At 41.0% G+C, this 144,179-nt stretch overlaps 2 protein-coding genes and 1 pseudogene across 4 annotated transcripts; 2 read left to right on the top strand and 1 right to left on the bottom strand.

The window, feature by feature from the left end:
* Nucleotides 1–26,527: 26,527 nt before the first annotated feature.
* On the top strand, nt 26,528–97,853 carry EGFLAM (EGF like, fibronectin type III and laminin G domains). Of its 3 annotated transcripts, none has more exons than XM_062512717.1 (24): nt 26,528–26,636; nt 42,055–42,164; nt 44,101–44,184; nt 45,286–45,312; nt 49,420–49,537; nt 49,786–49,921; nt 56,374–56,540; nt 67,525–67,640; nt 67,882–68,215; nt 70,668–70,768; nt 72,021–72,121; nt 73,177–73,321; nt 75,164–75,353; nt 78,853–78,978; nt 79,694–79,937; nt 84,207–84,318; nt 86,002–86,118; nt 88,314–88,494; nt 90,805–90,828; nt 92,898–92,976; nt 93,344–93,487; nt 95,969–96,052; nt 97,099–97,202; nt 97,699–97,853. In XM_062512717.1, the coding sequence occupies exons 1-24, from the start codon at nt 26,528–26,530 to the stop codon at nt 97,851–97,853; spliced, it is 3,108 nt and encodes a 1,035-aa protein (XP_062368701.1). The 3 variants fall into 3 exon arrangements, with proteins under 3 accessions (XP_062368701.1, XP_062368700.1, XP_062368702.1); XM_062512716.1 differs by having other exon boundaries at nt 42,052–42,164; XM_062512718.1 differs by lacking the exon at nt 90,805–90,828 and having other exon boundaries at nt 42,052–42,164.
* Nucleotides 61,608–64,084, top strand: LOC134056590 (small ribosomal subunit protein eS6-like; annotated as a pseudogene).
* An 11,871-nt stretch (nt 97,854–109,724) lies between the features above and the next one.
* On the bottom strand, nt 109,725–136,287 carry LIFR (LIF receptor subunit alpha). The gene is made up of 19 exons (XM_062513416.1): nt 136,206–136,287; nt 135,362–135,482; nt 132,926–133,068; nt 131,341–131,504; nt 130,608–130,782; nt 130,041–130,307; nt 127,752–127,881; nt 125,784–125,947; nt 124,011–124,156; nt 121,365–121,530; nt 121,139–121,209; nt 120,518–120,731; nt 117,035–117,214; nt 115,337–115,438; nt 113,607–113,774; nt 112,808–112,969; nt 111,667–111,760; nt 111,044–111,122; nt 109,725–110,363 (listed from the first exon to the last, which is right to left on the bottom strand). The coding sequence occupies exons 1-19, from the start codon at nt 136,285–136,287 to the stop codon at nt 109,725–109,727; spliced, it is 3,267 nt and encodes a 1,088-aa protein (XP_062369400.1).
* Between the last annotated feature and the right edge of the window lie 7,892 nt (nt 136,288–144,179).

The following is a 144,179-nucleotide window of genomic DNA, read 5'->3' as shown; positions in this document are numbered from 1 at the left end:
ACTTCACAGGTTCTCTATCTCTGAGAGGCTTCTTTTGGCCTCTCAATGCCTTTCCCAGCCCATTGCTGTCATCAGCTGCTGTCTTTTTCTCATTTCCCACAGAAGACTGACTTTGACAGGCTCAATTACCATTGAATTGCATTAGGTGAGTGCCTTGTCAGCATCTGACATGATGTTCACAGAAAAGGAATCAAAACTCCCAGTTCTTCTAAATATTCCTGTGTGTCTTCTCCTTTGAAGGGGGCAATTTTTTCTGGTATATCTTGATTCTTTTGCTCACCAGCTCTTGGACCATTGAGAGCTTATTGTCCAGGATCCCTTGCTGACATACACATTTTCCTTGAATGCTGTAGCAGAAGTTAGGATGCAGCTTTGCTGATTAAGCAGTGGTATTGAGCAACAATAGCACTATACATGATCAGAAGTATTTTCCAACCCGCAGCTCTTGGCAGCACAAAGCCCCCTCTCTTGCCTATGGATATGTGGAATACAGTCAGGCTGTGTGCAGGAGCTGTTTAACAGAGCAGCACCATGCACTTTACCAACCATGGGTGACAGTGGAAAGGGGACCAGGGCATGGAAACTCAGACCAAGAACAAAAGTTAGCTCTTGGACACAGGGACCAAATTCTGTAACATCTAAGGTTGTCATGCAAAAGCCTCTTCAGTATGACCAGTCCCACAGGAAATGTATTTATTACTGCAAGTGTTCTGCCACAGAAAGAATACGTCAGTCTTATTTACTACATGGTAACTGGATACAGGACTGCTTTCCATTCTTCTGCAGTAGGGAGACACTGTGCTGTAGGAGAAAGAGTAATCCAGTAATGCCTGTGAAGAGATTTCTCAGAAATCATCTCTGGAGTGATGGAGGTTACAAGGCTACTCAGAAGTACTTTCACAAAGAAAAATGATCCATGGGATGTGCCGGGGTATACTATAATGCCCATGCCTAATAACAGCAAGTTCCTTCACGTACCCCACAGAAATCCTTTTTGCCTCTTCACCACTGCTTTACAAATGTAAGAAAGGAGATGGGAGTCTCTTGTTCTTTTAATCTGAATCTGGCCATAAGTCTGAACCTGAAGACTTCAGAGTTACCTTCAGAATAAACACTGCTAAATACCTCTTATTATTTGATGGTCACTTTCCACATGAGAATCAGTCATGCTTCACTTTATTTCTGCTGAAGCTGGACTAGGGGGCTGTGTGGGAGGTTGTGAGATGTCTTCTGATTATGGTCTCAGCACATCCAGCTGAGTGCCACAGGGTTTCTTTGAGGTTACATTGGAGCGATGAGGGGATAACCTGCCAATGTGTTCTGTTTCCTCCACAGGGAATAAATGAGATGAGCACCCACAGGGGAAGTAACATGAGATAATCAAAATACTGTGATTCCCTTGCCAGTCAGTGACCCTCCTGGCAGACAAGCCTTCTTCACACCATGATCTTAAACCCGTGCAGTGAAATGTGTGCTTACTATTGTTTTGCTGTAAACCGTCTGCTCTCCAGTAAATGAGGACTGCTTTAAGTGCTCATGTCAAACACGTCTGCCCTTGGTTGAAATACCAGCATTTACACAGAGAAATTTGCACAAACTTGGCTGACGAGCATATGTGTGTGGACAAGTCTGGGCAGCAGGACCTCTTTGGAGTCTTGATACAGTATGGCCACACAGTATCTTTGCTCACCTGTAACAGCTGGTCTCCTCTGGGCAAAACAGAAAAAAGCCCCGCATCTTCTGTGTGTCCAAAACCCCATCTGCACTCCTGATCTGTGACAAAAGCTTTCATTTCCATATGCAGGGTTTTACATTCAGATTTTTCTTCCTTGCTGATAATTGCAGCACAGAAACAGCTGCACACAGCAACAAATTCATGATCTCAGTATCTGTGCACAGAAGGGCAGGAACCTTCTGCTGCAGCACAGGGATGCAGCCCCAGACTCATGTCTGGTATCTTTGGGAGAGCAGCAGGTAGAGAAGAGAGAGGAGATTTTTCCCCAGAGTACTGAATCTTGTTTTCACATACATTTTCCATTAGTAACATTACCTGCTAGCTAAGAGTATTTAAATTTAGAAATTTTGAGAATATAGAATTGATGCACTGACAAAGACCAAAGATAGGATCAGTCAGGTGGAGCCAGTACAGCTAATGCAAGAAAGTGCTTTTGTCTTTTATTGACATCATGTGCTGTTGTTTGTGTTTGAGCGTGTGTGTGTGTGTGTGTGTGTGTGTGTGCATTTTTAGCAGTTTGGGTATGGAATTAAACTAACTTCATTCCCTTGTCAAAAAATATTAAACATCTGACAAAAAGTGTATGCTCAGCAATAGCATTCCACATCTATTTTCTTTGCCTTTTAAATTATTTATACAATTACCCTACCCCCCCCCCCCCCATAACATTCAATGAAAAAGTTTCTCTGTGGATAGGATTCACTCTTTTGTCTTTTTCTTACCTGCTATATGACTTGGAGAATCTAACATATAAAATACAATGCAATAAAAAAAAGAATGGCAACTGATTATATGAAAAAATTAGATTTTTATTACATGAATAACCCAAAGATAAAAAGAAGAATTTATTTCTGTAGAGGCAAAACAGAGAAACATAAACAGTAATATATATGCTGTAGCAAAACACAGAAAAAGATCATATTCCTAGGCTTGCTCTATTGATTAATTCCTAACAAAATACACAAGTTTTTCTGGCTTTATTTCCAGAGGCAACATGAGCAGCTTTTCACTGATGAAGTCACAGTCTGATGGCCTGAATTTAAAAGAATATTCGACTCTGAATATCCAGCATCAGGTTGTGAATCAGGTTATATGCAGTCAGATGAAACACACAGGTAAAGTAAAATTATAGAGACAATGAACCTGAGGCTGCACCTTGTCCTTATCAGTGCTGATGGCAAATTTCCCACTGGCTTTTATCTAAATCTTTGCTTGTTGGTCACAAGCTATATCACAGAAATATTAAGAGGTCAAAAAGGAATAACAAGGACACAAAACTAGTCATTATATATGCCATAGAAAATAATCTATGTTCTTGAACTGTAAATTATCCTTGGAGTTGACTTTTTTGCAGATTTCTCTAAAATCAAATATAAAGAAAAGATTAACATTTTCTCTCTAGGAACTTTCATGTTGCATTAGAGAAAATTAAGTCTGAGTTAAAACAGAAATTCGAAACTGATATTTTGAAATAAGTACTTTGGTTAGTTTTAAAATGTTGCTTGAAAAATGGAAATATTTTCTCAAAATTAGTATTTTCCCAGAAGTGGATGGGACTCTTTAAATTAGGAAATGCAGGAAATTTTTCTCCTCCACTAATGCATCTACTTGACTTTGGAATTTGAGAATGAAGCGGAGGCAGTTGTTCGAAGGCAAACTGAGTGTCTATAAAGAAGAATAAACTCCAGTGTATCCCTCCATCTGCACAATATTATTCCATGTCATATATTTTCTGCATTTTGCAAATCAGGAACAGAAACAGACTATACATCTGTGCTGTGCTTAACATAAAGATATCCTGATTTTAACCACAGTGCTAACAAGAACCAGAACTGGTTTGTCCAGTTCACCGTAATGTTTAATAAGCTAGTGAATAAGACTTCTGCACATAGGATGGAGGTAGATTAAAACACTCACTCTACCATTTTTTCCCCCCTAAATAATCCTCAGGAAAGTATCAAGACCTTCTGCTGCTCCTCAGCATGTTTCAGGTTGCTGCAGTTATAGCCGTGTCACTCACATGTTTCAGATCTCTGATGTCTAGCACATAACTGCTCTTTCCTGCTTCAGGGCCATCACTTCCCTGCTCTGAGTCTAATTTTCTGCAGATTTTCCTGAGATGAAAAGAACTTGTGCTCCAGACAAACTCATCCCCCTTGTGCTGGATACAGAGCTGATACTAATCTTGCTAAGCCTAGAAGCTCAGCTCTAATGTCCAATACGGTAAATCGGTCTCATCCTGTTCCAGTTTCATAGCTGAAGATTTGGAATTTAACCGTACAGGATGGTTTTCATCCGGAGGAGCCACTTGCTTCAGCTGGGTGCACTAAGGACATGCCTCAGATGACCAAAGCAGCCAGACAAGGTTGGAGATAACTGTCTGCCAGAGATGTGCTATGCTTAAACTCACGGTCACAGCCTCAGTGCTTACAGAAAGACACTGGGATTACCAGTGGGCTAATTTTATGTACATATATTATTAATAAATAAAGAAATGACTGGCTAACTCAGTCCTTCACAGATTACACCGTTGTATGTTTCACCTCTTTCTAGTTTTGCCCTAGCAAAGGGATGAGGTATCCATCAATCCTGGCTTTCCAGCCTGCTCTAGTGCCCTCCCCACTATGCTGTGCCAGGGTCTGCACCAGGGTTAGGTGATAGCACAAAGGATATGTGCTCTTGCTTATTTCTCTGCTCTTTAACTCCCTGCCACCTGAACTTGAATTTTCTGATAGAAAATTGCAGTCTGTCTCCGTATGTTCCATCCAGCTGCGCTTTACAGTCCACTACAGCCAAGAAGTCAGTATGGATTCTCTGGTGCACAGGAGAATCCAGATTTCCCCTTGGGTAACATGTCACTTCCTTTCAGGTATTAGTTTGCAAGCTTTGCACTGTCACAGCATGAAACCACAAGTCTGGGCCTTATTTTGATTTTTTATCAGTAGAAAATAAGAGGCTTTGGAATACAGTGAAAAGGAAATGGGGTTGCCAATTGCTGCAGATACCCCAGGTTATCTTCTCATTTCTTCACAGAATGGGAGTAATTTTTCAGGGCTTTGCTGTCATTTGGCCATGTGAGCAAAAGCAGAGTCAGTGCATCCACATCTGGCTGTATGAGTGCCAGACAGAGCATTCCAGCCCCAGGGCCACCTTGGATGAGCTCAGTACAGCCCTAGGGCATCCTGCTTCTTCATCACTCATTCTCTTTTTTTTGGATTATTTTATTTATTATTGGAGGTGCTACAAAAACACCTCCTTGTGAAGACATAAGGCCTCTTGCTGTTAAGTGCTAAGTTGTACTGCATAAGGGAAATCCCAACACTTGCACAACCCTTCATTTCACATTCCCCTACTTCAAAGGCATGTGAGGGAGTGTGGCTGTGTGTGTACTGTTATAGCATCCCCTCTCCTCAAACATAAAAAGTATTCCTGGGATAACCCCAGTAATATAAGTTTGTACATGGATATCTCCTTTAAGAGGACTTTTTTCAAGTAGGTCTGCCTGTAGAGATAGGAAAAGGTGTAATGGTTTTAAAGTGAGAGTGGGTTAATTCAGACTAGATATAAGGAGGAAATTTTTTATGCTGAGGGTGGCGAAACACGTGAACAGGTGACCCAGAACAGCTGTGGTGGTTGCCCTATCCACAGAAACAATCAAGGTCTTGCTGGATGGGGCTCAGAACAAAATGGTCTAGTTCAAAATGTCCCTGCTTATGTAGGTTGGATTAGATGACCTTTAAAGGTCCCTTTCAACCCAAACCATTCAGTGATTCTGTGATTTTTTTCCCCAGCATATTTCTTTTAGAATATGTACTTTCTGGTTCCAATGCAAAACATTGTAACACCTATGCCAGGCAAGTAGCCATCACTGGGCTGTGAGGGGCTATGAAATAGGACTGGAGAGGTTTCTCCTGACTCCCCTGTATTTCTGTCCTCAAAGTGGGACTGGGGAATAGGTAAGACTGTGAATGCTCAGAAATTTGCTTTAAAATCATGTAAAATTACCCAGATGAATAAATTTCCTTCCCACTGATTGCCTTTTGCTCTTGAATTCTTTTTTTAGGATTGATGCAGAAGACTCCGTTTTTCTTTTAATTTAAACTACAATAAATGAGTTTTAAAACTAAATCATTGATTCTTTATATGATCTTGTAAGTCCTGGAGCTCAAGTTTTATAATGCACAAATTGTCACCCCAACTCTTTCCTCAGAGAATTGAGGGATTCAGAGCTTCTATAGCTTTTCAATAGAGCTGCAGCTCTCATCTGGTTCCTTTATCTTCATCTTTGACTTGCTATCTTTAGCAGTCTCCCTAGACTTATTTCATGTCTCTGATCCTACATACTCTGCACGCTTAAATACTTGGCTCTAGTCTTTTCCCCTGCGGTTTGCTCTTCACTGGTTCTTCTCTCTGGCACTCACTTTCTCTCTCTATGAAGAGACATCCTCTTTTGGAGTGTGCATCTCAAATCTCCCTGTTTGTCATTATGCTAAACCCATTTCAGGCCCATATCCATGTACTTTTATCTATGCCTTGCAAACAAAGCAGATTTTATCTTCTCTTTTAGTTGCTTTTTTTTAATCTTCTGTAATTTTACAGTTTATCTGATTATAGTCAAGACTGTGCTGAACATTCTTGTACTGTGACAAAGCATTTTTTGACTCTCTGGATGATACAGCCATATTATGGTGTTGTGAATGCTAGTACCCCTTTCTTGCAGGCAACCATCACTAATAATATTTTTGTTGTTCCTTCCTCCTGGTGATTTATGTTGGGTATGCCATTACCTTGATTATGCATGGATGTCATTTATATACACAGTTTAGGCAACTGGACCATATTAATCTTGCACTGGAATTATGGCTGGCTCTCACTGTTTCATAAACTCATGACACAGAAGATCCTATCATCTGTTTACTAAAAGTTAGGCATTTCACTTCTTCAGTAATTAGAAATACATCCATTTTACCAAAGAAGAGTAACTGAGCTACACAGACTTCCAAGGGAAGAATCTGAGAGCTGGATCGTTTTGGTGAAGCCAAAGGCATATCTTATAGATCTAATACCTTTTTAGCAAGGAAAAGTTTACAAGAGTCTGTGTCTCATCTAAGTCATCATTCTCCTTTGTTCATGAAGAAAGGGATGAACAACACAGCCACTGCTGGTATAGAGTCCTTTCTCCTTATAACTTCGCTCATTTCAAAGGGGAAAACTTTATCTGTACTACCCCATCTTTGACCATCTTTCTCTGCACAGTTGCATGAGAGGAACAGCAACCATCACAGAAGTAGTTTTGTACCCCAGACTGGGCTGCTGCAGTGCAGTGTGGAGATTGGGAAGGGCATCATCAGCTGTACCTACCAGATAGTGCCAGGCATGGAGAACTGTAAGCTCCCTTTAATTTATTTACATAGATAGGAGTCAGTTGAAGGTTTCATTCCCTTTGTTTCCAAGAAGTGCTCTGGAAAAGAAATGTCCCAGTTGGCTGCAGCTACCTTTAATTTTCTAATGATCCACTCATTTTCCCTTTTTGTGCAAGTATTTTTTGGAACTTATTTCACTAATATTTTCCTTTGTAAAGGCCTTTGTATCCTGTCTAACTTCTTCCAAGGTAGATCCTCAGTCACAGAATCATAAAATTGCTGAAGCTGCAAATGATCTTTAAGATCATCAACTCCAACCTAGCACCACCACCACATTCCCCATTAATCCTGTCCTCAAATGCATATTCACATGTTTCTTGAAGACTTTCAGGGACGGTGACTCCACCACCACCCTGAACAAAGCTCAACACCATTTCAGCGATGAAGTTCTTCCTGATGTCTGACCTGGCACATCCTCTGGCACAGCTTGAGGCCACTTCCTCTTCTCCTGTCACTAGCTGTCTGGAAGAAGAGGTTGATCCCCACCTGGTTACAACCCCCTTTCAGGAGATTGAAGAGACTGATAAGGTCTCCCCTGAGCCTCCTTTTTTTCAGGATAAACACCCCCAGCTCCCTCAGTTTCTTCTCTAAAGACTTGTGCTCCACACCCTTCCCCAACCCCACAGTCCTTCTCTGGACACTCTTCAGTACCTCAACACCTTTCTTGTACTGAGGGGCCCAGAACTGGACAAAGAACGTGAGCTGTGGCCTCACCAGTGCCAAGTACAAGAGAACAGTCACTGCCCTGGTCCTGCCGGCCACACTGCTGCTGATGCAGGCCAGGGTGTCCTTGGCTTTCTTCGCCACCTGGCACACACACCTGGCTCATGTTCAGCTGCCATTGACCAGCACCCCCAGGTCCTTTTCCACCTAACAACTTTCCAGCCTCTCAGTCCCAGTCCATGGCACTGCCTGGGGGTGTTGTTACCCAAGGGTCAGGATGTGGTTTACTGAACCTCATACAATTGCCCTTGGGCCATGGAGCTGGCCTGCCCAGATCCCAATTGACCCACCAAATCTTAGCCAAGAGAGCAGTCCCTTAGGGCTGGGTTGTGAATTTCCAGTCTAAGCTGAGGTGGAAAGGAGGAGCAGCGTTGCTGTGGGGATCAGAGTATAGGCTTTCTCCTTACCTCTTGCCCCCTCATTTGCTTTCGAAAAGCTGATATCACTAGCTTACAGAATTGCATCACTCTGTCCCCTGCCCTTTTACTGTCAGCCCCTAACAGTGGCTGGCTTCCACAGGAATGGGAGGCACTCATTTTTCTCTGCTCTATGGCTATCCTTTTCCTAAATCACCATTTTGCTTCTCATGGGGAGAATGAAGATCTTTTTATTTCCTTCACCCACTAAGTTGGAGCAGTGTCAGTTTAGTTCTTGGACAGCAGGTCACACCAGTCAGTGAACAAACCCCAGTGATCCTTACAACTTTCACAGGCTGCACTTTGACATTTTATTTCTGTGACTCCCACTGTAGCTGAAAAGGTCTGTTTACATTTTTTTTCTAAGAGCTCTGTATGACATTCAAACTATCTTGTGTATATACAACATGGGTGGGGAATTTAATTGTTTATAAAGTGACTAGGTATTCATAAGTGTTTAAAGAGTCCCTAGGCTAAGCCCCCAGTGCATGGTTGCATTTCTAAGCCCCATTTGTTTTTAAAATCCTTCTTGTTCATATGAAGAAAACTAAACACTGCTTTTTAACACCTAAACCAATTTTTATTTTTTGTTTTACTAGCTTCACAAGCAATGGGTTTGCAAATAGCAAGAGAAGTGGTTAGAGCATGTGATTATTACCAGCAGCTGAGCATGTCTGGATGATTTGCCACAATCACAGTGACACCAACTCCATTGCACTTAATGGTGACAGATAGGCCAGCAGGGTTCAGATGTCTGTGCTGTCACAAGTGCTTAAAAGTCAGGGGCCAACAGAACAGTTGTAGAACAGTTTGCTATTGTTTGGTGTGGGTTCTGAACTCTGGTAATGATTGGTGCTGCAGTGCAGCTGAGAGCCACAGCCTGAAAGCCATAGAGCCATTCTGGGGAGATCAGAGACAGAATCACAGAAACATTAGGTTGGAAGAGACCTCCAAGATCATCAAGCCCTCACACCTCAACTAAACCATGGCACCAAATGCCACATCCAGTCTTTTTTAAACACATCCAGGGATGGTGGCTCCACCGCCTCCCCAGGCAGACCATTCCATCACTTCATTATTCTTTCTGTGAAAAAACTTTTTCCTAATATCCAACCTATATTTCCCCTGGCACAGTGTAAGAACGTGTCCTCTCGTTCTGTCAGTGGTTGCCTGGAGAAAGAGACCAACCCCACCTGAGTACAGCCACCTTTCAGGAAGCTGTAGAGAGTGATAAGGTCACCCCTGAGTCTCCTTTTCTCCAGGCTGAACAAGCCCAGCTCCCTCAGTCATTCCTCACAGGGTTTGCGTTCCAAGCCCCTCACCAGCCTTGTTGACTCCTCTGGACCTGCTCAAGCATCTCAACATCCTCCCTAAACTGAGGGGACAGAACTGGACACAGCACTCAAAGGTGTGACCTCACCAGTGCTGAGTACAGGGGAACAATGACCTCCCTGTTCCTGCAGGTCAGAACAGAGACAGAACACTGCAGACACTGTCTTCCTGCTGTGCCTTTGAGGCTGGACAGAAAAAATAATAGCTGTTCAAGAATTATATTCTGCATGAAGTCATCATTAGATTACTAGTAAGAGGAAAGGTTATAGTACTGGTTTTCAGCAATACATATTAATATAATATCTATCAAAATGAAGATGAAAACATTTTAGGCTCTTAATTACATGCCACGTGGGCATTACACAATAGATTTGGTTAACTGAGACCTTGACAAATTTACAGACTACAGAAGATGAAAATATAGAGTTTATTGGTCAGAGAAGTTTAAAGAATGAGCCTCTTTAATAACTGCCGTTCTACTGCATGTAAAGAAGACAACATTAGATGTATGCAAGTGGGGCTCTCTTAACAGAAAATAGCATGGCTTACCTCTGGGATTGGTACAGGAATATAAATAAATCAAAGAAAAATTAGTCTAGGAAGATACAGAACTATATTCTTGAGGAAAGATACCTAAATATGACACCAACCAAGCAGCATTCAATACATTTTAAATTGGCTTAATCCAAGAAACAGTGTGATGTCTCACCAGTCATGATACATGTGATGCAAGCTTTTATTATTTCTGTTAACAGAGTACATCTGGAAGGCCCTAAAGATCTGAGAGTTTTTATAGGCACAACTTGTTTATTTCTTTCTTTTGAAAATATTTTTTCCTGATGGTAGACAAAGAGAGAACAAACACACATATTCTTTCACCATGTGAAATAAAAAGTAAAAATAGTTTGTAATGTTAAATATCATGTTAGAATGGTTTTAATTAATAGAAAGACTCAGTCTTTTTCTTCATTTTGTATAACTGAGAAAAAGCCTTGATGACTTTGAAGGAGGGTTTGGAAAACACAAGCTACATAAACACTGTAATCTTATTTTATGAACAGACTCTCCCTTCTCCCCATACTGCTATATGGTAAAGTGCTAGGGCCAGACTCTTGGTCACTGTCAGAGGCAGTGTTTTTCTGCATCTGATAGAGCAATGTAAGAGCTGTCCTGACTTAAATCTACAAAGGATCTGACCTAATACATTATAAAATATAATATAACTGATGTGAAGAGGACATACATTTATATCTTTACCGGTCATCTATGTGTTGGGCAGTAGCAAAGTCACATCAGGAAATGAGGTTGTAAAGCAAAGATACAGGTGACATTTGTTGCTATGGCAGTTTCAGATGAAACACCGAGCTTAGAGTCACATAACAAAAAATTACTTGGTACTGCCTCCTAATAAAATCCCCGGACTTCCTGCACCCAGTGTCTATGAGATTTGTCTCTTTTATATGGAGAGTTCTTTAGTAACTAGAATAGAGATATACAGCCTGGTTCATTACGTTTAATCCATAGTTGTGTATGTGCCCTTTATCACTGCTCTGTCTTGAGCCTGATCTGAACAATGATTCTGAACTGAAAAATGCTACCATAAATCTAGAATAGCGCCACAGATATGGGTAGAGACAGACAGATTACTCTGAGTATAAGCTGTTGTATTTTCACTTTCAAATTCTGTAAAAGTCACTATTTCCTTCCTTCTACAAAAAGGGTAGTTTATCTAATATTTGATGGAGCTCATTTCTTACTAGAATAGAAACATGAAAGAGGCAGCTCTCCAATGTAGTTAGAGAAATTATTTTTCTGGCTATTTTTGTTCTGTCTGGAAATTGTATCTGTAGAGAATTTAAGAACTTACATTTTTAGGACCCCCTGATTAGGCCTAATGAAGCAGCAGACCTGATGACTCTCATTAAGTATTCATATCCCACCTAAAACACGTGGTCTGTATACCAGCAGAGCAGGAACTAGACCATGCACACAGAGATGTGTTTCTGAAAGGAAAACATGGCCAAAGCCACAGTAGTACCACTGAAATGATAATATTACAGAGTACTGAAATTCAAAACAATTTTAAAAAGGTATAGGATATAGTAAGGAAGCCTCTCGAAAATGTGAAGTTCTCAATTCCTATAGAAGATTTATTTTTTTGAAAAAGCAACTGCCTTTATTTTTTCCTTTATCTCTTTATTTTTAATATTACAGGTGATTTGGTTCAGCCTTAGGTTTACCATTCTTGTTACAGAATATCTGTGCAGGTATTAGGACTGTTTAGAAAACCCTAATAATCTGTAGTACAAGCACCTGAAGAAATAGGGCAGTCTTTAGGGGGCTAGGTCAATGTCTTCCTCTATTGTCTTGTAAGCAAAAGCATAATTTGTTGTTTCTTAACTTTTTGTCAGAAAGTAAATCTGATGGGTTCTTACAGTGTCTGCATGAGGTTTCTGGTCTCACAAAGACTACACAAGAATTTTGCTCTTACACAAGAGTTTGGGTCTCACACAAGATCAGTGTAGCTCAGAGACCTTCATACTGTCTGGAAGTTGGATACAAAGTCCTACACATGTGTACAGATCAGAATTCAAAGTAGTGTTTCCCAACTACTGCTCTTTTTCACCTTGAGTAGGAACAGAGTTGGTTGTAGCTTCCTGTATCCCCATGCACAGAAGTATAAAAAATCGTGCCCAAACATCTCAACATTCATCTGACAAAAGCAAAAATCCACCAAAGTCACTTAAAGGTTTTCAGTTGAATTTACCTGCTTTGGTTCCAGTCCAGTAAGGCAATTGCATTAATAAGTTTTGCAGAACCATGTGGTCTAAGTTACAAACAAAGTGTCTTATTTGCATTAAATCCATAATAAAAAATGCTAAATCAGATGGAGAACTCATATCCAAATTGCAAGCTGAATATACTGCTCTGTTCCCTGTCTCTGAGAGAAAATAAACTGGTATGATCATTGGCAAGGGGACAGCTGGCCAAATTCATACCTAACTTCAAGTCCAAAACCACTGCCTCACAGTGACTTTGCCTCTGTTCCTGGGATGCCATACATTTCAGCAGTGGGTAACAGAGAAGCAAACAACAAGGTAGTCAGCATTGAAACTGGGGTGGTAACTCCAGGAAAACCAGCTCAAGATGGACATTGGGACAGGAACACAGTATTCTACACCCCACCCACTGTGAAATATAACAGGACTCTTGAGTGGAAATGCATGTCAAAATTGCCTTGGCATTAGAAAACTGTGCTGGAAAAATCTGGCATTGAATTTCAAAGTCAGTGGAAATGGAGATGCATGAACAGGCCAGAGGGCAGCACAACTGACCAAGATTTGAGACAGTTCTAAATGCACCAGCATGGATATCACATTGGGTGTGAGTGTACAGCTGCCCTGCACAGAAACTATCAGACAATTTCAGAGTTATGGTTACATCAATGGAAGAGTACCCTCATCTCCTGAAAATGCATTACAGACCAGCACCATTTTCCTTGTACTGCTTTGCAGCCTACCAAGACCCTTGGAACCTGAAATATAGGTCCACAACACAGCAATTATAAATATTAATAAGAAGGATGATGATATTTCCTACTCCATAAAATATGCTGCTCTATGATACTCAAGAGTTCATTTGATCATGTGCTCTTAGAGAAGCAAAGAAACTTCCAGAACCCTTATGTTAAAAGTCTGGGCAGTTCTTGTGCCAGCAACTGCTGCCAAGCAGCCACCCTTAGTAGACACAGTTGAACTTGTCCCTCTTGAATTTTGTGGAACCTAGATATTACCCTATTGTTGGGGGTTGGTTCTTTCCCTTTTCCCTCTGTGGAATTTTCCCCATTGTCATGCTAAGATACCTGTTGATAAGGCCCTAGTGGCAGGGGGAAGGGGGGAGGGGAGAGAAGAGGGAAACCCCTCGATATCCAAACAGCCAGAAGAGCAGACAGAAGGCTCTGGCTCTCCCCATTTCCCCCACGGAGTTCAGACGAGAAGGACGATCGCCACCTCAGCTCCATCCCTGCCATCCCAGCGTCAGGAGCCATCCTCACTGCTGTCAGACCCTGCCCTGCTGCCTTCTCGCTGTAACCTGCCACCATCCAGCACTCTGCTGAGCACTGGGACCCACACCGTGAGCGGAGAGCTCTCTCTCCATCTCTCTCCCCCTGGGACAGCTCTGCCATCACCCCCAGCCCTCCTGCAGCTCTGCGGGACCCGCCCGCCCCCAGCACCGGGAACTGCAGCTCAGGGAAAAGGTGCCTGCAGCCAAAAAACACTGGGACTGAGTTACTGTTCTGTTTGTGGGTAATTTCATAGCTGTTGTTGTTCTTGTTTATCTTGTTAGTTATACTAGTAAAGAACTGTTATTCCTACCCCCATATTTTTGCCTGAGATCTCCCTTAATTCCAAAACTATAATAATTTGTAGGGAGGAGGGATCTCACTCTTCATTTCAGAGGGAGGCTTCTGCTTTCCTTAGCAAACACCTGTCTTTCAAACCGGGACAGATTTTGGCGCCCAACGTGAGGCCCCAAGGGCACTGAGAGGAAAGGGTGAAAAAGGAATAACAGTTCTTGAGTTACCTCAGTTTTGTGTTAGGTGGCATCATGTTGTCCAGCTTACTGTGGTTTGGGCTCCATGTGGCCACAGCTTTATCTCTCCCATTTGCAATCCCTTATTTGAACATGGGTCCTATAACTCAGGCTGCTGTAACTATTATCCAGTTCATTTTGTGGGTTGATAAGGTGAGGAATTCATACATTTTTAACTTCCTCTGAAAGGAGGGTACATAGATTCAAGGCTATTACACTCTAATTGCTTGATTTTAGAGTTACTTTAATAATGGTACATACTGTGAGGATATGACACCAGAAAAAATTTTGTCCCAACCCCTTACACAGTTTTTTGTGTCTACTCCACCAGTTTTTGAAAGGTTCAAATCTCTTCTAAGTGGTAATGATATCATACAGTGGCTGACATTGCTAATAGGCCTTGTAAACCTGTTCTATTTAACATTCAGAGATGAGGGGAGATTGACTTGGATGACAACCCTGATATGTCCCCCAGGAAATAGGGATTCCGCCCTCACCCTGCCTGGCCCTGCCTCAAAAACTAAGGATGTTGCCCCTGAGCCTGACTCTGCCCCAGAGCTCACCTCAGAGAGGAACCATCCAGAGTGGGTGGGGTTTCTAGTGAAGGAGATGGGCCAAATGCTGAAGGAGTACCTTTCCCCAGCTCTTGAGAAACTCTCCCCCTGCCTTAAAGAGGGAGAACCTGATGGTGCAGCTGTGGAACCCACAGATATTACATCTCTCCAGGTTCCAGCTGAACTGCAAGGGCAATCACAGCCAGCAGCAGTTGCCCCTGGAAACTAGAAAGTCTAAGGTGAAAACAAAGCACCTGGATAATAAGGATCAGAAAGCAAGGCCCTCACAATCAGCAGGGGAGCCTGAGGTTGAGATCGTCACGGAGTCCCTGTCATACGAGAGTCTCCGTAATCTGCGTAAAGATGTTGTACGAAGGGGCCGTGAGGCTTTTACAACGTGGTTACTGCGGGTCTGGGACCTTATGGGTACAGGTGTGCAGCTGGATGGTACTGAGGCAAGGAATTTGGGACCCCTGACCCAGGACTCAGGTGTGGATCACATATTCGTAAGGGAACCAGGCCCCCTTTCCCTCTGGGAGCGGCTTTTAATGAGTGTAAGAGAGAGGTTTGTCCATAGAGAGAGAATGCAGGAGCACCACCATAGAATGCGCTGGAAAACCGCTGAGGAGGGGATCCAACAGCTGAGAGAAGTGGCAGTACTGGAGATACTCTTTGGGAGGGGTGGACAACATGACAATGACCCCGACAAGGTCAGGTGCACAGGGCAGATGTTGTGGAATCTGGCACACCTGGGGCCATCTCAATACACCACATTCATTGCAGCCATTAATGCTGACACCAACCACGAGACAGTGGGTTCTGTTGCCAATAAGCTCAGAAATTTTGAGAAGATGATCAATGGCCGAATGCAGGCTCAGGTCTCTGCTGTAATTAGGGAACTCAAAGAGGAGATGAGAGAGATGAGGGAGGAGATGAGGAAGGTCAATGCAGCACCAGTGTGAGTCAGAGATCCCAGAGTTAGAGCCCAACGTCCCCCAGCTAGGGATAGAGGGTACACCCCACGAGCTGGCCTGTGGTTCTTTCTGCGTGACCATGGGGAAGACATGAGGAGGTGGGATGGGAAACCCACTTCTGCCCTGGCAGCACAGGTGCGTCAACTCAGGGAGGGAAACACTAACCAAAGGAGCTCCACTAAAGTGAAGATAGCCTCAACTTCCCGGAACCAAGGTACAGGGTATTACAAAAGGGAGGATGATTTGTCAGATCCCCTTGAGGGAACCTCCAATATGTACATCCAGGAAGGAAATAATAACTAGGGCTAGAGGGGCCCTGCCTCTAGCCAGGGAGAGGCACAGGAAAACCGGGTCTTTTGGACGGTGTGGACCCAATGGCCTGGCACATCAGAGCCACAGAAACATAGGGCATTAGTTGATACTGGTTCACAGGTCACCCTAATACCATCAGAACATGTTGGGGAAGAGCCTGTTTCTATTGCTGGGGTGACAGGGGGATCACAGGAATTGACTTTGCTGGAGGCTGAGGTGAGCCTGACTGGGAAAGAGTGGCAGAAGCATCCAATTGTGACTGGCCCAGAGGCACCGTGTATTCTAGGCATAGACTTCCTCAGGAATGGCTATTACAAAGACCCAAAGGGACTCAGGTGGGCTTTTGGAATAGCTGCTGTAGAGGCAGAAAACATTAAGCAATTGAACACCTTGCTTGGACTGTCAGAGAACCCATCTGCAGTGGGACTCCTGAAGGTGAAGGACCAGCAAGTGCCGATTGCCACCTCGACAGTGCACCACCAGCAGTACAGGACAAATCGAGATGCCGTGATCCCCATCCACAAGATGATCCGTGAGCTGGAGGGCCAAGGGGTGGTCAGCAAAACCCACTCACCCTTCAACAGCCCCATCTGGCCTGTGCGCAAGTCTGACGGAGAATGGAGATTGACTGTGGACTATCGTGCATTGAATGAAGTGACTCCACCGCTGAGCGCTGCCGTGCCGGACATGCTGGAACTCCAGTACGAGCTGGAGTCCAAGGCAGCAAAGTGGTACGCCACCATTGACATTGCCAATGCATTTTTCTCCATTCCTCTGGCAGCAGAGTGCAGGCCTCAGTTTGCTTTCACCTGGAGGGGCGTGCAGTACACCTGGAACCGACTGCCCCAGGGGTGGAAACACAGCCCCACCATCTGCCATGGACTGATCCAGGCTGCACTGGGAAAGGGTAAAGCTTCAAAACATCTAAAATACATCAGTGACATCATTGTGTGGGGGAACACAGAAATAAAAGTATTTGAGAAAGAAAAAAAAAAAATCCAGATTCTGCTGGGAGCCAGTTTCATCAAGAAAAACAAAGTCAAAGGTCCTGCCCAAAAAATCCAGTTCCTGGGAGTAAAGTGGCAAAATGGACGGCACCAAATCCCCACTGAAATCATAAATAAGATCATTGTGATGTCTCCACCAGCCAACAAGAAGGAAACACAAGCTTTCCTAGGTGCCATAGGCTTTTGGAGAATGCACATTCCTGAGTACAGCCAGACCGTCAGCCCTCTCTACCTGGTCACCCGGAAGAAGAACGAATTCCACTGGGGCCCTGAGCAGCAGCAAGCCTTTGCCCAGATCAAGCAGGAGATCGCTCATGCTGTAGCCCTCGGCCCAATCAGGACGGGACCAGAGGTGAAGAATGTGCTCTACTCTGCAGCCAGGAACAAGGGCTTGTCCTGGAGCCTTTGGCAGAAAGTACCTAGTTATACCCAAAGCCGACTTCTGTAATTCTAAAACCAAAGTTACTAAAAGTCTAAAGCCAACTACACTCCAAAAAAAGAGGAAATCTTAGCTGCCTATAAAGGAGTTCAAGCTGCCTCAGAGGTGATTGGCACAGAAGCACAGCTCCTCCTGGCACCCCGACTACCAGTGCTGGGGTGGATGTTTAAAGGGAAGGTCCCCTCTACCCACCATGCTACCGATGCCACATGGAGCAAATGGATCGCCCTCATCACACAGCGCGCCTGTATCGGAAACCCAAATCGCCCTGGGATTTTGGAAATAATTACAAACTGGCCAGAAGGTGAAAATTTTGGTGTTGCCAATGAAGAGGAGCAAGAACAAGTGACCCAAACTAATAAAACCCCACCATACAACCAACTGCCAACAAATAAAACTTGCTACGCTCTTTTCACCAATGGTTCCTGTCGCATTAGAAAATTAATCTACCAAAAGCCACATAGTTAGTAAACACTCAAGGTTCCACTAATCAAGCAGGCCCTGCCCAGTCTAAGCCCTTGAAAACACCAAATAAAAATAAAGTTCCAGTGGTGCACATAAAAAATATTCTAGAAAAAACTGTTTAAGTAAACTCTACCTCAAACAATCCAATTAGTGAGGTGGTTTTCACTGGCAAATACCTGTATTTCAAACTAAAACACCTATGCAGGTAAAACAAAATGAAATTGCTGTCTTGTTTAAAACATATTTCAGCCTAAAAATAAGAATCATGATATTAGGATGAAATGAGTACCTCAGTAACCCACTGTTTTCATATTTGCACAGGTAGGGGGCTTTTATAATGACAAGAAGATCATGTTGAGTTAAGCCCCTGAAATAAATAACACATATTTTGAAATAAATAACACATTGCCTTTATAATGCTTGGTTTAGTCCATGGCAGATGGTGGGGCTGTGTTTCCACCCCTGGGGCAGTCGGTTCCAGGTGTACTGCACGCCCCTCCAGGTGAAAGCAAACTGAGACCTGCACTCTGCTGCCAGAGGAATGGAGAAAAATGCATTGGCAATGTCAATGGTGGCGTACCATTTTGCAGGGTCCTGCACCTAGGCAAGAAGAACCCCGAGTACCAGCACAGGCTGGGGCCCAGCCTGCTGGAAGGCAGCTCTGTGGAGAAGGACCTGGTGGTCCTGGTGGACAACAAACTGCCCATGAGCCAGAAGGCCAACAGAGTCTTGAGGTGCCTTAGGAAGGGTCAAGACTGCCAGAGGATCAAGGGAGGTGATCCTGTCCTGCTACTCAGCTCTAGTGAGGTCTCACCTGGAGTCTGTGCTCAGTTCTGGTCTCTGGAGCACAACAGAGATGTGGAGGTCCTGCAATGAGTCCAGCAGAGGTGGACAAAGGTGATGAAGTTACTGGAGCATCTCTATTATGAGGAAAGGCTGAAATAATCGATCCTGTTCAGCCCCAAGAAGGGACAACTGAGATGGGACCTCATCAGTGTCTGTCAGTGTCTGCAGGGAGGAGGAGAGGAGGAACCAGGCTCTCCTTGGTGGTGCTGAGCAATAGGACAAGAGACAATGGGGTAGAAACTAACACACAGGAAGGAAGAAATGCACATGAGGAAGAAATTCTTTACTGTGCACTGACCGAGCACTGGAAGAAGTTGCCCAGAGAGGCTGTGGAGTCTGTCACTGGATATATCCCATTTGTTTAGATGCAATCCTGTGCGATGTGCTCTGGGATGACCCTGACTGGGCAGGGGTTTGGACCAGATGACCCACACTGATCCTTACAACTAGACCCATCCTGTGATCCTGTGATTCTGAAATCCTAATCACAAATGTGTGAAAAATACCGTGGGAAATTATATCCTTAGCAGGACTTCCCCAGTCTGTGAAGTTAACAGGTCAGAGTGTGGGGAGATGATACATATTATATTAAATAGAAAAATAATGAAAGACAATCGTTGAAGTCACTTTTTATTTGAGAGCAGCAGAACGACTGAAATGAGAAAACAAATATGAAGATGGTGCTCAGATGCCCTGAGCTCCTCAAAGAATTGTGGATCATTAATTTTTCTTTATATAAGCATCATAAAGAAAAGACAGAAAAACCATAATTTCCAACACCTCCCACACTTATAAATAATAAATACTTAATCTTTGCTGTATATAAACTTTATGAGTGTCTAAAGCAATATCAAGTTTGTAAAATAGCACATTTCTTCCTTCTTCTGCTTTTCTTTGCCTTTACCATAGGTCCAAAAAACTGACTTGGAAAGAGAAGAACTTGCTCCACTAAATCACCAGGAATAAACCTTGGAATTATTGACTTATCTGAGATGAAAAGGTGAGAGAGATGTATAAAAATATGCTTATATTCTTAGATGAGGTTTTTTTTGTTTGTTTTTTATTTTTTTTAATGTTGGTCTTTGTGCTCCGGCTTTTCCTTTATGAGTTGAATAAAGGACGCTATAAAGAGTGTCTGAGTTCAAAACAATGCTTTTCCCTGCCTCGCCAAAATACAGCCAAGGAAGACAAAAGGAAAAGGAAAACAAGGTTATTAAAACAGGACTCTACAAATCCACAAACAAGTCTGACAGAAAGAATAACTCCATAGTATTCTCATAAATAACAAGGGCCAGGTTTGGCTCTTACAAGCTACCACGCATGTTGCTGGGCCCCATTTCCAAGGGGCTCCTTTGCTGAAGAGTCTTCCAATCTTGTTAAACTTACTCTGAATGGATGGTCTTTGGAGCTTACTTTGGACATAGGTAGCACACTGACACCTTAATCTGTGACCAAAGAGCTGTCAAATTCTTAGCTATGGGAGTCAGAAAAAGTAATATTTACCAAAAAGAAGCTACAGGATCCTACATTTTAGGATTTGAACACATAGACTACAACATCCATTTTGGAGTGCTGGCACAAATGATTATATTCACTCCTAATCACATTTATTTTAAATTTTAAACAAAGCAACAAAGTTGGCCCACAGATGGAACCCCTATTGTTTATTACATGTAATTTGGTTGTTTTAACAGAGTAATGCATACTAGCTCTTATTTATAAATTACTATAAATTATAAATACAAATTATTTTAATTATAAATATTCTGCAAAGTGTGACTAATAAAAAACATGTACTATGGTAGGGGAGAACACTTGATAACATGGTAAGTACTAATGTGGCATTTAAAAGAAGTGAAAATTTGTGAGGGTGAAAGAGTGAGGCAACAATGAGGAATGCAATGGTTTATACTGGCCAGATGACTGCAGGCCTAAGACCACTATTTTTCTTGTTGCTCTTCATCCTCCCATTCCCCACTTTTGTTCTCAGCATTTACTTCTGGCATGCTCAGAAGTCTGGCCCACAACAAGGCCTTTCTGTATTATCTCTTGGTCTCTGTATGCAGAACCACAGGTCCCAGCTGCAGTTTTAAGTCCTGATGGAGTACAAGTTACCTGTGAAATCTATTTAATAAAACCATCCTGAAATGAATATCATAGGAACCAAAGAGATGGAGGGACCGAAAAATAGTCCAGAATACAGCAGGAGGCAGGGAGGTTAGGAGGAAGAGCTGACAGCATGTGGATGAGGGTTGTGAAGACTCTTTTCTCTGTAGAACAGTCATTGCTTGCAGATGCTCATGTGCACTTTCTGGAGATGGTACAGCTAATCCATATGAGAGACAATGAAGGACAGAAAGAATCTGAGCCCTTGGAGAGGTTGATGGACTTAAAAGCACCAGCTTGGTTAATAGACATATGTCAAATATTTATTGATGTGACAAGAGAAGTCTGATGCTCTTTGTTTGGTTTTGGTTTTTTCAGTATTTAATTCATGTCCATGTGCAGTATGTCTCTGATGCACAGTTGTTTCTATATTAAGATAAGAGTAAATGGCAGGCAGTGATTGTTTTGGGGTCCTTTCCCTAAATGAATTAAATCAGGGCTTCACAGACTGTCTGATGGAAAATATAGAGATAGAAAGAGCCTTGAAGGCTCAGTTCAGATCCAGATCTAAAATAAGTAGATGGTGTCAGAAGCTAAGAACCTAATAGGATAAACTCATCCCTTCACTGTTTCAAGGTAGTTTAAATTTACATAACCTTTATGTGTTTCCTAATAATACCCTTAGGAAGAAGCTCTACCAACCCTGCAAGAAAACTAGAGGTTCCATGACCCTTGCCCCTTGAGTTTGCTGGGCAGCCTGACCTTCCAAACCTGTTCAGATGAACATTGTCAATAGAGTACCAGAAACAGATCTACCCAAGCATTCAATTTAGTTAAGCGTGAAGAAACAATTTATGCAGAAGAGTTATGGCTTTAAGCAAGATATTGTTCATATGCACTCTGTACACATCTATGGTGTTTTGTAAGTTAGGCAATTATTTATTATAAAGAGTAGTAGAAGCAACAAATTAGACATTTATGAAACGTCACAGGTTTCTAAGATACAAATTACCATTGATTTGTTATTGCTATAAAGCTAAATGCCACTTGCTAAATTAAAAGTTTGCTGGTTTAAAGAGGTATTATATTTGTGAGGTTTAATTCTGAAAGCTAGTAAATAATAGTCCTTCCATTTTCTATAAATTTATGAAGTTACTGAAGTCAATAAAAAATATCTTTTCTTCTATATAATTCTATTTCATGGATATACCAATTGGTATAACTCTTAATCAGTATCTCATTGGAATTAATAGCAGGATGGTAAAATAGATAGAGTGGCTTTGGCATACAAAAAGGACCTTAATAGGTCAAAAGTTTATGCTCTTCCTTCGAAAGAAACCTACAAAAAACTGCTGACAAAAATCTATAGTGTATCATGAACAAATTGACACAATACTGCATATTTGGAATTTGTCTTTTAAAAAATGCTGATCATGAAAAAAAAGAGGGAGAAAAACAAAATTTTTAAATATTTAGTCAATGAGACAATAACCCGATCTTCATAGTTATGAAAATATCCAGATTCCAGATGTTTTAATCTGTCCCCTATACTCTCATCATTAAAAGAATTATAAAGGCATAAAATATCCTGTTTCAACACAAGATGCCCCCATTTGTATACTTCTACCTCAAAAGGCTTTTTCACTGCTTTTCTTTTAATCCTATTTTAGATTAAATGTATCCACATGTTGAGCAACTCTGGAAAATGTTATAAATTTAGACTCTTTCAAGTGAAGACAAGCTCCAAGGCAAAGATGAGCTCTTTTAGCCCCATGAATCACAGTGGAAAAGCCTGCTAACCTCACTGGCCAGATTCTTCTGCTACCAATCTCTCCATCTGCTCACTTAACTGCCCACAAACAACGGTTCCCTTGCTTCTACCAAATGGTTTTGGGGTAAACATCCTGTTTTAAGTCCTTCCCTAGAGACCTATCATAAAATCAGGTGTTGAAAATAAGTGTAGGGATCTATTTTTAACTGTGAATGAGTAATGGTCTAGATGACTGTTAAATACAATTTGTTTCTTAGAGAAACCTGACATGTCAACTTTGAAATTCACAAGAAAAATGAAGTCCTGTTACACTGGACCTCCAAAACCTGAAGGGGAAGATATGGACAGGCTTGAAAATTTGGTGCTTTGCATTTATATATATTTTTCCTATTCATGGAAAAGGGGCAGCTCTTGATTCTGCCACTTGCAAATCACATGCTGATATAACAGGCTAATGTAGCTGCAAGCTGAATCCCTTTTGGATGTAGAGCTTTTAGAGGGATCTGAGTATACAGAAGTATGAGACACAATCTCTCTTGCCTTCCCAGAACATCATTCCTTGCACCCCTACTGCTTTACGCACATGCATTGCCTCTTAAGGAAGACAGGTGAAGGGAAAATTCTTTGTGTTGTATCCCTTTGATTCACTAAGAAACTATGTGGACTGGAGTCTGATTCCTTTCCAGGGCTACAGAGCAAGAGAAAGAATGGAATATTCAACCTGAACAGAGGCTAGTATATCCAAATTCATGTGTGGCTTAGTTAGCATCTTCCCTGGTGGAGGAGATAATGATGGAAAACTTCCTCCACCACCCCTAGACTCCTGGGTGTATGGACTTTTGAATGACTGTGTCTCAGTCCTTATCAACAAGTATTTGCAACCACTGGAAAACTGGGCACATGATGACTATTTTACACATCTACATATTCTCAGCAACAACAATAAAAAAAAATAATCTTGCCAATGCTATACAGATGGCTCTGAGGCTGAATCCAATTTCAAACCACTGATTAAAATCAAATCCAGACAGAACAAGTTTCAAGTGAGGACAAGGAGAAGCAGCTGGATGAATATGCAGACAAGAGGCATCATTAGTGTATCACAAGAGATATCATAACTGTACTTTTCTGGTACAACAGAGTCCTCCCTGATAAAGGTAATTTTTTGTCTGTAAGACAATGATGTATCTCACAAGCTGGTCTGAGACAGGAACAAAACTCAACAACAGTCTAACCTCCCAAAACTCAGCACTGTCAAAAGTTCAAGTAACTCTTCATTTATCTTGCCATCTCCCAGATCAATGAACAGGAAGGCATACATTTATCTTTTGAACAAAATTCTAAGTTATAATTCTATATACTCCACTAAAATTCTTCTCCCTCTGGAAAGAGGTTGCATTACCAAATCTGTGCCAAGTTTTATTAATTTTAATCAGTATTCTACTGGAAGACCATAGAGACTATGCCAATGAGGAGAGTGTAAAAATCTTATCAATGAGAAAGCCACTGAAGCCTTGTTGTAATTTAGAGGAAATTCACCAGGGTTGTGGTGGATTAGCTTTGTTGGTAGGATTTTCAGGAAGAGCACCTCTCCATACACCCAGAACTGAATACCATGCTCCATCGCAGCAGAAATCCAGTCGCCAACTTGCATGGCTGCAGAGATAATCTCCCAAAACTGTAATTAAAATTACAAAATTTGTTTGAATCTCATAACTCTCTGAAACTCAGCAGTATCAACTTTGGTGTTCCAATCATTTTGGCCTCAATATGTCCAACTACAACTTAATCACAAAATGCTTTGGGTAGATAGGCATATGTGAGAAGACGAACTACAGCGGTTATTATGAGTATTGCCAGAAAAAAAAAAGTCAGAGGAAAGAAATGGGGGAGTGAAAGAAGGGAGTAAGGAGATCAAGTAAGAAGAAAAGCAGAAATTGTAATGAATTTGATGACAGCACACTGTACAAACCGCAATTACTTGGAGTGCATATAAAGGACAGGCTTCACTTTTCTCCACCCTTGGCTGTGATCTGCTTGCCATTTTTCACCAAGGAGTCCATGTGCCTTTTGGACAAATATGGAGTCCAGAGTTCATTGTCTGCCCTGTAAACTGCAGTTTCACAGCGCACCACAGTCACTGACCCTGCCAGGAATTCCTGCCATGAGTCCATGTACTGCAATTCTTCTGTCTCTGCAAAGGCGGGCTGATAAGAGTGTGAGACAGACATACCACTGGCATCCCAATCACGCTAACAAAACTACTCCTCATCTTTAATTCCTGCAGCCTCCAGCATATTCTCCTGGCAGTGATCACCCTGAAACTTGGATGCTGCCCTTTCTAGGGGGACCAGGTTTCTGCCTCCTTGTCCCTGAGGTAGGCAGAGCTGTCCTCTCTACTGTCTCCTGTGAAGGCTTTGATTACTGCCTCCAGCTTCCTCATGAGGTACTTGTAGTGCTTTTACAGAATAAGGGTTCAAACTCCCTTCCTCTGATTTGTCCAAAAGGACTTCATCACCATTTCCTTGTCTCCTCTCATACCCTTAAGAGGTACAGACTTCCTCATTCTCCTATATCAGCATTGTTCCCACAGAGACAGTTTTTCTTCTGATCTCTTCCTGTTTTTTTCTTCACGTCATAAAATTACAGCATTAAATTAATTGAACAGAGTATCAGTTTTACAGATTCACAAATAGACTGTAAAAGTGTACATAATTTAAATAAACATCATACCCACTGAAAGTTACTAAAGTAAACAGCAAAATAAACAAATGAAGCTAATTTCCAAACCAAAGCCCACACAAACCCTCAAGACATAACAACTCTGGTGTTTCAGAGTTTATGGTGATCTCTAACTAACCAAATTCAGGATGAGACCTGGAGCAGAGGGCAATAGGAAGTTTCTGCACTTCCTTCTGTCTTTTTTTTTTAGATGGAATGCTGAACCAAATAGGTTTGGTCTTTCATCCCACCAATATTTCATTGCTCTGAAGAGATGCTTTGGATTTCTTGTTTATCTTTTTTTTGTTGTTGTTGTTGTTGTTGCTATTTTTTTTTCTGGGATAGTTAAAGTCCAGCGCTTCCCTTTGCTTTCCACCCCCAGCCCTCCCCATCCCCTCTAATCTCCACAGGGGCTTCTATATTAGTCTGAGTGGCTGGATAGGTCTCAGCCTCCATCTGGGGGGGGGGGGATTAAACTTAATTTATCCTCTTAATTCGGCAACAATTTCCTCACCAAATCCTCTTCCTAGCTTCGCCTTCGCTCCAGCAGTTGGTTAGCATTTCAGCCCCGTACCTTCGGGGAATTAAAAAAGGGAGAAACCCGTAGTCAAATGCCGATGCTCCCTGCGGAGGGCAGCACTGGAGTTGGGGTCCCGCAGGGCGGTACGGGGCTGGGGGCGGGCGGGAAGGCAGCGCCGGGCAGGGGTCCCCGCTGCGGAAGGGGTGGCACAGTGGCCCATGGTACCCGGGCTGGGTCCTGGGCCCCCTCCCCGCGGGCAGGGCCGGGCTGCAGAGCGGCACGGAGCTCTCCCGGCAGGGGACGCCTCGACCCCTCCGGCGGGGCCGGGTCGGGCGAGCCGGGGCGGTGCCGAGCCGTGCCCCGCGCCGAGCGGCCGTAATCCCATCAAAGGGCCGGACCCAGCCTCCTCCCCCGCTTCCCTCCGTCCCTCCCCGTCCCTGCCCGGCGCGTCCAGCCCCGCTGTCCGCTCCGCTCCGCTCCGCTCCCTCCGCACCCGGCTGCCGCCCGGAGGGGACGCGCGGCGGCGCCGGCGCCCCTGGCCCGCGGCCACCGGTCCCAGCTCCCCGCTCAGGCGGGGGGACTCGGCGCACATGGAGGTGCCGGGCGGCTGTCACCGCCGCTGCCTCGCCTCGGTGCTGCTCCTGGCTTCGTGCATCGGGTGTGCGGCCACGCCGCGCAGGAACATCCCCCGCCGACAAGGTAGGACGGGCGGCAGCGCCGGACGAGGGGTGCCCGTCCCGCGACAGCTTGCACCGGCGAAGTTCCGTGTCCCTTTAACGCTGGGGCTGACCCGGGTCGGGCACAGGCGGCAGCCCCCGGGTGGGCGGCGGGGGCCGAGGTCGGGCCGCCCGATCAGTGAGCTCGTCAGGGAGCTCCGGGTGCCCGGCGGGGCGTTCGCCGCTCCTCGCTCTTCCCTGCGAGCCCCTGCCGCCCTCTCTCGGGGAAGAGAGGATGCCCAGGCAATGGCAGGGACCCGTGAAGTTGCGGGGTAGGTGTATGTCCCGTTTTCTCTGACATCTTACACTCAGTGTCGGCCGGCGGGCTGGATTTACAGACCAGGACTAGCCTGCAGCTACTGCAGAAGAAATCGGCAAAAATTTTACCTGGTTTCTACTGTATCCTGTTACCTGCGGTGAGTCGTGAGCAGAGTTAGAAGCCAGGTGAACCTCTAAGCCAGTCAGAGGTGACCTGTCGGGAAGGCTGTTCCGTGACTGTGACATTTGTATGTGTTGCGGAGAATAACCTAAGGCATAGAGTAGTAAATGTGAAAGAAAAATTACTACAGAAGCAATGATTTTGTCCCAAAAATGTAGCTATCATGTACCAAGCATGATGTGGTGTGCCTCCTGGTCCTTCTCCTGGCTGAGCTCTGCCCGGGTCCTGTGGGAGGGTTCCCACGGCTGTCGGCGGGAGGTTTGCGTGGTGATCAAGGAGGTCCTGCACAGTCCTTGGAGGTTGGAAGTTAAAACCCTGAGTCTTTTAAAACCTTTTCCAGTCTGCAGCATATGAAACAGTAAGGTGAAATATAAACAATGAGATGAGACACAGTGCATGGTGAAGTTTGACATTCTGTATACTTTGCAAATTGCGGTGCTAAGAGAAGATAACTATGCCCGGGACTGTCAGACACTGGGACTATCCTGGAGTCTTTGTGACCAGCACCGACTCTTATCACTGAGATCAGTTCAATTGAAAAGACAAAAAGTTTAGTAAGTTCTGCCTCACCTCACAAAGTGCTTGTCACTTCAAATCCTTTTTGTATTTATACCATCATATTGAAAGATTTTTATTGCTGGTTTTTAGAACAACTATTGTGCCTTTTCTTGCTTATATACGAAAAAAAACAAATGCCTTGGAAACTTAATACTTAAATACAGCCTGAGCTTAAAACCCTTACTGGACAGATGGCTAATTTTACTGATCTGACCTTGTCTCTTAGGGATCTAGTCCCATGATCCTTGGTTGTCATAATAGCCACCATTAAGTACTTGAGGAAATTAGGCAGACAGTCGTTGTGAATGAGATGATTAATAACTGCATTAAAAATTTGTTTCCCCTAGTCACAGCAGAATGGCAGACCTGGAAAAAATGCATTTCTGTGCATTACATTAAAACAGTTTAAAGCTTGGAAAATAATTGTAGTGTTGTGAAGGAAATTAATTAATATGTTAGTATTGTGTTTACCTTACTTCTGTTAAGACACTTTTGATGTTAATTTTTTATAACATGCTTCAGATTCACTGACTGATTAAATCATTCCTTTCTTGCTTATTTTGCTGTATAAGAAGTAAGTAATGAGCTCTATTGGGCAAAATTTTTTCAAAATCTGTGCAAACATTTGAAAATCCGCTTGCAGCAAGATTTGAAGAGGGAAAACCTCCACACAGTTTGTGTGCAGCAGTATATATATACATATGATTTAAATCCCATCTGCATTTTGCAGGGACTGCTGGAGTTGAGGGCTCCCAAGAATCCCATGACTGTGAAATGGAATGTTGCTCTCAAAACACTCAGAACCGGTGTAGTTTCAGGTAGCTGGAACATCTCTATCTTGTTCTGCAACATATCATATGCTAGGTTGTTAAGAATGGAAAATAATTATCATTTACTCATACATCCAAATTTACACATTGAGTGAGTAAAAAGGAGATAAGATAGTAAAAGTTCTTCAGGATATTTTTTATCTTTCATTTGGCCTTTTCAATAGTGATAGAAGTGAGACTTGTACAGGAATTTTAACCGAGATGAAAGCAAGAGGTTATATCAAGAGAGAAGTCACAAAACCAGTTGATCTTCAATTACAGAAGCTGACTTGGAGGGCCTGTGGATCAAAAGAAAACAGATAGTAAAATGGATCTCCATTTTTCCCAAGTTTCACTTCAGGGCTTAGTTTACAAAGATCAATTTTGTAATCCCAAGAAAGCAGCAAAGTAAGAAATCTGTTTTCAAAGTTGAAAATATATAGTAAAATGGCCACACATGCAAAAATTAAATTAAATCTTCAGAGGAAAAGGCTGTGTACTCAAATACAAGACATTCTGATGACTGCTAAAATCATTTGAACACTTATTTGCAGTTACATAGTTACATAATACATTTTCTGGAGACAAGGCAACAGGATGACAGAATCTTTGGGAAGGGCTTAAAACAAATCCTTAGACACCGTGTGGTGAATAGTATAGCTGGGAACAGATTAGCCTGGGATTCTCTATATCTTGTACTCCCAGAAGCTGGCACTCACACTGCTGCTTTCTTTTTTTTTTTTTTTTTTGCTTTTACCTTCTGCAAATATACAGGTTTTTGTCGTCTTGGTTTTGGTTTCAGGTTTCAACTGGTTAAAGAATAGAGAGTCTCAAACTATCACCCAGTGTGTTACTCTTCTACTAATATAAAGACAGTATTTAATTTTAATGGTTGTCTGATTGTAGAGAATTTTAGGGGGAAGAGCTGGCCAGTCCTGTGGACATTCATGGCATAAAGTTGTTGTACTGTATTGCATTGATGCTCTTTAGTACCAGAGTGTAAAATTCCAATGCCCTGTAGAATAATAAAATGGGTAAGTTGGTCTGCATGGAGAATAAAAATAATCATATCTGATGCTTAGGAATGCTTTTCCTTTTATAAATATATCCTGCGTGCCAGCTAATACAAATAAAAAATTTGACTTGTATCTCTTTCCCAGATGTTCATAGCAGTAGACTTCACTGGCTTTCTGTGTAAATGCTGAAGGAATCAGACCAGTTAGAGTCTGAAGATTTTACAAGAGAGTAGCACTCAATATCGGGGCCAGAGTTTCAAAAGAGTACAGATCCTTGGTCAGCACTACAGTAAATGACTTTTTTTCCAAAGTATTTGGCACTGGCATACTTGAATTCTTTAGAAAATCTGACTATAATAAGACCTGCTACATAAGGAGCACTTTTGAAAATCTAGCCATATTTATGTATCAAAACAGGTCAAACTACCTTGAAATCAGGTCTACAGGTATGAAAAGTCCAACAGTCTTTGGGAAGGAAGGTGCTTATTTGAGTTTTAAACATTATAGTTTTTTGGAACAACAATAGGATGAATTCTTATTCACTCTCATAATAAATCCCACATGTAAAGCATGCAAGAGTAAGGGTTTTTTGCTGCTGGATGTGAAGTGTCTGAGAAAAGGAATTATTCTGAAGCTGAATTATTCCTGATGTCAGGGATGTAGAGCTGTCAGAGACAGTGCATATCTGTGAGCTGGAACTAAAAAAGAAGATGTAAATAATGTATTTAAAGGAAGATTAGTATCATCCTCTTGCAATTTCAGAAATGTCTGATGTCTTCAACACTGATAAAATCAAGCAGTAATTATATATGTATTTGTTGTTTGCCACCTTCAGATGTAGGTTGCATTGCAACATTATGCGACATTCTCACTTGATTGGATTTGCTCTTGTTCCTCTGGAGTCCATGGTCTGGTAAATTCTGAAAACTGATCAATCACATCACCACCTCATGCAGATATGAGCATTCCAATATTTTTCAGGGAAGCAATAGCAATGCAGTGAATTAGTTCACTTAATCATGTTACTTTGTATGTCACTTTTACTCATTTTGAAGTATGTTTTCTTTAGTTAGTTTCACTTGCAGCAAAATGTCTTGTGCCCTTTCCACTATGAAATTGCTATCTTCCTCTGAACAAGGGAACTTTCAGTAAATGTTATTCATTGGCACCATTTGCCAGTGCCAGTGTCTGAAATGACTATTCAGACTTCCACCAGTGTTCAGAAAGGTAAATTAGCTGAGACTTTCTATACCAGATACTGGGATTCACAGTGGTGCTTCAGAGAGGAGGGGTTGTTTTGGAGTTAGGGCACTAAAGTAATCCTTGGGAGATCTTTCTGCTTTGAGGCTGTCACAGGCTGCCTTTGATGGCTTACCAGTCCTTCACAGGCCAGATTTTAATTTTTAAAAATGAGATAAGAGAGGTTTTTATGCTTTCATCCTTTTCCAGCCATGTCACTTTAAACAGTGATAAGACTCCTATAGGGTGCTCATCATTGCTGTACTTCAATTTTAGTCAATGCTTCCAGGCTTTGACTGAGTGATAATGTGTAGGTGATTTTCATGGTGTTTTCTGGTGTGCCTTGCAGAAAAAAACCCTCTTTTTTCCTCAGTGACACTGGACTAGACAGGACACAGCACTGTGTATTGTTTGCAGCTCATTAGAAGTGAATACATCCAACTCAAACAATCATAACTCACCTTAAACTTAAAGGCAGGGATTCTGAGTGTCAGTCAACCAAAAACATCCCGAAGAACAGAATAGTACCTTGTTTTCTTAAACCAGAAAATTTCAGTGCATGAGCTCTCTTCAGTGCTCCTTAAAACTCATTGATTAGCTGAGAGTATCCTTGAAAGGTTTTAAGTCCTCAGATCATGCTTACATTTGGACTCAAATTTTACATGTTTCTATTTATGATCTTTTAATGTGTGTTTATGCTCTTTTTATGCTTTTTTAAAATTGAAAATAGAAGTAATTTTAAAAAGGTGGCTATCATTTCTTCATGTCCTCAAAACAGGACTGAGAGGACCTTTTCACAACCTTTACATCACAAGGAAATGAAACTCTAAAATGTTTATAGAAATCATTTCATATTAAAGAGTCATTAAAGGATATTAAAGGTACCTGTAATCTAACCAAACAGCATGAATATGTCTTTGCAGGGTACATTATTTCATTATTGAGTGTACAATTGGGTGCCATATTTATCCGTGAATGTGTGATGGTGGTCTGATCACATAACAAAAGACTTCCTAAATCACAGGGACATAAAATTTCTAAATTGTTTAAATTTCTAAACTGTTTTCTGTGCAACAAATGATCTATCTTAAAAAAAAAATCCCACAAACCAAACAAATCCCCAAACCTGTTCTTCATTACTAATTCCAACTGAAAGGAAATACTTTTGAGTAAGGCAAGGCAAGATTTGATTTCCTTTTATTCTTTACTTTTAGTGAAGATGCTTACGCATGACAACCAAATTAATTATTTGATATAATGTGACCATCCAAACCACAACAAAAGATCAAATTACTTTTTCAGACTTTTCAAAGCCACTGAGCTGAGAACAGGCACACCAGAATTCATCTTTGAAAGTAACTGCTTCAGGAGGGCATAAGCCACTGAAAATTGAAGGCTTAGGGACCTTCAGCACAACCAGGTACCCAACTCAAACCTGGATAATAATATGCTGTGTGGTGATCCATAAAACTCTGCAGGTGAGAGGTGTATAATGTCAAATACACCAGGTATTATCATACCAGTTCTTCTGTTGAACATAGGGTAGCTACACCCAGGAGTAAAGACTACTGTTGAGAAAAGTCCCTCAGGATATTGGCCTCTAATGAAAAAGGAATCCACACAATATTGAGAAAGGGAGCCATTTGTTCAAAAGGGAGGAGACAGCTATGTGGTCATAGTAGAAACCCTTCCTTCTCTTGGGTTGGATCCCTGTAGGTGGACAGCCAAAAATGCATTGGCTTTCTTTTCTTAAAAAGATGTCTCACTCAAGCATTGCCAAAGTTATCCTGGGTAATTTTTTAGAGCTAGGAAATATAAACCATACACAGGTGTTAACATCCGAGGGTGGTTTTCTGAGTGTATCCCCAAGTAGTGATAGGGTGTCTTTCCCCTTATATATGTAGACCTTATAGCTAATAAACTTTTTATATAACAGTGAAGGTAGCATTTGTGTCAAGAAAGTTCCAAGAAGTGGACAGAGTGATTCTGAGTTTCCCCACATCCTCAGAGGACAGTCAGTCCAGTGTTATTTGCACAGAAAAATCTCCGAAGATGGAAGAATCATAAGAGAGATCATTCTTCACATCTCTCTCAATTTTAGAAGTACTTTAAAATTGCTGGCATCTTTGAAAATGATGGCATATATCAATACCTATGTGCATTTGGACCTTGCAAAATTGTCTTTCTAAAATGATGGGAAATGAACATCCTGTGAATGTTCTTTCAAATTTCTGTATTTTTTCAAATACAGAAATAATTCTGATCTTTCTGCTGTGCCAGAGGTATTGTTGCACATACAAAATTTTGAGTCAAGACTGGCTTTGTGTTGCTGGGCTCAAAAATCATCTGATAAAAAATCCTAAGGGTAAAAAATATACAGTATTTTCCTCAAGTTTAATTGCTTTATGCATGAAAAATTTAAACTAGAATACCATTTTAGGAAAAAAAGAACCCAAACTATGAACAAAACCTATCAAACTGTAGATGATGGAAGGTACCTGTCTAGGACCAAAATTTTTGTGCTTTAATTAGAGATTGCAGAAGCCAGAATCTGTTCCTTGGAACTGAAATGTGAGGTCTCTTTCATATTCTGCTTTTGAAACAATTACAGGAGAAGGTAACATGTTTCCAAAAATAATCAGGCATTTTTTGAAGATGACTATTTACAGAGGTGTTGGCATTGCACCTAATACTCCAGCCATGCATGGAGATTGCTGTCCTGCTGGCATCTTTAGTTCCTGCTCCCATTTCAGGATGTTCTTGTTCCCATGTGAACCTGTGGTGGGCAGGTTGTTAATGTTCCCATCTTACTTGATCAGCTACAATGGCAGAATTGAACTTCGCAGCCAAGAGCTGTTTCTCTGTCCATGTCTGTGACAAAGGACTCACTCAGTAGGGTGAGATGCAGAGCCATAGGGTCACAGGACGGAAGAAGAAGCCTGCAGAATATAAGCAATTCTTTCAGGGACTTCTGGACAAAGAACAAGATAGCACCTAAAATAGGTTTAAAGGGGGAGAAAAAGTGTGCTGTTTGGACCAGCTGATGCCAAGTAAAGAGCATGGTTTGCGTGAGGTAGCCCTGGAAGAGGTTTGGGACAAAAGACTGGACTCTACAAGCTGCAGGAGACAGTGTGCCAGTGGAGCAGGGAATGCTTTGAGAGGATTAGGGAGCATTAGATACTAGCTGCGTGGACATCATAGCTATGCCTGGGTCATGTGCTATTTTCTCCCCTATTTATTTGTTCTTTATGCTGTGATATATTTCCATGTCTCATTGTCCCTTGCACCAAGAGGGTTTTGTCCTTCCCTGTTGGTCTCTTAGCTGTCACATCCTGCTGCTTGTGACTGGTTCTTTGAATGCACAGGCCATGTCCCACACTAAATCAGTTTAGGGATTCAGGTTTAAAAACCACAGTTATTTCAGTCACTTAGCAGAGACAAAGAATTTCCTCTCATTTTACTGATAGTGGGAGTGAATGGAGAGACTTGCTGACTGCAGAAGGTAATGAAATTATTCCATTTCTTATGGAGGAGCTGAATTGGGGAAGAATTTCCTGCTTCTTGAGAAATGTCAGATTTTCTTTGGAAGTAAAATACTTAAGGGAATCATACAAATGTATATTAATGATGGGGGAGTAATGAAGATGGAGTAAGGCTTTTCTCAGTGGTGCTCTGTGACATGGCTAGAGGCAATGGACACAAAGGGAAAGCAGGAAATTCCCTTTAACATGAGCAAAGTCTTTTTTACTGTGAGGGTTACTGGGTATTTATGGTGAGAGGTTGTGGACTGTCTGTCCTTGGAGATATTCAAACTTCTTTATGCAAAGTCTTGGGCAACCTGATGCAGCTGAGTCTGCTCTGAGCAGAAGTTTGGACTCTCCAGATGTGCCTTCCAGCCTCACTCCCTCTGTGATTTTGCAGAATGTCACAAGGAAAACCTGTCTCCTGAAAACTTCTTCTGTTTCAGCTCTCAGGTTTAGTTTCCTTTGAGCTCTCCTCCACCCTTTCATGGTGAAAACACCAACTGGACCAACTACTCTGCTTTCTACAGAGAAATGAATGTTTTCTGGCATTGTGATCAGTAGAAAATGTTGGGTGGGAGGTTTTTACAGTTTGTGTTGCGTAGCTCTATAAGGCCTGTGCCAGAACCTCAGGGATAACCAACCCGCACACTTATTTTTGTGATACTTTCTCGAATGGGACAAGATCGTTTGTGTCCATGAATTATGAGCTTCAACATAATCACTCAGGGCTTGGAAGGATTGTGGGAATCCCAATGCTGCACATTGTGTCCTCCCCCTGCACATTTATTGCCCATCACATGGTCAGCTTTGTCGTTTTTACACTTTAATCTTTTTGTATGTGTGTACATAATGCATGTGTGATTGTCAGATTGTAATTTTTTTCTATCTGACCACTTCTCAGGAAGCTCCCCTTTAACTATTTTCTTGTACCAAGTAAGGTGTTTCTTCAAGAGCTGTTTTGCTCTGGGTTTAATCAAGAAAGAAATGTGTAGTAGATGAAGTGAACTGTTTAAGGTACATCAACGAGAACATTTTCAAGTATTGTGAACAGTTTTGCCATGTGTTCCTTCAAGATAATAAGATTTGGATAGCAAATGCCTGAAAAATCAGTGATATTAATTGATGGGAAAATAAATTTTCAAGTTACTTATCTGGCATTTTTACAATTTCACTGGCCTTTTTACTTTTTGCAGTGCTGTGGTTTGTGAAACTGCTCCAGTATTTGTGCTTCCTAACACCTCAGACACATAACCCATGAGAAAAAAGAGGTTGGAGGAGATGCCAGGATAAGCATATCTGGCATGCTAGTTCCTAAGCAGCCTGTCCCACTGATCACTAAAGTCTGTTACGCAGACAGGGTGACATACTGTTGCTTGATTTCAGCTACCTTCTGGCACTTAAGTTAAATCCCTGAGACTCATTTTTTCGAAGTTACTTGAAAACTGCTGCTGAAGCAGCTGATGAGAAGGTAGGTTGTGACAGGGCAGGCATTGTGCTGGCAGCAGGCAGGGCTAGCTGCAGCCTGCCAGTCACTGGGCACATCCACAGGGACAAGGCAGGCTGGACCACAGACAGGAAATCACAAGCCAGGAAAAATGTTGAGTTTTGCATTCAAGCAGCTTGTAGGCTGGAGAAGGGAGAAGTGACCCTCAGTGCCATCCCCTCCCTTCTCCAAGATCAGGAACCTGGTTGCTAATTTCCTTTGCCAGGCCAAGGTGCTGCAGAGGTATCAGGAACTAGGACAGCCATGCCCTGCACTGGGGCTGCAATGGGCAAAGCACAAGCCTGGTTTTGGAGGAGTGAGCATCAGATTTTGACTCACACTTCCAGAAATGCACTGGAAGTTATGTAAGTGGAGTGTTTGGTGGGGGTTTTTACAGGCACCTATACTCCGTTTTCTCTGGAAGTGGAATGTTATTCCATTAGGTGAAATATTTCACCAAGTTATCCAGGTACAAGGATCAAGGTATGCACATATGCACCTGAGTGATTCAAACTGGCTTCTCAGCAGTAATTATTAAAAACGTAAACCTGTAAAAGTTGCCTAGAGATTGCCTGATGTGCTCATTTTGACCAGGGCAAGATAGATACAAACTAGACCTTTGGTCAGAGATATGTGGTTCCCTGCTTTTTATAACCTGCAGAACCAGAAATTTTACATAAGTGAGTCCAGGGCATAGCCATCCATAGCTAGAAGTTTTTATATATGGCTATCAAAAAAAGGTATTTATTTTTTTCTTTTATTTTTTTTAAAGTAGTTACTGTTCTTCCTTTTCAGTCCTGAAGTCACTGTTACACTCTGCGGAGGTCCCCTCCTCACTCCTTCCCTTTGCCGCAGTTGGAGCCTTCCTGGGAGCAGAGCCTTGCTCCAGAAAGGACTGTAAGGAGCCCCTGGCTGCCTTTATGTTCAGTGGTCTGCAGGGCCAAGGCACAGCAGGAAAAGCCATGACAAAGTCTCCAGTGACATTGTGCCTGTTCATTCTTAATGGGATTCGTGGTGTTGCACTGTAGCTTAAGTTCTGAGCTTTGTCTCCTTCATTCCCCTTTTCTGGGCTATAAAAATCCCAGTGACTGTCACCTTAGATGTCCCTGGGGCAGATAACAGATGCTATATACGCATCAGCAAAATATCACAAGTCCAAGCCTGTTATTTATTAGAATGTTGAGAGATTTTTTCATTGTGGTTTCTTTTGCAGTTTTTTTGAAGGACTAATGAAGGCCAGGTTAGTCTTCTCTGGAGATTGGTGCACTGTGGTTTGAATCAAAAACCGTGGTGCCTCTTTAGGGCCGTGTTACCTGCTATCTCTACTGGAGGATCTGATGCAGTGGTAGGTGATACATTCAGAGAAAAAACTATCAAGGCTTTTGGTGTATGGATGTTGCTGCTCTGGGTGCAGAACCAGGACAGGCTGGCTGAGATTTTCCAGTTTCAAGTCCTTGTCCTTTGTAGTTGTTGTGGCTGTGAAATTCTTGTTCTCTTACGTACTTCTGCTGGGCAGTGGGAGCTGGAAGAGGCTGCAAAGAAATTTAAAGATGGCATATTTTTTTCATTTAGAATTTCCTGACCCTTTCAGTTTGTCATGTTGTCTTCCTTCCACTGTAGTATTTGCATAACTTTTGGTCTGTAAAAAAAGGGTCTGTTAAAAAAAAAAAAAAGACTTTATCACTGTTTATTGTTTAATGAACAAGAATTTCACCAATGTTTTAGTGAGAGAGTGAATGGACTGTTCTACACTTCATTTCACATCTTGGAGTAGACAAACATTTTTCCCTCAAAAACAGCTATTACAATGATAAAATGCTATTTTAATAGAATTCATGGTGAGGTTTGTGGTTTTTTTGTGAATTGGCGAACACAGATAACGTTTTAAACAGAAGAAATTTAGAGGTATTTCTGTAAAGCATTTTTTTCTGAAACATAAGTTTAGAATTAGTTTGAATAGCATTTCTTGAGCTTTTTTATTCCTGTTTTCTTACATTGTGACATGTTAGTAGTGACAACCAGCATTTCATTAACAAGTTTCAAAAGTTTCATGGGACACAAATGTGAGACACATTGACCTGGAAAATAAGGAGCCCTTCAGTCAGTACCTCTTAGCTTTTACCCACAGAGATTTAGAAGTAAAATAGTGAAATGCTTATCTCCTTTCATGGGCTTACGCTCTATTGTTAAGAGAAGTACAGAAAATGCAGTATAAATATTTTGATTTTACAAACTACAAATTCATAAAGATGAAATTAACCGTCTGTTTTCCCTTAAATGTGTTATTGTATTACTGCATGTGGATTGTATCAGTGAATTATTTGCATATTGTTTCAGGATCTCGAAGTACTTTTGACTACCTGCATGCCTTGATACAGCAACAACATCTAAAAAAAATTAGATTTGAAATATAATTAAAATTCTGAAAGAAAAAAATTCTAACTCAAGTCCTTTCAGATATTCCATTCATCAGTATTTATGATTAAAACTGTTTTCAATCACTATTATTTTAATCTCATTCAAAATTTTAATCAGTTTTGAAATTTGTTCTAAAATAGTAGTACTAGTAGTATATACTAGTAGGGATGAGCTTTATCCAATTCATCCAAAGTGATGAATGTGAAGCTTCAAATGTAAAGCTTATGAACATTAGAAATGCATTTGGTTTGAAGTTGAGGTTTTTTCTCATAACTGTTCATCACTGTAGTAAGGTTTTGGTGTCAGTCCATGACCAGAAGGAAGGAGGGAAGAGCTGTGCCTGCATAAGCAGTTTTTTGGCAGTAGCTGAGGGAAAGGATCCGGCTGGAGTGGCTTCTCCTGAGCCCTGCATAAGGCCAGCATGGTTAGCCTGGGAGCAGAAGGTGGATTCATTGGAAGTGTTTCTACTTTGCACTCAAGGTAACTGCACAAAACCACAAGGACAGATGTGGAAGTGACATTTCTGCTGGTGGATTCAGTGATGACAAGGAGCATCCAGAGGCACTGTTACATAGAATCATAGAGTGGTAGAGAATGTCAAGGGGTTGAAGGGATCTTAAAGACCATCTAATCCCAATCTCCTTGCCATAGGGATGCCTCCCACTAGACTGAGTCGCTCAAGGCCTTACTGACCTGGCCACGAGCATTGCCAAGGTTGGGGTGTCCACAACCTCTCTGGGTAACCTGTGATAGTGCCCCACCACCCTCACAGCAAAGAATTTAATCTCCTCATTGCAGTAAAGGATAACACCACTGGTTGGCCCAGGCTGGAGACCATTCCCAGGAGACACACATTAGAGCTGTGGCCACCCTGATGGTGTTTAATATATGGGAAGAGGCTACTGTATATAGCAGCAAGGGCCACAATGGAAGTGACACTTGTACTGACAGCATAAGCATTTTCACCGTTTTTAATCTGAGTTGTGTTTGTGAAGCAAAAATTGAAGTAATGGTCATTATTTTGAAATGGCAAAATTTACTCCATCTCAGGGAGAGTGCTTATGTATTCTTCAGCTTACTTGGAGAGCTTCTTTGGTGACTTCTTTACTGGATTGGTGGTTTTTGCATATTTTAGAAGTAGAGAGACAAGGACATGTATAAACGGGAAGGAAAGTAGCTGTAAGCAGAAAAGTAAACACAATATTGTTGGCTCAACATTGTTTATCTATGGCTAAATCCTCATTAAGTTCTTGTGTTTGATATACTTTCACAATGTATAGTTATAACGTGTGAGAGTGCTCCCCTTTGATTAATGGCTTCTTTGCATGGCACTGGAGTCATTGCTTCCATTACCATAAAAGCATTTTGGACAATATCAAATTTTCTGTGCCTGATGGACAGGAAGTACCAATGTGTTTGTACAAAACGTTTTTAATTTTATTGTTTATATAAATTGTCTCCTTGTTCTTTATGATCAGAGCAAATCTCCATGCCTTCTTAGGTACTCTCTGGACCTGACTGCAGAGGGCACTGGCAGGGGAATCATCACTCAGGCAGGTCTTCAGAGCACGTACAGGCAGTGGATATGTCTCACCCCCCTTTTCTGCAGATTCCCAGTTCCCAAGAATGCAGAGGGGAAGAGGCTCTATTGTGATTTTGTACTGTGTGTGGTGCTACCAGATTAACAGAGGTTTCACACTGAGTTTTGAGAGGAGGTATTTCTGACCCAAATTTGTAGGAGAAATTACAAATACCCTAAGAGTTTTACCCTTGAAAACTCTTCATTATTTTTAATAGTCTAAACATGACATCTGACATAAAGACATAAATGTTTAGACCAGCTTCAGTATCTGTTTTTAGTGTGCCTAATACATGATGCTCTGTAAAATCATACAAAATACATTAAGTTCGCATTTATCTCAAAATTGCTTGTCAGTAGAGCAGTGATGTATGCTGCAGAAGTTGTGATCAGCTGACAAACTGCTTTGATGTGGTTGTTCAAAAGCCATGACACCTCCTGCAGCTCAGTGCCATAAACAATGCTTGTGTCAGATCCTGCCGTCACTTTGCCATGGCTGCAAAGGAAAAGTTCAGTCCAGAAATGGATATTTTTTACTTTCTGCCAGGTTGTGTGAAATTCTGACAACCAGAAGTGACTCTAAATCCCCAGATGCACATCACTGAGCTGTAAGGCCAGGACTGGTGACAGCAGAGGACTGTGGAGCTGCCACACTGCATGAGATGCTCCCCTCTGCCTTGCCCTCTAGCCTCTCTAGGAAATTACACTGTGCATGGGTCACATCTGCCACTGCCTTTCTTTTCCCACTTGGCTCCTGGTCTGGGCATGAGGCAGCAGGTCCCCAGCCGTGTGAGTGCCATGTCCCTCCCTGTTGCATGGTTTTGTCACAGAGAGGGCAGAATGCAGTGGTCTGCTAAGTGCTGGCCATCACCTGAGGCTGCTTGCAGAGGCAGTGCCAGGGCTGGTGGTGCTTATGCCCAGTTCCCAAGTGTGTATCCAGCCATATCCCTGTTGTGTGTTAGGGGGAATTCCCTAACTTCTAGGGAGAACTAAACAGGGAGGATAAAAATATAGGTCTCTCTGGATCCTTGCTCTTGTTTTCTCTGGCATAATCCAGGGCTCTGTATTTACTCCATAGTGACAATTTATAGGCCAGTGTAACTGGGGCCACTGTTTGACTTTCTCTCTCTCTTTCATCATCTGCAACCTGGAGATAGTAGTGTTTTCTAGGGCTGAGTGAATAATTCATTATGTGGCTCCTTATTAAGCAGATGTTGTCTCTCTGTTTGTGGATAGTCTGCAAATGGATTGCATTTAGTTCAAATTTATTTGTTGTTCCAATTTATTCACCAAATACTTTAAGTAAATAAAGTTATTGGCCTATAGTGCTTTCAGAATACGAATTTGAAGCCTGCCTTACATGACTATTTGTCATTGCTGGTTAAAATTTCTTATTTCAGCAACTATGCCTTCCAGTAAACTTGTCTCATAGAACTTCCCCAGAAAGAAACACAAGGATGCTATGAATATGTTAAGAGTGAATGTTTAGGGGTATTCTCTCTTCCTTATTACTAATGCAGCTGAAATGCTTATCTGCCTCGTTGGGTGTTGTGAAAATTGGAAAGCTGTTTTCTGAATGTGAAATGCTTCTTAAGTGGACACAGATACCCCAGCCCTGGCCGTTTGTCCATGCCTCTCCTTTAGGTAGCAGGTGGTGCATCGTTCCAGCTACTACTTCCACTACTCCTGAGTGCAGGGCAGAAGGTGAGCACAGGAGGTGGCACATGCTATGGTCAGAACCCCTGGACCAAGCAGGAATCCATGCGACTAAGTCCATGCTAATGAAGAAAATAGGTGAGGGCCCAGGGAAGATGGCGTGGATTGGCTCTCTTCCACACAGTTGGACTTTTCTTCCCCAAAGATTTCCCTACTGACTTACAGATGTGGTGTGTGAGCTGTGCTGTCTTCCAGACCATTCCTGGGAGATCTTCCCAGTCTTCTGAATCTGTGTCACAGACTATACAAGCAGTATGAATGCATGAACGTCCCTGTCCTTAGGTCCTGGGTAGTATCCAGCATTTCAGGAACATATTTAAAAGCCTACAAGTTGCTCAATGCAGTTGCTTGAAGCCCTAGGTGCTCCTAAGCTAAGTAACAGCTTGCCCACTGAGAAGAGGAGATGTCCCCCTTTGCTCCCCCTCTCCTGATGTACCACTGCTACCTTGGAAGTCATAAGTGGAGAGGGAAAAGGGGCACCCAAGTCAAATCTGTGTAGTGGTCTGTGATAGGAATGAGGGCGGCACAGGCCTGTTCTTCAAAGACATACCTGCCAGGCAGCTAAAGGAGAGGAGTTTTGGCCTATGGCTCCTTATACAATGCCATTTTGTTTTCAGCAGAGAGGCTGGGGCCTCCTCTGGATATTCTGCTGGATTCACTGAACTGCACAGCATTCAGCGTGCAATGGAAGATGCCGAAGCAGCACACGAGCACCATCACAGGGTACACGGTAAGTGATGTCTGGGCTGCTGCCTGGCCTCAGGCTTCACACACTGAAACCAGTGGGACAGCCCCTTCTCCTTACAAACAGTGCCACTGCCCAGAAAGCAGCCAGGGGACAGTGGGCTTGAGTGGATTGATCTGGACTGAGTGATTGAGACCTTAAAAAACGGGCAGTTCATGTTTTAGAAACAAGCTATGATGGGAATTTGGGTTGGGTGCCTAAGGCCTGCAGTGGATATAGATTGTTGTGGTTTTCCTGCAAGGCTCTCAGTGCTCTCTGCAGCTGATAAAACAGTAAAGTAGAACAGAGAAGGACGATATTACACTGTGCAAGTGAGGGCCATGCAGATCCTTTGACCTGTACTTCCAGCCTGAGGATTATGTTAGCAGGAATATGCTTTCAAACTAAGCCTCTAAAACTTCCTAGACTGGCAGTAGGTGCACGGGAAGGAGTGTTTAATGGAATCTCTTCCTGGATAGGTACTGCACAGAATCCCTGGGAACCCACCTACAGCCATAAAAAAACAAAAGGAGGTTTTGTTTTATTCCCCCCACCTCAGAAGTCAGCTTCTCTTAAAGTAGCTGAGTGATTTTCCTGTTGTGCTCAGCAGTTGTATAGGCAAGTCTCCCCATCAAGCCTCTGCCATGTTACCTTCTGCCTATAGGGCAAAACAGAAGGGCTAAGCTAAACTGGCTAGTGTATTTTAGTGTGCAAGAAGAAAAACGATGAGCACTAACATGCCACTCATTCATTTTTGTTAGGTATTGTTTTAACAGGTATTCCATGGCAATGAAACAGTGCCAAAATGGAAGTTAGTCAGTGGGAAATTAGCACCAAAGATGTGAGATGTTGACTAGAATGTGTTGCTTTCCCCTTCATCAACAACAAAAAGCCCCAAATAGCAGCTTTTCTTATCAGCATTTTCTATGGATGGATTTGAAATTTTCAGGAATAAAATAGCCAAAATTCAGTTTTATGTTAAAAGGTGGGAAGCAGAGTACTACTGAGTACCTTATTAATAATGTACACTGAAAGAATGAGAAAAATCCCTGCAATAGGTATTTCTGGTACACATGTTCCTTTATCCCACAGTCTTATAAATCACATCAGTGCAGCCCAACTACTGTGTTAATTTTTATTCATTATGGACTAGAATATAGTAGTCTAAAACTCCAAAAGCACTTGCTGTGGCCAGGACCTGACTCAGGTGGGCTCTGAGTGTGGCTGAGTCCACCCTTCTCTGCAAAAACAGAGGTGCAGGAAGTAAGCGGCTTAAGTTGTAAACAGTTTCCACTCTTCATGCATGTAGATCAAGCATCTGAGCTCCACTTCTTTTTTTTTTTCTTTAAGCTCTGAGCTGGTGTGTGGCATGATAATAAAACCAAGGACAAGCAGCATCAGTAGTGCTGTACCCAAAATGTCCTCACTGTAGGATCCTGACCCTCTGGCATCTCTGGGTCCCTGTGTACAGGAAAGCAGATTGTCTGTCTCTTTAGTCTCCAGAACATGGCAACAGACATGGAGAGACATTTTATAATAGAGCCGTTTTGATAATGTCATAATCATGTTATGTCAACATCTTCCTTATGTGAAGTGTCTGTGTTGTGCAGACTAGTTCCACAGCTCTTCAGCTGTCCATATTAACCACATAAAAATGATGCACAATTGAAATTGTCAGCTCAGGCCTGTGCTACAAACATTACAACTGTGTTTCACATTGGGCAAGTGTATACACTATGTGATGGTGTCCTTTGGTCACTCTGACAACTTCTAGCAAAAATGTAAGGAATATTAAAAGACTTTGGCATTTCCTGCATTTGAAAAGGTAGGGTATCATGGGCTCAAATTCTGTCCTCAGTGTGAGAATGATGCATTCATTCTTAAATTATTCTGAAACAATGAATTATTGCTTTAGCTGATTTGACTATATCTTCTTCCCAAGGTCTTTTACTCAGAAGTTGAAGGTGACAAAGCAGTTAAACAGCTCTCACATGATGTTCCCCTGAGTTTGGATATGATCAGCATGGTGAGTATTTTTTCATCAACAATCAGAGCACTGGAGCAGAACATGCAAGTAGAAACTTGCAGCTGTCTCCTTGTTGTAGTTTTGTGAAATATGGTGAGGATCCAAGCCCTGGATCTGCTCTGGGTATTAAGCAAAAGGAAATCACAATGTTTTGCATTTTTTCTCCTTCTGTCTGACCATCTTATAATGTAAAACTACTGAGACTTGCTCTCCGTTTCCTAGTACTGACCTTTGACATCTACTAAAATAGAACTTTTAATCTTAAATGCATTTTCACACATGTAAAGGGTGGAATTGCACAAGTCCACATTGCACAGTTAGAGAGAGCTGCACTATCACAGTATGTGTACTGCAGTGTCTGATGCAGCTGAGTTTACACACAGAGAATTTTTGCTTCTGTATGAGGCTGTGGCCTCCTGAAACATGGCTCTTTAGTTGCAGTTCTGCAAGTTCATATTCTAGAAGATTTCCCCCAGCTGCTGGTTTATTTTTTTCTTGAAAGGACTACTTTTTCTCATTGCTCTCCATTTTCTTTATGTTTTTTTTCTTTTGTATCTCCTTTGCATTCTTGCTTCAGTTTTTTTTAGTTTGTCCTTTCTCTTTCCTTATTCTCTTTTTCTACCCTAATTCCTCACTAGAAGTGTGAGTGAGGAGGATGCTCAGATTTCCTGTGGGTTTCCATCACTCTGGTTGTCAGTTCTGACTTCTGCAGGATTCTGAGATCACAGTGAATAAAACAATATTGCTGTCATGATATATAATTTCTTTATTCATGCTTTATTTTCTCCCTTCTTATCTTTATCTCTGTATTCCTCTCTTCCCTTTTTTTTGTTTCTTAAAACTATTCTTGCTAGGAGTGCCAAGAAAGATCAAACAGCACTGTTTTGTTTTGTTTTGTTTTTTATCTTAGTCCTAACAGCAGTGCTTCATAATCACTGGGAGAGTCTGTATCCCAATACCCATGCAAATGATTAACAGCTACACAGACTGCTGTATGCTGCAGCACTAGTCTTGTTTAATTCCCTGACCCATTATTGATGTGTTTTTGCCATCACTTTTTATTATGTTAGTTCTTAACAAGTCCTATTTGCTCTTTCCCAGGGTCAACCTGAAGGACAAGCAATTTTTGTAAGTATTGCTTCACATGAAACTTGGTCACAGATGTGATTTTAAAAAAAAAAAAGAAATGTTTCTGACTTGGTCTCTCCACAGACTCACACAAAAAATTGATCTCAAATGTTGTTTCTATGTAGCACTTAATACATGATCTTTTGTGGTCAAAATCTAGCAGACAGTAGCCTCAAATGCCCAAAATCCACAGGTGGACAAGGTGGACACCTGTAGGCAAAGTAGCTCCCTTTTTAGCAAGGCATAAACCCTTTTCTCAGTCATTGGAGCTATTTATGGATGTCTTGTTTTGATGGAGTAAATTTGTGTAAGAAATGAGATATATCCAGGCAGTGAGGATTTAGAGATTATGGGGGCAGTCAAGTTGTCAGACAGTAAAAGGGAAGAACAAAGTCAGGCAGCTGGAGAGGACACAAAGAGGGAAAAGCCTGAGCCAGTCCAGAGAGAGCCAAGAAGGAGGAGGAGCATAGGAAGAGGCCAGCCTTGCAATGCCCAGGAGGAAGGAGTGGGAGACTAGCTACTAGTGTAAAATAAGTTTGAAAGAAATACCAACTATCTTAATGGCTTTGCAGCTGGTGAATTAATCAGATTGATTATTTCCAGTCCTGCACTCAGTCCAGTCTGCTTCGTGTAAGCAGGAAACAGGTTGGGTTTATTGTGAGCAGGAAGCAAGCAAGAGGTGCTTGGGTTTGGATAGAAGAGCAATGTCAGTGTTTACCTGAAATCCCTAGCATCAACATCCTCTTGCAAACTTGTTTTCTGAGATCTATTTTAGGATTAGAGAAATCTCACACAGTTGGTGGAACTCACAGAGCTGTTGTGGTCTGACAAAAGGGAGGTTTGGTTGGACTACAGGAGGCTGAGTCCTCAGGATGCACTTGAACTGGGACTATCTGGTTCAATCCTAGCTGAGCTGAGTCTGGATTATGACATTTCAGAGTTGAGCACTTCCACACTGGGCACATTTTCTTCTGCTTGATAAAAATAACACTTCTGAGGGGTACTTGTGTAGAAGTATGAATGGCTGGGATTAATCAGCTCCCAGCTGTCATTAATCCTCCAGGAAGTGGTGTTCTTGATGAAATGCTTTCAGTTGTATTCATACAGAAATATTCTCAACAGAAATCTGCAATAGTTTTGTGGTTAAGTCTGTTAATGTTTCCATCACTAAACCTCCTCTCCTGGTGCTGGGTATGACCCTGCTGCTTTCTTGGAGGCTTCTCTGGGCCAAGTGGGACTGCTGTAGCAAGAGCTGATTTGTACTGCCTGTTTCTGTGCATGTGTATGTTCCCATGTCTGTGTGTCAGCAAAGTGAATAATGTATTATTGTGTATTATATCATCGTAAAGGAGAGAATACATAAGTGACAGCAGCCAGGAGAAGTGCAGATGCAGTACCATTTAGTGTAGATGGTTGCTCTAACTGGGCATAATATTCAGGAACTCCAGCACACATAGTTAAAAAAAACAAGAAAAAAATCAATAAAAATTAGTAGGCTTTAAAGGTGGGAAGTCTTATGTTGGGCACAGAGCTCTGGAGAGCCACACTGCTCCCTGTCAAATCACTGAACAAACCAGTAAAAAATGGGGAGTGACCAGCTGAGACCAGTAGTTCAGGGAAGGAATTGTCATCAAGGGAGAGAGTGTCATTAAAACCAGCTCAGTTCCTGCAGCTGTGCTGTAATCCAGGGTCTGATGGTTTTTTGGATTAAAACAAAACAGAAAACAGACATTCTTCTGGAAAACAATTTGTAATCCTGGTTTCTGTGAAGCATCTTACTGAGCCTCACAGTTTCAACACACTTGTAGGGAAAAGCAAGTTGTGTGGCAGGGCAGGGGATATGGGATAATCTAAGTGAAATTGGCTCCCCTACCACAGAAAAAAGGCATCCCATTGCCTCGCCCTACTCAACAGTGTGAGATTGTAATGAGAATACCAAATGTCATTTTTCAGGATTTTAGCAACGGAGTTGTGAAACATATCAAAGTGAAGTTGGTGACTGTTGAAGCATTATCAGCAATTGAGTGTTGAGTTTGGGGCATCAGACTTCAAAATACAGAGCTAATCTGAGTGGAGGGGGGACTACAAAAATGATGGGAATAACTCTTCCACATACTACCCAAATTTGTTATCTGTGAGGCCACTCTGTCTCTTCTGAGAGAGATAGAACTTGGGTTTAAGACATGTCTTCTAAATACAAGCAAAAAAGGAAATTAAATATGTATTCCCAGGCTGCTGGACAGTGGGGCACAAGGAAATGTGTTTCTATTCCAGGATCTGATCTGAAAGTGTACCTAGTGTGAGGTGGGTATTCCCCGACATTGACACAGATCAGGGTAGTGTGATGGTGTCCTTGAATTTGTGCTATTCACTGATGTTCTAATCCTTGAAGATTATGTTTGGTTTTGGAGATACCCACTGTGTTCCAGTCCTGTGTTCATGAAGAAGGCACTGCCAGAAGGAGGCAGGTAGCCATGTGTGTAAGGCATGAGTGAGTGCACCTTGCCAAGGTGTTGAGGGCACACACATTGAACTTGTTGAATACTTCAGTAGATATTAGGGCTTTGATCTTGATTGGCCAGGTGCTCAATGCGATTCCCTCTCTTTAGTTTATTGTAGACTTGAGTCTGGAGGTGATAATATGAGGCACATACATGAATATCCAACTCTCTCCAAGGGCCAAGTTCCTGAATAGTGTGAAAGCAGTAAGGCAAGTAATGAAAGATTTTCCCTCATGAGTGTAATAAAGAGAAATACCGGCAGGAAAAAATGCACATAGTTGAAGGGGAGGCAGACAGTATGTATGGCATAGAGGATAGAAAGGCAGGAGCAGGGGCATCAGTTCTGTCACCAGGAGGAGGTAAAGGGTTTTCAGCAACTGGTTTCTCAGACCACATTGTAAAGGACCTCAGTCCCTTCAACTATGAGACTGAAAGACCGAGATTAATCTTTCAGAGTGAGTGTTCTTGCTGCCTTTCTCTGGACAGTCACTATTCCAGCATTGTTATAATCTCAGATTCATCTCAGACTTGTCCAGATCATTTGAGCAGATCAAGGGTCAATGATGGAAAAATGAGTGATCAGGTGATCCATGTTAATAGGAAATCAGTGTTGGAGCTCCAAAACACGTCCTGAGAAAAGACAGATGATAATGTGTTGCTGAACAATGCTGTATAAAAAATGTAAGTTCCCCAAAGCATATAGAGGAAGTGTTTTTTTCCAAAAGACCGTCGAAAGGAAGTTTAGCAGTTAATAAAACTTTGGGATTGTTTACTATTTTAATGCAACTGGAAGTGCAGATTTGAAATCTGTTCCAACATGAAGAAAAAGGAGGACTATGCATTTTCAAATGCTCTGTGACTAATGTGTTTAATATCAGAGAATGAAAACCAGAAGAATAATAGCTCTAAAACAGGTGTTTTCTGGAAGATTTGAACTGGCTTCTCTGAAGGGCATTCATCAGCCCAAGCTCTTCACATGGAGCTGAGCATTGCCTCCTTTACAGTAGTTGTCTGTGGGTTAATCTCTCTGTGTTTGTGGCAGAAGGACAAATAAGGGAAATGCTCGCTTCAGGTCAAGGCTGTTAGCTGAGCTCATAAAATTGTGAGAGATGATGGGACAGGGCTCTGCTCTGTGAGAAATTAAAGATCATCAGTTCACACTGCATCAAATTGCTTCACTCCCAGGAGGTTTAATGGCCTCTGAATTTAAAAGAGAAATAAAAACAAACAAGAAAGAAAAGGGGAAAACACACCAGACTGATACCAAATCCTAACGGTTGGCTCAAAAGAGGGAATAGTATGTGACTTTGACTTCACCAGTGAAAAAAGCTAGACATCAAATGCAAACGATCTGCAACCTTAGGAGTTACGCTGAGAAATGGGTCCGGGTCAACCTTGTGGAACCCCCTGGGACAAAGCTGCAGCTTGAGAGGAAACATGATTCTATTTGTGTTTGTTGTTTCTGAGCTGTACTGGGCTGGGGATAATCTTCCTAGGAGAATACAGGGAAAACACCATGTAAGGTCCCTGAGTCCCAGCTCACAGCACCATACCCAGTTACACAGAACTGCTGTCATAACGTGCTTGTCTGCTTTTGCCTTGGCAGGATGTTGTTATTGGCAACCTGAAGCCAGGCACTCCACACCGTGTTAGCGTTGGAGCATACGGCTGGGCAGGGAAAGGACGGCCCAGCATGCCCAGGGAGGTGACAACTTTATCCCAAGGTAACTCTGCCTGCAGAGCTCTGCTGCAAAACTGGCAGGGCAGATGTCTCTAGCATCCACACCTAACCTCTGTCGTGTGCAGTATCACAGTATTTCGCTGGTGCTTTTCTGCAAGTAGAGGGTTTTAGGAAGGCAATAAGGTGAGGGGAGAAGCCTATGAATTTGATTCCTAAGTCCGTGGGTGTTGGGCTGTTGTGTGTAGCAGCCTGGCTGCTTCTCTAATGCTATTCCTTTGCACTTCTTCTTAGATAAGTGCATGCCTCCTGCACCACCCTATCAGCCCCAGATCGTGGTGGTTTCTGATTCAGAAGTTGCATTGTCCTGGAAGCCTGGAGTAAATGAAGGAAGTTCTCCCATCCAGTACTATACAGTGGAGTTTATCAGGCAAGTTTGCTAGTGGAGTCTAAATTTCAGTGTTTGTGCATTATAGTGTTTTGGGGGTTTTTTTTAACCTGAGCTGCATTATTCACCTGCATATAGATATGATTTATTTGCTTACTGTGTATCAAATGCTTAGTTTTCATCTCAGTGTGTGTTGAATTACCATGGGAATTCAAAGACAAAACCAGAAAGGATCCAATTGGTTATAAAATCACAAATAAATTGTACTTTCTTATGGAAGAAAAATAAAGTCTGATTTGATCTGTTCCCTCTAATAGTGGCCTGGGTGAATGAAGTTTTAAGTTTCTCCTGTCATCACATGCTGTCAAACCAAGCTGAGAAAAGAGTGTTTGGCAGAATGTTTTCCCTGGGCTGCTATAGAAAATAATCTGAGGACTGAAAATTCAGTGTGTTTGACAGTTTGACCTGACAAAAGTTATAGAATCATAGATGCATCAATATTGGAAGAGACCTTCAAGATCATCCAGCCCAGCCATCAACCCAACGCTACCACTATAGCCCCTAAATCACTAAATCACATCACCCAGTGCCAGACCCAGCACCTCTTGAACACAAAGTCATTTGGGTCTTGGGCTTGCAGGATTTAGACTTGCTTTGTTATGATAATGCTAATCAAGTTTACATTAAATGTTTATCTCTCTGTTTAGGTTTGGGGGGGAAAGTGGGGAGTTGATTGGGCGCTTTTTTGGTTCTTTTATGTTGAACTCTCAAAATTCACAACAGTAGAACTGAACTGTCAGAAGTTGCCAGTCAAATTGCTCTTATAAGCTGCATAAAAAAATGTCAAGGAAGTAATTGTATTTGCAAGCATAAACAAGTATTTGTACTTGACTGTTCATATGCTTGCGTGAGCTAATATCTGCATACATATCTGTATATTTTTATTTGCCTCAATGTTTACCCTTACAGTTTATGTAAAATTCACCCTTTTAATCCTTTGAGTGAATACTTGATAACAGGTTTTAGTGAGGTTCCTGGAAAAGAAGAGAGAGTTGATTCTTTAATTACTCTGATCTGTAAAAGGTCAAAAAAATCATTCTTCAGGAAAGCACAGTCATTTTTTAAAAAGAACTGCTGTTAGAACAGGCAGGAAAAAAGTGACTTTCAAAGTACGGGTATCTCTTCAATAGAAGATATTGATAGAGCAAAATGATATTGATATAGCAAAAAGAATACCCAGACTGAAAACCTACTTGTTAACTGATGCACTTTGTGTTTGGGCTGATATTCCCCATATTTAGTTGGAGGCCATACAGTGTTCAGTGCACTGCGAGGCAGGACTCTAGGGCTGAAGGTATTTATCTCCTTTGTGTCATATCTCCTGTAGACCTACAATGAAATTCCTTCAATATCTATTTTTTGAACATAATTTTTATCTGAGCTTTTTGCTGTCTCTCCATTTCCTCTCTCTCATTTGGTCAGTTGATGGGGAAAGGATTTTGTTGAGTTCTGATTGAGTGCACTTCTATCACCTCTGTGCTTTTACTGGAAAGTGGAATCTGCAGGCTTATGTACACTTCTTCATAGCACCAGGAGCTTGCTAATGGAAGAAGTGGGCACCACCATCATCTCCATCTGACACACTGAAAGTACACCCTTGAATGTTTTTGTTCAGCCAGGGAGTGGAAAACTGATGTTTAGGTCAAAAGATGTGAGTGATTGAAATTTCAGTGTTTCATTGGCTTTAGACTTTGGGAAAGAATTTGCTAACAGCAAAATGTTTTGATTACACTGTTTAGTTTGAGGTCTGAAGTTAAGTAGAAAGTGCCTTTGTTAATTTTGGGATTATGCTCTCTTAGACTTGGAAGCTTGGTTGTATATTTTGAGTAAGTTCAATGAACCATAAGCCCTAATGGCAGTTAGAGGTAAACATTTAACTTTAAGCTTTGTTGTCTTTTGCTGCATATAGTTTTAATTACTATAAAATATATTATCATTACTTAAAGCTAGTAAATTAAACCAATGTAAAACTAAAACAAATCAGTTCAAGTAAATTAGAATTGGGTCCACTTATGCCAAAGAAATGCACCATTATCCTGTGATTTTGCAAAGTTAATAACTTTCTAATGCAAATCTGTAATTTTGCTTGGTTACAGTACAAATGTCTAAAAGCTACACTGTTTAAGTAATTTAAGTATTTTAAAGACATTGTTTAAGTAATTTCCATCTCCTTAGAATTAACTTTATGACTTCAACCATAGGAAAAACATGCTGGGACAAAACACTCCTCTCAGTTGCTCAGCTGTGATACTGGGGAAATTCAGTACATTCATGAAAATTCAGCACATTAATTGTTTTGTGATACCAGAATCAGAACTAGAGCTTGCCTGCAGCCTGTCTCTAAATTTGGTGCTTTACTTAAGCACTTGCCTAAGGGGTTTCCCTTGGGACTTGTTGGTTCAGTACAGGCAATGGAGGGCTGCAGGCATCTTCAGATATAGGATGAGCTGAGCTAGTTCAGGCTCTACTCTGCTGTTGTCTAAAAGAGGATGCTAAGAAGACCACAATACAATTGTCTAAATGCTGAAAGTTAGGAGGGAGACTGTAGGACTGACTCTTCACTAGTCAGTTCATAGGGAATATGCAATAGAATGTGTTAAAACCAAAATACATAGTGTCTGTGCATCTTTGTAGGCTTAGTGTAAATATTCTGTTCATTAATGGTGAGGAGTATATAAGGAAAAATCACATTTTTATGAAAATCTCTAAAGCAGCATCCCATACTTAAGCATATGAGTTTGGGTGTTTCTCCTAAAGATGCTATACAAAATTAATTATTAGAAATGTTTTGGATATTTTCACTCAAATACTCCAAATACTCAAATTTTTAGTCTGTTGAATGCCTACACGATCTTTTTAACTTGGTGATTAACTTATCCAAACTTTCATAGCCACATAATAGCTACAGAATCACAAGTGTTTCAGCATCACATGCCCTAAAACAATCAGGTCACTTTATTTTCATCTCATTGGTATGTAGATGAAATCAAAAGCTTTTAATATTAAGCTTGTAATGCAAAAGAAATTTTTCAGTATCTTGGTAGTGACATGAAACTTAACGCTGCAATGAAGTAGGCAGGTTCTGCTGATAAAACTGGGAGATTTATTAGTATTCAGATGTTAGGGTGGCGCAGATTCAGTGAGCGTTGTACACAGATTTCTTGATTAGTTTGAAGCCTTCCCTCTCCTTCCCAGAAAAAATATATCCCTGAATCCATTCTCTGATGAATTCCGTCTGTCTCCACACTGCACTCAGCCAAACAGACATTGTTTGCTTTTGTTTGCAAAGAACCTGAAACAACAGCTCTGGCCACGGAGACACCTCCAAATGTCTATGAGAAATACTTTTAATACTGTTTCTCTGATCATTGCATGAAACAGGCATATCTGATGCAGCATTCACCTCACTGCTTGTGAGATTAACTCCTTGGAAAGGTAGATGATGAAGAAAGAGTTGTGAAAGGGAGGAAGTGCTTAACAACATTAGGTACCATCAGAAGAATATCTAACAAGAAAATGAGTTACCAAAATTGTCCACTTTTCCTTTCCTCACAACTGACCTGGCATATTGGTTGATCTATTTGTAGAAAGTGTCACAATAATGTGAAATAATAGTAGTTACTAAAAAGAATGTTACAGTGCAGTATATTCTACAAGAGATTTTTCCACAGTAAATGATGATGTATTGTACTTGTCATCCTATTTATTATTTGTTGGAATATTTTTTAAAAACCATTATAAGATGAATCTTCCCCTTGATATGAACGCAAATATGACACAGAAGGACAATCAGAATCTTAGAAAAATTGGATTCCTAGAAGGTGCCTCACACTTAAATATTTTCCAGGTGATTTTAAAAGGAAGTTAAAGTGACTATAGAATTGCTTTTCTCTCCATCAGAAAGAATTCCTTTCCTTGAATCACTTCCCAGGTTACAACATAAAGCAATAATCCAAACTTTTTGGGCATCTTTGGCATGGAATTCTGTCCTTGGTTCATACCCATCTGGTCCTATTGGCTTTAACCATGTATTTATTATCTTAAACCCACTATGACTTGTGTTACATTCTTTCTGCACAGCATTTATGTGTTGGAGATGCACAGCTGCATCAAGAGCAGGCAATGCCCTTGGAAGTTGTCTGAATTCCCCATTCACAGAATGTTTGTAGCTGCCCTGCCAGGTGTTGGCCAGAGGCAGAGAGATGTGTTGGGGAATGTAGTGCTGCAGAAAAATAGGAAAAGTGGTGACAAATGAGCCCTTTCAGTGTAAAATTCGACAGCACACTGAAATATGACATTATATAAAGGATCATGGAGACAGTTTTCAACAAAATGTTCTCATCTCAGGGATGGCTTGCCCTGGATGCACTCACCAGCTGACTTTGTGTTGCTTTCCCCATCTGTTTGCCATGTTTCCATCTCATACTGTTTTGTTCACACAGGGAGCATTCTGGAGAAGTAGCAAAGGTCAAGTGATAAATCTCCCTTTTTCCCTCTCCTTCAGCTGCACATCCTTACATGTTTGCAGGCATTTCCTTTTTTATAAACTTCTGCAGAAGGAAATGCTGGGAGAGACAGTCAGTGTATCTGAAGCCCAGCCTGCTGTTTGTGTTATCTCCTGAATCTTTTTAGGGTGCAATGCCTCCTTTGGGTCCCTTCATCAAAGGCAAGTTGTTTCCACTTGGGTGGACACATGGGCAAGGTCTGTTGCAAAGAAGCAGCTCTTGAGCTAGCAGGAATTCGAACCAAAAAAGGATGTGTACAGGAAAATTGAAAACACTACTAAGCGAGCCTTTGGAAGGAAGCAATGTTAACAGCTTTCATTTGGAAAAGACTATATATTTGCGTTTTGGCCCAGGCATCAAAAGCTCAGAGGAGGGAAACAATGGAAGAGTAGCCAAAATAAATGCACTCCTGTCTACAAGGAAGTGGTGGTGAAGGGTGACTTAAGATGGTCTGTTTAGCTATCATTACATCTTGTGCGTTTGTCTGATTTTGTTTTTATTTTTAGCAAGACAATGAGGTACTCATGTCCTATGTGCCACTGTGCACTTGAGACAGGCAGCTGGGAACTTCCACTTTGCCACTGCATTTGCCATGCTGGTACAAAGTAATGGAACCTCAGTGATCAATAAATCTTGTATTGACCTCTAAAAGAAAACATACATTAACTCTGGCATTTCCTTCCAGCTGAAAATAAACAAATACAAAATGCCTGCCTTGTGCTATAATTTTTAATTTGAACACTGTTGGAGACATTTGCAACTAGTCCTATGTAAACACTGGTAGATTCAGGGTGCACTTGGAGGTTATTTCCTGTAATAAATATAGCAAGAACACTGGAATAATTGTCTCTGAAAGCTGTTTCTGTCCTTATTTTACTTTCATAAACTTTAATATTTTGGGTGGCCTAGAGTGAATGTTTACATTATTGATATATGTTTGTATTTTTTTTAGCTTCTTACTTTGTTCTGTCTTTGATAAGAAGAGGCCACTTTTAGAGAGAGTGGAAATGGTGTGAAAGCATCAGAATACTCTCAGAGCACTTGAAATTGCCCCTTCCCCCCTTTACAGTGTGCCTATATATATGAACTTAAAACACTTAATAACAAACTGCCATGTGAATGGTTATACTGATTTCACTTGAAATATAATGGCACTTAGAGAAGCACTTACTGGCAGTTGGCTTCCAGTATGAATCAGGAGTTAAACTGGCATTGTCCAAAGGCAGCTTTAGGAATGTTGTTACAAAATCTAGGCACATGGGGCCATGGTCCCTGCATTATTTTCTGTGGGTTTTGTGAGTTGTCTGTGTGTGGTTTTTGGTGGGGTTTTCTTTTCGGCTTTTTTTGTTTGGGTTGTGTTTTTTTTTTTTTTTTGTTTTTTGTTTTTCTGAAGAGAAGACTTTGGATCTGTATGTTCCTATGTGAGTGGATTAACCTGATTACCTGGGAGATCAGATGTTGGATTCTTATCTTGCTAATGCTTGTATATGTTTGAAGGCACTTACTGGCATTAGAACACAAACTCTTAGAAATAAATCAAGATTTGCCCTCTATTACAAACTTGCTTTATGCAGCCACACAGAGAGTTGGGAAGTGCGGGTAGTAGACCCCCACTTGAAAAATATGAATCCAAAATCCACAAAACAGATAAATGGAACTGCGTATGTGAGTTGGTCTTCTAAATAAACTACTTGGCTTTATAAGCAAAATCTGAGTAATTGGGTTTGTATGATTGTACTTTTTTACATCACAGGCTTCACAGCTTAGTAATGATGGTTTGCACAATCTGATCCTTTAAGAGTGAAGGGTTTCAGTGATGATTTAGTAGACTTGTGTTTCATTAGTGTATTCCCTAGAAAATTATGAATGCAGCTAGTTTATACAGCCAGCTTTAATTATTTAAGATCTGGTCTTTGTTTGATCCTCAAGGCCAGACCTTGACAGCAACTGGACAGTAATAAGAGAGCAGATCCAGATGGAGTCCATGGTTCTCAAAGGACTTCTCCCAAACACAAAGTATCAGTTTGCCGTCCGAGCAGCGAACTCCTTTGGATCCAGCCCTGCCAGTGCACCGAGCGATGTCATCCGCACGTTCAGTGAGTACAAACACCTTTTTGTTAATAAAGCTAAACAAAAATGAAATATATCTGTAAATAAAGCGCGTCTGGGGTAGCTGTGGATGTCTGCTGGTGGAAAGAGTTGTTCTCCAGGCAGTCACCCCCATATGACACCTCTCAGTCTTGTCTGAGGAGCTTGCAGCGAGCACCCAGTGAAAGTCAAGCCATAACAGGAGATTTGAAAAGACCCAGGCAGATCACTCTCATGCCATTTCTTTGCTCTGGGGGTCATTGACAGGTATTTTTGGATCACTGCTTCCTGAATTTTGTGCTGACTTCATGCAGAACTGATAAGTGAATATCACGGGAAGAAATGAGAGAGACGAGTTTATTGTTAATTTTTTCTGTTCTTTGAAGGTGAACCTTATATATTGCCTTTATAATTTCAGCAATTCAGAAAGATCAAATCAAACTTGTAGAGTTTTCTGAGGAGTAAAACTCTAAACTATTAAGCACAGTCATGAAAATAATGATACAGAGAAGTAAGCACCCCTTTTTGATCAGAATCCTCATAGCAAAAATACTCCAATTTGTTAACTATTATATTTACATCTGTGTAGTAATATAGACCATGCACACTGCAGTAAGTATTGGTCCAGTTGTTGCTGGGCTTCCTCAGGATACAATCCTCTGCCAGTACTGGGGTCTCTGACTTTAAGGGACTTTTGCTCCTCATCACACCCAAATTCATGGCTTATATGTGAGAATTCCAACAAGCCAGCACAGAGCATATTGGGAATTGCACAAGTCACAATTTCTAACAGCAAAAACCCCAATGTCGCAAAAAGAAACAATGGAGGAAACAGAGCCAAAGTCAGCAAGGATGGGGGCTAACTGAGCTATATCATTAATATTCCAAATTTTTTCTATAAAAATGTATATCAGTACTTTTAAGTGCTTTTTTTTTCTGTTCTCACTCTCTCACTTGCAAACCATCTTTAATTAACTAGTGAAAATGAGCAGCAAATATTCAGGTAGGACTGTGAGCTTCTGTGAGCAAGAAGATTTTGCATGCTGCAAAAACATAAACGATGTGTTTAGTGATCCAGCAATTTAACCCGATACAGATTTATTTCTAAACCGGCTCTCTGTTGTGGAATCCCTTTTTTTGTTTTCTTCATTGACTCTTATATGACAGTTTCCATTCTTTTTTGTCCGTCTGTCAATTCAGACACTTGAATACTTTGCAAGTAGTTTGCTATGGCTCCTGAACTCATAAGTTTAACTTCTGAAGTAAATGTTTGTGAAGACCTCGTGCAGTGTACTCTGGAGATCCTTGGCTCATGTATCCTCCAGGGTCAGCTCCTGCTGCCTCAGGCACACGTGTGTGCCTTGGTAACTTGTTTATTTTTGGATGTTAACAACTGCATTCCTTGGTCAGACAAGCTAAAGTGTTTAGCTCTATCAATAAGGGTGGAATCATCTTCATGCTGTGCTTATTACTGCAGTACTCCAGGGAAGGCACTTTGCCTTGGAAACTGCTTGTTCCACAGAGGCCTGCCAAGATGTCTCTAAAACATGGGTTTCTGTCATTAGAGCTTGGAATCAAATTCACATCTGGTGTGTATAAACATTGATTTCTAGAGAGGTTCATAAGGGACGTGAGCTTGGTTCTCTATGCCTCAATCATATCTGAAAATTCAATATATTATGCATTTTGTACTGCTCTTTGAATGGGCTTGAAGAGTTTGTGCTGGCCCAGGGTAGGCACATAGGTGCTGGAGTGGCTGGGAGTTTGGTTTCCCTGCTCCAAGGGCCTGGCATTGCTTGGCAGAGACCTTCATGACCAAGCAGAATTCCTGCAGGCCAGGGCCATGTCATGTCTGTGACGTGCTCCAGCCCTGCTCCAGGCCACTTGTACTTGGGGCTACTTTGGCACTCTGGACCCTCTGGCAAATGCAAATGTTGTTCTTTCGCCAGTGTGCCCTTTGAAAATAGACTTAAAAGCTACATATAGCCACTATGCATGAAAACCTGCATTATCTTGTGGATACCTGTTGTCACAACAAACAAATTTGTGCAAAGCAAGGAGTGCTGCTCAGAAGTGTCAGAGATGCATGTCTTTGGATATAAATTATTTGGTTTTCTGAAGGGAGGAGTGCAGCTGAGATTATAGTCTAGCTAATAGCAGCTCTCACTTTTGTCTTTACTTGTGATGTCTGTGTAGGAGACTGACTTGATATTAACCAGTCAGGCAAGTACACTGTGCATTAGTAGAAAACCAAAACTTTTGTTGGAAGAAAATTGTTCTTCATGAAAGGTGTGCATAGCCTGAACATTTATTTTCCCCCAAAACATTAAAAACCTCTGAAGAATGATTTAAACCACAGACAAGTTTCAGAAAAATACAGAAAAAGAAAAAAAAAAAATCAAACTACACACTGTGCTCAAGGACATCCAATTAAAACTCACTCTTAATTCACATTATGTCTGTGAAGGTACCCTCCTGCTTCTAGCAGCCAGAAAGCCCAGGTTTTTTTGGTCCAGTCACTCACTTCAGTTGCTCAGGTATAAGTGTTCATCAGATGTGAGATCCTCAGAGTTTTGTAGTTTTCAGCAGTCACTGCAGGAGAGCATGTGTCATTCACAGACACCTGATAGTCCCTTGGGGCTGTCTCAGGTATGGTGATGCATCTCAGGTGGCACCAGTTGCTTGACTGTCTCAAAGTGCCAGCGGATACCTCTTAGTCACCTCATGTTTTTGAAAAGGTGTCAGACAGTTGGCACCTCTCAAACTGAAGAACATCAGTTCATGTTCTTCAGAGTGCACATCATAAGAGTTACTGCCTTCATCATAACTGTGGTTCCTCCTCCCCCTAAGCAGTGAAACATGCTACGTGCCACAGATTTTTTATGCTGTTTTCTGCGTGCCTATGTATTCTTCAGAAATTCTTGAAATATCTTAGAAAGCTGGTGGAATCTCATACAATGTCTAACTCCTTTGCATTACATTTAGCTCACATTGTGCTAGCACTGAGATCCTTAGTGTGTTTCAATCTCAAAAATTTTGAAATTTTGTTGTACACTTGTATGTGCTGGATTTTTAAATGCATGACTTGACATAAGTAGTGCTTTTCTGATGCTTATTTTAATTGATTAACAAGTTCCCAACATTGCCTCAAAAGCAGAGGACCTTCAGGGTCCATGATGTCTTGCGCAGATTCTCTTGCAGCTCTTGTAGGCAGGCTGAGGCAGAGATGAGTCCATGTTACTTGTGGATGTTTTCTGTTGTGGTTTATCTCATTCTCACCAGTAATTCACTCATTCTGTTTTTAAAATGGAGGTGGATTTGCAGTACTCTTGACTGCATCATTTCAGGTCAGCGTAAAAAAAACATGGTCTTGGTTTGCTCCACTAAAGGGATCCTGACAGTTATCACCTGATGTGACAGACCTCCCAAGGTCCTTGAAAATAGAACATGTGGCCTTGATTACAAGCAGTTACCCCCTTACCTAGTAAAAAATGCATGCTTCATTAATTGCTCCATTTTCAGGGAGGAAAGAGAGGGCAGGTTTCCCCATGGGTTCTCATTTATTTGTGATTTGGTTTCATTAATTTTTTTTCTAGAGGGAAATGATACAATAAATCAATTTTTGTTGCCTATCTTAATTACATTTGCACATTGTGGGTATTTCACTTACATGGTTGTTGGGATTTTGTTGTATAAAATCTTTCAAAATGTCATGGACAATTCACTGGAAAGTAAAAGATTGCACATACTCAGTTTAGAAACAACAAAATAAACTGTCCCAAAGAATAAAACAAAAAAATTGTCATCACCTGCATTGCTTAAATACTCTTCATCTCCTCGGGAAACAGATGGGGTTTGCACTGTGCATGCAAGGTCACCAGCCTTGGGCTTTGCCAGACTAAGAGAGGAAGTGTCTTCTGTTAAAAATACCCTCCTGCTTGTCTCCGCAGCAAACGTGACAGACATGACTGCTTAAGCAGGGCACATCCCTTCCTCTGGTCCTGGCTGTCACTGCCAGGATCACGCACAGCAAGGCATTGCCACAGGTGATTATATATTCTGCATGGAGCTTAAATGTGTCAGCTGAGGCTCGGGCACAAAAAAAAAGGCAGTCTCTGGGGCCCAAATATTGATTTGAATGGTGGTGATGTGTCCTGGAGACAGTAAATGGAGGTTTTCCACAGGACTGTTTCCCACACATGTCCAGAGACTTTAAAAAGCCAGTGTTGGTAGTTGTAGGGACAGTGACAAAAAGCAAGAGACAGGCCAGGCAGCATGCAGTGTCTCACTGTGAGGCACTGAAAAGCATAAAACACATTTTAAAATGCTCCTGATCTATTTTGGATTAAGACCTGTGGGGGGTTCTGGATGAAACCACTCAGTCTGTTTACACTTCCATTCAGTCTGTCTGTGTTACAGTGCCCCCTGTTCTACCTCCTAGACTCATGTCTCCTCATCAGTGTGATGATGGCAGCCTAATGAGCAAAACAAAAGTTTTTGTGGCTTTATATTTGTCTTGAGAAAGATTTCTTTAGTATAACATCATACCTAAATATTTGGAAAGAGGCTGTCTAAAGTTCATGACCCCCACAAAATCTTCAATTATTTGTAAAACAGGATTATAGGACCTGGTAGAAGGTCTTAATCGGGCTTCATCTCCTTCTACACTGGAACACTGATTTAATTAAATATAGCTTGCTTATAATCTCTGCAGTCATTGTTTTAGTATTTGAAAAGTACCACTTTGCTTAACTGTCCCTGATTTAACTACCCATTATGAGATGAGCTCTCCACGAAAGCAACACAGTGCACTTAACAGATGGGCTGATGTGGGGCTTTATCTACAAAAAGTCCTGTTAATTTCTTTGCATCCTCTTTTGACATTATATTGCATCATATCACATGTGACTGTCATGTTATGTCTGGTGAGCAAAGGTCAGATGTAGGGAAGAACAAGACAGCTGAGAAGCCAGTGGTCTGATGCCTCATCAGTCCTGTGTGTACTCACCTGTACAAGTTCAGACATGGCCAGGAGTGATTGCATCCAGCAGCTGCATTGCTCCCAAGTACACGACATGCTACCAAAACTGCTCAAAGATCAGCAGGTAGAGCAATGCAGCATGTGCTGGCTGAAATGCAGATAGTTGGAGTCAGGAAGGGGAAAAACTGTAGAGTTGGAGACCTGTGGATATTAGGACACCTTCTGAAGTCACACTTATTCTGGTGACACCAATTCACTTACATAGTGAATGCCTTTGAAGAAGGGCCTCAAAGCAGTCTTTCTCCCAGAGGCAATAAGTCATACCTTCTTTGTTCTCTCCAGGCTCTAAATATTGTACCATGTTGTTCAATAACGTGAAAGGAACCATTGTCTGGTTTAAAGTAGTGGGTACATTTCGTCTCCAGAAGTCTTCTGTTGGAAAAGCATGGAACACTTTGATCTGCTGGATGGAAGAGGCACACCTGCTGTTTAGGGAACTGCCAGTCTCTCTTAAGATACCACATCTCATTGCATGCTGGTGGTTATTAATATATTTTAGTGATAACCACTCAAATCAGGAGAGTTACATTTCTGTGGAACTGGCATGGCATTAATATCCATACATGCAAGCATGTTTATCTGAACATGAATTTGAGACCTAACATTTTCTTATATATGAATATGTAGATACTTCATTTTCTGCATTGCTTCTCTCCTGCCATCCTTATCAAGCTTACTTCCTTATAAACCAATAGGAAGTTTGATTGAAAAGAGAAAAAAATATGACATTTTGACCATAATAGATGTTTATTTTACAGCTTATGATTTCTAAGTTAGAAAATGGAGTTTGTGTATCACAGCTTGTTTGGGTACAGATGAGATTGTTTCCCCTGACACATCATTGTGAGTTTTCCTTTCTTTATTCCCAAATTATCTTTATGGCTTCCATTTCTCTTAGGCAAATTACACTTTTATACATTAAAAGAATAAACCTGAGCTCTGAAACATTTTCAAACACATAATATAAAGGCAATAAGTAGTCGTGTTGGAAATTATACAACTTCTAGAATTTTAAACTAACTTTAGTCAGGGGTTTTGTTCATCTTCGTGTGGGAGGAAATTTAGTTTCCCTGTATTTTCAATGAAACTTCGTGAACAGTGTTCAGTGTTCCCAGGTGGCCAAGAAGAGTAATGACATCCTGGCCTGTATCAGGAGCAGTGTGGCTAGCAGGAGCAGGGAGGTCATTGTTCCCCTGTACTCGGCACTGGTGAGGTCACACCTTGAGTGCTGTGTCCAGTTCTGTCCCCTCAGTTTAGGGAGGATGTTGAGATGCTCAAATGAGTCCAGAGGCCTGGAACACAAGCCCTATGAAGAATGGCTGAGTGAGCTGGGGTTGTTTATCCTGGAAAAAAGGAAGCTCAGGGGAGACCTTATTACTTTGTACAACTGCTTGAAAAGAGCTTTTACATGCCTTCTCCTAGGCAACTACTGGCAGAACAAGAGGACATAATTTTTAGCTGCACCAGGGAAAGTTTAGGCTAGACATTAGGAAGAAATTCTTTACTTAAAGAGTGATTGAGCACTGGAACTCTCTCTCTAGGAAGGTGGTGGAGCCACCATCCCTGGACATGTTTAAAAAAAGACCACTACCATGGCACACTACCATGGTTTGGTTGGTAAGGTGATGTTAGGTCATAGGTTGGACTTGATGATCTCAAAGGTTTTTTCCAAACCTAGTTAATTCTGTGATGCTGTGATTCAGTGAGCTAAAAATTGCTGTGAATGCTGGAAGCCAAGTTGGTGCTGCCCTTGCTAGCAGCGTCAAGGTGTGAGCACAGTGAAGCTGAAAATTTCTTTTCCAGCCACCAGCTGCCAAAAGTTCATTGAAGTGGATTGATGGGTGCAAGTTAAGAACGTTTTATGAGAAACAAATGGCCACGTAGGTCCTAGATGATTCCCTTGGTGAGGAGTGGGTGGGATATGTTGTCTGCATCGGTGGTGGCAATGACAAAGGCTTCTTCATGAAGCAAGGTGTCCTGCCTCACAGATGTGTCTGTTTTCTGCTCAGCAAGGGCCATTCTTGCTGTCACCCCAGAGTAGCTGGAGAAAGTGCAAATCTGTTCACAGTTGCATTGTTGATGCAAACTTGAGTGTCCTGAGCTCTGACATAGTGAAAAATGTGAAAAGGGCATTCTGGGGCTGACTGATGCTACCCTGTCATTTTTGGCACCAAGAATACCAGCAGAATGTACAAGCTGTTCAACCTGTCTAAGAAGGATGATGTTTGCCACTCTGTTGTGAAGAAGCCTCTGATCAAGGGGGGCAAGAAATCCAGAACCAAGGCTCCCAAGATCCAGTGATTTGGGACTCCTTGAGTGCTGCAGCATAAGTGTAGGCATATTGCTCTGAAGAAGCAGTGCACTCAAAAGAACAAGGAGGAAGCAGCAGAATACAAAGCTCTTGGCCAAAAGAATGAAGGAATCCAATGAGAAATGCCAGAAGCAGATTTTGAGCTGGAGCTTTCTTTGTCGAGAGCTTCTACATCTAAGTCTGAATCAAGGCAAAAGTAAGGACTTTGTATACGATACTAAAAAATGTACATGGTATTACCAGTAAATCCCTTTTGTGGTGAACTTTTTAAAAAATTCCAACACTAAAACTAAAATAAAATCATCACAACACAGAACAGAAATGAACAATTTTCACAAAATCTACCCTTGATCCTTCACTACAATTACAAGAAAAATTCCCCATGATCATTCTACTCTATAACACTTAACACTTTTCAGTACTTGATTTGCCTGTTGCTTCTCCCAGTTAGTATTCTTATCTCAAAATTTTCATTATTGCCCACATTCTCCAGTAAGAAGACTGGGCTAGATGCCAGGTTCCTACCCAAGTCACTCTCTCTCTCTGTCCTCTCTGTAGCTGGACAAAGGAGAGGAAATTTAATGAAGGGCTCATGGGTTGAGATAAGGACCTGTAGAGATCCCTCATCAAATATCATAATGGACAAAACAGCGTCAACTTGGACATATTAAGTGAATTTATACTAACAAAATCAGAGCAGGATAATGAGAAGTAAAATAAATCCTTAAAAACACCTTTCCCACCCCATTCCCTCCTTCCCAGCTCTACTCCTACCCAGCAGTGCAAGGAGACAGGGCACGGGGGTTGTGGTCAGTTCATCACCCAGGGCTTCTCTCACTGCTGAGGGAGAGGAGTAATTCCCCTGCTGCACCCTGGGGTCCTTCCCACAGGAGACAGCTCTCCATGAACCTCTCCAACGTGAGTGCATCTCACAGGCAGCAGCTCCCTGCAGACTGCTGCCACGTGAGTCCACCCCACGAGCAGCACCCCTCAGACTGCTGCAGCAGTGGGTCGCTCTTGCATGGGGTGCAGTCCTCCAAGGACGGGCTGCTCCAGCCTGGGAGCAGGGCCCTCTTCCCACAGGTCTCCCACAGGCTCCCAGGCTCCTCTCGGGCCCCCAGCTGCTCTGGTGTGGGCTCCTCCAGGGGCTGCAGGTGGATCTCTGCATCCCTGGGACCTCCCTGGGCTGCAGGGGCTCAGCTGCCTCACCATGGGCTGCGCCAGGGGCTGCAGGGGAATCTCAGTTCCAGTGCCTGGAGCATCTCCTGCCCCTCCTCCTTCACTGGCTTTGGTGTCTGCAGGACTGTTCCTCTCACATGTTCTCACCCACTACTCTTCTCTGTCAGGAATTAAAACTGTACCACAACCTTTGTTTTGATTTCTTCTTAAATATGTTATCATGGAGGCATTAAGACCATCTCTAGTTGGCCCAACCTTGAACAGTGGTACGTCCACCTTTGGAATCATCAGGGATTGGCTCTGCTGGACATGGAAGAAGCTTCTGGCGGCTTCTCACAGAAGCCACCCCTGTAGTCCTCCTGCTACCAAAATCAGGGTATGCAAAGCCAGTCCGACTGCAAATCATATTTATAATGCATATATTCATGGTTTTACACACACTGAAACTGTTTTGTAGAAATGTATGTCTTATGTTACCAAAGAAGAGGATTCTGATGCAGTGAGGGGTAAAAGATGCAGCTTGACTAGATAATCACTGTAGGTTCCTTCCAACTGAATCCTTTTCTACTCTGCTCTGCTCTATTGTACTGTTTGTTACTCTACTCCACTCTGCTTTAGTCTCCCTAGCTTCCTACTTGGAGTAAAATTATTCTAGATGGTGATTAACTTTAATGACTATAAAAGTGAATACTAGGAGTAGGAGGTTTTCTTTATGTTTTGAGAGTACCTATTGTTTTCAGAAATTCATTCCAGTTGTTGCAGGACTGGGACCAGTTCATAAATATGCAGTGTATTCACAGTCAGTAGCAGAAATGATCTGGATGTAATTTGTCCTGTTTGCCTTATCTTGTTACCAGTCATAGAGCAGAGCTCTCTGCTTAGCTCATTTGGTAGAACTCAGTGCTGAATACTTCTGTTTAATGTACAGATAAAATGTGTTATTTACAGATGACTAGCTATACATGTTAGAGTGGAAAGACACACATTCTGTCCTAGTCCAGCATGCTTTCTTGATTGCAAGTGTGTATACCTCGTTTCCTCTACCCATTTGCTTCTAATTTTTCTGTATGCTGATGTAATGTGCAAAGACCATTGATAAGTAATCCCTGCAGAGTATATGGAGTGAGGCCAGTTAGTCATCCAGGGCACACATTCATCTCTGGTGCACATACATTTGATTTCATAACTTTCTGCCAGGACTTCTGGTTTGCAATCACAGGAAAGGAGGACAGAGTACAAAAAGATTTAGGTAAATACACTCAGCTCAGTGGAGGGACTCTGTAAACTGAAGGTTGCTCATGCTGTTTCTAAGTAATGGCAAAATATTGTATGGAAAAGGCAGATATATAAGTCTGTTGTTTTAATGGTTTAAATTAGATATCTGCTCTCTGCCTTGCTGAAATGACAAGTAACTGTAAGCATTTGGTTGCTTTAACTGTATTTCTTCATGACGTTGTGAATTTTAATAGCTAAAAAGCACAAGCCATTGTTTAGGCAGAATTTGCTCTGTAAAGCGCAGAGAAGTGTAGATAATTTCTGTGAAATAGAAATGAAGATCTCCTTACTGTTTAAACCATCCATTCCCAGCCCAGAGTGCTCCAAAACACAGTTCAGTGCTCTGGGAAGTGGCAGAAGTAGATTATATACCTGAAAAATCACATGGTCATAGAATCATGGAATATCCTGGGTTGGACGGGACCAGCAAGGAGTTCAACTCCTGGTCCTGCGCAGGACAGCCCCAGTAATTCCACCAAGTGCTTAAGAGAATTGTCCAAGTGTTTCTTGAGTTCTGTCAGGCTTGGAGCTGTGACCTCTTCCCTGAGGAGCCTGTTCCAGTGCCCAGCAACCCTCTGGGTGAAGGTGTTAGTACATGTTTCTTGTTTCAAGGTGCTGAATTGTATTTTAAAAAATAATCTAAGAATACACATAGGTCATTAATTTCAGGAGTTTTGGAGTCAGTGGAGGTAGATTAAGTCCTAAATAGAATTTATCTTACCTCTGCACATCTCTTTTGCTGTTCCTATTAATTATCTCTTCTGCTGTTCCAATAAGGCAGATACAAACTGTATTTCCAAAAGGGAAAAGTTTGACTTAAAAACAATTCAGTTATTAAAATATTGTTCATACCAAAAAAAGTCTGAAACTTTTGTCCTGGAAAAATGATGACTACAAGTCAGTTTGCAGAGGGAGAACTGAGCTTTGACTACTTTATCTGTTTAATCACCTAGTAAGTGACTAAATTAAGGTTTTCACTTTGTTTTAAGTTGAGTGTATATCACTTGGACAGCATCTGCCATCTCCAGGCTGACACTTGCATTGTCTGTACAGGATGAACATTAACATCACTTCAGATTTAAGTGTTGTGAATTGGAAGGGAGGTGAGGGGGGGGGTAAGAGCTGAATTGCTATGTGCAAAGAGAAAACACTATATGAACTGAATGTGCCAGTTATGCCTTTTCAGGCTCTGAGGAATTAGGAAGTGGAAGCTATGGGCATCGATACATCACAGACACGGTGACTGGTGATGGTGATGGATTTGACATTGATGATTCAGACTACGACATTTATATAGAAGAGGTAAATATCAAGATTTCTCTTTGGCACTTCTGTTTTCTTAATAGTCTGGATATTTTATAGTGTCCGGTCTTGTCAGGAAGTTTAATATCTGATATTAAGTGCTTAGATGTAGTGATGTGGTCAATTCTTTTCTTCATTGAGGATAAGTTTGTTGCCTCAGATCTGTATATTGAAAGGTATTAATTTCATTTCCCATAGCATTTTAGTTTTACTAAATTGGTGTTTCTTTACTTCCTTTCAGCTCAGACCACTTCCTGCTATTAAAGGAGGCAACAGAAAATTTCTGGTCGAAACAAAGGTGACGCCAGGGTCTAGTTCTAGGCTCCTGTCACGGGTCCTGACAACCACCTCTGAACCCACTCCTTCCACTCCTACCATCACACGACCAGCCACAGCAAGGGCTGGCACTGCGTGGGCAGCGAGGAGGGGCAGCATGTCCTCTGCCACACGCCTCCTGGACCTGTCCTGCGACGAGGCCGTGTGCTCTGCAGACAGCTTCTGCATCAACGACTACGAACGTGGTGGCTCGCGCTGCCATTGCAACTTGGGCAAAGGGGGGGACACGTGTGAGGAAGGTAGGTTTCTGTGTGCCCACTGGCTGCTCTTTGTCTGGGTCAAGGAGCAGATTTGCAAAGAACCCATCAATGTACACTTTGGAAGCAGACAGCTGTGTTTTGTGGTTCCCTACAGGCAGTGAATCACCCCCTTTGATTTTTTCCCTCAGTTAGGAGGGAAAAAGTCATTCCTTAATAAAACTGAGTGCAGAGCCTGTGTAAAGATGCACAGGGGAGGTTAATCTTCCTTCCCACACCTAAGAGTCAGGGAATGGTGGAGCAGGTATGTTGTTAATCTCCCAAGTGTGGCAGGATCCTATCATGGCAAGCTCAGCTGGAAGCTGAAGACATTCAGCCCCTCTTTGACACTTACCTTTTGGCAGCAGCTGAAGCCCTGAACCATCCCCATTGTCTGTGTGGTCCTGATGATGCTTGTCCCAAAGCAGGGATGCAAGAGAGCTCCCATTGTAAAAACACCTCTAGAGGAGGCTTTCCCCATGGTCTGCATTCATGTCAGTCAAACTGGGAGGAACAAAATCTCATCCCTAGTTCAAGGAGCTTGAGACTCAAGTCTGAGTCAATGTGAGGAATTGTGTTTGTTTCAGTCAGGACTTGCCACCCATTCTGTTGCTTCTATTCAGGGTAACTGAACCATGCCAAGACCTTGCTGAGCTGAGGGAGGCTGTCCTTCCCTTGCTGCCTTCTTGTTCTTTCCTTCTAGAGACCTAAACTCACCTTTTCAAAAGGTCAACACTGAGCAAATAACCTGGTGAGCCAGTCCAGCTCCCTCACCAGGCCATAAGCAGGTCACTCTTTCCTCCCTGAAGTAATTTTTCTTCTGGTTTGGTGACCAAGGGGTTACCAAATGATTGCCAGGCCTCACAAAAAGAGAAGGTCCCATTGGTTCTGGTGGTGCTGTTCCTGCAGCTAAGAAAGTGCTGATCTGATCTGCCAAGACCCTGCCATACAGCAGAGTATCAGGGACTCATGCTTCTTCTACAGGGTCATGTTAGACCTTCATTTTGCACAGTGTCATGCACCAGGGATACAGACACTGAGGGTGCTTTATCTTCTTCAAACTGGAGTGCTGGAACAAAGACAGCTCCTTCTGAAAACAGTCTGCTGTGACTCAGTGACATGGAACAGCTGCAGATATGATTTTAGGCCTTGATCAAATATGAAGAGCTGAGGATTTATGTGAACTGACAAGGCCATATACAACTTGTAAAGTGTCTGTTAACATCAGTCCAAACCCTCAATTTTTCAGTGTGTTATTCCAGAGTAAGCATCATGTGCCAATACTACTTTGTACTGAGTTTGTCTTCATCAGCCAGAAATGTTAAATAATGTATTAATCTGAACAGAAACAGACTTTTCTTCACATCCAACAGCTGCATGGCACTCTGGTCCAGTCAGTTCTGCTTGTGATCAGGGCATGAGATAATTGTTCACTGATAAGGTTGCCTTCAGGTTTATAGACCAGTCCCCTTCACCTCAGCCTAAAATGTATGCCTTGCAAGCATAATATGCTGAGAGAACTCTACCTAGATTCAAAAACTGACTGAGAAAAACACACTCAGTATTTAAATAGTGAAGAGAAATAGGACTCCTCATCATTCCTTCCTCATTAGACTTAAATCCACTGTAAATATAAAAACTCAGGCCTGAAACTGTGTCTGTCCTCTGTGCTTCTTAGGAAAACAAGCTGCAAAGGTAATTTTACAGCTAACAGTGGCTAGCAGTAAGACACCTCTGATTTTCATTTTCTTTCAGGTTCAGGGTCTAACACAGGACAGCAAAGAGTGAAGGTTGATAATGCCATTTGACAAGAGCAATAAAAAGAGCCACTGTTGTAGTCAGGGATGGAAAGATGGCTGCAGAGACTCTCTTCTCCCCATCATTCCTTTTAGCCCTGAGCTGACTTTAGAGAAGTTCTGGAAGCTGCTGGGCTGTTACAAGACCTCCAGTGATTCTGCTGGATCCAGCAGCTACAAAGCTGCAGTGACTAATGCTGCCTAGAGTCTGGCTGTGTTTCCTGTGTGTGCTTTTGTAATCCTGCAGAACATGATATTACTTAGTCCTCTCTTTCTTAAATGAATTAAAACAAAACAAAACAAAACACACACACAAAAAAACCATAAATATAAAGCTGATGCCGTCTGTCTTCTGTAACAAGGAAAAACTGGAGAAATTTCCTCTGAACTCTCTGATTAAACTATTGAGCATTATTTGGCCCTCAGTATCCTGTTTCTTTCCAAGTTCACCAGGTCCTTGGGAATAAAGGAATTAGCTGCAAAAAGTGGTGGGAAGACAAGGCAATAGGTTAACTGATTGTTGACTGCTGCTGACTAGTGTTTGTCTCTGGAGAAACTGCCTTTCATTGCCACCTGATGTTATCCAGTTCTAAATGTGTATATTGATTTTTATTTAGAAGAAAACTGCTAAATAACATGCTTCCCTCTTTGCTTTTCAGACATTACTATCCAGTATCCTCAGTTCTCTGGCTACTCATATATCACCTTTGAACCACTGAAAAAGTCCTATCAGACATTTCAAATTACCCTTGAATTCAGGGTAAGTTTAAGCAATTCTCACATTGACATTTTAAATCTTATTTAATTACTCTGATGTGGTGAACAGTAGAAGAGTAACTCAGTTTCAGTATACATTCAGTGTAATTGTGGTGAACCAGTGCATAGCCTTCATCTGCAAAGGTCTGGCTTAACCCTCAGAGAATATAAATGAAGTTTGTAAGCAGCTGCAGGGTTTTCATCCATTGTTAGTGGTCACTGCATGAGAGAATCCCTGGGACTAGTAGTTGTGGACTGGCAGCAATGTACATTGGCAAGCTTATAGTCACGTGGATAAGCGTCAGGCTGAAGAACACACAGAATTTTTTGTAAATTGGAGTTTGAAAGTGGTGTGCAGTATTTTTGTGGACAACAGATTATGATCCTGGCATATTTAGAGAAGCACTGCCCTGTATGTAGTATTTCTTTACCTCCCTGCAAGATTTAAGTGGACTTTATTTTCCCACTCTGAAGTTTGGGACTTCTAATGGGCTACTAATACATTCAGGATACCATACTACTTAAAATGCAGATCTGAAGTGGGGATCCATCCTATGCTGGCTTGTACTAGTGCTGTCTGTTCATTATGGCAGAACACGTAGGGCTGCCGCTAGGGTGGGTGGCCAAGCTCTTGGAGGCATCCCCACCCCCAGATAAAGCAGACTCACTCAGCAGGATCACAGTCTGGGAAGGAGACTGTTACTAAAGCAGCAGCAATCAGTTGCCTCAATGGTGATCTTAAACTCCTCTGGCAATTTGTCATTTTAAAATGCAGGATGGCTGCAAAAAGCCACTGTGTCAGCTGCTATGAGCATATGGAGAAATGCTGGCAGGACAGCTTGTTTGGCTTGAGGAGTGTCAGTCTCATGGAACATGTGAAGTAGGGTGTATGTATTCATGTGCAGTGAGTCTGATGTGTCTACACTTACCAGGCTTGCTAGGACATTCTTGCTACAGTTTTTACTCAGGAGTCTTGTATGGCATACGTCTGACAGTCGTTAATACTTCCAGGCTTTTTTTCAAGTCTGATAGTATCATACTTTAAGAGATGGTCTTAAATTATTTAACCATTAAGGGCAGTGATTTTCTAGGTTCAAATGCAGGATTCAAAACTGATCAAGCAATTTCTGATTCTGCAAGTTAAAAGCTCATTCTGAAAAATGATGACCCTTTTCTGGAGAAAAGTCCCCCATTTCTGCTTGCTTTTATCTGTAATTGTGAGGCTTTGATTTTTCATGTTGACGCAATGATTGCAGGCTGAATCCGAAGATGGTTTGCTGCTCTACTGTGGAGAAAATGAACATGGTCGTGGTGATTTTATGTCATTGGCAATTATCCGACGTAGCCTCCAGTTCAGGTAAAACCTCCATCCTAAATCTGATGTAAAGAGAAGTCTACTGCTGCCTCCTAGGACTGCTATATGTGATTAATATCTTCAGCATCCTTGACTTCTGCCCCATCGAGTGTACCAAATGGACAGTATAATTTCATTTAAATGTTCTTCAATACTTTTTTCTCTCATCTTTTTCTAGTGCATGAACATGTGCCTGTTGAGCTCTTTTATTCAGACATCAGTGTAAAGGCAGAATGATCAGTTTTTCTCAAGGTGCTTGTCTGAGCCTCTTAGCTATGTTACCAGAAATGCCAGTGAGCCACTGTAATTGCTAAGCTGATGGTATATTGAGTCAGTGTTTTTGCTTCACAAAGAAAGGCTTGCAGATAATATCGCAAAACAAAGGACGTAATGCCAGCAAGGGGCCAGAAACTTAATCTTATATGCCTTGTTTAGATGATACTTTGTTTAGGTTTTTTAAATGAGGATGGAGAGTGTTCATTGCAGTCTGATAGATATGAAGCAAGTGAAAGCATTTCCAGGATCTCCTTACTTGGGAGGGTGAGTCCTTTAAAAGTGGGGAATAAAAAAGTGGGTGATGTGCCTTAGTTGTGTTTCTGTTTACCTGCACTGCATGGCAGTCTGGAAAATGGGACATTTTGTGCACATTCAGCTCTCCTGGAGGTCTTCCTATCAATCAGTGCTGAGCTTCAAATAGACTAGCACAGTTATTAATGTAGCACTGCCTTTCACCAGAAAGAAAAATTCCCAGGAGGAATTACTGTGATAGCAGGAACTTGGATTGTAATACCCTACATCTTTGAAACACTTTCAGTTGTTGGCAAGCTTAGTGACACACTTGGTATGAACAGAGAATGCAAAATCTTCTCCATGTTAGAAAGACACATAATTAAGTTATGTGCTAAGTTATGTGTTTTCCTGTGCTATTATGCACAGGAAAATCATAAGGAACAGAGAGGTTCCCGAGTGCAGAAAAAATATTTGGAGTCTAAAACCAATTTTTGGTTGTGTGGTTAATGTAAGATTATCACCTTGCCCTCTCTGTCTCATGCTCCCAGGTTCAACTGTGGCACTGGAGTTGGGGTCATAACGAGTGAAAACAAAATCAAACTGGGGAACTGGCACAGTGTCACATTGTTCAGAGATGGGGTGAATGGCTGGCTCAGGATGGACAACAATGCTCCGGTGACAGGAAAATCCCAGGTTGGTAATCCTGCCCCTGTGGCTCCATCTTGGGGTCTTTCAAGGTTACGGTGATGTTTCTTGTCTTGCCATCAGAAGCCTGATCATATTTAAAAGATGCAGTTTTATTTTAGGTGTTAGGGCATTTAGTGAACTAGGGTCAGAGTACAGATTACTCTTCCAAATATGTAATGTAGAGGGCACAGAGATAAATATCTCAGGGCTGGATCCCATCAGTTTGCGCCATGTTTGCTCTGCCCCACTTCCACTACCCTATGCCAGTCTCAAATACAGGCTATTAGAAGTTTACTATGTTGTACAGCTGCTGTCCCTGATTGCTTTCTTTTTCAGGTCTCAGCTGCTCTTCTTCCTGAGATGAAAAAATTAGATGCATATGTGTATATGAGTATATATTTATGTAAAATATGCATATATTCACATGAGATTTGTATACAGAGGTGTAATGACATGGATATTCTGGACAAAGATTTAAGCATAGTAATGGAGATAGACGTTCTGCCTTGACTTATGTTAACACCAGCAAGTTCAAGACTGACGTAAAATATAATACAGGAAGATCTTTGACTTGCTCATCTGTTGCTGGGCGAGAAAACAAAATTCAGGCACTGGAAGAAAAGGCAATTTCAAATTGCTTCAGATGTCTTTCCTTTGATAGCCACTATTAACATGCCATCCCTGAAAGAAAGCAGTTTCAGACATCTTATTACTTTCCACTTTCATGTGCAGGCACTGAAGGGAAAAAATTGCAGTGCATTGAGTTCTCATCAGCTGGAAATGACAGAGGAAAGAATTTCAGTGTGTCATGTGTTGCTGTTACCAATGCTGTGAGGCCATGCAAAGGACAAATGTGAATCAGGAGAGATATGTACACTTTCTGCAGTGTACTGTGCAAGTGAACACCTGCAGACTCAGTAACCTCAGCTTATTTAACCTGGCAAAATACAGGCTATGGTGATAGAATTTATTATAAGTGCTATGGGGGCAGGGCAGGGGTGAAAAATCCTGAAGGATTTTAGGCTGGAGATCGGTGCTGTCAGGTTGATAAAAATCGGCCCTGAATAACTGAGAATTTTGAATATTTTCTTCTAAGGGTCCTTGGGGTTTTGTAAGAACTGTTGAGTATGAGGCAAAAGTCATATTTTGATCAATTTGTGGCAGGAATTTTGACTAAGTTGGCCACTGTAGCATGGAGTTTGGTTTAGTGGTCCAAAAAGGTCTGTTGGTTCTTGATGTTTTTTTGTACTTTCCTATGCACTGTAGCAATTTTACTAAACTTGTGTATGTAGCTTTCTATAGATTTTTTAAAGAGATGGGCAGTACACTTAGCTAAGGCAAAGTGAGCAGAACCCTGCTAAAGTTGTGATTTACTGCCTTTTGCCGTTTCTTTGGTTTTTTTTTTCCTTTTCTTTTCTTTTTTTTTTTGTAATTTCATTATTATTCAATACTGAACACTTGTTGGATTCTGTCCAAAATATCTCATTGGTCTGTCCCTTAGGGTTTATGGTTTAGAAGGCAAACAATTTTTGGCAAACGGAAAGGAAGAAATTGCAGCAAAAGACAGGCTACACTTTCTCCTCAAAAGAGTGATTTTTAGTCTTATTTATTTTATTGTGCTTTTAGTAGTTCATGTTATTTTGATGGGATGGAGGTGAAAAGGTTGATTTCAAATGATGGACTGATTTGGGGAATGACTAATGGGAAGGAATTACCAATGAACAACCTACATATTTTCTGACACAGTTCTTCATGGAGGAAAAACATTGATTGTAAACCACTGTGGCCTATTGAGTTGTCCTGTGTTATATCTGTTACACATCACGCTGTGCTGTGCTCTCCCTTCAGGGCCAGTACAGCAAAATCACGTTCCAGACTCCCTTCTACGTTGGTGGTGCTCCCAGCGTGTACTGGCTGGTCAGGGCCACCGGCACCAACCGTGGGTTCCAGGGCTGTGTCCAGTCGCTGAGCATCAATGGGAAGATAATTGATATGAGACCCTGGCCACTAGGGAAATCTCTCAGTGGTGCTGATGTCGGTGAGTGTAATGGTGTGGGGTCTTTAATCAGTGACTAACCCGGGGGTGCTTTTTATCCTGTTGGAGCAAATGGAGCGATGCTCCAGGTTTGAGAGTTGGAAGGTGCACTCTCTATTTTTGACCTGTTTTTCCTCTGTTCCTTTGCACATTGCTTTTGCAGTGGGACAGTTCATCACACTGTGCAGGCAAGCCCTTTGTCAATGCACTTACTGTGCACAATAAATAGTAAACCCATTTTCATGAGCGAACAGTAGGATCTGTGTTGCAGATATCATTACAACTGTGCCAGTATTTCTGCCAGCATCTCTCAGGGCACCTCTTCATGCCTCTGACTGACACAGTCATATCATCAGAAATCAATAGTATGTATGCTAAGCTAGCATTTGAAACAGTGCAAGCTCAACAAAATGCATTTTGCCTGGAGACATCATTGCACTTGTCCAAAGTAATACGTGGATCTCTCACACACAGAGCAGTCCTGTGGATGTTACAGAGGGTTTTCTGTGTTATACCCAACCACTGTTGAAGCATATAGGCTTTCCTGTGTACCATCCTTTGTTTTTCTATCCAGAGTCATGGTATAATTTGAAAATAGCTTGGAATAAATACTTCCAGCAGCTTTATGAAGTGTTATTATAATATTATTTTCACTTCACAGAGTAAAAGATGGAGAAGTAGGGAAGCTAATTAACTAGTCCTGTCTTATTTATTCATCTATTTCATCCATTTAATGGACACTTGAAAAAAGGCAGGGCAACAAAAATCCGTGCTTTAATGATCTCCCAGTCTAAACAGTCTAAGAGTAAACCCAAGACAGAAGGCAAGCACTAACAGCGAGAAATGGATTCCATACCACTGAACTCTCCCATGCTTCAGCCACAAAGTCATCTTTCTTCTCTTCTGTAGCTGTGCATTTGACATCCCAAGAAGGAAATGATTTATGAGAAACTTCTTAACAATTGCTCTGTATTCTGTAGATAACATGGCCAAACTTCAGTGCAATATAGGGGTAGAACAGACTGGCCCAAGAAACAGTTGCTGAAAAGAGTAAGATTTTGGAAGCAGAGTGTAATTTCACGATAGAGTGAGAATCTATGGAATTTAGACAGATGAAAACTGTGCTGAACTTCTCTAGCCTTAATCTCTATTGCCTTTTGGGATGCAGTTAGCTTCATTCCCATCCATGAATGCTCCACATACTACTGCATTAACAATCAATATCAATGAAAATAAATTCTGTGCTCTGCCATCTGTGACCCAAAACTGACTTATAAAGCCTTAACCTGTCCTTGTGTAACTGCACACATTTATATGAAACTGTACCAGAAGAGACTTGCAAACAATAGATCACATAAGTATAACTTTAAAAAAATGAAAGTAAACTCTGCTAGGGTTTAGGAATGACTTTTGCCAGTCAGTCACTTGGAGTTTTTTTTCTGTTGGCACAGTATGTAAAACCAGAGTGCTGTGCTACATGGATCAGATGATGGAGGGTGGGGAGGAGAGGGGTCCATCCATCTCTGTGCTCTCTCTTCTGGCTACAGCAGATGTCCCACTGGACTGTGAGCTGAGGGACCAACAGAGGAGGGACAACTTGTGAGTGGGAGTGGGCATGGCAGGACAGGGCACTCCTGCTGCAGCTTCTCACCTTCATCTGCCATTACAACCAAGTATATACATCCACCACACTTGTGGTTTGCCTCTTCAGCATAGTGACCTGTGTTGGCCCAAAGGCTACGAAAAGTCACTGGGGCACTGGGAGAGCAGCCTGTTCTTAAATATCAAGCAGCAAAAATGTCTCAGTTTTCTGCTTATATCTTCACATTTGATGCATAGAGATCCTTGTTTACACATGTCTTGGTTCTGTTTCCTTGCCTATAAAATAGAGCTAGTGGTATTCTGTCATAATAATTGGTGAGTATAGGAGGGATATCTGAGGCACAGGATACCTGTCCTCCCTTAGTTCCCTTGGCCATTGCAGTGCAGACCAGAAGGGGAAAATACAGCTTAGTGAACATGGCCAGCACCCCTGGTCCCATGGCTGGGCATAGGGCAGATGTGACTGTCCCCTTCCAAGGAGAAGGAGCATATTTTCCATTCTGGGGGACTTGTGTGTTTCTTCTGTGCTCCTCAGTCCTGTGTCACAGCTTCTGTACTCAGACCTTCCCTCCATACAATGAAAATTTGGCCTGGTAGGAGGTCTGTAGATACACAATACAAGACAGTGTGGTCTGGCAGAGGATTGCACCACATGACCTGTGAGTTGTTACTGCTTCCACCCTGAGTTAGTTAGAAAATGTTGTTTCCCACTGGAGGGCAGAGTGGTAAGGATGGACCAGCACATCAGCATTTATATCTGCATATTTGTTTGCAGTTTTCTTTTAGGCTTTGGGATGGGAATTCAAGCTACAAAGTTGGTGCCATACAAACACCAGTGGCTTACTGAAGATGTGTAGAGACCTGCTCTGGAATCAGAGCACTGTGATCAGAGTACTTGCAATCGGAGTCCTATGTTTAAACAAAATGAGCATATCCCCTTCTTGCAATAGCTTTTCAAGACTTCTCTTAATCACCTCAAATTGGAAAACTTTTCCCCAGTGTTTATTATAAGAGCTGCCTCATGGAACCTTTGTCTTCTCAGAGGTGATACTTCAGTGTTCCTCAGAATAAATGTGTAATTCTTAGTTTGCCGTAAAACACTAAGCCACTCCAAATGGTATGCTTACCATTGTGCACCACAAAAGTCTTACTTGGTATTTCTTAATGTATGTTTTTTGACCACTGACAAGCAGAGAGTTATTTGATCACAAACAAAAGGAGAAAACAAATTCAACAAGAACTTCAATTAGACATATTTGACGATTAGATAGTCTGATTTTATAGATATCAGGTTTAAGAAGCAAATGAGAATTCATTTTTTGTACAAAATTTTCAGATAAAATCCAGCAAGAAGAAATAACTTCCTTGTTATTTAAGTTGATGTACCAGCATAGTAGAGATGCTTCTTAAAAAGCCCTTGTGTTGATGGTATGGATCACTTTTAATGTGGACAAGAGGGTTGACAACCTCATTTTGGCTAATAAGATTAGTTGATAATGATTAACACCTCCCGTGGTCAGCATGGCATCAATTTAAAGTGAACAAAGAAGCACTTAAGATAATTAAACAAGGTATGGTACTTGTAAACAATTTAGAGAAATTTGTACCTTAGGAGAAAAAAGATACAAAGAAGAGCAGACAATAAGTAATCCAGTAATGATTGAAAATTCCATCTATCATGGTTTGATTGTAAGTGCTACTTTTTGCCTTCCTGGTCTGATATTTAAAAAAATACACTAATAATCAAGTTCCCCTGTCTAAGCTGCACACCTTTTGACAAACCGGGAAAGAATGTGGGCAGAAGAGCAAATTGTATTGGTTAGTAGCAGCAATCAACAACCAAATCAATCTTCTTTGAAAAACTTCTCTGATAAATTGATGTTCTGACTCCTGTGTTTAGGTGAGTGTAGCAGTGGCATCTGTGATGAGGCAGCCTGCATCAACAGTGGCACCTGTACTGCAAATAAGGCAGATTCTTACATTTGCCTTTGCCCTCTTGGATTTAGAGGTCATCATTGCGAGGAAGGTGAGCAGATGCTGGGGTGCCTCTGTTTCTTTGTGTGTGTTCTTTAATGTTCAATGTGATTTCCACTTAGAAACACAGGAGGAAGTGTCATATTGTTACGCTGACAGAAGAGAATTCTTGTTACTTCATCTTTTTAAAGTCACATACTGAAAACCTTCCCTTACTGCTTTGGAGCTATATCCAGTGCCTACATAATCTGTGATTCTCAAACTCCTTTGCTTATTTAAATTAAGAGTCTTGAAATTCCTATTCAGAAGTTAAAATAATGTACCACAGCTGCACATTAATTCTAAAAACATATCCACCTTTCTCCTAAAACCAGTGTCAGTTGTTTATTTTGAAATGTAAAGGATGTAACGTCAATTTCCTGGTAATATCAGATACAAGTAGTAATATACATGTGGCATTTATTTTCTGTGCTGTAGAACTTTTCATGCCACCACCCACTCCCACTGTGTGCATACTTACCACTTTTTAGGCACTATTATGAATTGCTAAAGAAAAGGTACACAATGCCTTACAGTACAAATACATTCCTGGAAAAGGAAGTGACTAAGTAATGTTGGGTAGGATTAAAAAATATTTTTAATTTAGATTAAAAAGAATCAGGTTCTTTTGGTAAGCATTAGCTTAAATACTTGACACAAGGAACAGATACTGTCAATCCTTTATGTCTGAGCCTCAAGTGACCTGCTTGTGATTTCTGGATTTCCAGCGCTCACCTTGGCCATACCTCAGTTCAACGAATCCTTAAGATCATTTGCTAGCACACCCTGGCCCTTGGAACCACAGAATTACCTTTCCTTCATGGAGTTTGAGCTGACATTTCGTCCAGATTTAGAGACTGGTGTCCTTTTGTACAGCTATGACACAGACAGCAAGGACTTCCTCTCCATTAACATGGTGGCTGGCTACGTGGAGTTCAGGTTCGACTGTGGCTCAGGAACAGCTGTTATCAGGTAAATGGTGTTGCTTGTGTTTCCTTCCCAACAGTGCCACAGTGCTGATCCGGGAGAGGAGTGGGCTGGAAAGAGTCACAGCTTATGATGAGGTGTGCAAGCCCCTTGGTCCCTAGTGCCTCCTTCTGAGGAAGCAGAGAAGCACTAAAATTGTGGTCATGGGGACAGGATTTTCTTCCTACATCCGTTTATGTTTCAAAGCTTTGCACTTTGTCTTACTGCAGATGTTACATTTGTGTCTATATGGTATTGCAGTAATTCCCTTCTTGCCCCCATGACACTGCACCATAGCTAGTTAGGGGATCTGTAAATATTTGATGCATATACTTTCTAGCCACAGGATTTCACTATATTGGCACTTATGTGAACATCCTTCTTTCTGGTTTCCAGTTCCAAGGAGGGGTGCCAGGCTGGAGGTGGCACAAGAAGATATATCTCCAAGTCCCTCCACTTCCTCATAGTGCTGTTTTTTGAGTGATCTGAGGCTAGTATCCAATTTATACAACCTAAGCTGTGTAAACCATAAATACGTGGTTTAACCAAGGTTCCCAGACAGACCTTTTGCAAGGGACTCATTGCATCCTAAAACTAATGTCTAGGAGGATAGAAGCAATGAAATTCCTCAAAAACACTGCTCTCTCTCTCCCTGTGTTGGCCAGGCACTGGGTAACTGTTTCTGGGCTTTCTGAAAAGGCACTGGGCTGAACAGAGGCACTCAGTATCTTGGATGTGACCCAGGAGGCTACCAGTTTGACCAGGCTGACCTGATATTTAGAAATTATCTATATAAAGCTTATGCAAAATGTGTACACTGTCTGCAAGTCTTGCATACCAATGATTCCTGTGGATGGGCATCAGGAATTTTGATTATACTGTGATTAGGGAAAATGTACTGATTTTACACTGAATGAAGACTCAAGCAAACAAAATCATTCAGTTTTGCAGACAAAATGAGATATGAAACTTCAAGGGAGAAAATGCAAAATACTCCACAGCCCTAACAGTGCACAGCTGTGGAAAAATAGTGTTCTCAGACAGAGAAAGATCCTGGAGTCATAATGGATAGTTTTGTGGGAGCAATAGCAAACTGTTTAGATACAAATACAGAAACCTAAGTACAATGCAGAGAATTATTAGGGATGGAATAAGGAAGAATTCCTCTGCTGAAGCCCACAATGCACCCTGTCTTGAAAACTTGCTGCTATTCTGGTCACATAATTTCAATGAAATTAACAAAATTAAAAAGGAAGAGTAGTTGTGACATCAAGGAGAGGGAATTCAACATCTTCCAGAAAGCTTTTTCACAGCAGGACTTTCAGCCTGGAAAAGAAAGAGTTTGGTGGAAGTATGATAGAGGTTTTTAAATAATAAATGACATGGAGATTAATGAGTATTCTGTATTTTTGAAATATGCAGAAAAAAAGGAACCAAAAAAAAGAAGGTTTTTTCTTTGGGTTTGGTGTTTGTTTTTTTTTTTTCCAGAGAAGTACATAAATAAGTTGTGGAAACTAATTGTCACAGCAAGTTACAGATGCCAGAACTATAAATAGGTTAGAAAAAATTGGACAAATTTGAAGAAAGCTCCATTGAGGGAGATCAAACACAATTGTACGGATGCAGCCTCTGACTCAGGAAATTGCTAAATGACAAGTTGCCAGAAGCTGGGAGGATATATCAAGGGAAGAATCACTTCATACTTGCCCTATTCTATTCTCTTGTTGAAAAGTGGCAGAAATAGCTAATTTTGGAGACCTTTTCTCCAACTCAGAATAACCCTTCTTGTAACAGCCTTCAATCTTTACTGATTGCAGCCTTCTAATTCCTGTTACTGGCAACCATAAAGTATTAGAGTAAAATTATTTTATTTTTTCTTCCAAGAACATTGTAGCACTTCAAAACACCTGTACTAAAGTTTAACTGATATGTAGGTTTATAAAATGTAGCCTAAAGCATATGCCTGGGAGTAGAGACTCCCCCTTTCTGTTGGAAAGCAGAAGAGCAAGCTGGATGCCAGCTACTGCCTGTGCTACATGCACTGGAGAAAAAGAGTGTGGTGAGATAGTTGTGTAATGTATGAGACTCAGGAGACCATCAGGATTCATTAAAAGTTGTAAGGCTGTCCTGTTAGCTCTTCTTTCTAGATAAAATGTGCAGCTCACACCCTGTCATCAGCTCTGTCAGTGATAAAATAAGACATAGATTTCCCTGTTTTTCATGCCTGCCTGGTCAATGTTCACTTAACTGTCTGCCTTAATCATACTACTTCGTGGCTACCCTTTGTCTTTAACAGTGGTACAGCTCTGGTCATCTTGATACCTCTGCCATAGGACCACCAGGTTGTTAGATATTATAATATAATCAGAACACAGCCATAATAACTTTATAATTAGGATGAAGCAAGCTTATTTGTGTATGCCAGCAGCAGCAGTAGGAGAGTTGATGCTGGTGAAGGTTGTAATTTCCTGGTGTATCCTAGGATGGAAGCAGCAGAGTGTGTTCTGGGGCCTCCATAGGGAGAAGGGATGCTAAATGGGTGACCAGATGCAGAACCTGAGCACTGAAATGTCTCAGAATAGAAGCTGTTGGGATTTCCCTTGGATTTCCCTTGGCCAAGCATTCACAATATCACGATCTTCATGCTCTCATATATTTTTTAAGCTTTGGTTTACATGGGAAAAGGTAACCCCACAGCATATGAAGAACCAGGAGTGTTCAAATGCCAGAAGAAAGTGTTGCCAAACTCATGCTGGTTTCAAAAAGCTCATGATTCCAAGAAAGAGCCGGCAGCTCTGAAGCAATGATCCTGCAAGGCTTAATCATCCCTGATTGTAATTAAATCTAGCAAAGCAGGAGAGTTAGCATGATGATGACCCAAGTAGCAGAGGAGATAATGTTTGTATTGCCACTTATGTAGCCAAACTATCTGGTTCCTTTATATGTATGCATTGACTTCTTCAAGGTGATTAGATTTCCTTAGCTATTGATTTACCCAAGATAGTTAAACCCTAAATGGTGCTAGAAGGAGGACAAGTGACTGGAATTGCTTCATGATACTTTTAATGGAGGTTTTCTGAGCCACGTGTCATTCAGAGGTGTTAAGTAATACTGCCAACATCATCAAAATAGATAAAAATGAGCTTTAGGAAAATTTGAAGGATGGAAGAAAACAGGACAGAAAGGTTTCAAAACTGATCTTGATTGTTAAGGGGAAAAAAAGGAAATAATTGTTTTCACATTTTCAAAATTATTTAAGTGTTTTAATCAGCATTTGAATCACTATTGACTCACTATTCAAATTACAATTTTTCCCTTTTTCTTTTTTTCATTTCAAAATGTGAGGGTTTTTTTATTTTTAAATGTAATTGTCCTGAAAATACAAAATATTATTTCATCCCTAGAAATTCTGTTTATTTCACTTAAGCTATGAAATCTTAGGGGTCTTAGATAACACAGTTCTAATTTTTCCGGCTTGGCTGGTAAATCAAACACAAGTTTCCAGTCCTCCTGGAGGGAAAGGCTGCAACATCTCATTTAGACATAAAATGCTTTAACCAGTGTAGTAAAATGGCATTTGAAAAAAAAAAGATACAAAGATCTATAGAACTTTTGAAGGGGAATGTGGTTTTGCCCTTCATACAGGCTGCTATTCATATTAGTTCTGTGCCAGTAAAGATTATAAGAACTGTTTAAAAATGCTTCCTTTGAGACTGGTGAATACTTAGCACAACTGAGGATTATTGTTCCTAGCCAAGATCTCATCACATCATTAGGATAATTTTTTAATTACTTCCCTTTTATGTATAGCATCCGGGCTGCACGTGTGTGTGTGTAGATGTCAATGTTATAGGATGAATAGAGCTGATAAGCCAACACAAAGTAGTTGTGTTTTAAAAGACGATGAAGAATGTGGGGCTAGACCAACCATTAACTGGAATTTAATGAAATGAGGATGTACAGCTGAGACAAAAATTTGTTTTTACGTATTATAAACGACTGAGCAGAAAAACTAGCACAGAGGTAGCTGAAGTGTGTTTGGTGATAGTGTTTCATTTAAAAATAAAACTAGAGTGCTTGTTATTTGCTCTAGAAATACGGTCTTTGCTGATGGGACTCAGAAGATTGTTACTTCCTTATAAGGGAAGAATCACAGTGGCTGGTATTTATTTTTTATTTAGAAAATTGTCCCAGAAGACTTGACTTTTTTAATGTTACAGAGTATCAGAAAGGCACAGTGTCGCATGCTTTAAAATTTTCTTGCTCTTGAAACAGGAGCGAAGAACCTGTCAGTCTGGGTCAGTGGCATGAACTGCGAGTGTCCCGCACAGCAAAGAATGGAATCCTACAAGTGGACAAACAGAAGCCAGTGGAAGGGATGGCAGAGGTGAGGTTGTGGCAGACTTGTCTTGAATGCAGCTGTTGGACTGCAAAGTGATTGCATGGTAGACTGCACAGCCTGCTCTCAAAGCTCCTACTAGGTTAAAACAGCATACACATTAAGGCTACATTTTCTTAAGCCCAGGGTTGGGAATTTGTGCATAAATTCTTCCCTCTGAAGACAAGGATACCCATAAAGGCAGTGATCCCATTGGAATCTGAATGTACCTGCTCCTGACATGGAACTGGCTCATGTTTTTATGTCTGGCTCATATCTTCCTGAGGCTTTTCTGTTGGTACTTCTTGTGGCTAAGTCTGTTGAGTAATGTGTGCACTAGAGAAGTGTAATTTGGAGAAGTATCATGCTGAAAAGTATGTGCCCAGTCTTTTTTTACCTATTTCTGAATATTGTCCTGAAAAGGTAGCCCTGAAGAGAATTGTTTGTCTTCTTCTTGCAAGAGTAATTTGCAGACCAGAGTAAGGGCTGGAACAATCAGAGTTGATGACTTGTTTTTTGTTCTTCACTCACCAAGTGATCATAGTGAATCACATTTATAATAAAGTGAAAATGTACTTGTACCAAGCAGGATATTTACTCTAAGCACTCAAATGTATAGAGGCACACTTTCTATCTTGATAAAAGCTGAGGCTAGACCTGCTTAGAAAAGGTCTTTTACCTAGTGGAGAGTGCAGACAGAAAACCAGATGCCAGATCCCATAGCAAAAGAATCCCATAGCAGAAAAATCCTGTAGCATAAAAATCCCATAGAAAAATCCCATAGCAGTCTTCTTGGCAAAATGGGAAGCTTTTATCAAAGCTTTGACTTTTCTTCAAAAATTTAAATAAATTGAAATTCCAGTTGTCTGTCAGGAAAGAAACTGAGTGAGAAACATTTGACTGGAGCACTCAAGACTTCTGTTGATAGATGGGTTACGGTGAACACTCCCTTTTTTTTTTTCTCTTAAGTGCTGTAGTGCAGTGCTCCAGGAGGAAGGTGGCTGAGAGCTACGATGAAAGCACAGAAGCTGCTGCAGGATTGGAATTGCAGTTATTCCATCTTAAATGTTTTCTACCGTTAAATATTTTCAGTTTACTCCAGGAACCTGAATATTCCCATCAGGTATCCTGAGCAACTGCTTCTGGTAATTGATGCAGACTCTATGTTTATTTCATTTAGCCCCATAACTTACAGTAGATTATCTCTTAGATGTTGGAAACACTGAATGAATCTCTCTTGCATGAACTTTGCTCTGATTTTAGCTTTATGAAATAAAATCTGGTTATAATTTAACATTAGTGAGCAAAATCTAGTTATAATTTTGCATCAAGTTTTGCAAATAAAGCTAGATGTGCAGTCAGAAAAGACAATTAGTTTTCTTTCTTTCTTTCTTTCTTTCTTTCTTTCTTTCTTTCTTTCTTTCTTTCTTTCTTTCTTTCTTTCTTTCTTTCTTTCTTTCTTTCTTCAGCTTTGCCATTTTGAAACACTTGAGATTTTTCAGATACTTCTGACTGGGATAATGTAAAGTCAGTCATGAGTATCCTACAGTGGCTTTCTTGATTGTACAAAGAAGGGTATTGAAATAAGCTATAACTTCTAATGTAGGGCTATCACAACTCACGTTGGCTAATCTGAATATACAAACATGATTCCAGCTACTCTAATAAAATGTTATTCTATGTTTCTTTCAGGGGGCTTTTACACAGATTAAATGCAGCTCTGAAATATTTATTGGTGGAGTACCTAATTATGATGATGTGAAGAAAAACTCTGGGATCCTCAGACCCTTCAGTGGGAGCATCCAGAAGGTGTGTGCCCAGAGAAGCACACTGCAGGCATTTGTTTCTGTCACATCCAGTGCATGCTTTTTGTGCAAACCTGCCCTTATTTGACTGGCAATATTCAAAATAATCAAGGATTTCACCTCAGGAGCCCACCATGAAGTGGTTAAATGCTTATTTCACAGTGTAAAGTCCACCTAGTACATTCTTATACCACCATGGAGATGCACACCATACTACTTTCCCTTCCTACAATTTTATAAGGGGCACATGAATGGAGGAGGTGTTTTCCATTGTTGGCAGACCTTAGGGATGATGTCTCCATGTGGTCAGCTGAGCATGAGTGCAGTTCATATCAGGCCAAGTAAATAATCAAATGAAAGTGCAAACTGAACTAACATTTTTATTTCTAAACATACTTAAAATTACTTGGGTAAAGTTGGAAGATTGGCCCTGAATCCTCACATTTTTAGAGGAGTGAATTATTGCATCAGACTAGTGCAAAGAAATAACACATAAAACCAAATTTTTAATAATAGTTTTTATTTTAAAAAAAATAAAACTCTATAGTTTACAATTGCTCCAGGATGGAAAATAATTGTAGTTCTGTGTAAATGGTTTCACCACTTGGTCTGATATTTTTTACTGTTTTTGTCATTTGTCCAGCAGAAAACATGAAGTTCAGGAAAACTGGGGTAGTGAGTAATAGTAATGGGAATAGGTCAGACACATGAACATCATTGGGAATGTAGACTTGACTAAACACAGTGCATTTTGGGGTGCAAGATAGAGAGCCTAGGAGAAATTAATACAGGTTACAATGGCAGCATGAGGCGCTGTACACTAGAGTAAAGGCACTGATAAGGATTGGGAAGTGAGGAGTGTGAGTCCTTATCTGTTATGAAGTACTTAGGAAGGTGGATTTGTATTCTCAGAGGCATGAATGGGATGTCAAGGAAAAGCACTGCCCACCTTTTGGGCACTGGGAACGTTTAGCTGCTTGCTTTATACATAGTAGGATTTTGGAGAGCTATACAGAAATAGAGCTGCAAACATCACCAAGTACTGGAAAATAAGCAGTGTATAGAAATCACAATATGTTTAGTTTAGTCAGATAAGGCTGAGAAGTGACTTTATAGTGCTCTTCTTGTTCCTAGATGAGGATGAGATTTCTTTGGATACCTGGGGCTGGAATTATGCAGAAAAAGACATTAGGAGAAACAAGGGCTGGAAAGGGAATGTAAGTTTAAAATCAGAAACAAAAGTCATGTTTTTATGAGTGGAGGCTTGATAACCTCTGGAACAATGTAGTCAAAATTTAGAAAGAAGCTGAAAACATAATGAAGTCTTCCCTGGTCCATTACATGACAGATGTTTTTCCTGCTGTTAGAGTTGTGTAGTGCAGCCTCTTCTCCAGATAGGATCCCATAAGGTGCATTGTCCAAGTTATAAAGGAGCCAGAGCAATTATTACCTTTCTCATTTCTGGCCTCAAAATCTATTGTTAGTTAAGATGTACTTATTTTGATGCAGCTGAGATCAGATGCTGTGCCCACATGCAATCTGTCTTGCCGAGATGTCAGCTGAGATTATACAAATGTTGCTTTATTTTGGAGAACATGTGCTGCTGACATATTGGAAAAATCCCAACATTTAGCAGTTCTCTTCCATTTATATACAAACAGTTTTGTGAAGTCATTATTTATATTTTTCATTCATATTAACTCTGGCTTCTTTCAGGCAAGAGGAGATACTAGAAAGCAATAGAAAATGTGAAAAAAAGTTGGTCTGCTTAGTATTTCTGTTGTCAACACTCATCTCCTGGGGGTTTTTCTGATCTCAGAAATTCTTTTCCTCAGCAGCACTTGCCTAATTTTACCATCCCAGCTCATGGTTTGGCTACAAAGCATTGCACCAGTGTTCAGGCACAGGCCTGGTAAATTCCACACAGCTTCACCGCTTACAGGGGTTGTCTAAGGCTGTTTCACAAGACACAAAAGAGATTAATCTCCACTGGATCAGGGGGAGCAAAAGTATGAGTTGCATCCTCTGCAACTGGAAAACACACAAGAATAGGATTTGGGCCAAATTTTAGGAGTTACATTTCTCTGAAGTCTTTCAGAGGAATCTTCTAACTAGCAGTAGGATACTATGGATTTGGAAGTGTTTACACTGTGATTTTACACTTTTTAAATTTTTTGGGTTTTTTTTTTAAACACATAGATTATCTTGAATGACCGGACAATTGACGTGAAGCAGGATTTCACTTTTGGAATCAACCTAGCAAATGCTGCCCACCCCTGCGTGACCTCACCTTGTGCAAATGGAGGCACCTGCGTTCCCAAGAAGGAGAGCTATGAATGTGACTGTCCCCTGGGCTTCGATGGGCAGCATTGCCAAAAAGGTAACAATGGCTGCATATCAACCCAGGTGTATGGAGCTGATCATAAAAATAAGGAAGATTTAGCACCTACAACTGCTGCTGTACCCATGCCTTTAAATAGAAGCCATGAAGGCCAGAGCTTCCCTTTTGTCTGTGCACTTTCCAAGTATCTACAGAAGAATTTGTTTTGTTATTTAGGAATGTGATGACTGTTACCTCTGCACAGGGCTAGGATCCATAGATACCAGCCTGGTATCTGGTTGCTTGTGGTGAACAACACTGAGCACTAGTACTTCATACACGTCCCTAATTGTGCAGTGCTTTGCAAAGGGGAATTCCTGCCAGGGTCCTCCAGCCAGCAGTTATGTTACATCCAGAAGCATGAGCATGGATAACCTTTGTAATTTTATCCTCCATACAGCTGACAGCAAACTCTGTTCTCACACACAGAAAGGTCTGCTCCTGTTTTAGACACTGACTACTCTGATGGAGATTTCACCATCTGCAGAGATCCTGCCTTGGTGGGACCACCAAGGAGGAAAACTTATCCACATGCACATTACTCTTTTCTTCGGAGTCACTCTAATAGTTCAAACCTTATATTCAGGAAAGGGATAAGATTGCAAGAAAAACCCATGAGTGTTTAAAAAGAATGCTTTGGGTTATTCCACTAGATGGAGTAGTTTTGCTTCTGTCAAGCTTGATCTTAAAAAAATTCCCGAGGGAAGGTTTTTTAATGTAACCATAAACTCGGTTCAAAAGCACTGGCTGACATTATTGTCTTCACCCACTGCTTAATTTCTTATAATCATAAACTTCAAAGTTAAATGTAGTGGTTTTGGTTGGATTGTGATGAATAGATTGGCCTTTTTTTCAAAGCTGACAATACCTTAGAACAAAAGCATTACGTTAAAATGCAATGCAAGAAACCCCTTTGTTTATGTTGTTGTGGTCTAACTAAGAGCTGAAACAACGTCATTTACCCTGGCTTTTTTGTGGGGAAGCAGGAGAGTTGGGATTTTGACTTTCTAGGTATGTGCAGGGTGCTAAATTCCTGCCTTCAAGATGGTACCTGCAGCTGTACTGACACAGTCTCCAAGGGCAGTCAGTCAAGGGAATGCTTTGCAGCCTGGGTATGTGACTGCCCGCCCGTCTGGTGTGCAGTGCAGGCGCTGCAGCTCCTCACCTCTGCTCAGCTCCTGGTCTTGCTGAGCCCAGGGAGCAGTGTCTGAGCTCATGGTACCAGCAGCAGTGGCATTTGGCTGACGTGTCCTCCCTGTTGAGGACACCACCTCAGTGGGTGTCCAGGCTTTCAGAGATAGTCTGAAGCACCTTTTGTCTATGACTTATCCAGATCCTGGGTGCTGCTTCCAATGTGAATACAATTTATATTCATTTTTAAGAGTGACCAAAACCATGAACCACCTGGCTTCTGTTCGTCCTGCCTGTGGCTCCTGTTCAGGTGCAGCTAAACCTCCCTGCACTTATGCAGCCTCAGCTGCGACGCAAAATTGAAGTTTTCTGATTAATGTGCAGAGAGCATAGAGGTTGCTCCTGAACCTCAGTCCATCACAGCCTTGATGAGAAATAAATCCCTCAAAATAATCCTTACCTGTGTCTCTCTTGGGGTGTGGACATGGTTAAGGTAAGATGCACATCTGTGTTCACTTGTTTCACAGCCGGGTTTTGGTTAGTGTACTCAGAAGGTATGTGAGGTGAAGGTGTCTCCATCCTTCTTGGTGGTAAGCTGCTGTAAAATACCCTAAAAACCAAAGTGCTTGTGAGGGACTGCACCTCATTCTTCAAAATTAAATACACCACTTAAAAACTCAAGTAGTGCTGGTATGAGGTATAAGAGATATTGATTCATATTGTAACGGATCATCAACTGAAGATTCAATAGAGTTTTTGCTGGTATTGCAACGTTTTATATATTCTGTCCAAGCTTGGGGACTACTAATGGTATTTTTATACTTTAACTGTAAGATGGAATAGAACAGCAAACTCTTGTTTTCCCATGTCTAGAGCTGATCCCTGGGTAAAACCTGGTGAGTCACTTGGATTTGAGAAGCAGGGCTAGCAGAAAGATTTGCTGGTCCCACCTGTCTGTCCCTTTTTGTGTTTTGAACTGACAAATACAGATACTTGGAGCAAACTAATAATGAAAATAGTGCTAACTTCACAGGTGATTGTAGTCACTTAGGCAAATGGTAGGTGGGAGATGACACATTTGCAGAAAAGTTGGCATGAAATTGAACTAAAGGAGATTTTAATGTTTTAGAATAATAAACCCAGAATGTTCTTGTTTTTTTTTGTGCTGATTCACTGCAGAGTGTGGAAGTTACTGCCTAAACAGTAAGTACTGAAAATTATGTGAAAACTGCCCTGTCATTGTGTGTTTGTCTGAATGCTGAGTTTCCATTAAGCTTGGCAAGTTTCTGTCATTAAGCAAAAACATTTTCTAAGGTTATATAGTACTTCATTAAAAATTGTGTTGTTGATATTTCAAACTGCATCCAAAGCATTTGCCAAGCTCAGAACAGTGGCTGTGGAGCTGGTTCCTGTATTTGCAGAGCAGAGAGGCCAGGCAGCTGGCTGAAGGTTTTGTGGGGTGACTTCAGGTTGCCCTGCAGTCCAGAGCTCACTCCTGCTTGTCATGAGAGCTTTGGTGCTTGTCTGCTGAAACATGATGAGCAAAGAATGTAGGTGTTTAGTCCTAGGTCTCCTTACTGGAGATCTTACAGCTGCAAAGATCCTGGCTGCATCAAGGGTACTGCTAAAATTTGCTTGTTTTTCTGCACTCAGATTCAGTGAAACAAAGAAGACCAAGCAGAGGTAAATACCCATAAAAGCTCTCTAGAGGAAATCAGAGTACTCTGGCACAGGCAAGGGTTGCTGCATGACATGGGCACCTTCCCCTGCTGCAAGCAAGAGCAGTGGGGCTCTAGTGCGGGATGTGATGGGGGAACAAGGGCTCCTTTCATGCTCTGCTGCCATCAGAGACTGTCCAGTACAGGAAGTGTCAGACCTGGTGGAGAATGTTTGGCCAGTGAAACACAGCTTTTGCAATCTTCCGATGATGTTGGCAGACTGCAGGCTGGACATGGTCTGTGGTGGTTTCTTTGGACACATTAGGCAGCTTTCCTGGTTTCACTATGGATGAAAACTGTAATTTGTCACTATCTAAAATTCTCAGTCTTGGCACCTTAGAGATAAATTTTGTACTGCTGTTGCTGGCTGCCAGACTGCACCAATTGTTGTATATCTGTGTCACAGTGAGCTCTAAAAGCCCAGCCAGACCCTGTATTGTGTAAAGAAAGCAAACATCCTTGCACAGGAAAGCTTGAAATGGATATAGATGAGATTAGCTGTGGGTTGGAGGGATTATTCCTCAGTAAGAAAATAGGATGAAGGCGTCTATTTTAAATATTTTATACAACTGGCTTGTATTAATGCAGCAGTGATGGGAGATCAGCAACAAACTGTAGGATGTTCACTCAACAAAAAATCTGTTGGGGCCAGTTCTTGTAGCCTGGTGAAGGGCCTGTGTATCAGGGATGTTCCGTGATCTATGTCACACAGCTGAGCTGTTTTGCCAAAGTTTTCTTTGGCAATGTTTGCCACCGTCCCAGCTGCACACCATAGGGGTACCTGGGGCTGTCCCTAGAGAAATGCTACATGGGGCACACAGAAAACAACCCCCAAGGCTGCACTGCAGTGTTGAATACACCAGCCTCTGCCATGCAGCCTTTAGCATAGTAGCAGTTGTTTTCTAAAGTGATCTGGGACTCTGGACTCTGTAACTCTTCCCTGGAGATAGCCTGTTCCCCACACTGCACCCCAGGGGTGGGCTCTGAGCAGGCAGCAGCCTGCCACATACCCTGAAAGAGAAAACAGGGAGCTCACAGGTTGTCTGTGCTGCCTCTCAGCCTCCCTTTGCAGGGTGAGAGGTCCCTAATGTGCTCTGCATATGGTACTCTGTTAGCAGCTGGGAAGGAGTTCCTTGGTCTATAAACAAAGGTGGTTAATGCATGAGCTTTGGCAGGAGGGAGCGTTGAACCACTTGGAGAATCAAGGAATGTGGAAATGGGGGTAAAGAGAAAATCTGCAGTGTTTTCCCAATACCTCATAATTTTATGCACTAACATTTGTGGTGGAGAAATATGTTGGGTTCCTGGCATGGAGGCTGTAAGTAGAGGGACTGTCAACCATTTAAACTCCCTTGACTACTGCCCCTACATTTTTAGGCAAAATCTGGCGGTGCCTTTTTGCAAAGTGGTGTGGGTTCAGCTCAGTTCTGTGATGCTGGCAGGTACCTGCCACTTCAGGAATAAATCAATAGAAGAGCCTTGTCTCCTTTTTTCCTTCCATTTCCAAGTCAGCTATGTGACACTCATCTTTATTTTTTTGTATTTACTTCTCAGCCATTACAGAAGCAATTGAAATCCCACAGTTTATTGGTCGCAGTTACCTCACATATGATAATCCAGATATCCTGAAAAGGTAGTGTATCTTCTGTGGACCTAAGTATGCTTTTTCTTAAATGTTATAATGTTAGGAAACTTACGTGGAAGAGTGTAGTACATGAACAGGTTTATGCTGTATTTATAATATTTCTAACTTTATTTCTGCCATATTTTTAAATTTTTAAATTTTATTTTTTGGGATTCTGCAGAGATGAGTTAAATTCCCCCACTATGAAATTATTGAAATAGGATGTGAACCAAAATCCTTCACATGTAAATGAGTTGCAGGAGAGTAACCCACTAGACCAGCAGAGAAGAAATACTGCATCATCTTTTATGATTTTGGAAAGAAGATTGGCACAATTTAGTATTTTACTATTACTTCCTTCTTCTATATTAAACAGGGTATCAGGAACAAGAACAAATGTATTCATGAGGTTTAAAACTACAATGAAGGAAGGCCTTTTGATGTGGAGGGGAAACAGTCCCATGCGACCTAACAGTGATTTCATCTCTCTAGGCCTTCAGGAGGGAGCATTGATATTCAGGTAAACTTTCTCGCCCTTGTTTGAGTAGCACACAGGGCCCAAAGGAGTAGGTGCAACACATACAGTGCACTTGTTCCTTACCACAGTGTGAGACATCTCATCCTCAAAGTTTTGTTCAATGATGGGTCCTATTTGCTGTCTGGGAAAGGATGTAGGTTGAAGAGGTAATGCGCTGCAAGATTTGCATCACTCCTCCTTCTCGATTTTTCAGACACCAGGGCTTTATTGTGATTTTCTGAAAGATTTCTTTTGAGGGGATGAACACTGTTGGCAAGCCCCCCACATGCCTCTCAAATCTATCTCAGTTGGGCAGAGCAGGGTGGGGCTGGCAGGGACTGAGGACAAGCTTTGGTGGTGCCACTGCTCACTGTGGACTCACTCTTTGCCAGGCAGTGCACACAGGAGCAGGGCTTCCACCACCTCAAACCCCCAGATATCCAGCCCTGTGACACACACACACAGCTGTCACCACACCTTGTTTCTGCCACCATCCACAGAATTGCTAAATTAAGCTGTAATACCACTGTGAAAATGCAGAGCATTGGGAAATGCTGGGGTCTTGCTCCAGAATCTCTTTCTCCCTTGCAGACACTCAAGAAGACCCTGTGTGGTGCTTTTTTGGGACTCCTGTGTTTTGAAAGCCTTGTGTTTCCTCACAGTGCTCCTTTAGGTTGTGTAAGGCAAATACTGAAATGGCAAACTACAGATGCCATCACTATTGTGCACTGTTGTGGGACACTATTGGTCATGTGGCAGAGAGTTTATTACTTAAGCTATTTTTTTTTTACTTTACTTAACTGGCTGTTCTTTGCTACCATGGGTGTGTAGATATGTTGCACGTTTCTATTTAAATTATTTTCTTTTAAACTTTTTTATAAATGTGATCTATCAATGTCTAGCTTGGCAAAAACTCTTAGTTTCCTCATTAATTTATAAACAAGGGACTGACTCTGTGGGAGTTGTGCATTTTCAAAATGTCTTTTGGAGGGACAGTCTTTCTAAGATTCATGGGAGTAAGTGGCCACTCTATTCTGTTTCTGAAACACAGTGCAATTTTTATTAGGTTGTTGCTCTTCCCCAGAGATGAAGATAGTCGAAGGCTTTAGACCAAACCAGCTGAATTTTACTGAAATATTTGTACCTTCCACATTCATTTAGGAAGGTAAAAAATTGAGCTACCAAAGTAAAACCCTCATAAGCAATCACTGCTTACTGAAGGGGAGCATCAAAGAAGATGGTGAAAGGAAAAATGCAGAAAAAATAATCATTCTGAAAGGTTGATCTTCATTCTAGATTTTCACCTTTTAAGAGGTGAAGTCAAGAGACTATCAGGGCTGTGAACTGGTCAGAAGAATTTTCCTTCAGCCCAAATTTAGATGTCTATGTTCTAATCCAATTTGAAATCCAAAACACACTTTTACTTTCCTGTTTTCTATGGCCTTATTCTCTGTACAGTGTACCTACTGCTGTAAATTATTTTTTGTTGCTCCCTGCTTCTGTCGAAGGTCATTTCACTGTTGTAGGGTGATAGCTGTTGTAGAGGGATTTATTAGGGATATGAATATCATTTCTGTTATCAAAAGTCTGATATTTTGATGGAATCCTGAGCACCCAAGTCCTCTTGTTGTTTTTGACCTAGGCTGATATCTACATCCTGGGTAAAAAGGGGTACTTGCCTGAGACTCACTTAAACCCCTGGAGAGGAAACAGGTTTAGGGTAATAGATTTGCTCTGGGTAGCTCACAGTTTAATGTGCTGTTCCTGAGAACCTCACCCTGGCCATGAGTTCATTCCATGTTCAGTCTTTTTTAAGAGATGGTGATGTTGGCTTTAATCCCTCCTGCTTGGTACAGGCTGAAGTCCAGCAGCAGCTACTTCATCCTGAGCACTGAGCTCACTGTGCTGAGCAGCTACTTCTCTTTTGTTAAGGTTGATCCAAGCTTCAGAGACCCAGAATTTAAGATGCCTGAAGTGTAAACATGATAGGGATATTACATCTTCTGAGTAATTTTAGTAGAAGCAAATACAAAGAAGTAATTAGAGTGGCAGCTGAAGCATCTGCATCTATTAGACTTCTTCTTTTCAGATGATCTGTAGATTCATTATAGATCAGATGCTTATTTGCTCTTGTAAAAATTTATTACCCATGTTTGCAACTTCCCACTGCTGTCTCTCATTAGACCAAAGGTCTATAGATCACTGACTTTCGTGATCCCCTGCTTTGGGGGAGAATGGCCATGCAGAGACTCTCTTCTTGCTCCCACGGGAAGGTGGTGATGGTACCCATTCTGACTCAGGAAGTTTTGCCTTCTGGTCCATGAGACTGACTCTCCAAAATAAGAACACTGCTGCTGAGACGCCAAAGGACTCTACTGGTTGCCCCAAAATCCGAGCCAAAAGAGAGTAAGGATGCCTGAGCAACTTGGCAGGCAGCTGGTCCTTCCAAGGAAGGCAGTAACATTTCAATTTTTTCAATTGTAGCTACAATTTGGGCAGTGGCATTGCTTCCATCACAGTGAACGGCTCTTTCAGCGACGGCCGGTGGCACAGAGTCAAAGCTGTTCGGTAAGTGCCCAGGCTTCATCTGGGGGCCACTTGGGAGCCACCCTGCCATTAAAGGTGCTGGTTGGCATGTGCATGGGTGCTGGTGGGGTGTGAGTCAGCTCCACACTCCCACATCGCTCGGGAGTGGAACTGTTAGCAGCTTGGCTGTTTCAGGATGGTGTACACCAGGATTATTTGAGGTGACAGTGCCAGCTCGGCACAGCTCAGGGCAGGCTGCCAAAGTCATGCAGGGCTATTCTGGGGCTGTGACAGACATTCTATTAAACCCATACCATTTCAGTTAAGAGTATTTTTCTTTAATGTCTGCATTTTAAAATTCCCTGGTGAGCATTTTGTGGGCTGGCACAAGCACTGGAGCACAGACAGTGTAAACCTAGTTTTTCTATTTGGGGGAGGTGCAGACATCTTGGACCATATATATAACTCATATTTATAACTCATTACCTCATGGCAGGCAACTGTGTCCAGCAGGGAAAGCGTACATCCCTCTCTTTGTGAGAGGTTGATTCCCTGGAAATCACAGTCTGACATTTATCCTAACTTGCTACCAGATTCAGTGAGAATAGGATCCCATCAAGTAGCTTTTCTGTCAGTACTGTTACTGAACATAGGTAAAATGGCTCTATTGAGGAACAAAACTGCCTATGAATAAATTTTACCATAGCTTTTCCATTTTTTCCCTGCTTTTGAGGCTTCTGCTGTTGACTTTTAACATTGCATTTGGTTTTTAATAATAGGTCTGAATGTGTCCATCACACCCCTCTCCCCCACCTGTCCAATTTGATTCTTTTTCAGCACTTTCTGCTCTGCAAATATGTCCTGCATACTCTGCAGGTCTTTGACATCTATTAAAAAATCCTCAAACCTGAAGAGTCTGGATTGCCGTAGTACGCTCTGTCTGTGGTCCTTCCCATTTCCAAGCCTTCACCAGGAACCATGCTAAGCTCTGAGTTGCTCAGATCTCCTGGCGAGTGGAAGATGCTGCTGCTCCTCTTCCTGTCCAGTTGTAGGCTGTATGAATGAGAGTTATTTGCTTTTCATTGCAGGGATGGACAGTCTGGCAAAGTAACGGTGGATGATTATGGTGCCAGGACTGGTAAATCCCCTGGGAAGATGAGGCAATTAAATATCAATGGAGATCTCTATGTTGGTGAGTGCTAATTATTCACATTCAGGACACAGATATGAGGTCAGCTGCAAGGCAGGGCATTCCAGCTCTGTTCAGCTCCTGGTGGAGGTGTCACACAGCATTCTCTAGTCTGCCACAGCCTGTTTTTTGTGAGGAGGCCACTCTGAGTGGGATGGGGAAATGGGTATAAGAGGGGATAAGCACTATGGGATGCCCTATGGTACTCCTGGAAGGTACACAGAAAAACAGCAAGATGCAGCTGGAAGTCCCACACCAGGCACAAGCTTATTCAGCTCTTACAATTTCTGCAATAGTAAGCGTCCTAGTTCATGACCTCCTGCTTATTCCCTCTGTACTTTCAAGTGCTTAAAATCATTTTTTAAAACAACACAGAGCAACCTATAAATTAAAATTCCCTTCTGAGGTGCACTAGGAATGGCACTGCTGGGTGTGCAGTCTGCCAAGCAGGGGCAAATGCCTGTGTTGGTGAAGTTTCTGACGGCTGCCTTTCCCGCAGGTGGCATGAAGGAAATTGCCCTGCACACGAACCGGCAGTACCTGCGGGGGCTGGTGGGCTGCATCTCCCACCTCACACTCTCAACTGACTACCACATCTCGCTGGTGGAGGATGCTGCCAACGGGAAGAACATCAACACATGTGGGACCAAGTGACAAGAGAGGAATCCCGGTGCTGAGGACCTGTCGTGTGCTTGTGTGTGTGGCTGACGCAGTCCTCTACAGCCGGACCATGTTTGCCATCTGGGAAGGTGACAAAGCCAAAGGGAAACCGAAAAACAACAAAAAAAGAACATTTTCCCCTCCCATTCCCTCTCCTTTCCTGTCCAAATGAAACCAAGCATTTTGTGTATGAACCATGCCCTCTATTTCTTAAGTGTTTAGTGAATGCTAAAGGTTCAGTGCAAAAGGCAGTGTGATGTTACAAGTAGCTCAGTGACTGTGTTTTGTGGTCCTTAGGTTATCTTTTGTAGTATCAGAGAAAGCAATCTTGAAACACCTGCAATTATCCCACCCTGCAGTGATACAGTGACTGTGCTGTTCAACAAATACACCATTGGGCAGCATGTTTCTGCATTCACGTGCAGGTCCTGGAACAAGCAGTTCTCCTTACCACTCTGATTTAGCTAAATTATGTTTCATCCTGTGTAACAGGATAAGAGTTACAATGACTGGTTTCAAAATATTGTTGTTTGTTGAGGAGGAAAGTTCTTACAAATCTACTTTTTTATTACAAGCAACAAAAGCAATGAACCAATTTTGTAGAAGTAATTTTATACTTGTCTATTTTTTATAGCAGCAGCAGACCTACTTACATGGCATCACTTTTAACATCTACATGTACTATACAATTAGCTCTTTGCACACTTTCCTAAAAATAGAAAAGTGACCTGTGGCTTAATGTCTGTATTATACAGTTTTAATGGGGATATTTGTGAGTTATGACCAGTTTTACATTTGACTCTTTTTGTTCTGTAAATTTTGACAGTTTAAAATTGTACATGATGAAGCTTTCCTTAAACAGATTAAAAGATTAGGAAAAAAAAAGCAAATACTTGCTACTGTGTTATTATATTTTTTTTTTTAAGAAAAAATGAGAGAAGGGATTGCAAGAGACCTTGGTAGGTCAAAGTCCTCTTAAAATATTATGTTTTCTAGGCACTGGACCAGCACTTACGTAACCTTGATTGCCAAAGTATAATTAAAGCAGGCAAATAGAGTGCTGTTGAGACACTGAAAGAGTAGTCCAGAATTTCATAATTTGGATTTTTTTTCTTCCAACTAATTAATTTTTTGTTCAAAGTGGATGAGTGAGCCTTTGAAGGGGTCAGGGGAGGATGAGGCACCAACCATGTGGCAGGACACCCCTCAGCCTGCCACATGCCAGAGCCACAAACTTCCTCAGAGGCCCAGGTTTGTGTGAATGCCTGTGAGCTGAAAGGACCTGATGTGGTGAAAGAAATGTTGCATTTTTCTATGCTCAGAGTGCTTCTGCCTCCTTGAGAGCTGACACACATTCCCTAGATTCATCCCACCTGCTGCAAATCTAGATAATGGTACAGGCAAATACCTGCCCAAGGACACCTCATGCTAGAGGGATGCCCTGATCTCTTAGGTGAAAGTACTTGTGCTCCTTGTAAATAAGGTAGCAATGGTTAAAAACAAATGCAGGCACTTGTTAGAAACAGAAAGTAAAATAAAAATACATAGTGGTGCCATCATGTGATGTGCACCTGTACTCCTCCACTTGTTCAAATGATACTTAAGGAAAGGAGGTCTGTAGAAGACACGGGCAGCTTGCAGAGGAGCTGGAGACACTCATGGCTCTCCTCCCAGGAGAAGCAAAGTTTTGTTTGGCTTGGGGAGCCCCATGGAGAAGGAGAAACACTCTGTGGCTGGGAAAAAGCAGGATAAAGTATACCAGATCAAGATGTGCCTTTGGAGTGAAAGTGAATGGAATTTGATGCCTTGAGATGTAAAAGGAAAATGTGCAGAGTTTGAAAAAAAGTGAAAACTAAAATCTCTGGAGGCGGAAGGTTTTTCTGTCTCCTCAGTGTAGCCCTGTGGGAGTGGCTGACAAAGCCTGTGCTTGGGTCGCATCTGAGTCGCTGGCTATTTGAGAGGGAAAATTTACATTTTATGAGCTTGAAGGGTTTTCCAGATGCTAGTGGCCTGTTCTGACCTGGCACAGAGTAGGCAGATTTGACTGGCTGTACCCCTAATCCTCTGGACACGTTGTCCTGGTGCTGATGGGGCTCTACCATGGTCCACAAACACAACCTCTGCTCTGTCTTATGTTCCTCGCCTTTCCCATCCTTTCGTTTCTGTCACAAGGTTTGGATACCAGTTCCAAGACAAACATCTGGTGGGAGAGGTCTCTATTTTAAGATAATTTACTGCAGAATACCGGGAGCTTTGGTACAAGGCAGTACTTCTCCAAAACAAATGCAGCTCCTTTGAAATGCCGGGTAGGAAGGGGGTTGGGTAGGAAATACCTCTGTTGCTGTTGTTGTGGAAAAAGAAGAGCAGCAAACGGTTGCTCCCCAAACGCCTCTTTCCAAGTGCGCTTATCACCGCGCGGGAATTCGGGGCTGGCAGCATCACCCTGCAGCGGTGCAGGATGAGCACGATCAGCGCAGCTGTGCGGAGCCGGCAGGGCCGGGGTGGAGCCGTGAATAGCAGAGATGATGAGTTCTTCAAATCATTAAAAGATCCTTTCTGCATCCTTTTAATCTGAGAAACATCCCTCATCTACGTCTCCACTCTTCCTGGTAAAGCTTGGGGGCTTCCACTGCGGTTTCCACTCCAGGGGTTGAGCAGGAGACCGGTACCAGAAAATGAGGAAAATCTGACCGCGTGTGGACGCTCTGCCCCTCCCACCCTCTGCCACCCTCCCCAGTGATGCTGGGTCAGGGAAGGAGAAAGCAAAGGTGGACAGTGCATGGCAGAGTGATTAGTCATTTTCCCAGGAACTGGCCTGCATGTGCTGCTCACTGTCTCCAGGAATGTTTATTAGTCACATTACTCATTGCTCGGGCTGACTCAGATGCAAGGCATGACCCCAGCGCTGAACAGGGTAAGTTCCTGCCTGTTGGCAGGGCTGTGTCCCTTTTGCTGCAGTTACCTGTGCAAACCAGCACTTAAGGCAACAGCCACAAGAGCTTGTACCACTTTGCAATTTAATCTCCTGCCTTAAACAGCAATTCTTATTTTTCTTACTAGTTTTCTACATTATTCCCAAAATATGTAACATTCCATTTAGTAAGGCTAAACACCTGCCCTGATGCCAGCTTTGGCAGGCTGAGTCAGGCTTTGTACTGGGCACTGCCTGCTGGCCACAGCTGCTTCCTGGTTGTCCCTCACTCTCCCAGGACCAAGTGTGTCGTGCTCTCTGCTACTCCTCCAGCTCCATGGGAACCAGCTACTGGGAATCGGCTGTTAGGTTTAACCTGCTTCATCCTAAAGGAAAATAAGGAAAAAAGAAAAAAAAAGCAAGTTGGGAGGTTCTAAAGCCAGATGAGACTTAGCAATGCTCCTCCCTATGGTAGGCAAATCCTTGCTGCGCTAGTTTGTTCTGGGTCAGCTAGGAGCTCATTTCCATCCCAGTCCTCCCAGCCTGGCCCCAGGGAGCAAAAGAGGGAAGAGGAGGGAGGAGGAGGGGGCTGCCAGGGTTGGGAAGTTTCCCATTCCTTGATGGAGTATTACCCTGCAATATCTGCCTTGTGAAAATTACTATTTTGTCAACCAGGCTTTCCTTTTCAGAAAAACTTTTCATTCTGTCTGCACAGCAAAGTAAATTGGGTGGGAAATACATTGTTCCAGCTCTGCATGTTCGGCTCCCTCCACGACAGCATCACCCCTCAAGGGGCAAATCTCCTCACTTTAAAGGACTACATAAGGTACGGTTGTGGTTTCCTCAGAGAGAGCAACAGCCATATCCCACCAGACAGATACATCTTTTATCACCATTTTATTTCTTGGGTGGCATGGGTGGAGAGGGGGCTCCCTTCCCCAACTCTCTCCCATTCCATTTTTTCATTTGTTTGAGCCACTGTGGTCACTGTGGGGCAAGGAATGTTGTGCCCTTGATCCCACACTTAGGCATTTCACTCATGAGTAACAGCCCTGTGCCAGCACCTGTGGTCACTGCCGCTCTGCAAGGGCCTGGCTTTCTGTCCCTGGGGACAGGACTCGCTCATCTGTGAGTGCCCTCTTGTCAAACCCCTTGTGATGGAGACTGCCTGGCAGCGCTGTGACCGACTGCCCTGGTTTCTTTTGAACATCTATTCACAGCATTTTTCTTTGTTCATTGTGTACTAAGACAAAGATGACATTGTTCCTCTTCCCCTGCTCTTTCTTTTTAAATCTTCCCTCAGTCTTTCTTTCTAGGAAAACAACTGTGCCAGCTCTTTCAACACCATCCCCACAGGCCATGTTTTCCAGCACTTTTTGTTACTGAGATGTATGGAAAAGCATGGAAGAAATGGAGCTGCAGAGCACAGACTCCCCATGTCTCAACAAAGCAGCAGCTTTCCACCCTAACTTTTTGTTTTGCAGACTTTTAAATAGTTTCTGTTGGCAGTAGTGGCAGCCTACAACATCACTTTTTATGGACATGGCAGAATTTTCCTAAATTTTTCTGTCTTTGTTTCTGTCACTAAGACACCAAATGACAAGACACAAATGGCCTCAAACATAAGGCCCATGTGACAACTACCATATTAGGTGGCTATCTCAGTTCCACTAAAACATACTGAGAAAGTCTCCTATGCCCCCAAACCAACCCCACAGTGCACAGCCTGGGCCACCACACCCTTCATCCTGGCACGGGGATGTCCCCCATGCAGACACATCCCCATGCAGTCAGCAGGGCTGATGTCTGCACACCCTCAGCCCAGGTGTGCAGGGGGATCACATATCAAACCTCAGCTGTGCTAGAGTCACAAACCAAGGAGGACACGGGTAAGTGACCTGGACTTTTTCCTATCACTGCCCTGTACAGCAAGAACAGGAGGGCTTCAGTGGGCTTTGGACATGCTGGGGTCTGGTGTGCTGAGGAGAAGCCACTCGGGGAGGATCTGTTACTACCCACTCGGCATATCTGGAAGCCAAGGCTGTGCTTGCTAGATCCTGTGGTTATTTACTCTGGCACAAAATTCAAATAATTCTGTTTGTACTGGCGCATGAACAGAATTTAACTCTTAAAAAATAAACAGGAAAGCAAAGAATATGGAGACATATAAGAGTGTAAGAAAATATATTTATTAAATTTCATGGCAATACTATGGCAAAATTGTTAAACACATGCTTACTTTTAGACACTCAAGCAATACAACAGGAGTTACATCAAGCAAGCAAACTAGATTTAAAATGTATGCAAAGTCGTATCTTAGTTTAGTCTTAAATGTCAACTGCCACACTGAAATATTATATCCCCAACATGATCCCATGCTTCCTTTTTTAAGCATGCATTTGTTTAACTGCTTAGATGATAAATTCTAATATTGATACACTTCGTTGAATCAGTATTTTACTTGGCATGCTACAGCTTCATTAAAGTGCCTTGTGATGATTTTGCTAAAATCATGAAAGAAGTAATTTTTCAATAGCAGATTTGGAAGCTGGAAATTTTCAGTATCATTCAGCAACAAAAATATGTTGAATGACTAATTAGATTTAGTGTGTTATGAAGACTATTTTTTCAGCTCAATCTACTGATTTATTCTCAGAATTAACTTCTATAGATGACTATGTCAAATTGGCAAACAATACTTTGACTATTAAACAAAAGTCCATTAAAATCTTCACAAAAACAGAACATAAAAAAACATCTCTAAGCAAATTATTTTATGCTGTAAAAAACATGGTATAAAAAGAGCTAAAAAAAAATTGAAGCTATTCACAGTATATGTTTTAACATTACAGCATTATAGTACAATGTTGTGTGTTTTTTTCAGGTGACCTGTATGATTCTACCAGTTTTGATGTTTTGTGTGCCACACCAGGCTCAAAGTTCAAATTACTGCTACCTTCAAGTATGATTTCAGACACTAGTTGATTAATTTGTCTTCTCTTTTTGTAATCCCCACCTTTACAAACTTCTGACACACTATTAAATGTAAAATATTGTTCATCCAAAGCCATTCTTGAACCACATTAAGAAAACATTGACAGAGTGATGTTCAAGGATTCGTTTCATATTGTAAAACTACTAAATAGTGTGACCTTTCTATTGTACTTCGCCCTGCTCGACCTATTTAGTTTTAAATTTTTCTTAATCCAAGTAGTGAAAATGAGAAAATTTCACTTTTTGCTTTGTTCTGGGGTTAGTTTTACTCATTACCTTTTGCACAACATGAGATCAAGTGAATTGTAAAGGTATTGAGCCTTCTAGTGGAAGTTGTGCATATACCTCCACTGAAGTCTGCGTTCAGTCAAAATGCAGATTTGGAACTGTCCTAGAGATTTTGTTAGATATACATTGAAAACCAAGGATTTAATCTGCTCTGGTTTGCCACAAAGTCACTTGGACAGTGCTGTTGCAAGAAGGTGAGACTGGAGAGGGATTAATCCCATTCTGTCATGAAACACTCTGGCATTAGACCAGCCACCTGCATGGGGATGCTGAGACCCTGCCCTCCGCAACACAGAAGTCCTCTGGAGGTACTTTTTCAGTTATAAAAGCAGAAGGAATTAATAGATGTTTCTGTGGGAGAGAAGTATTGTCATGCACCCTGCGACAACTTATAAAGTTACAGAAAGCCTGCCAACATCATCCGAGGTTTGTTTGTATAACGTGCAAAAAAGGAAACAAACACTGGCTATCTTAGAAACACTGGGGAAAATCCGGAATTATATAAATGGGGGAGGGGAGAGAAAATTGTGGTGGAAGAAACTGTTTTCCAGCTCCCAATGAGATATCTAAGACAGTCTTAAACACAAGGGAATTAAATGCTCCAACATTTCTGAATCCTTGTCTAGCATTTGGGGTCTGGGACTGTCTTTCCAGGTTGGCTAAGGAAAAGGCAAGGGAAAAAACCAACAAATATTGCAAACTGCCAACAGCATCTTTGAGCATTGGCCACGCAGGGCACCACTTAATGCACAGCACCACAGGTGTTGTGAAGTGTGTTGGGAGGAGCACAAGATGGCAGCTTCTTCCTCTAGACAAAACTGTCTCAGAAGGTATATATTCATGTACAGGACTCCAAAAAAATCACTTTGGCAATTGCAAGCCACCTTCCTCTGCCATATACACCTAGGCACATGATGATGCAAGCACACGTGTGCATAAAGGGTTAGGATTTGTTATTATAAATATTAAATGTCATTTGCACTGAAGACTTCATCAAAGTCTGTGGCAGAACAGAAAATGCTATTTACATGGGAAGCTCTTCATAGATTTATGGTACACTGAGCTTTGTTAGCATTCTCATTCTCTAAATATTACATTTTTCTTATATATGTCAAATTCTTTTACTATATTTCTACCTACTTGTAGGGATACAAATATTCTATTTACAAAGCAGTATTTATTTTAAAATAGAGCACACAATTTATCACTGCCTTTTCAGAGTGATGTCTAAACACCTTCTCTCTCCAGTGCACCCAATCTCTTTCATTTTTGCTCCTATTCATGTTCAACTGAGTGTCCTGGAGGACACGATCACAGGAAATACCACAGCACTAAGCTTTATCCAGCTGACCCTATCAACAACAAAATAGGTGGCTTTAAAATGCCTTTTCAGTGCAGCCTAAAGCTCGAGGTCAGCAGGAGTATGCTGCTGCCACGTTCCTAGCAAAGGAAAGTTCTGGTCCCCCACATAAACCAAAGATGAAGAAACACAGCACATCTGCCACTTGTGCCATGACAAATAACACAGTGACTGGCTCCCTTTGGAAATGGTATACCCATGAAAGCAGCAACTAGAGATAATAAAGACAGCAAATATCAGTTATTGGGTTCTAGGTCTGCCTATACAGCCACTGCATAGCAGGGGAGGTAATTCACTGCCTGCCTGTAATACTATCTTACTATTTCGTTGATATATTAAGTAGTAGTTCTGTGAGGTATATCACATGCAGATCTACCATACCAAAATTTAACACACAAGCCTGAGATCCCAGAATTCGTGCATATCAGAAAAACAAAAATAATGAATGTGTCAAATAGGAGAGTGCACGATACATCAAGTGTGACTGATGTTCCACATATACAGTGAACAGTACAAAATCCCATTGCAAAACTTAAAATTGTCACATATGACAGGCATGGCTCAAAAATAAAAAGCAGCAGAACTGACGACTTTCTTCAGAAGGCAACTGCTTGGCATTAATATCCAACATGTCTGAACACTGATCCTGGAGGACTGAAGCACTGAGTTAGGCATGACATTGACTTGGACCCAATCCCTTCTGGTCATATCCCTTCTGGAGGCTGTTCGTTTTTTTTTTTTTTTTTTTTGGTTTTTTTTTTGTTTGTTTGTTTGTTTGGTTCTTTTTTATTTTTTTTTTAAAGTTGCGCTTTCTACGCTTCTAAAAAATGAATTAAAAAGCCAAAAGAACTAAAAGTAAATGTCCAATGCAGGATAAGATCTTTCACAAAATGGTGGCAAAGAAATGCAATTTAAACTTTAGGATTCCTAAGATATTTCTCAGAAAATATTTTGTCTGAAGAAGTTTATCAGGTAGCTAGAAGGCACTAGTACAAAGAATCTGATCCCCTCTGAAGCTTACAATTGTTATCAAAGCATTTAGAGGCTATGAAAGAGCACCATGCTTTGAAAGAGTGTTTGGTATAAAAACATTCATAAAGATGCTTCACTGGTTTAACATGGCACTTGGGCTCAGAAAGCAAGTCTGTTCCCTGACTGTCCTTGTCATTCACTCTTACTGCTTCATGCACCTAGGGGTGGCTGATCACAACATTAGCACACCACCTCTCCTTGTACATCTGAATTCACTGCTGAAGATTAGAGATAGGCATTTGAAAGGCAGCACTGGACAAGCTCAAAGGAAACCACAGGGGTGAAGGAGCTGAACTTTCAAGTGCTGGAATGACAGCTGCTTACTGGCTCCTCATCAGTAAGCAACAAGGATGCTACAGATACTGCATAAGCCTGTATCTCTCCCACATCTGCCCTACTCTTCTGTTACTGAAGCCATTGCTGTGGACAGGACCTCTCTGACCTGCATCCTGAAAGTCAGAACACCACATATATAGTCAAGAATTAAAAAAAAAAAAGGGAAAAAAGAGATGAAAAATTAGATGAAAGAGAATTTATAACGTCAGCATTGAGGCAGAACATGTATTTGCAGAGCCTTTCCTTACCTAATCAGTAAGAAATGAAGCAATTTAAAATGTTTTGTCTTTATTGACTAGGAAGAGCAGCACACTGGGAAACCTGAGTATGTGATGCTTATGTGTAAGTGATTCACCATGTGAACACTAAGAATGGCCCTAACTGCTTCCTGTGAGCTCTGTGCTCTCTGCAGCTGCCCTGATTTCCAATCAAATTAAGTTTTGTCTCCAAATTAAAAATTGCTAGTACTCTCAAACTGCAGTTTGTTTTCATTTCTTGCAATACACAGCTGTATGAAAAGCACAGTTATTCTTCATGGTCAGCTCTTCTGCTACAGAAGTGTTTTGGTTTTTTTTTTTCTCATTCAGATCACCATACAATAGTGATTGCTCCTCTGCACTGAAAAACTGCTCTATAAAAAAATCCCAAACCACTACCGATACACACTGTCCATGACATCATCTGCTTTCAATTAAAAGCAAAGACCAGCACAAGCTAAAATTCACTTAGGAGATGGACACATTAAGCCAAATCTACACTAGTGAAAAGAAATACTCTAAGAACTATTATGAAAAACAGTTACAATTATGATTTAGTCTCCTCCCAGTTATCAATCACAAGAGGCTTAACTGCTTCCTTTGATGTGTTAGTTTAATGTTCTAACTAATAGGCTAAGACACTTCCCTTGTGGTGATGCCTGGTCACAAATGGACATCAGCCCTTTGTACTGTCTTTTCTTTCAGAGAACAGATTGCATTCTGCCAGGCCTGCAGACTAATCTGTTTTACACTTTATAATTGTTTTACACAATTCACTCTCCCAGGACACACACACAGGAAGTTGTTACCTATTATGCTAACTATTTAGTGCTTTGCCTTTTTATCAGTTTTGAAATTCCTATACACTTTCATTCTATGGAGGTGGCAGAGACATGCCAGCCACTGAACTGAACCACACACTGCTGGGCTTAGCTTTAACCTTATGCTTGGTTTTATTTTCATGGCCAGATCCTGTAGTTTGGAGACCAAATGTCTGTCAAGATAAGTCATCCTCCCCATCTACTTTCACACCTTTACTACTAGCAGCCTAGCCAATTCAGTCTCCTTATCTGTTTTGTTTAGAAAACCATTCCCATGCCTTATTTATTTAAAAAAAACCCAAAACACCAAAACCAAACCCTAAACAAAACACAAAGTATATAAGGAAGTGGAGATTTTTTAAAAAAAGAATGGTTAGGACTTTATGGAGACCCTTTTTGATCAAGCTCTTTTAACATCTGATGCCTCCCCACTGTTTTACAGCAAGAAACAGACAAGGTTCTCAAAAGTTTCTCCTGTGAGCTAGTGACATTCATGTATGCCACAGCCTGAAATTTACACAGTGAAATGTTACTGTTACAGCTGTTACAGTTACATGTCTAGAGATACACATGAGAAAACAAGCATTTTTAAAAGATGATTGTTCTAAACACTCCTTTAAGCACACAAATGTACATCATTTAAGCTTTCTTTGCATCACATATCTGGTAAAGGAGAGGTAGAATTATCGGCACTAAAACCTCCCTGGGTTTCTGCCACTAGAGAAATCCTACCTTGTACTCCCAGGTAGGATTTGTATAGAAGGTCCTGTTGGGTAGACACCAAAGATTAGCCAGGCAGCAGGTCATACAAAGCTAATACAATAAAAACCATCCAAAGAGCAATATCTTCTCAAGGAACTAGTCCTACTACCTCTAATTTCATGTGCCAAACTGCTTCAGCAGCTAAGGTGAGTAGACAGATTTCTCCATGGCTTACGTTACTGCATAGTGCAAAGACTGCTGAACACTGAGGGTGAACAGACTACTGTACCACTTCAAAGCAGGAGATCTGGAGCTGAAGCTATGAAATACAAAATGTATTAGTGCAATACATTAGGAAAGATTAACTCTTTAACCAAAAGATAGAAAAAATATAGAGCATTCTAAGATTTTTTTTTAAATGAAGTTTTAAACTTTATGCAGTTCTTGCTGAGGTTTCAATCAGTGTTACACTTCTTTTCCCCAAGTTTGTACCCCTGAGTCAAACATTTAATAAACATTGTACAGTAGGTACAGAAATTAGTGTCTAGTTAAAAAGCAACAGATTTGAATGGCCATTGCTTTGTAAGTCTTAAACAGCGACAATAACCTTCCATACAGGAGAAGAAAAAAAAAAACCAGCACTCTCATTTGTTCTTTGTCTACAACTAGGTAAAATATCTCAGCAGTTTCCCACCACATTGTTTCCATGTCTTAGGCTGAGATTTGCTATAAATTAAACCTTCAGTAAGGAAATTTGTTAGCGCTGCATCATTTGAGTCTGCATGGCTGAGAGCAACTACAACAAAGCAAAGCACTCTTTCCAAGTTAAAAATTGTATGAGACCACATTAATCTTGGAGCACTATGTGAAGGTAGGCAGAGTTCTTTGACTATAACTATCAGGGGTTGTAAATTCAAAACCCCTTACATCCAATATATTTTACTAGGGTAATAACTAAATTGCTATAATTTTGGCCTCTCAGCCTCTATTACAATGGAATATTAACACTTCAACTAACTTAAACATGGTAACATTCAGCTCTCTAGAACTTCTGCTGACTGTCTCCAAGAACAATCCATGCCTTTTGCACTTCCTCCTTTCTTTACAACATCAGGAATAAAAGCTTATTGAGAAGGCAGGTTCATGTGCAATGAGGACTCACTGTTAATCATTTGGTTTGTTCTGAAAAAAGTGTGTGAAGGACCACCCTGTGTTAATGGGTTTAGGAGAGTCTTCATCATCTTTTGGGGGAAGCAGAAACTGTCGGGAATTAATTGAACATGGGCTCCCAAAAGATGCATTTTCATTGTTGCTTTCAATCGATCCAGGGGAGTCTGGAGTGCCCAAGTTCCAGGCGTTTGTGTTTGCCTGAGGTCTGTAACCTGCAGTTTTATCCAATTCTTCCTCCACAGGTGAATGACCCTCTATTTTTAGAGCACTGATTGACAGTTGCATTTGTGGCTTATAGCCTGCTGTAGTCACTAAGTCTATTTCTGGCTCCTCCTCTGGTTTAATTTGAGGCTGATACATTGACTGGATGTCAATGTAAACCACCTGAGATGACCCCCCAGGCTCATCCATAGGGGGATTTGAGATCTCCTCTTCAATGATAGGGGGGCAGTAGGACACAACAATGTGGTTCTCCATTTCTGATTCAGAGCCATCTTCAGGCACAGTGGTCTCTGCTGCTGGGGACATCATCTCAGTATCTTCAATCTTTGGAGCTGTAGACTGTGTTTCCACCACTTCAACACTGTTGGGGGTGCACGGGTTCATTTCCAGTGTTTTAAGTGTCTTACTCCCCTGAAATCAGAAAAAGGAGAAGGGGGAGACACTAAGCTAAAATCTGGAAAACCTGAAAGCAACGACTTGCCCAAATTACAGCAGTTTGGTGGCTTGTGAATTGCCCTCATCCCATGGCCACTCATGCAATACATTAAAAAAAACCAACAAACTGTTTATCATTTTCTGACTCACATTCCTGTTAATGTGAGAAGCATTTTATGCAAATTAAAGAGACGTGAGATCTTGCAGTAAGTGTTTAAGAACTTTCCCTAGATCTCGTCTTTGTATAACCCATTTCAGAAGGCTGTTTGAATATTATGCCCATCTCCAATTCATGAGTCTACCAGGAGGATGTGATACAGCAGACCTCCATACTTTCTGCTTCTTCTAACACTTTGACAGACTTGGGTGTGTTACTCCCGTACTGTTATCAGGTACTGACACTTCTCATTAGCTGAGAAATACAGAGAAGAGAAATACAGCACTCCTTTCCTAGTTCAAGCATTGCAAGTAACTACATTAATAACTACAAAGCCCTAGATAGCACCTGACAGAAGTTACTGAGTAAACTGGATTGTTTCCTCACCACAGAGCTTTTTTTCTACATTTGGAACAGATGAGTCAAAGTTTGCAAAAGAATTCTCTAACTTGTTTTATATTTTAGAGGCTTAAAAGACTAGATTTAAAATAAGTGTTACCTCACAGATGTTCCTCTGGAACTGCAGTGCCTTACTGTTCTCAGGATTTGGGATTTCTGGATAAAATGTTTCTTTAATCCTTTAAAGAGGAAAGAATAAACTATTATAAAGATAGCAAGGCCTGAAACAGATTGTGAATACACAAAAGGAGTCAGGAAGCTTCCCTTTAATTCAGAACACTGAAGACATCTGGTACAAAGATTTAGTGTGCTGAACTTTCACTGAGTATAATGGAAAAAACAGCAACCTTTTTTTTTAAGTTGGGAATTTAATATGTCACATTTACTAAAAGTTGAAGATGGTATGTCTGTCTTTGTTTGTAGAGGGCACACAAATTACAGTATGTCACCAGCTTATTTCCATTTGGGAACTATTTATAAATCGTGCTTCACGGGAAGACAGGCTCCTGCAAAAACTTCTTGCATTCCTCCCTCTGACCTCTCTCCAACTCAGTTTCTCCCTCACCTTCCACAGTGTGTTTCTGCCACCCACCCACCTTTAAACAAAGCCCACTAACATCTTTGGGTATTTAGAGGAAACAAGGAGTAACTAAAATAGTGGAAAACCCTAGCACTGAAGCAAACACTTCCAGAAAAAGATAAGAACCCGAGGCAGGCATTTACCATTCCCTCTTTCGGTAGCAGAAGATGCTGGCCAACACTCCAAGCAGCACCACCACTGCCACAGGGATGAGAATTGCAATGATTAATCCTACAGCTAGGGGATAAGCAAAAGAAAAAAAGAAAGAGTAAACCTATATCCATTGTTACCAGCAAGTTTTATACCTTTTCTAACATTCCCCAAAATTAAAGACCATTCCATTAAACTCAGCTAGTGCAGTGGTCTGCAAACAGTGACCTACACCATCACCATTCCCCTTTGCTGGAAGGGCAAAAGTCCATCCATAGACAGATTCAGTGATAACTACAGGAATCAGCAGATCTCTCTCTCTGATTATTTATTACAAAAGGCTAAATGTGCAGCACAAGACTCATTGCTGCAGTGATTCTGTTCTCACTAAGCACTGGTGTTGCACTTTCATGCTACCTGAGCTGGCCAAGTGTCTGGTAAGGGCTCTTTTAGGCCAACAACTAATTGCATAAACAGCATCATCTTTTATATGTTTTATAATGCTTCCAAATTCCTGGGCTTTAGTTCCAATACATCCCCACTGCCTTCTTCCATTGATATTAAATGCCTCGGGTGTGATTTTTCATGTACTTTAGTTGCAACCCAGTGTTTAGTCCTTCATAGGAAATACTTCATTTTTCTCATACTCCAAAGCCAATCTCTTTTTGTTGTTGTAATTGTCTTTCTGTGTTTGCTTTTGTCAAGAGATCAATAAAACTGAATTCAAAGCAGAAAAGCATCTGTTTACAACTCTGAAACTGATAAATATTTCCACAATGTCTTTCTTCCCATCATGTATTAGCAGATACTCATCATGAGAAACCTGACAAAAACAACTGTCTGAGAAAACTAAGCTCAGACTCCACTGTATTTATTAGTAGAAGCTATTTTTTATGCATACATTACCATGAACTACAAAGCAGCTGTAATAGGAAAGGATCTTTCCCTCACTCTGAGCCGTACCGATTTTTTTTATGTATAAATAACCAACTAAACAAAGGGAAGAATTAGAATGTACAGGACCTAGGACCAGAAAAAACCTCAGAAACCAACAAAATGAGCTTGACTTGACATACATCATAGAGGCCCTGTGCTAAAGACAGGGATATGTCTGAACAGGGATAATCAACTTACAGTCCTCCTTTGTCACCACATAGAGGCTGTTTGGAGGGCTCAACCCACCAGCAGTGTAGGCTTGTAGTTCCAGCTGGTAACTTGTTTTGCCTTGAAGATCAAGTATTTTCATAGACTTCTTTGTTAAATCAGTGATATTATTAACTTTAAGTTCTGGATTCCCTGTTTGTTTGAAAGCAGTAAGAGAAGCGTAACTTTGTAAGAAAGGATTAAAAAAGACAACCTCAGCTTTAGCATAACTTTATTGAAGTGAGCAGATGAAAGCAGAAGAACAATCTGTGTAAAGGAAAACTGAAATAAAGAACCTTATCAATGCTGCTTTCTTACACAATGCTAAACAGCATGGGAGTGTGGTGAGGCTGCTGCAGATTGACTTAATATCCTTACTGTCCTACCTGTCCTCTTATGAATTTGAGTCAGGCTTCAGCCTTGAAAGGACAGGCACTGGAAGAATATATCCTATTAAATATAGCCATGTAACCTCCCCACCTCATCTACCCAGGTTATCTCAGCACAGGACAGCCTGACACATTGCCACTTAGTCACTGCCTTACTTTAGGCCCCAGTGAGACAGGGTTTTCTTCAACTTTTGCTTTATATTAAAAAACAACTGGACTAATCACACAAAGGAGCTGATTATTTTAAATGCCTTTGTCACATATCAGAGGCCAATTATAACAGTGAGTAATGCAAGTGAATTATTATTAAAGCATCTTTGTTATTAAAGTGAAATTAAATTCTAAAAAATAAAAAAAGAAATACGTAAGCAAGGAAGTTGAAATCTACACAATTAACATACCTGATTCTGAAAGTCTAGGCTTTAAAGTATCTTTTTCACCTTTTGCAAAGGAAAGAAGATATCCTTTTAAAAACCCTCGGCATTCTTCAATAGGAATGTCTTCCCATTTTACCAATATAGAATCTGAAGAAGTTTCTTCAACAATAAAATTTGGTGCAGTTTTTGGAGCTGTAGGGAAAAATATGAAGAAGAAACCAGTAAGAAATTACCTTATCATAAAAAGCTGAAACCATGTAAGTATTTAATCAGTTTTATTTTGGAGCTAGCGATTTCCAACCTTTTCCTCAAGACTCCTCACTATAAAGTACATGTGAAGGACTTAGCAGGAGGTGCTAAAATACAGTTATGTTGGACTAATTGTTAATTATTAGCAGTATTAGCTACTAAGAAGTGCTAGAAGAAAAATTTATCTTCGATCAGCAGTCTTACAGACCCGTACATGTAAATACCCGTCTTCCTGCAACAAACTCCAAAAGATTGTATAAACATTCATAAGATACATACTAGCTTTCATAGGCTTTAACTCTGTGACTTCATAGCTTGTCTTAAAACTAACAAAATCCCACATTCATACCATTTCAGCTTAAAAGAGCTACTCTTAGCAGTTTACACAAGTCCTTACTTCAATACCTGAAGCCTACTGGAAGTGTTATAGCAGATAATGCATACAGTCATGCATAATGTCAGGACTTAGTTAGACACTTGGCTTTGATCCAGCAGGGATGAACTCATGATTAAGAATGCATCCATTTTTCTCTTGATGGTTATCTGTCCAATGACAAATCTGAAGTTTTAGAATGAGTCTATGCTCTTGTGCATTTATCAGTTCCGAATAAGTTTCTTCTACATGTTTCAATGCATTTTTAGTCTTTCAAAGTCTTTATAACTTCTGTCTGATCTGTTCATAGCACACATGGAAAACTCTTCTGGGAAACCTTTCAGAATTTTTTCAGAGATACAAATGGCTGAAAATTGAGTTTCTGGTAAAACTGCCTTAACCTCACCTTCAACCTTAGCAATGAAATAAACAACACCATTTCCAAGGACTCAGATTATGTCAGCAGCTCAGTTTTCTAGGCAAACTATTTTAGCAGAAAACACATTAAACTTCAAAGTCAAATGGGTCCTGTAGTTACAATACAATACAAAACAGCTGTGGTGTTAAAGGGTAAAGTCATGTTCAGACACCTGGGAAAAGAAAGCATTCAGACACTAATACATCTTCAGGCCAGCAAAGCTCAGCACTGAGTCAAACCCCAGTTACCCAGACAGGGTTGGTGTGTGACAGAACACAAGAGCAATTCTGAAAGTAGTTTGTACTCTAGGATCCAGTTTGGATTTAAGAAGTGATTTCAAACAGAATTGTTATGGATACTTTTTACATTTGCTGAGGTGTACCAAATGTGCTTGGAAGTTTACCTGGACTTGATAAATCAAAGAAGCTGCCCCCTCTTGTGTAGAAGGGACCATGGTCATGTGGTTCAAATTATGGCTGTGAATTGCTGTGACACTCTGTGCCACCACACAAACTGGAGAACACAGGGTTATTGCATATGCTTTGAACTGGATAGAGAAATGTGTTACAGTTATACAGAGAGAGAAAAAACCAAAGTCAGGAGTACTGCATGGGGATTCTGGTCTCAGTCTTCTTCTGTCAATACTGAGCTAAAAATAGACACAGACTTTGCAGATCACTTTGCAGAGATCCTGAATTATAAAAGTGCACTTACGTAGCTCTTTCATATACCCAGTTATGTTTTTCAACAACTGATATCCCATGGATTTGCAGCCATACAAAGAAAAGTTGTATCTCACACCAGGTTTGAACAGAGCTGCAAGAGAAAATTGCTGTAAGAATATTTCACTTCAGAAGAATGATACTTTTAGCCTTCACATGATGCAGACATATAAATACATATTAAACAATTACAAAGTATAATTGTATAAATACCATTCCTACTTGTAATTTCTACAAAAGCTATGCCATCAGATGTGGTTTAGAAGCAGTAACCAAATCTGGCTCCCAGAGAAAGTTTAGTACTAAACAAAGAGGATTCAAAACAAGCTACTCAAATTGCATAAATTATCCTTTCCATGGGGAAACACAAATTGAAGTTACCAGAAATAATCCCCTTCCTTTCCTCCAACAGCAGCCATGTAGATCCTGCCTCCTCAGAAATACAAATTCATTTTGAAATAACCAGGCTTACTGGAGCAGCAGTACAAAAAATAGGCAGAATACTCTCAAAAGTGACAGTGAAGCAACTTAGCAATGAACTTCAGTCCTTAACTGACTTTAAAAAAACACAGTCATCAAATTTATGCTTCCCAAGTCTTAGGTGGAAGAACAGCTATTTGATGCTGTAACTTGTAAATAATTTACCCCTTTCTGGGATTTTCTCAAGTCAGGGCTGTACACTATTTTCAAAACTTCTTCTAAACAAGATATCACTATGAAACTACACAGAAGTCATCTGGATTTTACAAGAGTTCAGGTCCAGCCAGTGGGATTCTCCTAGCAAGACTAAGAGCAGAGGTGGATTTGCCAGCTTGAGCCCAGCCCTAGCAGCTGGATAACTCACACAAGAGTCACATGCTGCAAGAACCATCCCAGTGAAGAGCTCAGGAATAAAGCAGTGCATCATTGGACAGACACAGTATTGTCTGCTTTAAAAAAAGCAATCTCTAGCTAGCAGAAATGGAAACAACATGGACACAGTGTTGTAACTACAGACAGGAAAACATATTGCCCCCACCCTCCCAAGTCTCACTCCCCTCCCCACCCCCATCTTTCCGATGTACTCTGCTCCAAGCTGTTTTCTTGAAGAGACACTTTAATACTAATATACCCATATAGACAACAGAGAAAAAAATCCCACATCTTTAATGGCTTCTCTCCTTCCTCTTCTGCTGCTACTAGTCCCACCACAGCTGAATTTCATTTCCCTGATCTGCCCACCAGCATCTAGAGACCTGGAATGTGCCCTGTTCCAGGAAATTTCAAGAGTTGACAGCAAGCCAACACATAGAGGTCACACTTAAAAAAATCTGCCTCATGTAAAAACAACGGATTAGTCTTCTCCCATCCTGAGCAGCACTGTTTATGCTTAAAATCCAAATAAAACCCCAAACTCTAGATTAACCATTATGCATTAGGCTGAGTTAGGAAATTGTGAGGTACAGCTAGAAGAGGTAATTTCAAAACAGTTAATAAACACAGTCTGATAAAAGTTAAGTCAGGTCTGATATTTGGATTTGGCAAGACTGTGTAGGAAATTAAAATAAACATAATACCAAGAAGAATTTCATTTATTTACACAAGTACACAACATTCAAACAATCTGCAATGTATAGCTTCATGTGCTCTTATTCCACTTGCTGCTCAGGATCTCAACCAGAAGGACTCAAAGAAATTACTTCTGACTTACCAGATTTTATCACTACATTTGTTGTATTTGAAGGAAATTTCTGCCAGTCCACACTACAGAGTTCAGACCCAGATGAATGACACCATTTTACTATGTAGCCACATGTCATGTTGGGGTAAAAATCCCAGGAAATATTAATTCCATTCCCCATTGCCACGGCCTGATCTGTTGTGACATTGTCTGCAACAAAGATGACACAAAAATCCATCAAAGAGGAGACACTTATCTATAGCCCAAGATGAAATAAAGCCTTCCAGCCACAGTACAATGGCTTTATAAACAGCAGTCATTTCTAAGAAGGAGAGGCACGAGTGAACTGTGAAATTCCAAGCAGTGCACTCAGATGAGCTTCCTGGAGTGCTCAGAATCAGACATAGCCTGCAGCAAATCCCTCAGCCAGCCTTAAGTATGATGACGAGAAATGCAGCAGCTCAGGACTGGCTTAAAAAGCACTTTTTCAAGGTAAGGATTTACAGCAGATGTCAGGTTCAAATATGAATTGACACCAATCTGGCAGGAGCCTCCAGCTATAAATTCCTGTTGTCATTTCATCAAATGGTTTGCTTTGTGTTTCTTTCAAAGTGTCTTGCTGGCACTCGCCCAACCACAGACAATAATTTTTCATGAAGAATCAACAGCAATAATCATGTCCCTGGTAAACTTTATGGAGGTTTCAATCTAGAAAGGGTAAATTATACAAGAAAAAAAAAAAGAGTTTTGCCTTTAGTCTATTTTTCTTGTTTCTGAATATCAAAGGTTTAGCTGCCCTTGAAGTGATCAGATCTGGGAAAAGCTTCTGATTCCTCCAGCTGCCCTCCATGGCTGTCCATCAGATGGGACCCCGCAGAGCTAAGGGATGGTTTCCAAAGGCCGCCACAAAAGCGGTGGCCCCATGACAGATCTGCAAAAATAATCTCAGGGTTTCAGTTTTCCTTTTTCAGTGTTCCTGTTTATGCTCCCCATTGAGTCTATTATTTCATTTTATTAAAGCCATAAACTATGGAAGGCTGAAGGGCAAGGACAGTTTTTAAGAATTAGTGCTATGAAAACTTTATTCTCACAGATAGGCTGTGAATGTCAAAGGACTGCCTATTTCTAAATAATCTTAACCTACAGTTAAGTGCACAATCATTTCTGTAGCTTGCTCATGGCAAGAAAAAGATGCATTATTAAAAAAAGCAAATCAACTCCACGAGGGCTTTGATACTTTCCCCAGAAAAACTACTATGCATCCAGTGAAACAACATTTCTATGATGCTGGAAAAGACCATATTTCCAATTAGCAGACTTTAATTTTTCTATTTACAGAAAAGAGTTTTTTACTGACAGTAAAAATACTAAAAAATCTAAAGTCTAAAAAATACTTAAATATACCACACTCCACCTTATTTTCTGAGGTAGATGACTAGAAATTCACCATGGGCAATACCGCTCATTTTGGTGTATTTATAGCTGTGACCAAGACTAGAAGAATAACTCCTAGTACTAGATCACTACTGTGGTAGGGGAGCCTGGATCAGCCAGATTACATGCCCCAACTCTCTACAGAGCACTTTTCAGAGACAGTGACTAATTTTGACAGTGTATCCTTTGTTTGTATTTTCAGTTTTCAGAAAACCTCAGCAGATCTCCAGCTTCAGACACCCTGCTTTCTTATGAACATTAAAAGCACTTACAGACTGCACACAGGAAGCAGTCAGAAAAGATGTCTGGGCAAAAATGTCATCCAGTTCTTTGAATGAGTCATCTTTTATGACTCCCGTCAGTGACTCAATTCCTATACCAACTCGGGAGCAAATCTTTAATGAGTACAAGTTGGGAAACACCACAGGGAACCTCAGACATCTAAGAGAAAGCTATAAATGAACGCAAAGCTCTAGCTGCCATCAGCTATCCCACACCACAAACCTATTACAGAGGCCTCTTTGACTCCCAAAGCCTCACTCTTTCTCTGCTGAAGGAGAGCTATGGAAGCATTTCAAATCAACTGTCCCATACAATTACATTTCCCTCCAATGAGCAGACTAAGAAGATACTAACAGGTACTAGCATTGGTACTGTGCTCAGTTCTGGGCTCCTCAGGACAAGAGTGACATGGAGCTCCTGGTATGGGTCCAGTGGAGAGCAACAAAGATGCTTAAGGAGCTGAAGCATCTCTCTTACCAGGAAAGGCTGAGGGAGTGAGCCTGTTCAGCCTTAAGCAAAGGTGACTGAGAGGGGACCTTATCAATGCCTGTAAGTGCCTGCAGGGAGGGGTCAGAGCTTGGAACAGGCTCTGCTTGGTGGTGCAGAGAAATAGGACAGAAACTGATGCACAGGAAGTCCCACCCAAAGATGAGGAAGAACTTTTCTGTGCAGTGACTGAGCACTGGGACAGATTCCCCAGAAGGGTTGTGGAGTCTTCCTAACTGGAGATACCAAGCACCATCTGGACAGGATCCTGTGCCATGTGCTCTGAGATGGCTCTGTTTGAGTGAGAAGGCTGGACTATAGGCCCTTCCAACCCAACCTGTTCTGTGATTCTTTGCTTTGAGAAGCACAAGAAACATTATATTTCACTGGTTTTCCTTATCATAGAAACAAACTTGTTTTTTTATCTCCCTGTGAATATCAGCCACAACACATTTCTTTCTATGAGAGATGGCCGTGTCTATTAGATATTTGTTGTTGCCCGACAACCATGACACCTGTTCTCCAGGTGGGCAAGGAGAAGCAGACCCATGAGAAGCAGACCCTTGAATGTGCCTGGCAAACAAGTAGAGCAGGTGTAAATGAGTCGTCCTTGCAGAGCATCAGCCAGATCTAGAGCTAAAGGTTTGGGCTTTGGGAGATTACACTGTCTGGTGTGCAGGGAAGCATGGACTCTCAATAACTGCTTGGCAATACTATCTACTCTCCAAGCTCAGTGTTAGGAGCAGAAAATCATTATCTGGCTCAGCTACTTCCCTTTACAAAGCCCTCAGCAAGGGTAGCAGTGTTTTAATTGGGAAGCCAAAGCCCTACCTCTTTTTCAAACACTGCCTCCCTAGCACAGGGATGCCAACACTTTACCAACCGGTCCAATTAATATTCTCCTGCAGAGCTCACAGGCATTGAACTGACAATTCTTGCCTTAAAAAGCCACACAACACCTCCAAAACTTCTAAATCTCTTTAGCATGTAACACTTCTCAGTGTCTCAATAAGAACAAATATACTGAACTCCCTAAACATCAGGGATCCAGCTTTTGAAGCCCCATTCTTGTTTCTGAAAAGTGCACATAACTGTACATACTGCACATTAAAATGCTTATTTTATATAAAGAGCACAATTAATTGGTGAGACACTATTCTAAAAGCAAAGCAGCATTTTTTTTTCTCCTGCCCAGCAGATTTTTGTGGCAAAATGAACACAAACAAACAAAGCATTATTTTTCAATTAATGAACTCTCCCAGGTATTCTCCAAGCTTTGAAGGTGTCCAACTCTCAGCTGGGAGCACTCACCACTTGGAAGTTCCACGCTTGTTATCCTTGAAGGGGGAGATGAGCCCGCATGGTTTCTGGCTACAACACTAATTACACAATCACTTTTTCCAAGTTTTATCTCAGTACTGTTTGAGGGTTCAAAGACTACTTTACGTTCCAGTAGTGTATCTAGCAGGTAGCAGGACACTTCATGAGACACTATTTTTCCATTGCTTTCAGAAATGGATAAGGGCTATGAACAGACAAAGAGCACATTAAAACCAAAATGCAATATACAGAAGACGACTAACATGAATTTACTGTTCCTGATCTGTTCTGATGACTGTACAAGACTATAAGGCAGAAAAGTAACTCAAGTGTGACTTTGAGAATTAACATGAAAGTTCCTAAGTTTTTAATTTTCAACTGAGATGTATAAAACATTTTCTTCTTTATGTGAAATGCTTCTCAAGGCAATGTTTAAATAATAAAACCTTAAAAACATTCTTATTTGGGGAAAAAATATTTGTCTCAATGTTCCATAAAATGCTAAGAAAAGCAGTCTGGTTTATTGACTATAAATTTAACTAATTTATAAATGTGTAAGTAAGTAGTTTTTTGTACAGTTATATTACATATTCTTTAATGAGTCCTATCTACCTTCCAGAAGACTATTAGGCTTTCACCAGAAGGACTTCTTTCTCTCCAGATGTCTGGTCCTCTTGCAGGAGCTAAATAAAAAAAATAAGAGTGATGGGTTTTTTCCCCAGTTGCACAGTAGACAATATACCATCAGTTGAAAAGTTAGGTTTCTTTAGATGACTAATTTTAAAATATGTATCTTCATAAGTTCAACATTCTGTCATCCAGAGTTAGATGAACTTACAGGCTTCTGATGTTGTCTGCTCCACTCCCCTGCTCCAGTCACTCCACCTCCAGAAATGGTCAGCAGCTGAGCAGCGCACCCTGAACTGGTATTTGGTGTCAGGGTGCAATTCATTCAACTGAGCTGTGTAAGTTGAAGATTTCCGACCAGGCATGGAGACATTGTGCTGTTAAAAATTTACAGAAACTGACATGATACATGTATTTTTTCTCCTAGATTACAGAGTTACTCAACACCTAAAAAGGTGGTGGTTTTTGTCTCCCACAAACACAGATGGTGTCAAAGCTGCAATCAAGCTCTATGAAGAAAATAGCGGGAAAAAAATGTCCCATGCAGTCACCCTAAACAAGAAAAAAACTTCAGAGATCCACCAAAATAAAGTTCTATATAGACAGAAATTGAAGCATACAGTAGGCAGCACATTTGACATGTAAAGTGTGAAAAGAAGAGGTAACACAGATGATTCTTCAACAGGGTGAGCTCTGCACAAAGTAGCAGGTGGGTGTTTTTCATCTATCCCATTCAGTCCTCCTCTCTCCCATATGTAGCAAAACTGCTCACAAGGGGCAGGCCAGGATTCTGTGTTCAGAACCCACACTTCTGCTGAGCACATGCACATCAGACTGTGGGGACAAAGGCCTTGTTCCCATGCGACATGCACAGAAATATACTAAAGACAGTCTGAGCAGGATGTTTATCATGCAGTCTGCTGCCTTCATTTTTCCTTCGAAACTACAGTATCCAGGTGATCTCAGTTCACAGGTCTTATGACAGCACTAGTCTCTCCTATTATTCTGTGTGATTCTAGAAAGCATTTCAGTTTCACAATTACTTAAAGAAACGCTAAGCCTGGGAGGGTTTTTTTAATGAATTTAATTATAACACATGTGCATCACAGCTGCCAAAAACTGGACTCCAACTGACTTTAAGATGCAACTAATTGTGCACTTCTAAAGCCAAATGACAACTTGAAAAATACTAGAAAAGCCAAATGACAACTTGAAAAACACTAGAAAAGCCAACAATCTCTCATATGGATGGAAACGCTTTTGAAAACATCCTCAAAATGCCATGTAAAACCCCATAACAACTTCACAGCTCCTTTTGTGACAGGGAAGTCCTGGAGTCTTTTATTAAGCAACCAGCAACCCTATAAACAAAGCTGTAAAAGCTTCTGGCAAGCTGTTTGCTGCAAACAAAATACCTGTGGGTGAGGGCTTTGACAGAGGTGAAGGGAATCAAACTGCTGTGGAAGTGTAAAATCCTGACCTGAACCTCTCCTACTATCCCAGATGATTGATGCAGTAGCAGGGTTCCCAAAGGAGTGTATGCCCCAAAAATATCCGAGTTCCTTTTCTCGTACCTAATCTCTGGTATTGTACAGAGAAAATATAAAATATAAAAGCTTAAGACTTCTGCTCTCATTAAGTGCTTTAAAAGTATTCTAAAAATAATCTTTTAGAGCATGCACCCTGTTATTTTGGAGACATGTACATGATGATTATCTTCAGTCTTAGCTGCATCATTTCTGTGGCTTAATTTACATTATTCAATGCTGTGATCAACAGCTGTGCCCAGCTGGCAACTAAGTGCAGAGGGTAAAAGAATACTGCTAAAAATCAAACAAGCATTGCAGAAAGAAGCCTCTGAGGTTAATGTGGTCAAATTAAAAATTCAGGCTCTGTGCACCAAGATCTATCTGAGAATTCACTATGTGCATGCTTGAAATGGTCAGAGATATGTACACACAAAGAAACTGGGGGTAAAACTCAGGGCAGCTAGAAATGCGCTTCTCATTAGGCTCTCCCAGTGAGACAGGTCACAGCACGCTAAGTCAGACAATACAGAAGAGGGTATATTCACATCACCGACGCTCAGTATCTGATGCCAGTGTCTAAATTAGAATCCTAAGCTCCTCTGACAGACAGCAGAGTAAATATGCAGCTCCAGTCCATGATGCAAAGCACCAGGCAGCAGCTGGAAGCCTGACTGTCTGAAAATGAACACACAGAAATACCGCCTCCTGTCATGCTGCAGAGGTCTTCACTGGAGTTTACCTACTATTACATGCCATGGGAGAATCCTTCCCTATCCTGCCTCTACATCACTGACATATGAGCAGGTTTAGCAGCTGCCTATTATGGCCACATACATGTCATTTGCTGACAGCAAACAAATTAACTGTTCTCTGAGGGGATAAAATAAAGGGAAAAATTTCAACTGCAGACTTCAAGATCTGAAACAGACAGTGTGGAAGTCTGCAGGGCAGCATCCTGAAACAAGAGCATGTTAATATGGCTTGCACCAGGAAGGACAAAGCACAGGGGCTGTTGCCTAAAAGATCAGCCTAAAGTACTATGCACCCCTTTAAATTATCTAATAACATGGTGAGTAATTTGACTTTTCTTTAGTGTTCAAAACAAAAAAAAAAAAAAAAACCCAACCAACCAACCAAAACAGGCAATAACAGAGATGAAGAGGATTTTTTCTGATTTTAGTAAATTAATTTCTAATCATTACTATATTAATGATTTCATAAGATCATCAGAATAAAGCTCTTAGTGAGAAAAGAATTTGAAATATGATTAGTTCAGTGAAAAAGATCAGCATTTGTTCAAAAAATTATCTTTTAAAAGCAACACTTACCAGTTTTCTCTCAGAGTCACTACTGCTAATTTCAATTTGACACAGAAGCCTGATCTCAGCAAAGCTGCCATTTATAAACCAACGTAGTTGGATGCTTGTAGAGTTGTTCCCAGTAACAGTTAACTTTTCTGCAGTTTTTGGATGAACTTAAAAAAGAAAAAAAACATCAGTTAAAAAAAACAAAACAAAACACTTTAGATCAGAAAAATCTTATTTCAGAAGATCAGAGAGAAACAGAAAGGTGTTTCAATTAGCAGCTGATAAAACTGGTGCTGGGAAAGCACCTGCAAGCAGTCTCATCACTGACTCTCCTCTCAGCCATTGAACATGGAAACAGATTTGCCAAGACTGAGTGTACTGCACACATGATAAGGAATTGAGACACAGAAAAACATTATTCCTCTTACTGATTTTCTCAGAAAAGTGAAACACCAGATATTTCTGCTGACCACAAATTATGAATGAAATTTGCTCAACTTCTGTGAACTTTCTTAGTGAGGTCTTAAGGTCTGCAGATCAGGACAAAGGAGGATTCCTAAATGACCCCACTCCAAAACTCCCTTCACAGAATTTTCCAATAATATTCAGCACTAACATTCACAGCTTTCAGAGAAAAAAAATCTACTGTTGGATTTCATTAAGGAAATATGCACTACGGTTTGGGAATTAAGGGGACAGTGCAGGAAATAAAGAAAAGGAAACAAATAGAATATAGCAGCATATCACCTGGGTGTGAAACAGCCCAGTTTATAACTAACAGAAACAAATTATGTTTTTTCAACTCTATTTACTATGACAATTCTAATCTCAGGCTAGCTGTACTAGGACCTACCTGGAAAAAAAAAAAAAAAGGCACTATCCTCATATTTAATTCAGTTTTTATGAGAACAGTAGAATACTGCAACCAATAGGAATCCCTGAAACCTCAGCCATGACTGTGGAGGAGAAAAGTGTGGCAAAGACAGTGCTAGAGAGGTGGTCATCTTCCTTTCCTCTTTCAAACTGAAAGTCTAATGAGAGAAGTTACTTTTTTCTCCAAACTCTGACAGCAGATGATCATGGCTATTACCAACAGCCCTCAATAGTCCTGATATTACCTTCTGTCTTTTAATGATTTTTTTTGGTTTTTTTTTGTTTTTTTATGCTCCAAATCCTGCTGCTGTAAAAGCGTGTAATATTTTGGTCTATAAACAGACACTGAAATACAGGGTCATTTACGTACAGGTTCATGAAATTACACCTAAATTTTAATTGCTGATGTGTAATAGACTATGAAACAAAACATAAACTTGCCCAGAGAAGTAGTGGATGCCTCATCCCTGTAAACGCTCAAGCCAAGGTTGGACAGGGCCCTGAGCAACCTGATCCAGTGCATGGTATCTCTGTTCATGGCAGGAGAAGGAGCATGGGGAATGTGTGTGCTGTGTTGGAACTAAATGATCCTTAAGGTCTCTTCCAATCCCAGCCACCCTGGGATTCCATGATAAACAGCAGCTGGCTAATTATTAGACCACATATTTATTACATATTTATCACACAGCAGTCTGTCCAACACAGCAGCACTGCTGTTGAGAACTATCTCCCTGTACAGTTCATCATTGCCTCATGACATACCCTGAGTAACTTTCAAGTCCAAGTTATTGAATATGGCAATAACCTGGTGACAATTAAGGAAAATAATGAAAAGTATACCATATCAGAGCTCTTCAAACCCAAAACTAACAAACAGCATGTAGGAAATATCTTTTTCCCTTTGTAAGTCGTAAGTCTTACCTCTCTGAGTTATATCAAGCAAAAGAGATGACTTTGCTTGCCCAATAGGGTTGGAGACACCTAATATGAAATCATACGTCTTTTGAGCAGGCAGCACTGGAAAGTCACAGACATGGTCTTTGTTCACTTCACTGACGTCGCACGAAACATTTTTACCAGATGTTCTACAGAATAATGGGGGGAGGGAAAAGCTTAATTTTTGCGCAAGTTAATTCCTAGCAACAGTCAGAAGTGTAGACTGAAAACATGGTACAGAACGATGGACTCAGTTCACATGGCTTACAGAATGATTTGATTGCAGAGGCATATCTAACACCACAATGAAGGTTAAAGTGGCATCAGTCATGACTTGCCCTGTTCTCACGTGAAACTCTCCTCTTCCACTAGCATAACATTTCCATTCTCACACTTCTCAAAAGCCTGGAAAACAGGTAGGTCCTGTAAAACCACCCCACAAGTCACAGCTAAGATTCTGATTTAAAGTATCTTTGTTCAGATCAGCATACATTTGCATTTAAAGTATTTTCTTAATAGCTTTCTGAACTAATGAGATGCTATACACATTGTCTTTCGATAAGCCTCACTAAATATGAACTAAGGTTTGTTACCTGGAATACATCCACTAGTCCCACCTGTCTTTTAATCAAAAGCAGGAGAGGCAGTCTGAAGGCAGACAAGAACAGTGGTGTGTCTTTACGGGTAAAATTTAAATTGTGTATCTGTATGTATGTACATACATCTGCTTTAGTTAGAATCCGTGTAAGCCTCTCATTCAGTAGCACAAGTTTAACTAACTTCTTCTTTCAGGCATTTTAACTATGTACTAGCTGAGCTCTGAGCTCCCTCCACACTGTGCTCTTTTTCAATAGTTCAGTGTGGGCTGACAATAAGGAAGAGAATCTTTATCCTGAAATGCATCACATTAATTTAACAGATTTGGGTTAAGCATAACACGACTGGACAAAGTTCTTACATATAAAATGAATATAGGCAGTCAGTGACTGAAGCTCCCTTCCTGTGAATCCCTGCCCTGTTTTGTCCACCTCTTTGCACCCTACCCAGGGGCTTTTTTAGCACTGGCACTGTAGACATCTGTGACTGTAACTCAAACCTCATTGCCTCCAGCGTGCTTCTAAACCACCATGAGACTCCATTTCTCATCGTTTTGTGTGACTCAGGCCACTCCTGGCTTCTTTCCCTGACTGCTCCTTTGGAATGACGAAAGAGCCTCCTCTTACCATGGGAATTTTGTTAACTCCTCACTAACTTCTAATCACAGCCACCAAGGAAGTGGTCGTACTTTGCAAGTGCTATTCCAATGTTTTTTCTTTTTTAAGGCTTTACATGTCCTGGCCTTAAAAACATGTAGCAGGACACGAGTTGACTGCTTCCTGTGGGTGAAACCAGTGTTATTTGTCCTTTTCAGCGTTTTCTGGGTAACATTTACTCTTCTTGCTCTAATTCTTAATGGCAGAAGAACAGATGGAGGCTAACTGCTAATTTCCCTAGTGGTATTTGGGAAATGCCCCACAACCTGTCTTACAATTGTTTCTCAGTGAACTTCTGTCATCCTGGCTAGCAGAAGCTCAGTAAATGTCTGAAATTATCTGACCCAGGTTTCATATTAAAAAAAAATTAAATATTAGAGATTGACTCCTATTATCTTCCTGTATTTTCATACTGGCCTTGTCTACATGTTAGCAGCAGCCTGATACACTAAGACCTTAATCTAATTGTGGGTTCATAATGGTATAAACCTTTGGGAAAAGTCATCCTTAATTCCCATTGGAATTTTGCAGGGCTGGACAACGTTTACCTTAGTTTAGGTACAGCTTCCTGATACTCTTGGAAAGTATTTTAGGCTCTAAGCAATTCACATTTAAATAGGTATGGTGCTGTAAGTCCCAGGTAGCAATGGAAGTATTCCAGTTGTATCCTTTCACTCTTTGTAGTGCTGATTAATTTTACCTTTCAAATAAACTGTACTTTGTTCTTCGTTCTCCATATAGTCCACTGGGCCTGCCTGGTTTCCAGGTGCATTTTATTATCAGAAAATTGGATGTTTCACAGCTGAGGTTTTGGGGAATATCAGGAGCATCTGTATCAGGAAAGGAAACCAGAACTGTTAGCTGATGTTTTGCTATCCTACTGTGACATTTGGGTCACTTGCTTCCCAAAAGTATTGATCTTTTGTTTTGACGGATCCTGTAAGTATCACTCTTTTGTTTTGCTGGGTCTAGATTGCGTGCTTCAAAAATACATGGCAATAGCTACACCCCAACCACAGAAGTAATAGGCTTTTTAAAAAATTACAATAAAATAGATGGATAATTATCAGCCCCATCTGACTAACACTTGACTCTAGAGTTCTAAGTGGGTGGGTAATCTGGCAAATCATATGCAAACATGTTCACAAGCTCCAGGCTCTGACCTGGAAGTGTTTCACTGAAACTCTGCCAAGAGTTTTCTGAAATTTTGAGCATCATTTTAGCCGCTGAGCAATACAGGAATGCTGCCAGCTGTGTGTCACATTTTCTAACATGCCAGCCCCACCACTGCTCTGAATTCCCCAAACAAGTCGTGTCAAGGAAATGGTCCCTTTAGCATGAATTCCACACTGAAATTGAAAATTAAAGCAAGCCTTGAATGGCTCATCCTCTTCACCATTGCTTTGGAAGCGTCTGCCTTTTCCTTTTAAGTCCTGTTCTTTGTTCCCATACTACAGCAGTGTCGAGTGCCTTGCTGGAAAAGATGGGCTGTGCTCCCAACAGAGAGGGTAACCATGCCAATGTGAGACTAGGCAGAGCACTTAATTTCAGGTCTTGTACACTCAAGCTGTATGAGAATGGAAAGGTGTATACCAAAGGTAGAGCAACAATATCCACACAGAGATATATCCCTCTCTCTCTGCCCTAGAGAAGGGGAACTAACACACAAAGCAACAGTGGCAGGCTTACTTCAGATTATGAACAGTGAGCTGGAAAAGAACACCTGTTTTGATAGATCTAGGCTTAACCAAAGTGTTGTGTATGCATATTTACTTCCTCGACCTTCTCTTCCCCTCACCAGCAAAGTGACCTTAACAAGACCTCTACCCACTATGTAGGTAGTACAAGAAGAAACACTGATAAGAAACAGACTTGGCATCCCATCTGTTAAAAAAAAAAAAAAGAAAGAAAATTGGGATTGGGATTGTCACAGTTTTCATTCTTAAACCACTGATTTATTTACCCAGAAGATTTTCTCACAAAAGGAAACGCTGCACAAATAACATAAAAATGGTATACCACTGAGAAGTCATAAAAAGCTGAATTTTGTTTTGCATTTCCTAGTGCACACTTAACAGACCAAGTCAATAACAGGATGCACAGGCTGGAGATTGGACTACTCTTTCAAAATGATTCCAGTTTCTCCTGTGCTTTTTCTCAGCTCAAGGACCTTAAGTTCAAAGGTAGGCATTTGTAATGGGGAATGCGATTCTAATGAGCAGCTATTGGAAGATGGTAACTCTCAAATTCCCTGCGAGGTAAAAAAACACACAAAGCTTTTAAGTGACCAGTTATGGGGAAGGAGAATGAGCTACATTAAGTAATTTGTTTTAACAGGTATCTGTTTCTGGAACATAGGTCTGAGCCTTGCATGGTTACACAGAGAAGATACACAGTGATACAGTATCTTTAAAGAAAACACTAAAATAAGAATGTTTTAGAAGAATGCCCAGGAAAGAGGAATTACTAGTTTCCTTTGCTTAATTAGCTCACAAGGAGCTTCTGCCCTGGATGAGCATCTGTTGTTGCTGCAATTTTAACTGTGTTCTTTACTTGACTGATTGGTAAATGAATGTTTTGTGCTTACAGATCTTGCTCTTATTCTCACCTAGTCATGGACTATACTAGAACAGATATAAACTTAAACTGATAGAGACTGGTAGAGACAGGGGTTTAATATTCATATGGCAATAAACTACTTGGCATTCCGGATCATGAAAAAGTACCTCAGAACAAGAGAACAATGACAGAAGAACTGGGCCAGGTTCTACAGAGGGCTTACATGGGTACCTTCTCATCCTTCCAGATTTGGTGTCTTCTCCAAGAGCTGGCCTTCCCACAGTGAAATCAAACAAGTACAATCCCCAGTTCAACTTCAAAACCAAGGGCCAGGAGGGAAAAAAACCACAATAGTATTTTTTCCTAGCAGAACCCTAAGAGTCTCAAAACTATTTTGATTTTTCCTAAGGTTAATAAACATGATACATACATCCTACAAACACGACACTTCCTTCCAACCCATTTTCGAGTCTGCACACTACATTTGTCCCGCTGCTATTTGAAACACTGGCATTTAGCACTCTGATGGCATGGCTTCGACTGCTCAGTTGCATCATTGCGTAGGATTTTGATCCATAAGTCATATTTGTTATGCGCTGATCTTCTTCATGGACACAACAAAAGGTCAAATCTGAACCTACTGCCACCACAGGGTCCAGAGGAAACACTCCACTCCCACCGGGTTCAGTATCTCTTCCTAGCAGAGAAGGAAGAAAACAAACAAACAAACAAACAAAAAAAAGAACAAACAAGAAACCTCACATGAACAATTTGCTATAAACACAGTGCTGATCAGCTAAAATGTGACTGAGGAGCACCCCAACACATACAAAAATAAATGTTTGCTAGGTTTCATTAACCAGTGATTGTGTTACTTCTTTAATCAAAACAGTCTCAAAGGCAGCAGCCCATCACTGCCTAATGATCTTCCTTACGACCTTGGCTTAATTCTTATAAAGAAATAAAAGTCCATGTGGTTGCAAGGAAACAAACATACCAGGAATCACTTTTGCTGGGCTCCAGTCACTCCAATCCTTGGGGCCAACAAACTGTGTAGCATTAATGTAACAGCGAATCTTCACATAGTGTGATGTGCACTCCAGAGGCATATCTGATGTCCAGTTCCAAGAAAGAATGACGTTTTCATGAATCAGTTTTGAGAAGTAAGTAACCTGCAAACATTTTTCACCAAGAAATCAACCAAGACAGAGCTTATGAGCACCTGTTAATAATGACATATCATCTCCAAAGTGTCAACAGAATGGCAAATTAGGTGAAGCAAATCATAAAATCCTCACAGACCCAGGCTGCACATTTTGTCTTTTCTCCATTATTAAGATTTATAGCACACAGCTACAAACTAGACTGGAAGAACTCTGGTTATAAAGAAAGGAAAAAAGTAAACTGAGCATTCAGAGATGACCAAGACTGGAGACACTTTTGGAGATATAAAAACAGTGGTGTAAATTATCTGCCAAATTCAGAAGTTCTAATTACAAAGTTCCTGTACCAGAAAAATAAAAATTGTTGTGACTATGTACCAACAGTACAGTAGCCAGCATTCCAATAATTGAAATTAAACAAGAAGTTACCTGCCAGAAGCATGCCTACACTCATGTCCTGCAAAGCTCTACTATCTTCATCATTCCCAGTTTTTTTTCAAGTGACCTTTCAGAACATTACTAAGGACAAAAAATATACATATATTTTTAATAAAACAAGGGACTTACTTGTGTGACTACTTCCATTGGTTCTTTCCGAAGTATCTGAATCTGCCAAAGGGCATCCAATCCATATGGGAAAACTGATCCATTATCACTCCACTTCAGATTTAATGTGGAAGTTGGAAAATCAGGCATTAAACTAATAATGTGTGGAGTGATGGGAACAAATGCTTGAAAAAGAGGCAGGGGAGGGAAAAAAACCAAAACATATTCAGGTCATTAGTCAGCAGCACCAGCCCTACAGATGTTTAACAGCCACATTTCCCTGGTCTGAACTGGCTAGTAGCCATAGAAACATGTAATTCAACCTCTGTAATTAGAAGAAGGCTCTGTGGCTATTTGAGCATGAGAGTTCTCAGGAAAGCACAGGTGTTGATGGATCATCAGATAGCATTTTGTTTTAATACCTTATCATGTAGATGGGTGTGTAACTGACTGTGACTACGACTCTTCACAATGCATAGTAGGGAAAATATCCCATCTTTCCCAACCTTCCTTCAATATCGCAGTGATAAAGGAAATATAATGACAGTCCTTGAAGTGTGCATGAGAACACTTCTAGGGAGAAAGGTGGAAAAACATCCCCAAAAGAAGAATTATGTTTTGTAAACCACTAGAGAAGTGGGAACTTGCAAAAAAAGGGGGAGTGGCAAGGAAGGAGAGCAGAAGCACAGGACTGAAGTAGCTCACATGAGGTTCTGAAGATCACAGGGAAAGTGATTTTAAGCTACAGGAGGTATTAAGGGCATGAGATCCTGATGGAGACAGGGAGGGAGATCAAACAGAAGCCGTTCTTCTACAAATGTGTTGTGGTGAAGCAAGAGGTTGAGAAACAGGGAAGAACCCTGATAATTCAAGGGCTGTGGGCAATTCATTAGGCCTGGTGCAAGCTAAAACATTTTAAAAATATGTGTGATACATCCAACTTCAGTCCTGACCAAGGATCTGAGAGCCTGCAAAGTGTTCAACATAATCAGTACACTGCCCACAGTAATCCATGTTGAACCTGCGAGTCTCATTGTATTGACCAAATATTTTTGAGTTGCATTTCGTTTAAGTTCTTGAGCTACTCTTAACTGTAAACAGAACCATGCATAAGAAGTGTTACTGATATTAGAATGTGACTACACTGAAGGAGTAAGAAGGCAACCCAAAGGCAAAAACTAGACCAAGCATGGCAGAGTGTGTCACTACCATCTTCTCTTTACAACTTCCCTCTTTGCCTGGAAGGAAGTGGGAAAAAGTCTAATTTACTTATTTATGTAGATAAGGAATTTGTTTACAAATGCTTCCTAATTTAAAATTAGCACTAAAAAGGGCAAAGAGTGAGGGATGTAATATTGTTGTATTTTGTTTTCCTCCTCATATTCTGCCCTTGATTTTTTTCTGCTATGAACTATAAGTAAGAGGAGTATACTTTCTCTTGAAGAGTTAAAGAAAACAACCTATGATGCATGGAAGCTTCACATGGACTCAGCATATCAACATTCTACATACAGGAATGCTGCCAAAGAAACCTGCAAGCATATACACATCTGAAGAGTTGTTAAACATAAAGGCCTTAGGAACACACATATGACCTGATACTTACAGATGTCTTTCTGATGAATTACAAACTCATTGGTAGTAAAAGCAGTTCCAGAGCTTTTGATTGTCACTGTGATGGAGCTCTCTGGGATTGGAATCTCAACCCTCCTCTCCTTAGTTTTAAAACACACTTGAGGTGTAAGGTCACTAAAAAGATAGAGAGGATTAAACAGTTATTTCAGCTGATAGGAAGCTAAGGCAAATTCAGTCCTATTCTTGCACATAAATAAAACACAAATTCTCTGTAATGGACAGAAAGCTCCATAACGAGTTTGTGAAGGAGTGAGACCTGCTTGGGCTTCGATTAATCTCCGATTAATGGCATTCCCTCATCTTTCAAGTCACTTTTATCATAGTGGTCGGTTGCGCATTGGCTGCACAATGCAACCAACTAGTTGTTAAGAGAACACTTCAAAGTAAAACACTTGCTTTTTTCCAAAATCACAGAATCATAGAATCATTAAGGTTAGAAAAAATCTTTAAGGTCATCAAATGCACCTGTTAACCTACACAAGCATCATGTTCACCATTCAACCATGTTCTTAAGTGCCATTTCCACATGTTTTTTGAGCACTTCCAGGAATGGTGACTCCACCACTTCCCTGGGCATGCTGCTCCAGTGCTTTACAATGCTTTTTGTGAAGAAACAAAATATTTTTAATATCTAATAAAACTTGAGGCCAACAAAAGACATGTTTCTGAAACCTCGTCACCATGATTCAACATTTCAAAATAAGCAAAACAAAAAACCCCAAACCAAACCCAATATTATTGTCCCCTCCCTTTGTGTTTTCTGACTCACTCTCCCTCCATTTCTTTTCAAAGTGTGGGTATATGGGTTGAAAGAGCAGGATTATCACCTGTGTCCACATCTTAGAACAAATCTTTCTGCTCCCTTCTGCTGCTCAGCGCACAGGGAAAGAGCAGAGAGCAGAGCATTCTTAAGATCCCAGGTGAAAATGTAGCCTTGTGCATCATGTTTGTGCAGTGCTCAGCACAATGTGAACTGGCTTTTGTCTTGAAGATGTAGCTATATACAGGAAACAATAATGGATGGATCAAGTTCCTTTGCTCATTATCACTGATATGCAACTAGAAAGGCAGAAAGTTTGGAAAAATCCAGACCTTCCTCTTGAGGGAATGACGGCAGGAAGGGAAAGCAGAGAGAACAACGCCAGACTTCCTGCTGCAGGACTGTTACACACTTATGAACTGGAACTGGACCCTGGAGCTCCCATCAGCTGGAGTCAAGAGCTTGGGTTGAACTCCAACATTCACACAAGATTCTGGGCTAGCGAAGGCCAGCTGAGACTTGAGTGCTCAGAAAGGCTGTTTCTCTTTGGTACTGAGATATTATTAGAGGATGTTTGGGCAACTGAATAACAAAACCTCTTTCCCTCAGGGATGTCTGTAGCAAGCTCATCTCAGACTCTCTGCTTCAGGGACTCCAGCCTGTCCTGCTTTGCTAAGGAGAAACAGCAGCAGCTACATGATTTTTCCTGTTTAAAGGGCAGTACCTCATGAACTCTGCACTTCTGAACTCTGGCCACAGAGTCTTATATATGGTGTTTTTTAAATAGAAATTATAGCTGGCAATGCAGCAGGAATAATGAGACACAGAAAATCAAGCATGTAGGTGGACTAAGTGCAGCCAAGCCCTGGGACCCCAAGGAAGTCTGGGCTGCCTGCAGAAATTACAGGAAAAAAGAGCACAAATATCTGGACTGGAGGCAGGATCAAGATGCAGAATGGATTTGAACTCATCCCCAGCACATGATAAATATTTGGCAGACCCACAGCATGGGGAATTGAACATGTAGTTCTCATTAGTGAAAAAACACATAGAAGATTTGAGTTTTTTTAAACTTTTCTCAAAATTCTCAACTTGCATTGACTTCAGAAAAGCTCTCTCAATTGTGAAATATTTTTTATGTTTCCATTAATACAGCTTAAAATTTATGAAGGTTGTAAGGCAGTCACTGAGAGACTGTTCATGTTTTCCACAAAAAATCCACGTGAATCTCAACACTTGTGTCATATACTCTACTGCTTTGGCCCACAACATCAAGATTCACTGCTTCCAACTCTCATTTCCTTTTGGACTGAACCTATTTGAAGATATCCCTCATGAAAAGTCTGAGCAAGGAAGGGATAGGCAGACACGCAGAGAAGTCTGAGTAAATAAGAGCATCTTCCAGTCCTTTGAAAACAGCAAGCAGATTTTGGCAGGCAAATTGTTAGCATGGAGCAACTTTGCCAGAAACTTTTTGCCTGCCATTGCCTGAGTTAACAGCGCCTAGAGGGAGCACCACCCAAGGAAAACTGATGGGGAGATGATGGGAAACAATAGCATCACAATTTCCATGGGCAGTGACTGAGGAAAAAACTATACTTCCATCACAATTTGGTATTTTTTAACCAGGTATATGGGGGGACTTACTTGGTAGTGTAGCAAAAATCAATTTGTCCTTGCCTTCCTCTAGAAGAGACATCCCACGTACAGAGCATTTTGTGCAAATTGTGCGTTACACATTTCAAATTTTGGGGGTCCCCTAGAGAACCTGAAATCATGTAAGAAATACAGTCAAAAATTCCAGGTCAAAAATGAGCAACTGTAAAATAACTGCTATTTTTCACATCTGTAGCCATTCTTCTTACATTTTTATTGCATGTGTGGCCAGTATTTTAAAACTGTTGAATGATTTTTGTGCTGGATTAGACAGCCACAGACTTACAGATTTCTAGAGGTACCCGAGATCTGGGTTTATACTCATATGTATAACAGAGGCAGCTGCCTCTTTCCACAATACCCGTTCCTCGTCTAACCTAATAAGCAGGCTTTGGGCCAGTGGCAAAACCACAAGCTTTGATTTTAACCTAATGAGTTTTTTGCTCTCCTCCATGTCATACATGGAGGGGAATTAATGACAAAAGGGCAGCTAATGATAATCTGTGAAATGGTTGAAGAGAGCCAACACACACACTGAAAAGGTTTCAATGCAGACATTTACACCAATGCATATGCAGACTGTCAGTGGTACTATTTAACACACAGTGGATAATTTAACAACCAGTTTTTCACTGGTTTGCAAGATGCTGATGGGTGCTGGAAAGCAAAGATCAGGCCTGGCACTGTCTCCATCCCTAGGATGGTGTGGGGCCACAGAGGCAACAGGTTTTGAACATACAAAACATACATACATACAGTAGGAAAGCAAAGCAATTACAATGTACAGAAGCTACAGAGAAAAGGTAGTTAGTGAATTATATTGCAATAAACTTACCTATCTCTTGGCTATACATTAAGCTCCTTAAGCATAAAATAGCTAGTGCTAAAAGGCAGCGGAGGCTTGAGTTCTTCCACATTCTTCTACTGTTTGTTTTAAGAATAGCAGCTTTAAGCAGGAGTAAACATCATCTTCAAACAAGCTGGTCAGTTCTAAAATTTAACACAGAAAAAAACAACAACAAACAAAACAAACAAACAAAGTTTTAAATTCTGGACCTGGTATGCCACAAATTCCACTTTTTGTTCCATATACTTTTCTTTTTCAGTAATGTTCCCAGGCATAGCAACTCCTTTTCCTTCATCTGGCAAACAAACCTCTTCTCTGTTACAACTCTTTGATTTATGCATTTTCTGTAAGACATTTCCTCCAGAATCATAGACATAAAACTCTATAGTTCATAGGTATTCTTCAGGACTATCTAATATCAGAACAGACACGGCAGAGTATTCCCCTAAGATAAGTCTCTTCATCTTAGATGAAATGTTGTATCTACAGTACCTACAAAGGATATTGTATACCATGAATGGAAATGTCCTCTGATTCATTTATACACTTAAGACCAAACACACCATCTGTTTTCTTCTTTCCTCTGCTCAATTTTCAAAAAGCTATGATTCAAAGCTATGGGATGCCCGAGACATTGCAGAACCAGATCTGATCACCCAGGATCACTGGTTCAATGCAGCTAACTAATAACCCCTGGAGGAAAAATAATGGGGGAAAAAAGTGAGCCATTTATTTAATTGTTGCTGCAACTACTGATTTTAGAGTAAAAACTTATCTGGAATATTATGTTTAGTGTGTTCATTAAAGATTAACAGGTTTCTCGTTTTAAAAGGAGAAGCTCAGCTGCTCAGCAGGATTCTGGGAACACACTTGGTTCCACCTTCAGATTTTGTTCTCAAAAGGGAAAAACTGAAGGAAAACCTATCCAAAAGCTCAGTCAATACCATGTGCATGGTTTCCCTGCTACCTGAAATCTTGAAGACATAACTCTAAATCTTGGAAGAGACCATAACTCTAAAGTAGCCAGATGTCTTCTCTCAGCAACCAACAGCAGGAGCTGGGTCATTTTCATGTTGGAATACGACCAAGCTTACCTGTTCTACAGAGCAGCTTTGTTCCAAATTTGTCCAGGCTCCTATTTTGAAAGGCTCCTGACCTTGACTCAAGTATCTTCCAAGGCCAGACAAACACTGTCAGAATAACAAGCTTTGTCTAAAAGTGTCTCATTTTAAAAGAAAACCCTTTACACAGAAGTTCACAACTGCAACACCAGGTCTATGCTCCCTCATCCCTGCAATACAACCATGTATTTTTATTAGTTTGTTTTTTTTGTTTGTTTGTTTTTTTAAGGGATCTTCCCTGTGGGGACAGGTGGAAATGTGCGAAATGCTCCTCTGTCCCTTAACAATCTCCACTGTGCAAGGAGAAACATAGCAGCACTATGCCAAACAATCCAGAACTGCTCACAAAAATCCATTTCTCTCCCTTCCCTTGGTCTGCAATAACCAGGTTGAAGGGAAGGTCCACACAGCATAAGAAATGAGATAAATGCTATGGTCAAGACCAGTGTTTCATATGGAGGGACACCCATAAAGCTTAGGAATTATTTTAATTTCAGCATGTTCTCAAATCACTTGAAAACCTCATGGAACACATACTAATTTAAAATACACTACCCCCAGAGAGTATCTTTCATATATTTCTAATCTGTAATATCCATGCTGGGCAATTTGTTAAAAACAGAATCAAGAGCAGAGGTTGACAAATCCAAGTAAAGACGAATCAAGAACCAAGCAGCTCATAAAATATATCCATCTCTGCGCCAAATTCCCCCTCAGCATTCTTGTATCTCAGGGTATTCATACTGTATTTCTCCATGTATTAATGAAAATATGGGATGTTATCTTCAGATTTAAACTTTGCTCACAAATCTCTAACTTCATAAAAAGCATAAAGACCACTCAGGCCTGAGAGTTACTTGAATAAAATGACCGATTTCTATTTCAGTCTATAGTGTATGTAAATTTTATCTGTTTCTGAGGACTTCTTCAAAGGCAATTTCTGGTTTGCAGGAAAGTCCAAACCCAAAACTTCTAGCTCTATAGCACAATCATTTGACAGTCCCCTAATCAGCTGGCAAAGTCAAGGAAAGAATAAAAGGCACTGATGCCACTTGAAGGAGAAAGAACTGAGCTGTGATGTTAATTATGTTAATTAAATTCCAAGCGTCTCATATTAATCCCAAGCCTGTGTAGTTTTGTTCAAAATCTATTTGGTCATGCCAGGTTTACAAGGTGGATTCAGCAACTACGTGTGTATATGTGTATTTTAAGAAAATCTGGTTTTCTGCACCTCTTTCAACACATAACTCACTGAATTGTCCACCTACTGCAGAAGTTTTAAGAGTAATATCATACGGGTACATTACAAGAAGTCTGAGTCATGCCAAGTTCTCCTAACTCAAGCCCAGTTTAAATTTCAGTTTCAGAGTCAGGCACAGAAGTGAACCTATGTAGTCTCATGCAGGGTATGATGAGAGCCTTGTAAACCACAATCTTTCATAACAAGAACAGACTCCCTAGCCCTTGTGTTCTTACACATATTTATAACTTGCTGAAAAGTTGGCAATTAGAAGCCTCATGTCACATAATTAAATGCCATTAGTCAGGAAGAAAGATTCCCATTTATAGGCTTGTTTTAATTAAAAAGTTACAAAATAATTGAAGTACTTTAAAAATAGGAAGTTTATTCCTTTGGATGAAAGCTGCCTTCCATTAGTTCAAGACTAACTCAAACAAGGCATGGATGTTTTTTCTTACCCTGAAAGATATGAAAAGCATGTTACCCTCTAGACAGAGGTACTCTTAGGAGCAGGGATATTTATTTAGGATAAGAGAGCTCAACATTGTCAGAAAAGGGTAAAACCTTGAAGATGCTGGCTGCCTGGATTGCAACAAGAACAACTGTTATGTTACTAAATGTGAATGTCTTTACACTGCAGGTCTTTGCTTTTAAAGACAGTATGAAGAGGGTTAAGCCCAATGTCTCCACCAGAAAAAGCTACAGGAACTAAAAGGTGCCCATTTAAAAAAATATCAGCAATAGCAGATCCCGTAACAATCTCACATCCTTGGGCAACATATTCATGTCACTTCACTGGCACTATCATCATTGTTCCCAATGTGCTTCACAACTATCGCTTGCTCCATTTTAAGCACATTACTTTGTCCTATCTCCAGCAGACAAAGAACAGTTTATCCTCTGCCTTGCAGCAACTTCTTACATAGAATATGACTGATATCAGATGCCTAATAGCTCCTCCCTTTAAAACTCCATTTTTTTTCACCATTTCCCAGTCTCAGTTTTAGATTTCTGATCATTCCTGGAATAAACATTTCCCTGTGAATCAAAGCTGCTGTATCCACAGTTTTGAAATATCTCTGCCCTGAGGCCTGAGAATTATCAAGAACAATGAAGGAACCTTCCTAAGGCAAACCTATGTGTTTACATAGCCCATGCTCTATTTGCTTTCTCCTACATTCAGACCTTGTTGACTCAATTTCAGTGTGTGATCCAGCCTCAGATACTGTACAGAGCTGCCACGTAGCTGTTTATTTAGTACTTCAGACTCCAATCTCATCCTCAAAAGGACTGCAAATCTCCTGACTAAGTGTGAGTGTATTTGCACAGCAAATTCACCTTAAAGTCTGCCTAAAAGGCCTTTCACTTTTGAAATTCTAAAATACAGAAAGAACCTCCCATAAATCTATGTTATGTAAAAATCTGTGGATGCATACAAAAAGTATTCACAGGCAAATTCATGCCATAACAACAGTAAAAGCATCATACGCTTCTGTGTAAATAGCCCTTTTTTAAGAGCAGCTACTACAGGCAGGATTCCTTCAGAAGTGTTAGAAGGTACAGCACATGGGAATGTCCTGACCTCTGCCCAGGGCGTTATGTCATGCAGAGTGCCTGAGGTCAGAAAAAATTAATTCTGAATTTCCTTTTATGCAGACAAGGTAGAAAAAGAACAGTTAGATTCAGATTCTTAACCACTGAAGCCAGAAGTTGGTGGCTGGTATTTAAAACAGCTCAATAGCCATCATGGACTTTTAAATTATTTTTAAAAATGTTTTGATGCAGTCAGTGCATCTAGTGATGATCAGCTAGATCATAAAGGGGAGAGTGCTCCAAGACAATAATGAGAGAATATGTGAAGACAGTTTTGCTTCAAAACCTTGTAACATCTAAAGAAGGTTAAGTTTTCTATGACAAACTGAGAAAATAAGGGCAGCTAAGATACTAACAGCCTCTTTAGACTTAACCTCTAAAGAGGGAAACCAGAAAATAACTGGTATGTATCTTTCTGTTACTACGTATTTCTTGGCTTAACTGGTTCTGTGTATGTTTTTTTTTTTTTTAGCAGAGCTGACCAAATTCTCTTTAAAAAAAAAAAGTGTTTTCTTAGTCAGTTGTAACAGAATGGTTCTCTAAGCACAAAAGTTCTTCAAAGCTTTGTTGTACTTCTGAGTTTTTTGGTCTCTGAATGTGCTTCATTGTCAAGTGCTTGGAAACCACTTCGAAAACAAACAAACAAAACAGCTAAAGAAGAAAAAAAAAAATAACTTTTCCAGCTTGCTTTCTGCCTGCAGCCTGATCTGACAGTCACAAGCAACCAAATATGTTTTTTAAAAATGTCTATGAATTGAGGATTAGTTGCCAGAGTTTTCATATATACATAATTCTGCTCCAGTTGTAGATATCTGAAAAGAAATGGTTAAAAAGTCAGCTTATACAAAAGGTTTAGGAAACTAAGTGGAGAAGTCTAGACGAAACCATGAAATCAGTAAAAAGATATGCAGTAAATGCAAATGAAGAATATTTTTGTCAATAAATTTTCTCAAGTTGCAATTTATATTTTGCCTCCACAGCTAAAGGTATCATAATAATTTACCACCACACTGGATAATAAAAGCTCTTAAGGAAAATTATTACATAGCATACCACCAAAATATTGTACAGAACGGTAAGAGGCTGCATTTCAGGCAATACTAAACAGCCATCATCCCAAATACTGTCAGGCAGAAATGCAGTATGTGCCTAGATCAAACCTTGCTAGAAGAAAAATTACTCTGCTCAGCAGGTAGAGAAAGATCATTTTACTTGTCTCTGCTGAAAAATACTAATTCAACCTTCAAAGTGAAAGAAAACACACTCACATCCAGGTAAAAATGCATATATCAAGTTATACATTCTACTGCTGCCAACTGAAAGCTTCCAAAAAATTCCCCTATCTAAAGAAGTACACATTTCTGGGAAACCAAGCAAGTGGCCAGTACAGCTGACAGTAAAGGGAATGAACACAGAAACAGAAGATGAAGTGCCTTTCCTTTAGAGCAGCTGATCCCACAGTCTTCAGTCTGTGACTTTAAAGCTAGCTGAGTACTAAGTATGATAATAATAATAATAAAGAGAATTAATAATATTTATTTGAGGGAAAGGGAGCTTGGCTATTTTTCAATTTATCCACCTCCTTGAAAAAATTTCCAAAGCTGAGGCAGAAATCTCTAGTAATCTAGCTTCAGGCTTTCCCCTCTCTCTTTTATAACATGGCACCATTCCACTTAACAAAAGATTTGCAGGACATGAATCACTGAAACTCATTTATAAACGGAGACTGAGTCCCATTTGGGAATCTGGCTTTCCCCAGTTCTGAGGAATTAATTTAAAAATCTGCTATTTCTCTTTCTGAAAGCTGATAAAATAATCCAAGTTTCCTATTTGCACCAAATGTCTTCTACTCTGCAGCGGAAGAAAAGAAAACAAAGACAGGGTGTTAATATATTATTCAGTAAATGTGCAGGAATACACAATGCTGAACTTTCGGTCCTAGGAGACATTTGTTTTGGTGAGGTCTTTTTCCTGTCAAGCACGAGAAGAAAAATTCCCTCCCCACTGCTTCCTCACTGCCAAACAGCAGCATCACCTCTGAGATACTGGAAAGCCACTGCAGTTAATCTTGCAGGCACCCCAGCCTGCCTCTGCAGGGAGAAGTCAGGAGACAACACAAGCTCAACCCAAGGATCAGCACTTCAGCATTTCATTTTCAAAACTCCTGGTCTCAAGCACCACCTACAGAGGCAAGCATTTTAGCAAGAAATTTTACCAACAAGGGTAAAAGTGCACCCCAGATGGAGTAAATATATCATCTGTCTCAGCTTCTAAGGCCAACTTGCAACTGCAGCTGCATTCCAGTATTTTCAGTTCTCTCTTTTTTTAAATCTGATTCCAGGAGTAAATACAAATAAGCAAGCTGCAGACTGGGAGAGCCACAGGTAATTTCCAGGTGGTGATTTGCATGAGAAGCACCTTTACCTGGCAAACTCATGAACAAGCACCACAACTCAAGGATGACTATAAAAGTGTTCAGTACCTGCTGGACAGCACAACATATGCACATACAGAAATTGAGACCCTCAGAGCCTGCCTTTAGAAAGAAAAGAAAATATGTAGCAGAGGAATATACCAAATACTTTGTATCTGTATTTGTACAACATATACAATTTTGAGATGGATTTTGAAACTGCAATGGAAGACTCCTTCGCATTACTCATGTAAACCAAAAAAAATCTACACATCAAGAACAAGACAGAGACCACTGGGAAAAACACCACTGTTGGGACCAATGAGCTGGAAAGAAAAAAGCACAGTGATACTGAAGAGGTGGAGCAGTCAGGCAGAGCAGTGAACTGAAAGGGCAATACATAACAAAGAAACACAGTAGGAACTGATGTTTTTTTTTTCTACCACAATCAAAAGGTAAATTATTAGGTGACTTTTCTTGTTTTTCAAGCAAAATATATATTTTGCACACTTTGGCTTTTGCCCTCTGTTTTCACTTAAACTGTATGCTAATTTAAAAACTCTGAGTCCTACTAAGTATGTTTTTCGCACATTGTTCAGTGTACCCCATGAGCAGTTCCCAAGCCAGACATTGCATTTAATGTTCCTCATGTGAGATTTTCAGAAGAATGAAGACACTTTCAAAGGAAAATTGGTTGTGTCACTTCTGATTTTGGAAGTTCTTGCCATATCCGTTAGTCATCAAGTACATGTTTAAATACAAGCACACCAGTGACTACTAGGAGCACAGCACTGTTCTCCAGATGGTAATAACAAAAACCAAACTCTTCTGAGAAACACAGTGAACCCGAATACTACCAAAAATAGACTAAATATGTTTTGGGATATTTGCAAGCCTGTTCATGATTTATTGTTGTTACATATTAGGATAATATTATTATAGATTACCCCTAGGCCTTATTAGACATCAGAAATGGCACGCTACAAAGGTCTGGACTGCAGTACAATAAAGGTTGGCTTCACTCTGCAGCCATTTCTTCAGAAGGGTTTCTCCATCCAGCTGCTGAGTTTCACCAAGTTTGTAAGGACACAGTATGCTGAGATCTCACCTCCTTATCCTGACTGAAGTGAACCTGAGCAGTGTGTTCAAAGGTTACTGCAAGGGTGAGGGGACAGACATTATCAGAAAAGCCCAGCTTCCTTAGGAAGTCAGTTCAAATTAACAAGCACAGATTCTTCTGCCACAGAGGTGCAGATGGAAAACATCTAATCATCTGAACAAAGAACAAAGCAAAGGGGTGAAGGTTAAGGGGAGCTACTGGCCGAAAGAGAATTTTGTATCTTCTAGGTTATTGTGCTGTGCAGGAGAAGGAAACAGCTCAGAGTCTTTTGCACGCTTGTGTTCTAACCCATTCAAAAATTTTCTTGATACTTACTACAACTGGCAAATTAATACTATACGGAGATGAAGGATATACTTTTATTAATCTGATTCAGCTAAAAGCATTTCCTGATATGCTTGAATTTGGTGACCTCATGATCGACATACTTCCTTGAATTCTTGTGCTTTACAACACAGCATGGAACAAGCACAGT

This window comes from Cinclus cinclus, chromosome Z, assembly GCF_963662255.1.
Source record: "Cinclus cinclus chromosome Z, bCinCin1.1, whole genome shotgun sequence".
Taxonomy (NCBI): domain Eukaryota; kingdom Metazoa; phylum Chordata; class Aves; order Passeriformes; family Cinclidae; genus Cinclus; species Cinclus cinclus.
Note: the sequence above shows the minus strand (reverse complement) of the source record. Positions and strands in the feature narration are given on the sequence as shown.

Bases quoted from the DNA above. Each gene is read 5' to 3' on its own strand.
- EGFLAM (XM_062512716.1), top strand. From the start codon at position 26,528: ATGGAGGTGCCGGGCGGCTGTCACCGCCGCTGCCTCGCCTCGGTGCTG. The intron at 56,541-67,524 runs GTGAGTACAAAC...ATGCCTTTTCAG, and splicing joins CGATGTCATCCGCACGTTCA to GCTCTGAGGAATTAGGAAGT. The intron at 96,053-97,098 runs GTAAGTGCCCAG...TTTTCATTGCAG, and splicing joins CACAGAGTCAAAGCTGTTCG to GGATGGACAGTCTGGCAAAG.
- LIFR (XM_062513416.1), bottom strand. From the start codon at position 136,287: ATGTGGAAGAACTCAAGCCTCCGCTGCCTTTTAGCACTAGCTATTTTA. The intron at 133,069-135,361 runs GTAAGTCCCCCC...CTATCTTTTTAG, and splicing joins GATTTTTGCTACACTACCAA to TGACCTTACACCTCAAGTGT. The intron at 111,123-111,666 runs GTAAATGCCTGC...TCCTCTTTAAAG, and splicing joins TGCTACCGAAAGAGGGAATG to GATTAAAGAAACATTTTATC.